The sequence below is a fragment of the Musa acuminata genome, chromosome BXJ2-10 (assembly GCF_036884655.1).
Source record: "Musa acuminata AAA Group cultivar baxijiao chromosome BXJ2-10, Cavendish_Baxijiao_AAA, whole genome shotgun sequence".
NCBI lineage: Eukaryota > Viridiplantae > Streptophyta > Magnoliopsida > Zingiberales > Musaceae > Musa > Musa acuminata.
This window is the reverse complement of record NC_088347.1, coordinates 24364647-24501907: the sequence shown is the minus strand read 5'-3', so window position 1 is coordinate 24501907 and position 137261 is coordinate 24364647. Positions and strand designations below refer to the sequence as shown.

At 40.3% G+C, this 137261-nt stretch overlaps 19 protein-coding genes and 2 pseudogenes across 38 annotated transcripts; 11 read left to right on the top strand and 10 right to left on the bottom strand.

The window, feature by feature from the left end:
- Positions 1 to 4665: 4665 nt before the first annotated feature.
- Positions 4666 to 5442, bottom strand: LOC135624596 (protein MKS1-like). Its single transcript, XM_065128381.1, has one exon. It carries the CDS (start codon positions 5440 to 5442, stop codon positions 4666 to 4668), a length of 777 nt encoding a protein of 258 aa, XP_064984453.1.
- Positions 5443 to 5875: 433 nt separating this feature from the next.
- LOC104000308 (digalactosyldiacylglycerol synthase 1, chloroplastic-like) lies at positions 5876 to 10267 on the top strand. 2 transcript variants are annotated; one of them, XM_065128382.1, is made up of 4 exons: positions 5876 to 6279; positions 7262 to 7294; positions 8270 to 8357; positions 9819 to 10267. In XM_065128382.1, the coding sequence occupies exons 1-4, from the start codon at positions 6136 to 6138 to the stop codon at positions 10100 to 10102; spliced, it is 549 nt and encodes a 182-aa protein (XP_064984454.1). In that variant the 5' UTR covers positions 5876 to 6135; the 3' UTR covers positions 10103 to 10267. The 2 variants fall into 2 exon arrangements, with proteins under 2 accessions (XP_064984454.1, XP_064984455.1); XM_065128383.1 differs by lacking the exon at positions 7262 to 7294.
- A 7284-nt stretch (positions 10268 to 17551) lies between these two features.
- LOC135624594 (BEL1-like homeodomain protein 1) lies at positions 17552 to 21808 on the top strand. The gene is made up of 5 exons (XM_065128378.1): positions 17552 to 18528; positions 18960 to 19979; positions 20074 to 20438; positions 20520 to 20580; positions 20664 to 21808. The coding sequence occupies exons 2-5, from the start codon at positions 19182 to 19184 to the stop codon at positions 21441 to 21443; spliced, it is 2004 nt and encodes a 667-aa protein (XP_064984450.1). The 5' UTR covers positions 17552 to 18528; positions 18960 to 19181; the 3' UTR covers positions 21444 to 21808.
- A 537-nt stretch (positions 21809 to 22345) lies between these two features.
- LOC135624592 (transcription factor LHW-like) lies at positions 22346 to 31962 on the bottom strand. 5 transcript variants are annotated; one of them, XM_065128373.1, is made up of 12 exons: positions 31718 to 31962; positions 31369 to 31621; positions 31137 to 31242; positions 28105 to 28302; positions 27895 to 27976; positions 26507 to 26548; positions 26325 to 26384; positions 24210 to 26012; positions 23992 to 24093; positions 23373 to 23513; positions 23170 to 23295; positions 22346 to 22881 (listed from the first exon to the last, which is right to left on the bottom strand). In XM_065128373.1, the coding sequence occupies exons 3-12, from the start codon at positions 31145 to 31147 to the stop codon at positions 22723 to 22725; spliced, it is 2724 nt and encodes a 907-aa protein (XP_064984445.1). In that variant the 5' UTR covers positions 31148 to 31242; positions 31369 to 31621; positions 31718 to 31962; the 3' UTR covers positions 22346 to 22722. The 5 variants fall into 5 exon arrangements, with proteins under 5 accessions (XP_064984445.1, XP_064984446.1, XP_064984444.1 ...); XM_065128374.1 differs by having other exon boundaries at positions 31137 to 31236; XM_065128372.1 differs by lacking the exons at positions 31137 to 31242; positions 31369 to 31621; positions 31718 to 31962 and adding an exon at positions 28805 to 29258.
- Positions 31963 to 32109: 147 nt separating this feature from the next.
- LOC104000310 (digalactosyldiacylglycerol synthase 1, chloroplastic) lies at positions 32110 to 38244 on the bottom strand. Its single transcript, XM_065128377.1, has 7 exons — positions 37520 to 38244; positions 36505 to 36537; positions 35822 to 35909; positions 33877 to 34358; positions 33534 to 33800; positions 32935 to 33284; positions 32110 to 32830 (listed from the first exon to the last, which is right to left on the bottom strand). Exons 1-7 carry the CDS (start codon positions 38102 to 38104, stop codon positions 32302 to 32304), a joined length of 2334 nt encoding a protein of 777 aa, XP_064984449.1. The 5' UTR covers positions 38105 to 38244; the 3' UTR covers positions 32110 to 32301.
- Positions 38245 to 40431: 2187 nt separating this feature from the next.
- Positions 40432 to 44001, top strand: LOC135625706 (basic leucine zipper 61-like; annotated as a pseudogene).
- Positions 44002 to 44596: 595 nt separating this feature from the next.
- On the top strand, positions 44597 to 46108 carry LOC135624591 (uncharacterized; annotated as a pseudogene).
- A 7175-nt stretch (positions 46109 to 53283) lies between these two features.
- Positions 53284 to 55620, top strand: LOC135624422 (uncharacterized). Its single transcript, XM_065128015.1, has 4 exons — positions 53284 to 53578; positions 53653 to 53826; positions 53915 to 54074; positions 54255 to 55620. Exons 1-4 carry the CDS (start codon positions 53324 to 53326, stop codon positions 54383 to 54385), a joined length of 720 nt encoding a protein of 239 aa, XP_064984087.1. The 5' UTR covers positions 53284 to 53323; the 3' UTR covers positions 54386 to 55620.
- A 2181-nt stretch (positions 55621 to 57801) lies between these two features.
- LOC135625705 (uncharacterized) lies at positions 57802 to 58317 on the bottom strand. Its single transcript, XM_065130792.1, has one exon. The coding sequence runs from the start codon at positions 58315 to 58317 to the stop codon at positions 57802 to 57804; it is 516 nt and encodes a 171-aa protein (XP_064986864.1).
- A 709-nt stretch (positions 58318 to 59026) lies between these two features.
- On the bottom strand, positions 59027 to 80678 carry LOC135586000 (membrane-bound O-acyltransferase gup1-like). Of its 3 annotated transcripts, XR_010491744.1 has the most exons (20): positions 80359 to 80677; positions 80207 to 80262; positions 79185 to 79366; positions 79047 to 79095; positions 77641 to 77744; positions 77468 to 77532; positions 76494 to 76564; positions 74956 to 75015; positions 72653 to 72766; positions 69961 to 70085; positions 69820 to 69871; positions 68257 to 68319; positions 61840 to 61949; positions 61675 to 61767; positions 61491 to 61572; positions 60227 to 60304; positions 59681 to 59756; positions 59566 to 59615; positions 59322 to 59488; positions 59027 to 59247 (listed from the first exon to the last, which is right to left on the bottom strand). XR_010491744.1 is itself a non-coding variant. In XM_065128369.1 (19 exons), the coding sequence occupies exons 1-19, from the start codon at positions 80459 to 80461 to the stop codon at positions 59435 to 59437; spliced, it is 1587 nt and encodes a 528-aa protein (XP_064984441.1). In that variant the 5' UTR covers positions 80462 to 80677; the 3' UTR covers positions 59027 to 59434. The 3 variants fall into 3 exon arrangements, 2 of the variants coding, with proteins under 2 accessions (XP_064984441.1, XP_064984442.1); XM_065128369.1 differs by having other exon boundaries at positions 59027 to 59488; XM_065128370.1 differs by lacking the exon at positions 74956 to 75015 and having other exon boundaries at positions 59027 to 59488; positions 80359 to 80678.
- A 432-nt stretch (positions 80679 to 81110) lies between these two features.
- Positions 81111 to 82412, top strand: LOC135625704 (aspartic proteinase nepenthesin-1-like). Its single transcript, XM_065130791.1, has one exon. It carries the CDS (start codon positions 81111 to 81113, stop codon positions 82410 to 82412), a length of 1302 nt encoding a protein of 433 aa, XP_064986863.1.
- A 1147-nt stretch (positions 82413 to 83559) lies between these two features.
- LOC135625703 (aspartic proteinase nepenthesin-1-like) lies at positions 83560 to 84792 on the top strand. Its single transcript, XM_065130790.1, has one exon. It carries the CDS (start codon positions 83560 to 83562, stop codon positions 84790 to 84792), a length of 1233 nt encoding a protein of 410 aa, XP_064986862.1.
- Positions 84793 to 85217: 425 nt separating this feature from the next.
- Positions 85218 to 87826, top strand: LOC135624587 (beta-amylase-like). 2 transcript variants are annotated; one of them, XM_065128352.1, is made up of 8 exons: positions 85218 to 85458; positions 85616 to 85684; positions 85755 to 86153; positions 86242 to 86406; positions 86513 to 86779; positions 86865 to 87074; positions 87148 to 87387; positions 87475 to 87826. In XM_065128352.1, exons 1-8 carry the CDS (start codon positions 85231 to 85233, stop codon positions 87679 to 87681), a joined length of 1785 nt encoding a protein of 594 aa, XP_064984424.1. In that variant the 5' UTR covers positions 85218 to 85230; the 3' UTR covers positions 87682 to 87826. The 2 variants fall into 2 exon arrangements, with proteins under 2 accessions (XP_064984424.1, XP_064984425.1); XM_065128353.1 differs by having other exon boundaries at positions 85565 to 85684.
- Positions 87550 to 91754, bottom strand: LOC135582564 (small ribosomal subunit protein mS78 (rPPR3a)-like). 12 transcript variants are annotated; one of them, XM_065128366.1, is made up of 5 exons: positions 90512 to 91754; positions 89013 to 89763; positions 87985 to 88873; positions 87836 to 87897; positions 87550 to 87685 (listed from the first exon to the last, which is right to left on the bottom strand). In XM_065128366.1, exon 1 carries the CDS (start codon positions 91716 to 91718, stop codon positions 90513 to 90515), a length of 1206 nt encoding a protein of 401 aa, XP_064984438.1. In that variant the 5' UTR covers positions 91719 to 91754; the 3' UTR covers positions 87550 to 87685; positions 87836 to 87897; positions 87985 to 88873; positions 89013 to 89763; position 90512. The 12 variants fall into 12 exon arrangements, with proteins under 12 accessions (XP_064984438.1, XP_064984428.1, XP_064984427.1 ...); XM_065128356.1 differs by having other exon boundaries at positions 87836 to 88873; XM_065128355.1 differs by lacking the exon at positions 87550 to 87685 and having other exon boundaries at positions 87793 to 88165; positions 88247 to 88873.
- Positions 91755 to 92028: 274 nt separating this feature from the next.
- On the bottom strand, positions 92029 to 98342 carry LOC135624585 (tRNA (guanine(37)-N1)-methyltransferase 1-like). The gene is made up of 9 exons (XM_065128350.1): positions 97451 to 98342; positions 96155 to 96253; positions 95901 to 96020; positions 95649 to 95815; positions 94952 to 95022; positions 93955 to 94097; positions 93071 to 93182; positions 92658 to 92767; positions 92029 to 92573 (listed from the first exon to the last, which is right to left on the bottom strand). Exons 1-9 carry the CDS (start codon positions 98306 to 98308, stop codon positions 92424 to 92426), a joined length of 1830 nt encoding a protein of 609 aa, XP_064984422.1. The 5' UTR covers positions 98309 to 98342; the 3' UTR covers positions 92029 to 92423.
- A 282-nt stretch (positions 98343 to 98624) lies between these two features.
- On the bottom strand, positions 98625 to 99830 carry LOC135624586 (uncharacterized). Its single transcript, XM_065128351.1, has 2 exons — positions 99496 to 99830; positions 98625 to 99402 (listed from the first exon to the last, which is right to left on the bottom strand). Exons 1-2 carry the CDS (start codon positions 99673 to 99675, stop codon positions 98854 to 98856), a joined length of 729 nt encoding a protein of 242 aa, XP_064984423.1. The 5' UTR covers positions 99676 to 99830; the 3' UTR covers positions 98625 to 98853.
- Positions 99831 to 101821: 1991 nt separating this feature from the next.
- LOC135624584 (tobamovirus multiplication protein 1-like) lies at positions 101822 to 107780 on the top strand. Its single transcript, XM_065128349.1, has 11 exons — positions 101822 to 102117; positions 102956 to 103046; positions 103127 to 103179; positions 104781 to 104873; positions 104972 to 105043; positions 105461 to 105533; positions 105616 to 105661; positions 105756 to 105819; positions 106319 to 106372; positions 107109 to 107186; positions 107267 to 107780. Exons 1-11 carry the CDS (start codon positions 101983 to 101985, stop codon positions 107357 to 107359), a joined length of 852 nt encoding a protein of 283 aa, XP_064984421.1. The 5' UTR covers positions 101822 to 101982; the 3' UTR covers positions 107360 to 107780.
- Positions 107781 to 108361: 581 nt separating this feature from the next.
- On the bottom strand, positions 108362 to 115998 carry LOC135624583 (uncharacterized). The gene is made up of 7 exons (XM_065128348.1): positions 115589 to 115998; positions 113606 to 113746; positions 113129 to 113494; positions 111878 to 112123; positions 110539 to 110631; positions 109086 to 109286; positions 108362 to 108882 (listed from the first exon to the last, which is right to left on the bottom strand). Exons 1-7 carry the CDS (start codon positions 115937 to 115939, stop codon positions 108667 to 108669), a joined length of 1614 nt encoding a protein of 537 aa, XP_064984420.1. The 5' UTR covers positions 115940 to 115998; the 3' UTR covers positions 108362 to 108666.
- Positions 115999 to 119177: 3179 nt separating this feature from the next.
- LOC104000321 (uncharacterized) lies at positions 119178 to 120827 on the top strand. The gene has a single exon (XM_009422332.3). It carries the CDS (start codon positions 119189 to 119191, stop codon positions 120434 to 120436), a length of 1248 nt encoding a protein of 415 aa, XP_009420607.2. The 5' UTR covers positions 119178 to 119188; the 3' UTR covers positions 120437 to 120827.
- Positions 120828 to 122991: 2164 nt separating this feature from the next.
- LOC135624582 (B2 protein-like) lies at positions 122992 to 131529 on the top strand. Its single transcript, XM_065128347.1, has 6 exons — positions 122992 to 123149; positions 124514 to 125124; positions 129431 to 129531; positions 130069 to 130152; positions 130239 to 130349; positions 131136 to 131529. The coding sequence occupies exons 2-6, from the start codon at positions 124530 to 124532 to the stop codon at positions 131175 to 131177; spliced, it is 933 nt and encodes a 310-aa protein (XP_064984419.1). The 5' UTR covers positions 122992 to 123149; positions 124514 to 124529; the 3' UTR covers positions 131178 to 131529.
- A 365-nt stretch (positions 131530 to 131894) lies between these two features.
- LOC135624581 (polyadenylate-binding protein RBP45-like) lies at positions 131895 to 136195 on the bottom strand. The gene is made up of 7 exons (XM_065128346.1): positions 135630 to 136195; positions 134814 to 135291; positions 133010 to 133065; positions 132804 to 132934; positions 132611 to 132707; positions 132343 to 132510; positions 131895 to 132215 (listed from the first exon to the last, which is right to left on the bottom strand). Exons 1-7 carry the CDS (start codon positions 135987 to 135989, stop codon positions 132213 to 132215), a joined length of 1293 nt encoding a protein of 430 aa, XP_064984418.1. The 5' UTR covers positions 135990 to 136195; the 3' UTR covers positions 131895 to 132212.
- Positions 136196 to 137261: the final 1066 nt, after the last annotated feature.

The window sequence follows — 137261 nt, the reverse complement described above, 5'->3', positions numbered from 1 at the left end:
TGTCTTTTACCCTCAAAAGTTGAACTATAGATTTTTTCCTTGTAAACATCAACGTGCAACTGTATGATTTCATATATAAGCTCTATCACATACCTAACTACAATTTCAGTGAGGTTTGATGTATGAGATCGTCTCAAATCAGTACCTAATGTCAGCAGAGTTTTCTCAACATCAACGCATGTCCCAATATAAATCATGAGTAGCAGTCCTTAATTGACTATGAATTAAAATGTTATTAAGTACAACTGTAACTTAGTCATTCTTTTCTACTTATTGGGGTCAAAATATTTAGGTGGTATTCCAAGTGTTTCCACTTTCTTGTTGGGAAGCTTTAAATGAAAATTTCAAGATCACATAGTGTAGTAGTCCCCACCTACGAGTTTGGTTCAAGGTTTCTAAGATGACAGCCTTGCTCAAGCTCACTCACTGTGAACTTCAACGTTTTCCCATCACTGATGGCACACTTCAAACGTTTTCCCATTTGACAAGTCAAAGGCCCAAGTCAATGAAATTTTTGGTGCTTGGTTGAAGGATAGCCCACGTCTCAGATCAAACTTCAGATGTCAGTTGGCTTTCATTTAAGACGAGCGGATGACATGGGAGTCAAAGTCCTTGACCATTTCAAAAGTGGGCCAGAAAACAACTGTAAAAGTCTAACAGTTTGACTTGGATTCCACCAAATGTTTTAAAAGTAAAGTAGTACTGATATGACTATTCAAAACTGTAGTCATCCTTTGACTTGGATTCCACCAACTGTAGACATCCTTTGTTATATTTGCAAAACGTACTTTAAGGTGTATTTCCCTGTAGGTATGACTATTCGCATTTTGTGTCATCTTCCTATGGCCGACACCTCAACCATTGGACTACCATCAACACCATCCAACCATCCACCTGTCCATCTCCACACCCTCACCAAACCATGCAGGCTAGAAAACCTACAGAGAATGACTGATTGCTAGTGTCGGATATTTGGGTATTTTTAGAGGCTTTAGAGGTCACACCATCCATCCATTCATTATTGTTACTTCTCTGTTGACCCAAAGGTTTTGCATATGGATCTCGGAAAATGGAACAAGCAACAACATTATTTATCTGAAGGTAGAGAAAAGCTAACATCATATTCCCCTTGAATTCTCTATTTTGTGTGGAGATCTATTATGCAACTTCCACCAAAGTTGATGTGATCATCCAAATAAACCCCATAAAGTTTGTGAGGAAGAGGCTAGTTATTGGAAGCTAAGGGCTAAGATTATGTGATTCAAAGTCGATGACCATGTCCATTGGAGGTTCATTTTCTATGAATAATTTAAAATGTGGTATGGGATTTTGCCACTGTAGCAACTATCGGCTCAAATGGTTTTTCTATTCAATCCTACCACACTGCATGATCCATGTATCCGCCTGTCTCGTGAATCTTTTCATGCTTTCTAACATGGCCATCTTAATCTTTACTAAACCAACTAATTCATAGTTATTGCACCAAAAATATTTTTCCTGCACAATTTTGTTTATCCATCAGAAAGGGAATTCATGCATGAATACCTACGTCCTTACAGCCATTAGTACAAGTACCACAAAGATGGTGTGGTGCTGAAGGTAGATTTTCAATAGGCTTTTGAATTTTGATATTATAAAAATACATTATTCAAACTGCCTCAAAAATGGGGCTTTTGACAAAGTTTGATCAAATTAATTTCATCAGTCCTTGAATCACAGAAACTGTTGTGTTCTTGACCCGTGTTCTTGGCAAATGGTTGTTATGTCTTTGGAAGGATCCGTCTTCCTGTTTGCCCTAACCATTGATCTAGAGTAGGATCCTAACTTGCATTAGAAGAAAATTTTGTTAGACGACTTCATGGAAACATTGTTGAGAAATGACTTTATCGTATCATCCAATATGTAAATTATGGGATTTATTTTTATTTTTTGCCAAAATGGTGTAGATTACTTGCTAAAACTTTACCCTTATTTTCCTTCTTTATAAGCTCTTAACTGGCATGCATATAATTTTTGAGATGTGATCAGCCACGTCTTTCTTGCTGCATACATAGTGTACTTCGTAAAAAACATGTGTGATTCTTGGTGGAGTGCTATGAGTCAACAGAGACTCTCTTCTACCCTCGTCAGTGCACTGGCTCTCTCCCTCCTAATCATCTGGCTTTTCATGGTTGCACATCTAAAAGTATTCAGCCATCACTGCAACCAGCCCTTTCTAGACGACTTCATCCATTCTTTCTCCACTGTTGCAAAGACAGTCTCAACTTTTGCAGCTGCCCTAAGAAGAAGATAGTATACACTGATTCATGATGCTCTGTGATGAGGCCTTCATGTTTGTCTGTTCCATGGGGTGTGTGGTAGTGTTCCACTGTGCGCTTGTAGTGTAGTCAGCTACCATGAGAAGTGGAAGAGTCATTTTATCTACCACGAGAAATGAAAGAGTTAGATTTTTCCTAGTCTTAGAATAAATGACCATCGAAGAATTGTCATTCCACTGATTTCTCGTTCTGCTGGTTGTGCTTTTAGATATATGTCAGACATTCAAGCCATGCTCTTAGATTCTTGTGAAATGACATCTGAATCACCATTAGTGTGGAAGTAGGGACTAGATTTGCTTGTTGAAGCTCTATGTGGGAGATGCTTGAATCGTGTTTTATTTGGAATTACGTTTTGTCCAATCACTTGATCACTCCCATTCATCATGCCCATTGCCTTTCGCTGAGAGTTTGTACTGGTGGTTCCTTGAGAGAATTTGAGTTTCTTCTTTGCTTGTGCGTGTGGAGGCAACTGACTAGTTTGGATTGTGTCTTATACTATGAAATTCGAACTGTATGATTTACACATGACTTTGTAGAAAAGTTGATTTCTTTTGAGCCTTTTCAGCTGTTTAATAAATCTCAACAGAATTTTTTAACACAATCATTCATTCAATATCATTAGACAAAAGTACAAGTTCATCTGGCACATCAAAAGAATTGTAAAGGCTCCAAAACTTCGATGCAGAAGTTAATCATTAACAAACACACGAAAATATTGTGATACTCAACTGTATATCCTTTTGTAGTCCATCATGAATAATCCAGAATTCTGACATTAACAGAAAGTCTGCAGCGTGAACTGTTTGTTCTCCTCTTATGCTATCATTCATAAAGATTATAAATACTGAGCTAAGTTTAGCATGAATTGATGCTTGTTATAAAAACTTGTTCTTTCAGTATATACTGAGATAAGATTTGCCGATTGAACTTTCAGCCTCTTGATCACCATCTCTTTCCTTTCTTTGTTAGTTTAACTGCATGTTATGGCTACATAGAGATAGATGTAAAATGTCAGCTTTCAAGTTTGCAAGTCCTACTGGTTGCTATATGGATTTTGGGTAAGAAGCTTACAGTTAGCACATTCTTGCTTGGCATGATTTCTTTGGATGTTACTACATGTACTATTTCCTTATATTTCTCAGTTTAATGTTCATGATGAGAATGAGTAGCATTCAGTGGCTGGTTATATCAGAAGATGTTTAAATTGGTTGCATAAGTTTTTTGTGCCGTAGAAATCTCATATCCCTGATTTTGACAGTTCAAGAAAAATCTAGACCTAGGCAGCTGTTGACTCTATGAATAAGTACACTTTTGATTATTTGAAACCAATTATTCTAATAGTGGATAATTTGGAATTGTTTAATCATTGCTGAAATCGGGAACCTTCAATTATCTTTCAGTTAGATGTTTCGAGTCTCAACAAGGTTTATAAGATGTTTTTTTAGTGTTCAGAGAGACCCCTTCAGTGATTTTAGTGCTTGAATTACTATTGTCAGCAAAATGTTAGGTTTCAGAAACTTTCTGGTTTATGGCTCACAAATTACCCAAAAAAAATAGTGGTAAACATGATCAATCTGTTTAGCCATTTTTCATACTAATATGGAGTGAGGTATCATTCTACTGGAATCTGGATTTGAAACAAGATGTTCATACTCATCGTGAAATGCTTTTGAACAGCACTTGATCCTTAAATTTCTCAATAGGATATACGATATGTTAGTGTTTCAGGTGACTGTAATGGATTTCTGCAAGGTATCACTATATTCTGACAAACTTGTGTGTGTTTCTGGGTGAGCCAACTTCTTGATGTGAAAGCATCACCTGCAATTCCATTTCTAATCATGGGTGTTTAGAAATTATCCAGATTTGGTTTTACATCTGAAATAATTGTTATAGGTATCTCTAGGCAGATTCTGTTTCATGAATGGTTTAAATATATGGTTTTTAATAAATCTCAATGATGATAAAAGATTTATGTAGTCGATCCCAAATAATTAGAATTTACATCTGATTAGGGTAGCATATAGCATGAAACACTGAAAGCATAATCCTTAAATTATGAAGTCACTCATGGCTTCTTGGAGAGATGAACTTGATCTCCTATGCTTTCCATCGCTTTCATTTTCTGCAGGGGCCAAGCTTTCCATCACTTTGACATAAACATCAAATTAATAGAATGTTTATCTTTCCTGCTATGGTCAGGAAATCTAATGCCTATATGGGAAGTCCACGTAGAAAAGTTGTTCGTATGATCACTAGTGAAAGACTGAGGTTGTAGTCCATATGTCATGACCTCTTCGGTGATTGAACCTTTCTCCACTCTTTCGTTATATTTTCTTCATCTTCTCTACGAATCTGGGAATTGACTTAGCAGATCCCAGCAAGCTCCCGGAGAAGGAACAATTGGAGTCGACAAGAAACTATTACTAGGACTTGTTAGGAAGGCTTTTCCTCCACTGCTGCTGCTGCTGCCGAAAACTGGGCTCAATTCCTGCAAGATCCTGAACACGCTGGGGTCGAACGATGGCGAGAACAGCTTCGGAGATATCGGCGGCAGCGCCCACGGCAACGGCGACAGGATCCCCGGGAACGAGGCGGGCCGGTCCAGCGTCGGCCACCGCTCGATCCCCAGCTGGTCCACGCCGTCGGTTCCCGCTCGGTCCCCCGCGTACGTCGGCGTCACCCGCTCGAACGCGGCGATGCGGGCGGCGGGGGAGAGCTCGCCGGTGGCCGATGGGTCGGCGGAGGAACTCGGGCCCGTGAGCCGCTGGACCAGAGTCATGAACTCGCCGGGCTGGGCGTGGATGATCTTGGGGGAGACGGCGTAGATGACGAGGGGAACGCGTGGCGGCGGTGCCACCGGGGGCTTCTTGATCTTGTAGGAGTCTTTGGAGACCTTGAGTGGGGTGGGCCTGGGGCCTTGGACCTGCCGGCGCGGCGATGGCCGGGATTCCGAGGGATCCATGGTCTTCTCGAGCAAGGCTGAAGAGTGAGGAGGCGAGGAAGAATCTGCACAAAACACGGAATGGCTCGCTGGATGGACAGCTTGCCGCATGCAGAGGCAAAACAGGAAGACCAAGATGGAGCTGGACGAACAACGTGCGTCGAGCTGCCCATTTAACATATGCGGAGTAACTCATTGATACCGTCGTTTGGTGTCGTCGGATCATCTGACATGACCCGTTCTCTATCAGATACCTTTGACTCTTACAAAACAACATTATAAACATGCTCGATAATAACCTTTGGATGCTTAAGCTAGAAACGAAGAGTTTAGAGGTAAATACACACCGAGAGAGGGAAATATTGGCTTTCAGATGTCATCCTTGTCATCATCACGTAGATCGGGCATGTTTTGATTAGATTTCGTGACTCTGGAAATTTGATGAGCTCACTTTTTCACTGGATATTCGAGTCAGATTTGAGATGAGAGAATAAAATGGATCTAAAACGAGTTCGAATACTTATGATCTAATCACGATAATAATCTAATAAAATAAAATTTACTAAGTCTTAAGTTGGACTTTCATCAGAGTCGTCTTAATCTAATAAATACTTATCCTCCGCCGCCGTCCTGTCCACGCCGCCCCGGCCTTCGCCGCCGGAGCTCAAGTTCGTCAAGCGCATCCAGTCCAAGCTGTCTGAGATCCGTGGGGCCTGCTCGTCCCCGGACTTCAGCAGGAGGGTGCTCGAGAAGTGGAGTCCCAAGGCCACCATCCGCATCGATCTGTCCGCCATCCGAAACGCAATCGTCTCAGAGGTGGACGTGGTCGGGGCGGTCCTCGATGTCGGCAAGGTCAAGGGCCAGAGCTGGAGGATGGTGCGGTGGAAGCGGGTGGAGGAGGAGGAGCAAGGGAGGGAGTGGGAGCCCATTCGGATCCTCAAGACAGGGCTGAAAGAGTTGGAACGGAAGAGCCAGTCCACGAGCAACGAGCTCGTCGAAAAACTGAAATCGAGCCTGGTGAGATCACTTGTCTCCCGTAATAGTGCATTAATCCCAGGAGAAAAAAAGATTAAAAACCCTAAGCATTCCATAAATCAAGAAGATTTGTCGAATGCTTAGGTTTTTTAATTTTCTTTTATTTTTCTGTAAATTATGCTCAAAGCATGAGAATTTAAGATTTGGGAGGTTATCAAGATGTGACAAACTTGGTAATTTTGGTTAACTGTCAAGATGCTAGATTGAGCTTAAGAAAACCATGGATTCTCTCCTGTATAACTGCAAAATCTGAGGGCACTATACTGGAACTACAATACGTGGAGAAGGCAACTGAGACATCTGATGGAATCATAATATTCCCTTGATTTCTCACTATCAATTGCGATGTGTTCAACTTCTTTATGAATATGAATTCTTCCGATTCCTTCTCTTTGTGGGGCTTCTTTTTTGCTATTTTTGCAGCATGTTATATCTTTTGCTAATAATTGATGCTTCACCATATCCAAATTCATTAGATACTTGATTTGCTGATAATAGTTGATAGAGGCAAAAAATTACTTTAATTTAAGCATTTTGAATGATGTGGGTGGCGGGGCCGCAGCAGTTGAGTGACAAAGAGAGGAGTGAAGAGGGAGATGAAGAGTGGAGTAGAGAGGACAACAGAGACCAGAAAGAGAGAGAGAGAGAGAGAGAGAGAGAGAGATGTTGCTTGTGATCCCTAAAAGTCCACGATTCCACCTTAAAAAACAATAAAATTGTCGCTTAAATAATGGAAAAAAGGAGATGCGGGTGGCCCAATTTACACATGGACTGGTGGAATACTGTTGGTATTATTCAGTCTGGATGAAATTGAGTTCCTTTTTATACTTTACGTATTGAGTTACTATGAATAATTCTTTTCCAAATCAAATTTTTTTTTTGTGATTTGCTGTATGTTGATTAATCTCGCATACATTCCATCTGAAAGTATCATTTTTTATTTGCTGTTATCTTTGTGTTGCAGGGATCATTTGTGAAGGAACGCCAAGAGTCGAAGGTTGGTTGTAGGTTGTCTTTTTATTTCTGTTATTTTATTGTTAAATGTCATATAGAATATTGTCCATTCAATATAGTACCTAATGCGAATGTGATACCTGAGCTTAATTCATTATATTATATGTTCGAAATTAGAGAATAGGAAAGGAAGAAGTAGACTAGCGATAGAAAATGGAAGATATCTAACTGCACAAGGGCTCTTCTCTCCTCGTTGATATCTAAATGAGACTTAAGCTGAAAAATTCAACTTAAAACGTGACTTAGATAAGCTCTAAAATAGGAGCTAAAAAATATGGACCCAAATTTATAAAAAAATTCATGTAAAAAAATCTTAAGCTATACCTAAAATCAAGGATTGAAATATCGTACCGTATCGGAGTTTCAACATTCACTTGGTACGGTACGATACTATATACCTAGCAGTATATCGTTCGGTATATATATATATATATATATATATATATATATATATATATATATATATATATATATATATATATATATATATATATATATATATATATATATAAATAATAATAATAATAATAATAATAATAATAATAAAATAAAAATAAAAATTCGGCGACAAGCAACGTCGCCTCTCTCTTCTCCCCAGGCGGGGCGACATCGCTTGGTAATGGGCGGTCCATGTACCGGTCTACTGACGGACCAGTACGTATCACCCGTACTGGCCGGTATTCTTCGAAATTGAAGACCTTGCCTAAAATGACAATTCAATCTAAGTATGAGCCAACCAGACATATCTAAAACTTGACTATAATGTAACATGATTATGACTCACCTATGGAGAAGACTAAACAGCTCCTGCATCATTATTTGCATCGAGTTTAAAAAGAAACTTATTCATGAGAATTATAGTGCACACAGCAATTGTCTATTATTGTTAAATACTAATGTTTTTCTGATATATGAGACATGTCATTGATGTGCTAAAGAATCTGGTTATCTATTGCAGGAAGTTCCACCATTGGATCTACCTGAACTTTTGGCATATTTTGTTAAGCAATCTGGGCCATTTTTCAATCAGCTTGGAATACGGCAAGGTACACAAATTGTTTATTGAACCCCCACAAATTTAGACATCTGTTTAATTTATTTACCATTCATGTACATGCTTTTAACATATCTTGTTCTGTAATTTGGGCCAGCCTTGGCATAACCATCTTGTGAAATCATTTCAAATGGGTAGCCGATAATGCTGCCTTTGGATTTCAGATCTTTAAGCAAGCACACATTGCTTGTTTCTGATTTCAGCATCTACTTAAGCTCCAATTGATTCTTAACTAGTCTGCCTCTCCCTGATAAAATTTGTTTGAGCACAACTTTATGTAAAAATTTCGTAAATTATCGTTTATATTACAATTTCTTTGTTCTCATTTGCATGGGATTTATTTCTTATCCAAGGGCACACTGCATAATTTCTTCTTCTATTTATTCTTGTAGACTTGCACATTAATTTTACTCAATGTGTTAACACAATCTTGATGGAAACAAACTCTAGTTTGTGTACAAATTGCCATTTGGAACTTTCTGCTTCTGTTGGAATAATATTAGACATGGTCTAAAGTTTCTTTAATCTGTGATGAAAAAAAGGCTTAGACAACATTTATTTACTTGTTTGTAGCTATTAGTCCCCATTATGGAACAATGCAAATTTTATCTCCTTTTTTTTTTTTAATGTTTGATGTGGCTGAAGTAGCAAATGCTGAAACTGAGCTAGAACTGCTGCCTTAATGGTCTACTTCAGACAAAAGACCAAAGCTGAAACCAATATTAATACTTCAAACCATGATTTCAGACGTATTTCCTAATATCTGTTTTTAATCTGTTCTTGGATATTACACAAGCTAACTTTGATCATGATCGATGTCTTCATAATTCTTATTTTCTCAGTTTTTAGATAACAGTTTCCACACCTCTGAGGATCAATATAATCTTTTATGATGGTCATAAGTTATTTGAAACACTGCATTGATTTGGACTGTCCCGTTTGTTTAGATTACCACCTTGACAAGGCAGTATGGATTTCCAACATGTATCACATGAGTATTTTAATTAGAATTAAGATGGCACTTTAAAAGTTTTGTTTTTGTTGAATCTGAATGTACTTAAGACATATCATGAGGCTATCCAAATAAGATAGTTGAGTTGTTTTTAAATAAGTTGTGTACTATATACATTCTGTATGTTTGAGCACAATGCCTTCTTTTAATTGCTACTTGAGCTCCAGATGACACTGAACAAGAAAAGTATATTCTATAATGAGAAGCTTATGATTGCTTGTCTATGTTCCAGACTTGAATACTTTCAGCTTTAGCGTGTTGATTCTGCTTGTGTTTATTCAACAATTAGAACTGTATACTTCTGGATATTCTGTGTTCCAAGTGGATTATTGATGAGATTTTCTAATCTTTTACTGAAATTATATTTATTAATGTATTCATTTCCATTACTTTTCAGTGGTTGGTTATATAGCATCTCATGTTATGGTTTACTGGATGCAGATATATGTGACAAAATTGTGGAAGCTTTATGCAGTAGGCGCAAAGATCAACTCATGCATCATTCTCTTCCTGCAAAGGACACATCCTTACCTGGAAATGAGAACAGTGATGAACTTGATTTGAGAATAGCCAGTGTGCTCGAAAGCATGACCTTGGTGAACAAAATGGTAAAGCTGCGAGTTATCGGTGCCTTTAAAATGTGCCCTATTGAGATCCCCACATTTAGCTCCTATGAGAGCTTAGTTATTAGAGTAGAGATATGGACATCTTGGACTAGTTATTAGCAAATGTTTTCTTTAACCTCCAATACCAGTTTAGCTATTTTTAGACTCATCACCGATCCATAAAACCTCTCTTAATATTATAGACTACAGGAACTCTCAACCGAGATGGTGAAGGATTTGCCTTTGTTGAACAATTTATGTTTTCTCTAGAGATTCACTTTTCAAGTATTGAACTCGGTCTATGGTTGGACCAATTCGTGTGCGGTTCATCATTCTAGTATGTCGCATGTTGGAATGTCAAATTATCTATAATAATACAATTTGGAGAGGGACGAGAAGGAGGAGAAGGACGAGGAAAAGAGGAGATGGAGAAGACGGTGGCAAGAAGGTGGAGAGCGATCTAGATCGCGAGAAGGTGGAGAAAGGTCTATATTTTATTTTTTTCCTCATAGAAAATTGTTTTGTTTCTTCTATACATGACCTAGCAATTGTATATTACCTAAACATTTGTGGTTCATTCACACACATATAATTCTATTATTAATGAAGAATTGATAAAATAAATAAATAAATAAAATAGTTGTTTTTTTTCAATTTTTTTTATTCATGAGCAGTTTATCCAATTATAATGTCGGACATTGTAATAATAGTATTTATAAGCAAATGTTTGAATAGACCTCGACTTGGGTTATCCCACCAACCCTATGTCGAAGTCTCCAAAGTGATGTTGTGTCTCTTGCGCACTTGATATGTACTTAGTTGACCAAATCCGCTCGATCAATCGAAACTAGTAAAAATATGTTTTTGTCTTTGTTATCACATAATTTGACATATTCGTGTTTCAAATATTATTACGATATCGAATTCCTAAGTCGACTCTTACAAAATGACATATATCGAATTCCTAAGTCGACTCTTATAAACATTTTCAAACGCCATTTCAACTGACCACGCGTTTGTCTTTGTCATCACATAATTTGACATATCCATATGATTATGATATCAAATTTTTAAGTCGACTCTTACAAAATGACATAACTCAATAACTTAAGTGAGTTAAATCCAAAGAGTTTAAAGGTAAGTTGGTACCTAAAGATCAAAGTAATCCTTTCAAACGCCATTCCATTCCAACTGAACATGCTTATCATCGTCATCATCATCTTGATCGGACAAACTTAGGTGTCCCACTAGAGATCAACTTAATAGTAGTAGCCCAATGATTCATGTAACTAAACAAAGATTAGCATCTTATTAGTGATCCAGTTCTTAAGAGGTGACAACCATTAGGTGACATTGGTCAACATTAACACTTGTATCAGTATTATAAATCTTGCATGACTTGGCTGCAATGGAATTAGGGTTTCTCCAACTGTGATGGTGGATGCTGTCATAATGGTAAGCTTGGGCTCCTCCAAAGGCTTAAATTGACCTCAACTTGGGTTAGCCTACCAACTCCACGATAAAGTCTCCAAAGCGATGCCGTCTCTCACGTAAAATATCCACTATCCTTCATGTGATCAAACAAAGATCAACCCAAACGAATATTACTCGGTGCAAAATATATTACAAGGATTAGCTTGATGTAGAGTCCAATAATTAAGATAGAGCTCATTTGAATTTGTACGGCCATGCATCAAAATAATTGTCATCGGACCACCTTCAACGATAGAATAATTCGCATGCACATCGTTCTCAATAAGTGGCATACGAAAGGAGGAGACCAACTCCACAAGAAATTGACCGCTGAATCCAATTCTACACCTTTCCCTCCCTCAACTCAGGGATTGTCCCAAACTTTGATTAGGTCACTAACACTTCAACATCATGAGATGATGGCACATGGACATGAGAGCTCAAAACCCTAGGAAATTGTACGTGCTCACAGGCATTGGACTATTGTGGGTGTGGGGAAGACTCCAAGGGCACAACCTTTTCCTTTTGACACTCATTAACGAGCTGTATCCAATAATTCAGCACTACGAGACGTGTCACCTTTTGCTTTGCACTTACATGCTTTTGAGCCACCAAGAAGAAAGCCATGTTAGCATCACAAATGATTGAGTTGTTGTTATATCCCCACATAGTAAGTAGCCATTTCATCTCGAGAGTACAAACGATTCATCGGATTTTTTTTTCTTAACAAAGTCACATATGTTTGAATTGTGAAATATTATCAATAATTATTTCGTTAAACACAAAATCGATTCGTCGATAATGATGTATAGAGTGATATATATCATGAAATTCTTTAAATTTTAGGGTAACAGAGTGATATATATGTTTAAATTCTATGTTAATAGTAAGTTTATGGGATTGAATCTCATTTTCACTTCTTATCCTTTGAAGAAAAAAAATCTAGAATTACTAATAAACATCCACTAAGCTTAGATTCGACAAACTTTGGAGCTTCTGCCACTACGATCACTACTATCATAATCCAACAAAATAGGAGAGATGATGATCGATGATGATGCATCGAGTGACGTATATTGCGATGTTGATCTTGGTCCAAAGAACGGTAAGGTGAGGTGTGTTAGCGTTTTTTTGGTGTCTTTTGGATGAGCATCTTTTGAATGATCTCAAGTACTATGATATATTACTCAAGAAATTTTAGGATAACATTTTGGAATATTGAGCTAATAATGTAATGTGGAGAATGGATACTGAAAGAAAGGCTGAGAAGCAAAAGAGAAGTAGTGATTTGGCCACCCACCCACCCGAGACAAAGCCCCACGAAACACGGTATAGGGTTTGTCTTTGTCCAAACCCTAAACATCACTTTCTGCAACAGAAGAGACTCTTAATTAGTGAAGACTTCATTTGAGCTTTACTTTTCTTTCGGATGAGAACAAAGGTTATTAATGAGAGTAGATGATTATAACTACTCAAACCCGTCCTTTAATTCTTTTCCTCCTCCCATGGATTACAACCTTGTCCTATAGGTTCTCTGAGTCACGAACAGCGAGTGCATTAGCTACTTTGTAATCTCTGTGTGTGTGTGTGTGTGAGTGCTCAAAATACAATTCAAACTCATGGGAACAAGATGGTTGAGAGAGACAATAGTTTAATCCTAGTGTCAATTCCTTTGAGAACACATGTCTACAAGGAAGGATTCAAATGTTGTTTAGATTAGATTCCCCCTTCCTAACCTTCAAGACAAGACCTCTCTTCTTCCTCTTGATGATGGACTTCGTGTGTCATCATCTGGAGCAGTACTATTTTCTCGAGAAGAATCACATGCTGATCTTATGAATACCTACAAAATCTTCATTCTTATATTCTTCTCCACCTAACGCTAGCATCATCGAGAGGGTCTGAACTTGCATCATTGCAATAGTAAATCAAGAACTTGACGACTTGCACGTAGCTCTGTGTGTGTAGTACATATAGCACATATCTATGGATCTATCTATCTATCTATCTATCATCCACTCTTTTCCATACAAGGTACTTTCAATTCTTACACAAGCATACATCTATTATTACATTTCTTTATCTCAAGATCCAAAATGTATCATTCAACCTAAGATAGACATGTCGTACATATTACACAATACAATACAATACAACACAAGCATGCATGAACGTAAGCTATCAAACACGAACTATGAATCATGTGTACACACGTGCTAAACTTGACTATGCAAGTCTTGTACCAAAATCCACACCATTTTTTTTGGTCCTATATTCAATGCCAATGACACCCACCCATAAAAAGTGATGTACTTTGTGATTCACATTGAATGCAATTGGATCTCTATACCCATATCGTACTTACTTCCCTTCATAACACATAAGAAACTATATACATAATATAATTTTTTTTACCCTTCTTAACATATCGCTTATAAGAATTATATATCTCTTATCCTTTCTGAGATTTATAAGCGATTTAGAGAGAAATGTTTTATTAACGCTCGATAACAATTTGGAAAGAGCATGTAGCATCAAATTCATCTTGGGATCGATTCATTGATCCAATCAGCAGCCTTGTCATGATCCCATCCATGTTGTGTGTTTGAGAGCAAAGGAAATTGTGGCAGAGACCAAAAGAGACGGCATCATGATTGATGCTTTAAGTCCCAAGCAAACACAACACGATGGAAGAGCATGTGTTGTCCTGATCCATTTGCGTGTTCATTGCCACTGGACTCCCACATAGCAAATCCCCTCCGACTTGTCTCTGTGGGTAGGTGTTTGGATTGCATGGAAGCTGAGGGAAACCTGTGCATTCCCTCGTGTCGAAAATCGTCATGGAAACAATCCAAAAGATACGAGATAAGGTGAGATCTGATTATTGAATTCTGGAAATAATAATGGGAAATAAAAAAGATGGGGAGGGGGGGGGGGGGGGGGGGGGGCGGCCACCGACAACGACGGCGGGTCGAAGTGGAGACGGCCACGCGCGGCCGCTGCTCTCCCATTGGTCGCGGGCTTGACTTCTGGCCGCGGCGGGACCCGCGCGTCACCGCCGAGGGCCCCGCACCCACCGAATGCTCCTCGGTCCTACCGTGCCGCGTCGCGTCGGCCGGATCCCCTGCAGCGCCCGCTACACCCGTCGCGGTCCGACGACTCGAGGAGGGCGCGGGAACCGTACGCGTCGTTGTGGGACCCGACAGCGTTACGTGTCCCCCAGCCCTCTCCCGTCGACGCGGTGGGCCCCGCGGACAATTAGTTGGGGCCCCGGGGCGACGTGTGACCACCACCACCCTTCGCGCGCTTGCGGATAGATTTCGTCGCGGTGCTCGCCGGCGCTCCCACCCACCCCTCCGTACGAGGCGGCAAGAGCGAAGTCATCTCTCTCTCTCTCTCTCTCTTCTCCTCGGCGCCAGACATGCTTCGTGTGAGTACGAAGAGAAAGTAGCATTGATGCATTCGCGCTGGTCCCCAGCGGTTGACCAATAGATCTCCCGGAACAGTGTGGGGAGAGAGATGATTCGAGGTGCGCAGGCTGCAATGTCTGCCGATGGGCTGCCATCTCAGACGAAGAGCATTCAAGGTTTGGTTTGATCGACGACCTTTCTGACACACAGAATTTAATAGCAGCGGGGCTGTCACTAAATGAATCAATACACGCACAGAAAGCTTCTTCAAGGAAAATAAAAGAAAAGCTTCAGCCTTTTTACTACATGCATGAGATCAGCGAAAAGCTCGGAAGGGTTGTCCTGTGAGATCGATAAGGGAACCAACCACGGGGAGCCACCGAGTCCCGTTCACGTGAGTGCAGATCGGTCGATCCTGAGGAGCAAGTTTAAGTATCATGTCTCTCCTCTCCATGATTGGGTACACACGAATCGGATCGACTGAAGCTAATCGAGATAGCGCTGTGCGTGGCTCCTTAATTTAGAGACAGCACCGGCATACTCTCATCCGAACACAGTATCACACTGCAGTGCTACAGTTCCCCTCTTATCTTCTCTCCCTCCCTACTGCACATTTGGCTTTCTTTCAAGTCTACATTTACAGGGACGACAGAGAACTGCAGCCATGACGCCTTGTGTAAGAGCATGTTGCCCCCACCACAGCTGAAGGTGGGGGGAAGGATTCAGATAGCAGCCCACGACATGGTCTCCGTCATTTACATGAGAATGGTCTGAAATAAAAAGGGTGTAAAAGTCTGTACATGCATCCCACGGCAGATCGAGTCTCGTTTCATTTGCCATGATCATCCGGAACTTGGAGATGGGTCCGAGTTGATACCCCGTCCTCATCATCTACTTCATCCTTTTGTGGAGCCTTTTGACTTGGCATGCAACTCTACAGCGGCCTCATACTTCGATGAAAACATGTGCTATTTGCATCCATTAAAGAAGATTGTGGCTAGCGAGGGAGAAAAAGTGTAGCAGCTGGGAACATTGTACACACAAAAAGCTCAGTCAGATCATAAATTTCCCTCGGCGTAATTGGCACCAAAGAAAGATAAACAAGGAGTAGTGCAACGCTGCAAGATATGCTTTGTGGCTGTGGAAGCTCTATAGAGGAAAAATATCACGAGACTCGGAGTTGCGTCTTCAGGATGACTACTCAAAAGAAAAAAGGGATCACAAAAGGACACAACACGGAAACCCACAGCTTGTTGCTAATGAAGAGAGGCCCCACATTTGTTCCCACGATTTCGAAGACAGAGAATCCAGCCTCTTTCTTTCTTGGAATTACTTCTCCTCTTTGAAGAGCTCAATCTTCCAGTTCCTACCAGAATAAGTAGCTGGTGAGTTATCAATGGTTGTTGGAGGAAACCCACCACCTAAAAATGAGATCTAAATCACTGCACATAAAACCATGAAGGCACTTAATCACTAGATCATTAGCTGGTAGCCGATCAATTTAATATTGCCAAGGTCTTATCTATGGTCCCTCATCTTCCTTTGCATCTCCATTGTCGTATTGAAAGTCTTGTCCGTAGGACGATAATATTATCTCTTTATGATCTGGTTGAGAGCATATATCGATCGTCTTTGGTGTGTTTATGTATCGATGATTTGATCTTTATGAGAAATAATCCTCAAATAAAAAGAGTTTAATACGACTAACATTTGCCGCATATCTAATTTCCATAGTTTGAACAAGAAGAAGAAGAAGAAGAAGAAGAAGAAGAAGAAGAAGAAGAAGAAGAAGAAGAAGAAGAAGAAGCATTTCTTTTACTCACTAACATTGCCTATTATAAGTAATAGGTAAGCAAACCAGAAGACTAATAGTTTCTGTACAATATAAATGATGGGACGTATATCCACATAATAAATGGATCATTATATTTCCAAAAGAAACACTATTCAGGAGATAATTTACTACAAGCTGCCAAATTGCCAGTATAAACCATTTAGATTGGAAGGAATATAAGGCTCTATGTTTTTATTCTTTTTCTCTCTCTGTCTCTCTATGGATTTTTTGCATGTGGATTAGTTAAATTTACTGCAAGAAAATGTTATGATATTTATTATATATGGCTGTCAAGTTCTGATGATCTCGAGATAGGGAAATGAGCTCACATGATGTCTTGTTCCTGAAATATTATATAGGGTTACAGAACTCATAGATTGGGCATGCCATCTTAGTCTCTGGTCTCTTTCCTAAAAGAAAAGTGGCATTCCAATACGAGGAACTGCAGTAAAGAATGGGATGATACAAGTGCCAATGTTATTACTATTGAAGCTGTCCAAGCTTAGACAAAAGTGCTTGACTCAAAGGTAGAGAGAGATATGAGATGAACACCATCCATCACATAGAGCGAGAGATCCTTTGTGTTGCATGTTGGTGTCTATTTCCATGGCATGGCATCCTTACAAGAGCATAAGGTCGAAATGTAGAAGCCTCGGCCACACCACCCTCCCTATCAGAAACTACACATTGTTGGGTAGACATCCACTGTACCAAGTCCGGTCTCTCCCAGAAGAAAAGAAATAATATTCTTGCTTTGCTGGCGTAATGGCGGTCGTTGGTTGGGTTGCTTGGCTTTCAATTGCTTTATCTTCCAACCCCGGCATCCAACCACAAGTAAAGAATATAAGGATTAGGTAGCGATGAGGGAAAAAGAATTCCAGTGACAGAGAAGAAGAAGAAGAAGAAGAAGAAGAAGAAGAAGAATAAGAAGAAGACGAAGAAGACGAAGAAGAAGAAGAGGAGGAGGGAATCCCCCCTTGTCATCCTTCCCACAACCTTCATACAGTGTCACCTTTGGAAGTCGACGTTTCCTCGTTTTGCAGCTGTTTGTTCCCTCTGACAATGGTGTCAGTTCTTTAACAGCTTCGCCATCTCTCTCTCTCTCTCTCTCCTCTCCCCTTCCAGAATTACACTACTCATGTCTCTGTAGAATAACGTATCTATGGCTATCTGTCATGCATATGGATCTTTCTTCCCACCATCAAATGCTCCTGCATCTAATGATGAGGAGAAGAGTGCGTCAAATCAACCGGACTGGACCTTGCCTTCTTTTGTTCCACTCGCAGGTACCACACCCCCCAAGCTACTCTCCTCTCCTCTCCTCTCCTCTGCGCCCATCCCAGCCTTCTTGTTAGGTGCATGATAGCTTAAACTCTGCCCATATCCCCATTCCAAAAGCTTTTACCATTTTTCAGTAAAGAGGAAAGAAGGTACAATGGGAAAGGAAAAGCAATTCGAGGGTTAGTGATGGATAATGCTAGCTAGTGAAAGATGTCATCACTTTTCCCTGAGGGCTTATAAATGGTCTCTTTATTTCTTTTCCTTTTCCAGAGAGAGAGAGAGAGAGAGAGAGAGAGAGAGAGAGGGGATGGAGCAGGTGGAATAAGAGTCTGAAGTTGGAGCTTGAAATAACCTCCCTTTCCTTTGATTATTATACTCAAATCTGTTGTACCTCTCAGCTTACTTCTTCTGAGAAGGAGATCCATGATGGAGAACATGTAGCAGCTCCTAAGAAAGGGAGGGGAGAGGCAAAGAAAGAAGAGAGACCTTTCGAAAGTTCCATTCTTATATCATCATCCCACGTGCTCATGGCAATTCATCTCTCTCAGGTATTGCCCATAAGAAATATTCAGTTATCTCAGCTGATAAAGATGGCTGCCTGCCTTTCTCTTTACTACCTGATCTCCATCTCCTCTTCTGCTCTTCTTCCCCTCCTCCTCTTGTCCTAGCGAGTTCTTTGTAGAATGGGTTCTTCCCCCACCGATGGCCTGAGTCCGACTCTACCATCGCGGCTGCTGTTTCTTTCTCATCGATTTTGTCGGTTCATCCGACCAAGACGCTCTTCTCTTACCTGCTTTGAGGGGTTTCCCCATCAAAGCTTTGCTAGTAGAAAGATTAGCAAGTCAACGGTATTGCCTTGGTGTGGTTGGATTCCTTTACTGTTGAGGCATTTTTGTGACATGAATTTTGATTGTTTTCGTTCATCCAATCATCCATGTTCATGATCTCTACCCTCGTTGATTGATTGCTTTTTCTTCAGGCGAATAGTACAGGGAGGAGGAAGCAGCACTGTGGAGCTGCTGTTGCTTGTTTTGGTGCATCGCCGTTGACCGAGCAAAGATTAAGCTAAGCGTGATAGATTTCTGGCTTCAAGTAGAGGCTTCTTCTGCGTCCACTGTGTGTGTGATTAGAACGCCTTGATCTTGATCGCTACTTCAAGAGAAATTGTTGGAATAATTCCCCCAAAAAGATTCAGTAGTCGATGGCGACCTACTTCCATGGTGCCCCGGAGATCCAGCCTGATGGGCTGCAGACGCTCTACCTCATGAACCCCAGCTACGTCGGCTACACGGACGCCGCCGCTCCGGCCAACATGGTCTTTCTGAACTCGACCATGAACTCGGTGAACTCGATCAACCTCGCACAAACTGGCCAGCAGCAGCATTTCGTCGGGATCCCGCTCCAATCGGCGGCTCAGCCGCATGACTCCCACCGCTCGCAGCCGATCCATGCTTCCCATGATGTGCCGGCCGTACAAGGCCTGCTCCCCCGCTCCCATTACAACCTTTGGACGACGGCGACATCGAGCAACCCGGTGGACATGGCGTCGCAATTCGGTCCCTGGCGCACCTCCACCGCGCCGTCGGCGCAGCAAGGGCTGTCCCTCAGCCTCTCTCCGCACGAGATGGTGGCTCCAGCGCAGGAGATAACTCCGGCCAGCGCCGCCAACGAGGTGAAGATCGCGGCGTCGGCGTCCATGGCGTCCGGTGCTGCTAATGGCGGCTCGGGCCTGCAGAGCTTTCTGATGGGAACCAAGTACCTGAAGGCAGCACAGCAACTGCTCGATGAGGTGGTGAACGTGGGGAAGGGGGTTAAAGATGAGGCTGCCAAGGGAGCTCCTTTGAAGAATCCTGCCGACAGCAGCAACGTAGAGTTGAAAGATCCCGGCGCCGGAACATCCGAGGGCAACACGAGCGCAAAGCGAGGCGCAGATCTAACGACGGCAGAGAGGCAGGAACTTCAGATGAAGAAGGCCAAGCTCATCAACATGCTTGAGGAGGTAATGGAATCAAACATTAGGACGTTCTTCCTCGTTGTTTGTGCCTTTGATCTGCCAATTTACGTGTTCGGCTTTCCTTTGGGGCAATCTGAAGGTGGAACAGAGGTACAGACAGTACCACCACCAAATGCAAATCGTGGTCTCTTCATTCGAAGCTGTTGCGGGCTACGGATCAGCAAGAACATACACCGCGCTGGCCCTTCGGACGATATCAAAGCAATTCCGGTGTCTCCGGGACGCTATCACCGCCCAAATTCGAGAAACCAGCAAAAGTCTGGGAGAGGAAGACTCCAAGTCGGGAGGCTCCAGGCTTCGGTTCATCGATCATCATCTGAGACAGCAGCGGGCACTCCAACAGCTCGGAATGATCCAGCAGAATGCTTGGAGGCCTCAGAGAGGACTGCCGGAGCGCTCTGTTTCTATTCTCCGAGCTTGGCTCTTCGAACACTTCCTCCACCCGTAAGTGCTCAGATCAAACTCCTCCGATGTTATCACTGACATTAACATGTTCGTGAATCTGACTTTCTGGATGATTTGCAGATATCCGAAGGATTCAGACAAGCTCATGCTTGCTAAGCAAACAGGGCTCACGAGGAGCCAGGTAACTTTGTGGAAGTCATCTTTATCCTGTAATGATGTTGAAGGTTATGGTAAGGAATTTGGTGTTCTTCTTCTTCGCTGTAGGTCTCCAATTGGTTCATAAACGCGAGAGTGAGGCTCTGGAAGCCGATGGTGGAGGAGATGTACTTGGAAGAGCTCAAAGATCAAGAACAGAACAATTCCGAAGAGAACGCAAGCAAGAGCGACGCCAATGGCAGCTCCACATCCAAGTCCAACGCTCAACAAGAAGGCAGCCCGACAGGGACGGCGCCCTCCGAGAGCCTCAAGATTGATTCGAATCAAACCTTGGCAGCGGTGCAGCCGTCATCCTTCGCGCACGGCCAAAGCCCAGCGTTCCACGACAAGGACGCGATCGAACAATCGTCGTTCAAGAAGGCCAAGAGGCACGTGAATTCCGTGGCACACTCCATCGGGATCGAAGTGAAGCCGGACGAGACGAACAACCAAGACATCTTGATGAAACTCATCGACGGAAGACACAGGGGAGGGGAACAAGGGTACCCGCTGATACCAGGCAACACCAGCCATGGCGGCAGCTACGGGGCGTATCCGATCGGAGGGGAGCTCGGAAGGTTCGACGCAGAGCAATTCGCTCCGAGGTTCTCCGGCAACGGCGTCTCCCTCACTCTTGGGCTTCAACACAGCGAGAGTCTTCCCCTATCAGGAGCACAACCATCGTTTCTATCCAGCGAGAGCATGCAGATGGGGAGGAGGGTGGAGATGAACACCGAAGCCGGTGACTACTGCAGCCTCAACAACAATGCAGCGGTGGCGCATTCTTCCAATGCAGCAGCGTTCAGGGCAGAGAGAGGTTTTCTGCTCAACTACTACCAGAACTCATAGGCTGATTAGTGCATCTCTCTCTCTCTCTCTCTCTCTCTCTCTCTCTCTCTATAGTGGATTTGGATGTTGTAATATGTTGCCTGTAAAGTAGTGGTTAGCGAGTTATGGGGGAAGAGAGATGTAGCTCTCTTCATGCCATCTCTACAACTCAAATGGGAGTGCTTATAGGAGTGAAGTGGTAGAGTATAGAAGAGAAGTATCAGATTACAGGGTCTTATATACTTCATAGAATCATAAGATTGGGGTATGCTGAAGCTTAATTAGTGCATGAAGTTTAGGAATGATAATGTATTACTCATTTGAGACTTTAGATAACAATCATCCATATGGAAGATTTTAATACAAATACATGTTGTATCTGTGAATCTACATGTTGCAGTTGCACCCCTCCCACGTACTTGGTTTGTCTGCATGCAAACAGTATGTTACATCTGCGCCATGCAACGCTGGAAGCTTTTTCTTGCCATGTTTCTGTGTGTTGATGATGATCGAAGTTGGTGGATTTGGAGATTCCGGCAGTGGTGCTGTCAGTCCATTCATGATCAGATTTTGTAGGGTTCTCTCATCTCACATGCACTCGATTTATTTATATTGTTGCATAGGTGATAGATCTTAAATTTACGACTATGGATAATCGATGCGAGCAAAGAAGCCTGGAGACGAAGATCGAAATCATACACGCAGAAGAAGACTTCAGACACTTGTCGACTAGAAGAATGGATTCATCACAGGAATAAAGCATGGTAGAATATAGGGGTTGGGAAGATCATTGTTTGGGCTACATGCCTACACCACACTGAGAAGGGTGCAATACTCACTGACTGCTGTCAAGAATATGGAGGTGAGGAGGAATTCCACTCTCTACTTTTGCAACATAAAAGAAAAAGGGGAATATGGACAGATTGACAGCATAAAAATAGCTTATCCCAATTCTCATTCATGGATGCCGATGTTCTCTTAACTTCTTTTCCTTCCCAAACAAGTTCACCAAGTTACCACAAGAAGCAAAAGAGTATTCACTTCTCTGGCTTTCCAAACAAGAGATGCCAAGAAGGTTACTTTCTTTGAGGAAGTGAACATGAAGATAGGAGAAATGAGCATCCACAAAAGCTGACCAAAGGGCTTCGGCTTGCCAACAATGGAGCTGGAATAGCCCTGAACAAGAATGTCTTTCCTGACCAGTGGATTTTGGAAAGCTAGTCATGGCAGGAGAAGCTGACCCCGCTCTTAGCCTTTTTCCGAATGGAATGACGGTGCTGATTACTCTCGCTGAAGATGATCAGACGACCCTTGCAGGCACTGAAGTTTGGTGGAACACGGTAGGTGCTGTGTTGATGTTAGCAGCAGCTGATGATGGTGCCGCGACACTTTCAGATGCAGGTTCTAACAGTTGAACTAGTGAAAGGAATATCTCCATCCGCGTCATATCCCTGTTTGCCTGCGCACAAAGTATGCAGCTTGTAAGACACTAATTACATGCAAAATAGCTGGATGTAACCACAAATTAGGAATCATCAGTATATCTGTGGAGAAAATGCTACACCAACACCACATTTTATGCATTTGGCATCGCAGGTGAGGTAGCCATGCATGGGATGCTGGTTGTGGAACCACAGGAAAGAGTAAGAAAACAAATTCACATGTGTGGGAGTAGCATTAGTGCATTTGTTTTCTTGGTGGCACATATTAATGGCAAAATGCTTGTAAGCCAGACTCTGGGTGGTACCTCCACGGCGAAACGTGCCCATACTTTATTTTTCCGTGCTTCCATCACCCCTTTTAAGATGGTCAGTCCCAATCCCCTGATGAAGTCAGCAATCTCCAGAAAGAAACCCCGATCCTCACAGAGCATCTGTGAAGAACATTTTAAATCATTCTCTTCACTTGCTAAAAGTTGATGAAAAGCAAGCAAAAGGAGAAATCATTTACCTCTACAAGCATTTGACGAGGTGGGTTCAGATCCTCCACCACAATGGGACAGATTGTAGGTTGAGTTCCAACCTCAAATGCCCATGTTGCACCTCCCTCAAAGTTGTCTTTCAAGAGCAAACCACCTTCCTTATTGCTGATCTGTATGTGGAACAAGTAAACAATGACACTAAGAACAGTTGCCTCAAGTACGATAAATAAATGGTCTTATGACATCTGATCCCAGAATATGACAGAAGGGAAATCACAAAAGATATGGCAGCTTTAATAAGACCATGTGACCAAAGACACAACTGTTACCATGCCACATGCTTACCACAGGAGATAAATAACCCACACAGATAACATTTGCTGACTTAGCCCACTTAAATATAGAACAGAATCACAAAGAACTCCATAATTAATTTTTCTGATTCATACACTATCCAGTTTTCAACAGAATTGAAGTCAGAAGAAACATCCAACAGCAATCAAAAGGTTTCTCTCATAGAAATCTCAATTGTCTAACACATTGTTTATGCGCTAGTTGGTTGTCAAAAGATTAGCTAGTAATATTTAAGAAGCTTTAAATGAATCAAACAATATAGACAAATAACGAATTGACTGCAGTGTCAGATACCTTGGGTTCGCCAGTGACCTTCAGTTTGTCACCATGCTTTGTTACACTCTGCAAGAAGAGCATATGCTTGATGGTCTTTTCCAGTAAAGCATCAATGCTACACTGCTCCATCATCAATAAGGGAAGAAAATAAAATGTCAGTATTGGACTAAAGCACCACCAAAAAGCACAATTCAGAAATTTATGCATGCTTCAAGTTTAAACAGACACAAGTTCACCTTTGAGCCGTTTGGCACTATTTCTCGAAGCTCCTTGATACGGTCTTGTATCATCTGTCGATCTTTGGGTCTTGGTCTAGGACTCTCTCCAGGTCTAGGCCTCTTACGATTCAACTTGCCTAAGTCAGCAACTTTTTTGCTATCTGAATCTGACACAAACTCATATTTAACATTCTGAATATTTTCAACCCTTGCGCTGATCTGAGATCTATGAAGCCCAGAATTTTGAGGGTATTCTCCAACTTCCTCAAAGCTACATGAAGATTTGCCATAACTTGAGCTTGCAGGCTCAGTTTTCACTGGTACGGGAAGAAAACCAACAAGTCCATCTTTGCTTTGCTTTGACAAGTGTACTTGGCCATGATCAGGAGATCCAGCATAATGAGAACTATGATTTTTGGATAAGGAAGCCTTAAAAGAAAGGTCATCATCTGTCTCCTGCTTGGCTTTTGGGTTGACCTTTGAGACTATGGCATCCAGTAGTTGATCACTGTCAGCTGCGGAAAATAGCCCAGAACAAGATATCTGATCACTCGAACCAACGACAGGACAAGCATCTGAATCTGTTGGGAGCTTAGGCATATGTGTACCCAGTTTGCAAGAACTTGCGCTGTCCTTATGCTCTAAAACATCATCCAAACTGCCATTTGAGCAATGTGTCCTCTGGCCAAAACCCAACATAGAAAATAGATCACAGCTTGAAGCAAATTCCAGAGGCAACAGTAAAGTATCATTCTTTGGTGTATGTAGAGGCTTGTATTCAGTCAAATATTGCACATTACTACAGTTATCAACTGGACAAGTAACATTTGGCTCATGACAAACATTTTTGCATCTTTGATCTCGCCAAACAAGATCTAGATTGCTTTGAAAAATTTCAGGAAGCAAGTCTGAGCAAGAAGCCCGCGTATCAGATCCAGATGATAGGATACAAGAAGCTTCAACTAAATCATTGTTTTCTTTTAGTGTTCCTGCATTTGACACACCATGAGAAACTTTGTTGATGGGGAAAGGCTGGTCAGTCTCAGAAACTTCTGAAATACCCGGATTTCTGAGTGAATAGCTTGTTTGGAGTAGAACCGGAGGTATCCCATGTGCAGATACATTAGCACATGAATTTGAGCATCCATTAACTCCAAAGGAAAGAAAACCAACACTACCAAGTTTATCCGAATTGTTGGATGATACACTTTTAAGATTTAATGGAGAATTCTTGGCCTCTTCCAGTGAAGTAGGTAAATTGTTGGTAGTTTCTATTGCTCCCAGAGCTGATGTTAACATGAGTTCTTCTTCCAGGGCTTTCAAGCTATCAGATAAGAGAACTGAGTTCAAAGTAGAAGACTCATTTTGACATTCAGAGCCCATATCAGCTGGTGGTACCTGCCGGACACGGTCCATATCTAGTTTGCAAAATCTGTCCTGAGTACTTTGCACAGGGGATTTACCTAAAGTATCTGTGGTTTTCAGTGTCTGTTTGCTTGACATCACTTCACGAACAGTGGACTGATGTTTTTTATTTAATTGTGATGATACTGAAGATAAGGATTCAGTAAAAGATTTTGGAGCAGGAGGACTGGTGAGCCCAGAGCAGCATCCACCAGCAGTGATAGGCCATATGTTGTCTACCCTAGTGCAAACATCTGTAGATTGGCAACCAGAAATCAGCTTGCCAGGTGAAGAATATATTTGACTTTTTTCCTGCAAAGCTTTCTGAGTGATATCAGATGAAAGAGCCCTTGGTCCACACTTTAGCTTTATTAACAAACTTTTCACATGATCAACAAACTCGATGTTTTCCAGAACCTGCAGTCAAGGGTAAAATTGAGTTCCAGATTTACACACGCAGATCAGAAGACACCGACTATGACAAGAAAAAGCTTCTGACTTTTGACTATAAGAATATTCATCTGAATTCAGTAGTGTAATTCTCATGTGAAAATTTGTCTGAACAGAGGAGCAGGCATGCCAGCAACACACAATCATAACCAAAAATATAAAACTGCTGAACATTGCATGTTATGTTTTTTCCTCCATTGTAGTTGTTTATGAAAGATCTTAGTCAGGATCTACTTGCAACTTGTTATTATAACTGAAATGGATTGGAAGTCGATGTACCATTTGGGTAGAACCAAGTTGTATGACTCCAAAGGGAAGCACAGGAACAACTACGACTGTCTGCAAACATGCAACTCATCAGCACATCAGTTAAGAATAACAGCAAATAGCACAGTATAACCATGATCACAGAAGAAGAAATAAAGTGAGAATAACAAGAAATGTCTAGAGAAAACTCTGACCTGAATGCCTGCTAAAACTTGGCAGTTCATATCAGCAAAACCCTGAAAAATAATATGATTACATCAGCTAAGAATGTCATCAAGCACTATAATTAAAGTTTTTACAGAAAATCAGGAGGTATTAGATTCTTTTGAACAAGGGCTTGATCAAGATAGCAATACCAGATGTTCAATAAAGGAATCCAGATGTGGAATAAATGTGAGAGACCCAACACAAAAGCTGACTGGAATACTAGTTACTAGATGATAGGCATACATATATAACCAGATTTTCAAGTATCACTGAGCAACATAATGGAACTATTCCTAATTGTGGATTCAATGAATGACTGTTTCAATCTATATAATTACAAGATATAAACAAGGGAAATCAAAATTGACCAAGGGTCATCGCAAGAGCCATGGTTTCTAATTTCGATGTCTACTGCTCGGTACAGGCGGTATGTACTAGTCCAAGAGCCTCTTGGCATGTAAACCGCCCTTTATCGGGCGATAATGGTCGAGATTTCGATCGTTACCGACTTGTATTGGGTAGGACCAGTTGATTTTTATTATTACCGACCTGTACCAAGCGGTAACAATCGATTTCGACTGTTACTGACTTTTTAGCTATTTTAGCTAAAATAGCTGAAACCACTAATATAATATTAGTGTTTTCAGCTATTTTAAGTGTACAGCTCAATACGCTATGGCATACCATCGGTATGCCTCGGTATATACCGTACCGAGCAAGGCTCGGTACGTTGGTATGGACTGAAATTGCAAACCTTGGCAAGAGGTATAGGCCCAACCACAAAAAACATATCAAAAATTAAGGGGAAAAAGTAGCTTTGTGCCTTAGACCAAGGGTTAAGATTTGTTAATATTAATAGTTCTCTTAGTTATGGTACAGACGTTGCGTAACCTAATTCAAGAATAATGTGCACTATACTCGGTTACAAAATGCATTCTAGAATTTGTAGATTTCTGCTAAGATCCAACCTCAATTCTTTAGCACTCAGTGAAATCATTTTTATTTCTTTTTTGAGTTTGCAGTAACAATTGATTCCACCAAACCAGAATCTGGTTCGGACCAAACATAGTAAAAAAAAAGCCATTTAGTCAAGTGGTAATATGTACGTATTATCTTAATAGATCTACACCTTTTAAGAACCACAAGAGAGTGCAACAAGATAATACTATAGCATATATATCATTATCAAGAACCATGAACAGAAACACAACACCTCTGAACTATCCAATGTGTTGCAGAACTGACTAGATGATTAATGCACACAAGTGGTAACTACAATGTGTTGCAGATTTCACTGCCCGCCTAAACAAACATTAAAAACTTATGATCCTTTGTTGAACCTCTAACTAGATAATGAAAACATCAAGAGGGATACCTTGGATACGAAGCCAAATTTATCAAGGTTATTCTGATTGATCCACTGATGTTTTCCCATTGAAGCTGCATGTCCTACTAACCTGAAATAAAGAAGTCCATTAAGTAACCCTCAAAAAAGACAGAGAAGCCCATTGCAACTTAGAAGAAGACAAAGTTTAAGGAAAAAAAGAAGCCAAAACCAAGAATGACCAGATGCAAATCCACACACCCATCTCCAACAACATGGACCTGGGATGCCATAATCTTGTGAACCAGAACACCTAGTCCATCATCTGCTTGACAGCCTAACTCCAAGAACGAGTCGGTGCTTTTAATCACTCCCTGTTCCTTAAGTAGCAACTCTGAAACTTTAGATCTAGGCATGCCCGGGTTCTGGTCACAATACCCATCTTCCCAGATCAAATGCCTGCCAAGTTTCACAAAAGGTTCCATAAAACAAGAATCAGAACATCTAATTCAAAAGCTTAGGGAAGAAAAATAAATCAGGATTGCATGCTTTCACTCATACTAAGATCACAGCCAAACGGCAACATTACAGAAATCTCACAATAGACCAAAGCTGTCATAATATCATCGAAGCAAGACCTAACTCCAAGATCAAAACTTTTTACCAGCTTCTGTCATGGAAATATTGAAATCACTTTATATCTCCATACGTCAATCGAAGAGAAAGGTAAGTGAAAAAACAGAATAAAAACATAAAAATCGTCCTTTTATTTCAAAGATAGCCAAATAAGCACAGAATAATCTTATCTGAGTCATGAATATTTAAGCAATAACTATCCATCAATTACTCAAAAGACTATCATAAAGTAGAAACCTTTCCTAATTCATCAAGATCCGCAAAGGCGACTTTTAACACTACCACGCAATAAAAGACATGATCGCGATCGATCTTTCGAACTTACATTGGACTCCCGAAGCCGGTGACCCTCCAGAAAACCGCGTACGACCACCCGAACTCAAGGCACAGTCGCCTCAGAGCCTCTCTCAGCGGCACTCCCATCGATCCGCAAGGAGAGACCCAACGACCGCACTCGCTCGGCCCAACCAAAAATAAAGAACCCAACTTTTGCCGCCAAACCCAAAGCAAGAAGGCGACTTGAAGCCAAAACCAAGAGAAAGAAGAGGAGGAGGAGGAGGAGCTTAGAGAGAGAAAAGGTGGATGCCGCCGGCTTCGGCAATCCGAGCGAGCCTAGCTGCCGCGGCAAGAGCCCCGTCCCGCCTGCATGGTCCGCAGCCCGCCGCCCCTCTTCCTCCCCCTCGCCGCCCTCCCCTCCTCCTCAGCCGCCGGTCTCCGGCCACCCATCGACGAGCTCGAGCACTCAAGGGAGTTCTTGGAACGCCTCCTCCAAACGACAGGAGAGAAGAGTGAACAGAAGCAGCAGTCTCGCTAAGAAACAGTTTTCTTTAAAGAGCTCCATCGTCATCATTCGGGGGCAAAACCGGAACTTAAGGTCCCAAAAATTGCACCCCTTTCGTGGGTCCCACAGAGACAAACATTCTTGTCCAATAAAAACACGGGTATGCGTATCGGGTAAACAAGGCAACGACTTCTACATCGATCTCTTCGTAGATAACCAGCGATCTTGCCACGCAATCCTTGAGATTGGTTTCGCAGTACACGGACGGCGGGATTGCTCCCGCACAGAAATCTTACACGCGCGACAGTAATATTGATCCACATTTAGATCACCAATAGCTTTCAGGGGATTTGTTTTGAACCTCGAAGTTGAACTAATTTACGAGGGGAGCCACTGAGGGGGCTTTCGAAAAGCAAGCCTTTTTTATGTATGTATAATAAGTAATCATGTAGTCTTTTAATGGTGGGGGGAGGAAGGATGGGATCAATTTTTCTAAGTAAATGGTGGTGAGTGGGGCGTTGGAAGGAGGGCAAAGAGGTCTGACACCCGAGTGGCTGCTGTCGACCTTTTGTTTAATCTACCGAATACTTTAGCCTTTCTCCTTTTGACGACGAAGGTTGGTTGTGATGCATTTGTTCTTTTGCTTCTTCCCACTGGTCTTTGTTGTGGCTGAGTTTTGAGGTTGTAAAAAGGGGGGGCTTTTTTTTCCATTATTTAATGACTTAAAATATGGATGCCATTTATTTATATCATGAAAAGTTGCCCCCCCCCCCCCCCACCTAAGATATGAAAGCATGAAAGTGAATGATATATGAATCCCATCTCTGTGAGATGGGAGGATCAACCCCTGGGGAGTCACATCAGGATCAGTGGAGTGCAGGAATGCCACAGTTAGAGCATGATCCTGTTTCACTGGAAAATGGGAGGAGTCCAAAGAGACTGTAAATCTTGACTAGATTCATGGTTGTTGGATGCTACTTGTCATCCATAGCAAGTGGTGTTGCTGTCAACAGTGGGTGTAGATAGACCAAGTGAGAGAGAGCTAATTCCAGACACAACAGTGACCTGTGTTGTGGATGATCCATGTAGGTTCTCTTTTTCTCTGATGTCTCATTCCCTGTCCTGTTTATTTTTCCTGAGCTTTAAATGCAAGGTGTAGAGCATACAAATCCTATTGGAAAAGCTGAAAGGGAACTTCTGCAGTAGCTGAACAACCAGAAGATCAAAGAGTGGGATGGGATGATAACACAATCACATGCCACAAACATGAGAAAAATCAGCACGTCTCCAAATCTTGGCATGTTTTAAAAGGTGAAGACTTGAGATTCCATCTGATACATAGATCAAACCATATCAAACAATCATTTGAGGAGGGTAGATAGATGGCACTCAGCTGGGTTTTCTCACTCATGAATGATCCAGCATTTGTGGGGAGATGTGAAGGGTGAAATGAATAGAAAAGAGGGCACTAAAAGACATATCTGTGTGAGAATCTTGACCTTGGAATGTACAATTATAAACCTCTCCCCCACAAGGGCAAAAGTTTTGATTTGAAGCTAGTCTTCCTGTTGTTTGCTGCTAAATCTGAGGCCCACTGGTGACCGGGGGAGATGATGTTTGATGGATTTGCAGGTCCCACTCTTTTCATCAGATGAATCAACCAGGCCTCACCCAAAAGTACATGTGCCATCATGATGGCCATTATGGTGTGCTCTTGTTTTATCTCAGCACACCATTGCACAAAAAAGACTGATAAATATAACATGAGAGAAAGAAGCTGCGCAGTATTTATGGATCAAACAAATATTGATATCTAAACATGTCATTTTAATATTTTTATTATTTTTTGTTTTAATTTTATATCAAAACAAAGTACCTGTTATTCATAGCCTTCTCCCCATCTTTGTTTTTCTTTTGTACTCTCTTGTCCTTGTTCCTCGAAAGAAGTCAAGGTGTTGTTTATAGTCGCAGGGCAACTGTACCTACGAGGCAATACACGCAGTTCTCAAAGCTCATTAACCACACAGACATGGGTCTTAGGACAGTGCACAGCCATAAGAATAATGTCAGGTTCCACAGTAGACACTGCCAAAAGGGATAGAGAATACCTGAATTCAAGGACTCAATCAACCTCAGAGACTTGGGATGCAGAGGAAACATCGGTATAGTGGCGGATGAGTCATTCTTCCACACACACACACTCAATAGTGTTTGCCACAGGTTGGAGATCGATTCACGCATCACGTTGTTGGGAAATCTGGTATGGATCTGAATGGATTACACTCGGATGCTGATGGGCATCAGCAGCCAGGGAATGGTCCCCCTTGTACCATCATCGCTCCAGCCATGGTCCCTTGGATCCTGCAGCATGGAGGTAAAACCATTCGATAAATCCTAACTTGACAAAAGGCTAACAAGCAGAGCTGGAAAAGATAACTCTTGGGTAAGGGAGCTCACACGCTTTGCACAGGGCGGCTCTGAGCACCTGCCTGGGCCAATATAGAAGACAACCAGGGAAGTGGAAGGGATGGCCCAGCTCCTTGGAAATGGCACAACAGTACAATTCTCCTGTCATTTTAAGCTAAAGTTCCTTTACCTGCTCGAAAATTAACCAGGTGCCGGTCGTCTTGTGGGAGCTTGGAATCTGGATATGCTATTATCCTCGAAGTAGATTCCTGACAAGTAGTCTTATGTACCCAGTGGAATGCACTATGTTGATGCAAACATAATTATAGGGATTAGAATGTCAAAACCTGCACGAGCTGGAGTTTTAGTATAAGAAATCATCAGCTAAATCAACAACAGACCAGGTTTCAAAGGACCAGCCACAAACATCACACATCGGCATCTGAGGTTGATGGCAGAACAGGTATCTTAAATTGTACAGTAGATGGACAAAATAAAAGGAAGAACCAATTTGTTCTACCTATATATCCTTATACTGGTAGTGACAGCTAGTTAACATAGGGCCTGTGAAAAATATCAATCTACTTGCGAAATATCATACAATGGGATATTGGTACATGATAAGGTTTTATATCTTACCAGCCATATACAGGGTTTTGCACCTGAGGTGGCAGGAGGTGCAAATCCATGCAATGCTGCTTACTATAATTTCTTGTTCCTGGTATTGCACCGGTAGACAACCTCAGGATTTCGTTACCAGTAAGACAATAGTGAGCAAAGGCTAACCCCCCATCCACAGCAGATGATAGAGTAGGCATGGAAATTGACTTGCTAATCTTCAAGTTATCTGCATTGACACTTGTAGATTCTTGTTTGTTTAGAACTTTGTCAAGCTCTGAATACTCCATAAATCTCTGTGTTGCAGCCTCCCATGACAAATTATATCTTTGCTCGGGAGTGAGTGGTTGGGGTTCATTTGCCATCGCCTCTTTTACCTTCGCCACAAAATCCTCGGAGGTTTTATAAGTCAAGCAGTTAGGAAATGCCCTGAAGAAATCATTTGATGGGTGATCCGCACAAATCACAAACTTCCCCATGGCAAGGGCCTCTGCTGTTGCTGTGCACAGGACATCACTGACGCTAGGATTTATGAAAACTTTGTACCTACAAATGCATCAGAAAGAAAAAAGTATATTAGTATATACATACTGCACAAAGAACGCGCACCAAACAACATGAATCCAGTTTAATATTTAAAAGGTTCTTACCCATGAAGTGAATCATCTGCATGATCCCTTCCTTTAAAGAAGGTCAGATTCAGGTCCAGCTTCCTTGCAGCAGATTGGACTTCACGTGAATCCTCACCATTTCCATATACATCTAAGTTAAACCCTTCCAAGTCATTCTTGTGCTTTGCTAGCAAATCTATCAATTCTCTGTAACCTTTTGCCCAAACCATCTTCCCCAGGAAATATGCTCCTTTGGAAAATGCTTGATGGCCTTGCTCCCTCTCAGCAGCTATTTTTTCTCCAACCTTAAGAAACTTGGGATTAACGCCATGAACATTGCAAATGACAGACTTGGGCAACTCCTGAGTTGCTCCAGAAAGCCGCAAAACCTACAGAACAACCACCAATGATTAGAGAAGATACTAAACCTTTGTTGCACCATATAGTATAGTTAATAATGTTGGTATGTGACTAATACATGCCAAACAGACCAAATCAAGCACCATACAGTATAGTTAACAATGTTGGCAATGTGACTAATACATGCCAAACAGACCTAAGTCAAGAACATTGGACTCTTATTACTAATTACATAGAATAAACACATGATCACAGTATCAAAAATCCAAATTTCATGCCTTATGGCAGTATGCTCTGGTGACCCAATTGTTGATATGTTTGACGAAGAATGCTTGGATAGCTCCGTTTTTCTCCCTCTTGATGTACTCCAAGTAATTTGTGTGAACTACACCAACAACATAATTGAACTTATCTGTCCAACGCTTCCCATGATGATACCAGTTTAGGTGCTCTGGCTCTTCCAGGATAGCAATATCAGCCTCTTTGGAAGGAATGAATTGCGTGGTGTCCCCAGCAGGTACTATGCTGCGCCTTTCTTTTGAGAACTAAAACCAAAATAAACAAGTAAAATCTATGTCATTATAGAATCCAAACGTGGCACAGGATGCATCACTTGGTTACCTTTCCCGGATAAAATGAGATTTTAAAGTCTGCCTTGAAGCCAATCCGTTCCTCCAGCCAGTTCCTTATGTAGGCTTCCTGCTCTTCAGGAGAACAAAAACTTAAATTATTAGGATAAACCAGCTCCTGATCTGATTTGCAAAGCCAGGGGACCACCAATGTTACATCTTGTTTTGCAGACTTAGCCAAATATGCAGCTCGGAATAATGGGTTTACAGCAGTTCCAGTCATCCATGGGAGACTGGCAGTTGTTACAATTGCAACATGGCGCTTCTGGTCTGTTGTCTCATGCTTTACAAGGTCAGTCCAAAAGCCTCCTTCATAGTGATGCCCTGTACTTTCGAGCACACTGGCTATTCTCAAATCAAGTTCATCACTGTTCTCATTTCCAGGTAAGGATGTGTCCTTTGCAGGAAGAGAATGATACATGAGTTGATCTTTGTGCCTACTGCATAAAGCTTCCACAATTTTGTCGCATATATCTGCATCCAGTAAACCATAACAAGAGATGATATTTAACCAACCACCGAAAAGTAATAGAAATGAATACATTAATAAATATAATTTCAGTAAAAGATTAGAAAATCTCATCAATAATCTACTTGGAACATAGAATATCCAGAAGTATACAGTTCTAATTGTTGAATAAACACAAGCAGAATCAACATGCTAAAGCTGAAAGTATTCAAGTCTGGAACATAGACAAGCAATCATAAGCTTCTCATTATAGAATATACTTTTCTTGTTCAGTGTCATCTGGAGCTCAAGTAGCAATTAAAGAAGGCATTGTGCTCAAACATACAGAATGTATATAGTACACAACTTATTTAAAAACAACTCAACTATCTTATTTGGATAGCCTCATGAGATATGTCTAAGTACATTCAGATTCAACAAAAACAAAACTTTTAAAGTGCCATCTTAATTCTAATTAAAATACTCATGTGATACATGTTCGAAATCCATGCTGCCTTGTCAAGGTAGTAATCTAAACAAACGGGACAGCCCAAATCTATGCAGTGTTTCAAATAACTTATTACCATCATAAAAGATTATATTGATCCTCAGAGGTGTGGAAACTGTTATCTAAAAACCGAGAGAATAAGAATTATGAAGACATCGATCATGATCAAAGTTAGCTTGTGTAATATCCAACAGATTAAAAACAGATATTAGGAAATATGTCTGAAATAATGGTTTGAAGTTTTAATATTGGTTTCAGTTTTGGTCTTTTGTCTGAAGTAGACCATTAAGGTAGCAGTTCTAGCTCAGTTTCAGCATTTGCTACTTCAGCCACATTAAACATTAAAAGAAAAGAAAAAAAGGAGATAAAATTTGCATTGTTCCATAATGGGGACTAATAGCTACAAACAAGTAAATATATGTTGTCTAAGCCTTTTTTTCATCACAGATTAAAGAAACTTCAGACCATGTCCAATATTATTCCAACAGAAGCAGAAAGTTCCAAATGGCAATTTGTACACAAACTAGAGTTTGTTTCCATCAATATTGTGTTAACACATTGAGTAAGATTAATGTGCAAGTCTACAAGAATAAATAGAAGAAGAAATTATGCAGTGTGCCCTTTGGATAAGAAATAAATCCCATGCAAACGAGAACAAAGAAATTGGAATATAAATGATAATTTACGAATTTTTTACATAAATTTGTGCTCAAACAAATTTTATCAGGGAGAGGTAGACTAGTAAGAATCAATTGGAGCTTAAGTAGATGCTGAAATCAGAAACAAGCAATATGTGCTTGCTTAAAGATCTGAAATCCAAAGGCAGCATTATCGGCTACTCATTTGAAATGATTTCACAAGATGGTTATGCCAAGGCTGGCCCAAATTACAGAACAAGATATGTTAAAAGCATGTACATGAATGGTAAATAAATTAAACAGATATCTAAATTTGTGGGGGTTCAATAAACAATTTGTGTACCTTGCCGTATTCCAAGCTGATTGAAAAATGGCCCAGATTGCTTAACAAAATATGCCAAAAGTTCAGGTAGATCCAATGGTGGAACTTCCTGCAATAGATAACCAGATTCTTTAGCACATCAATGACATGTCTCGTATATCAGAAAAACATTAGTATTTAACAATAATAGACAATTTCTGTGTGCACTATAATTCTCATGAATAAGTTTCTTTTTAAACTCAATGCAAATAATGATGCAGGAGCTGTTTAGTCATCTCCATAGGTGAGTCATAATCATGTTACATTAGTCAAGTTTTAGATATGTCTGGTTGGCTCCTATTTAGATTGAATTGTCATTTTAGGTATAGCTTAAGATCTTTTAACATGAATTTTTTTTATGAATTTTGGTCCATATTTTTTAGCTCCTATTTTAGAGCTTATCTAAGTCATGTTTTAAGTTGAATTCTTCAGCTTAAGTCTCATTTAGATATCAACAAGGAGAGAAGAGCCGTTGTGCAGTTAGATATCTTCCATTTTCTACCGCTAGTCTACTTCTTCCTTCCCTCTTCTCTAATTTTGAAAATATAATATAATGAATTAAGCTCAGGTATCACATTTGCATTAGGTACTATATTGAATGGACAATATTCTATATGACATTTAACAATAAAATAACAGAAATAAAAAGACAACCTACAACCAACCTTCGACTCTTGGGGCTCCTTCACAAATGATCCCTGCAACACAAAGATAACAGCAAATAAAAAATGATAATTTCAGATAGAATGTATGTGAGATTAATCAACATACAGCAAATCACAAAAAAAACATTGATTTGGAAAAAGTTTATTCATAGTAACTCAATACGTAAAGTCTAAAAAGGAACTCAATTTCGTCCGGACTGAATAATACCAACAGTATTCCACCAGTCCATGTGTAAATTGGGCCACCAGCATCTCCTTTTTTCCATTATTTAAGTGACAATTTTATTGTTTTTTAAGGTAGAATAGTGGACTTTTAGGGATCACAAGCAACATCTCTCTCTCTCTCTCTCTCTCTCTCTCTCTCTCTCTGCTCTCTGTTGTCCTCTCTACTCCACTCTCCATCTCCCTCTTCACTCCTCTCTTTGTCACTCAACTGCTGCATCCCGCCACCCACATCATTCAAATGCTTAAATTAAAGTAATTTTTTGCCTCTATCAACTATTATCAGCAAATCAAGTATCTAATGAATTTGGATATGGTGAAGCATCAATTATTAGCAAAAGATATAACATGCTGCAAAAATAGCAAAAAAGAAGGCCCACAAAGAGAAGGAATCGGAAGAATTCATATTCATAAAGAAGTTGAACACATCGCAATTGATAGTGAGAAATCAAGGGAATATTATGATTCCATCAGATGTCTCAGTTGCCTTCTCCACATATTGAAGTTCCAGTATAGTGCCCTCAGATTTTGCAGTTATACAGGAGAGAATCCATGGTTTTCTTAAGCTCAAGCTAGCATCTTGGCAGTTAACCAAAATTACCAAGTTTGTCACATCTTGATAACCCCCCAAATCTTAAATTCTCATGCTTTGAGCATAATTTGCAGAAAAATAAAAGAAAATTAAAAAGCCTAAGCATTCGACAAATCTTCTTGATTTATGGAATGCTTAGGGTTTTTAATATTTTTTTTCTCCTGGGATTCATGCACTATTACGGAAGACAAGTGAACTCACCAGGCTCGATTTCAGTTTTTCGACGAGCTCGTTGCTCGTGGACTGGCTCTTCCGTTCCAACTCCTTCAGCCCTGTCTTGAGGATCCGAATGGGCTCCCACTCCCTCCCTTGCTCCTCCTCCTCCACCCCCTTCCACCGCACCATCCTCCAGCTCTGGCCCTTGACCTTGCCGACATCGAGGACCGCCCCGACCTCGTCCACCTCTGAGACGATAGCGTTTCGGATGGCGGACAGATCGATGCGGATGGTGGCCTTGGGACTCCACTTCTCGAGCACCCTCCGGCTGAAGTCCGGCGACGAGTAGTCCCGACGGATCTCAGACAGCTTGGGCTGGATGCGCTTGACGAATTCGACCTCCGGCGGGGAAGGACGGGGCGGCGTGGACAGGACGGCGGCGGAGGAGCTGAGCAGGTTCTCGAACTCCCGGTCGGCGAGGGACTTGAAGGAGCTGGCGCGGGCGCGCATGAGGCGGAGGTCTGCGCCGGCGGAGTCACGCACCTCGCGCCATCCCCGGGAGATGAAGGACAGGGCCTTCTCCGCCGTCCCGGCGCCCGGCGCCGCGCTCTCCGCTCCGACGTCGATCATGTATGACGAAGAATTCTAGGGTTTCCTTCTTCCACCGTCTTTGACTCCTCTCTCTCTCTCTCTCTCTCTCTCTCTCTCTCTCTCTCTCTCTCTCTCTTCGATTGGGTGGATGGCGGTGCGTGGCGAGAGGCGAGGCGACGAGAGACATGAGGTTAAAGCTGGAGGAGCGAGGGAGGAGAGGTGAGACAAGGGTGAAGGGGCCCACCGAAGGTGGACATCTCACGGGAATTATGTGGAAGAAGAGCGGTGAGGTGGCCGGATGTGGTTGGCTGTTGAGGTTTCTTCGGTGTCTTCTTGACGGCCAGGAATTATATACCGTAAAAGAGTATATTCTAGGCCACCCGGGGACACTATTTTCGTCACACCTTCCGCCACGAAAATAACCAAACCCAAAACCCACCTCACAATGCTTTCTAATTATATTCCACATATTTACATTCTGACCAGTCTCTCGCCATCTTCCGCAGTGAAGGCCAACGTCCACCCAGTTGTTTCTCCGCAGGGAGCTTCCAACCTCCACGTTGAGCCGACTCTGGAAGCGTCTCATACCTGCTTTGTGATTCCAGCGGACTCCATCAAGGAAGAGTCGTCGTCGTCGTCGTCGTCGGCTTCCAAGCGCTTCGTCTTCTTGTGGTCTGCCCCTCATGTGGATGTTGTTTCCACATCATCGGAGTCCATGGGAATCTCTGACTCCGGCCTCAAATCAGATCTCTGGGGACCCAAGTGATCGTGTGCCGTCCAAAGCCTATCACCTGAGCAGCTGCAGTGCAGCCTCAAACAATTAGAAGCAAAACGAAAGCATCGGTTGTCTTCACACGCTGACTTTTACCTCAGCGCAGTTTGGACAGAGGTGTGACACTTGTAATGGGAAGAAAGCACCGATCTTGCTATCATAACATTCAAGTCTTGCTTCGCTGCTTCAGTTTGTCATCCTCACTCGGTACTGATCACTCCTTCCTTCGTACAGTTTAAGGTGGTGCATTTGATGCAGAGGGACGAAGAAGATCCGACTGGGAACGGATGAATGAAGCAGTCTGCAGGACCGTAACTCGAAGAATAAATCCCTCCTTAATATTAAGTCGCTCGCTCATTATAATGACTCTCTCTATCTATCTCCAATAAATTTCTTATTCATACAATGATATTGGCATGACATATCTAATTTGATGTTACCTCAACTTCAAGATCGATGGTATCACTTTTGTAGACTCTTTGGCATATTAAATTGACTGAACAGAGTTTCAACGAGTCGAAAATAATAGTCTAAAATTTAATCTCAAGAATTGGATATGCATTTGATGCTTAGCTCATTCAAAATATTATTGACTATCACTAATCATAATTAAACATACTAAGCTTGAGCAAAAATATGCAAACTTTAAAATACCTAAAATAATTTTACTATTTTTAATATTATATATAATTTTATTTTTTTAATAAATATTTATATTAATTAAAAGTTTTAACTTTGATATACATGTCAAACTCAAATTTAGATCATTTACTTCGAAGGGATAAATATACGTAGATAAATCGTATTTAGCAATTTAATCGAATTTCAAAACATTAAATTAAATATATTAAAAAATTACATTTTATATCATAAATGTTTAATTTTTTAAAAATATATACACAATATATACATTTTTTTGGGCGTAAAAATCTATCATTGTGTTGCTTTTGCTTTTGAGTTTGGTCCCAAGTGGTTTGGTGTCGCTCCCCTGCTTCGTGGCGTACGCCGGTCGTCTCTCCCTTGCCGTGCTCTCCTCCCTCTCCTCTCTCGCCTCGCATTAACTCCATTGCCTCTCTCTCTCTCTCTCTTTCTCTCGGAAGTAGTCGAACAACCAGGTATTGCTACCAAAGCCAACCAAGAATCCCCCCAGAAAATAAAACTAAAAGTGGTATCTTGCGTCGTTTCTCCCCTCTTTGTTCTTCGATGCTTTATCGTCAGCAATCCAGTGCGAATCTGTCGGTTCTAAGCTTGAATCTGTTTCTTTGCATGGCCCTCAGTTTATCTCGTTTTCTTTCACCCCAGGTTCATTGCCTCTTGGTCCGTGCTTTTCCTTTTTGCCGTCTTTTCGCTGATGCTTTTTCCGTTTTAGTCTTTACATTGTTTTGCTCGAGTATGTTGGAGGGTTTAGGGCTACTGTTTCATTGCTCCCCTCTCTTTTGCCCTCGTCGTCGTCGACGTCTTGTTTGCTAGGGCTTTTGTCCTTGGTGTTTTGCTTGTTTCATCTTCGGGTTCTACAGCGCGTTTTCTCGGAGATCGATAGGGTTTTGATCTAACAGAATAGCTGTAATGCAGCTCCAACGTATGCAGGGGGGTTATGGACGTGTGTAATGCTGCCCCTCTTTGTGCACGAAATAAAGATCGCGGCTATTGGGTAAATGAAAACGTTGAAAGCAATAATAAAATTGGGTTTGGCCCCAAAATATGATCTTTCTGATGAAAGGACTTTTTGTTTGTTTTGGCTTTCTCTTTGCTTCCTTTAATTGATATTTTTTAGGTTTTACAGTACCAAGTACATTGCTCTGTTTAACTTCCCATTCTTGAAGTTTTGTTCGTTGTGTTCATTTTGGACCCTTTTTTGTTTTGATTTGGTTTGCCTTCACTGTAGATATGAATATTCATGGCTTTGGATTTTCTTTACAGAACCGAAAGGAAGCGATTTGCATGGATGATACGTAGGTATCAGATGTTAAGATTCCTATAATACCAATAATATTGTTTCGGTCAGCTCCCTTCCCGCCGCTTTGCCCCTCTCAGAACAGGGGTTTGATTTGCCAAGCATCAGATTCTACACCTCAAACCACACAGAATGATGATAATTTGTGTGTACAATACCCTGGGTTTTCTTCTGATGTTGCCCTCTTAGATGAATAGCCGCTGTTGCTGGATGACCTGTTGACTGAACCAGAAATTAGTCCGGGGGGGTCTCTCTGAGGAGATCCGCAAGTGATCCACTAGCATTCCTGGAGGTGGCTTCAAGTCTCCATGGTTTGTCTCCGGTCAAAGAAGAAGATGCTCTATCAGATGGTGTCCTCCATGAATCCCTGGAGTCTGAGGGAACCAGTGAAGTTGGTTCTGGGTTTGAGGCTGGGAACTGTGTCTATGGGCCTAACTCGCCAAGGCAAAGGAGTAAATTGACGGACTCAGATAGTTGGACGGTGTCGTCTTTGCTGGAAAATGTTCCAAGTAACCCGCAGCAGTATTTAACCATGGATTATCCAAGCACATATGTCGTGAATGAGCCAAATGGAAAAGAAGTTGATTGTGTTCCTTCAGGCTATCTGGATTCTGAAAAGATATCAAAAAGGTAACCTAGTTTCTGCTTTGTTCACTCAAACTTTGCAGATTGTCTTTCTTCAGACATCTCTGATACAGAAATCACCGACAAATATTTGCTCATATATCAGTCATATCAGATAAAAAAATTTTGTTTTGTGAAAATATTTTATTCCTTGATTTTAAGATCAATTGAGTTGTTGGTCACTGGCAAAAAGCTTAATTCATGACCAATTACCTTAGCTGTTAGTTACTGGAAGGATAGTAATTGTAAGATGCATAAGCTTTTAGAGCATGACAAACCTAACAAGTTGCAGAAATGTTCTAGATTTTAGTTTGGGCAAAATTCTTGTGCTGATCTTCATCTTTTATCTTGCAATTTAACAACTAGGAGATAATCTACCAAGTTCACCATAGGCATCTGTACGTTAGGATATCAGCTTTTGGACCTCCTTTATGCATTTTGCGTATACATATCTTTAGTTCCTTAAGGGCAAAGTTGAGACAGTATTGACTTGAGGAACTTCCACCCAAAATTTCTTATCACACGAAGTATCTATCAAACGTATGTCTTTATAAATTTTCTCCTTTCAAGAATATGTTGATGTAGGGACAATTGTATTAATTTTGCCATATGACAGCAATCATTAAGTTGAGGAGTTCTGAATTCCACTGTCTATTTTGCCACAAGACAATTGCATTAACTTTAACATTTGACCCAGCAGTCATATCCAGTATTTACTTTTACAAGGGGAAAACTGCTTGCGCATGAAACTCTTACGTTTATGGACTCTTTAAACCGTAATTCCATTTATCAATCAAGAGAATTGACTCTTAAACCAGTCATTTAATCAAGTGAATTACTGACCAACATTTTGGGTCCATATATGTTTGGTGAAAATGTACAATTCCACTAGGAGCTCGCAATTAATCTTATTTCAATCAACATTTAAGGTTGACTTGCTTAGAAAAAACATCCTGTTCCTATCTGATACAGCAAATCTAAATCAGGATCATCTGTCTCCAATTAAGCCAATTAACAGTTATCTTAAAAGATCTGATGGTTGTACTTTTATTGTAGCTTTGACTTTTATAATCCTTTTTGTTGTAGCTTTGACTTTTATTTCTTTTTACATTCATAATTTATGCTGCATGTGGCAAATATTAACAATTTATGTGACTTCTATGATCGTCATTGCATAAGCTTATGAGATGTTGCCTTTATTTATATTATTGCATCATCTTGTGAATTACCTTTCCTGAATTTTCCCCCTGCATATAACAGCGTTTGTGAACTGATAAATGTTTTGTTTGCAGATGCTCAGGCCAACGTTCCAGGGTTCGAAAACTTCAGTATATTGTTCAACTTGAGATAACTATTGACATACTTCAGGTAACATGTGGTTCTTTTTCTTGCTTTGGATCTCTCTCTGTGGATTTTTCTAATGGAGATAGCACTTGTTTGGCTTTCGTGTAGACACTTGGAACAGATTTGGCTGCTAGAGTTGCTTCTTTGTTTCAATACCATCTTGCTTTATCTGTAGGAAACAAGAATCTAAGACAGCAGATAGCCAGTCTTCGGCAAGAGAAAATTATCAAGGATGATATGTGAATCTCTTCTTTGTCATTGTGTGGATATCTTTGAAAAAGATGGAGTAACTTATCGTGTAACAAGAGTGAAAATCATTTTCTATATGTTGAAATCGAACTTGTTCCTGCTCAAATCAGTTTTCTGGTTATGCATCTAAATCCATGGATTCATGGAAGGTAAACTGCTGTTGCCATTCGTACAAGTTGCAATCTTAGGGAAACCTACAGTGGGTCTATCATCTATATATAAGTGGATGGACAGTTTTGTCCATTTCAGTCTCCTATAGAGGACATGAATGAGTCGTCAAGCTGTGCTATCTATTATTATCCATGTCGTGATAAGCTAATTAGATGCTTCTCATTCTCTGCTTTTGTGGTACATACAAGGGCTGGTCAATATAGCAATCTTGACATCATACTCAACTACGGCATCCACCTACCTATCTTCTGTATATGTTTGTTAGGTTTTGTCAGCATAATATTACTAGACATCTCGCAGATCCACCTAGTTACCTGTCCAAAAGTATACTGGACAGTTTCATCTACATTAGAAGTAAAGACAGGGATATTTGTGGTAGTATACCTGCTAATCCGCTTGTAGTTTCCGTTCTTTTATTTGACCTAGTTCTTGCTTGCTGAATTCAACAGGTGAGCGCCAGTCTCTGAAGAACGAAGCAGAGAGGTTAAAAATGATGCTTAGGCACCACCAGAGAAGCAAAAGCATGGCTTCATGTTTTGAGAAGGGCACTTACGTTGCAGATCCTTCAACATTAAATTGGCAGATGTTGGATTTGGAAAAGCTCACTCTTGGTGGTAGCCAAGTTCCTTTGAAGCATAGTCTGAGACACGGATAAAGCCAGACTCCTCTTTCTGCTTGGGTTGGAAATTCCTAGACACAGTTACTTGCTAGAATTGGCTTTCAAAATCCAGATTAAAATCTCTGGCTGTTAATCCTCTCCCTGTTGAATTTGGTAGGCACAATCGAAGACTAAAGTTGGTGCTACTGGTGTGCTGTTTGGCACAGCTTATAACAGTGTCAATTACCCGAAATGTCGAGCAAGGATTGTTAGATTTCACTCTGGTTGGTGTAGCAGCCATTGTCCAAGTACCATCTGATATCTGAGATGCATGCTTGTGTACTGAAGGGCAGTGGCATATTGGGCTGTCAATGGATTGGATCTAACCTGATCCAGATCAAATCACCATTGCATACCAGCAACAGTGATCCGATTGAATGACTCAGTAGGATCGATCCTGGATTTGATATGTTGACAGCCTCAGAACGATGGTTGGCAGGTGAACTGACTGCCAATAGTCAAAGCAATGGTCTGATGATAAAGCTAAGCCAAGCCCATGAAACCTATAACACGTCTTCTATAAGAAGGCGCCCGCCCTGTAGCGCTCCCTTCCATTCCTTCGTGAAGGAACAGACTACTACTTGAGATCCCATCCCCGGACAATTACTCTTTGGCAACCATGAGCGGCTCGGTCAATAACACAAACACCTCGACCCCGTCGTCGCCTCCCACCCTCCCCCAGCGCCGATTCGGTTTCGGATGGAAGTCATCGCTATTCTATGCCGCTGCTCTGTTAGCCGTCTTCGTTGCCGTTTCTCTCAAGATCAGCACCCCCCTACATCGCTTCGTTCTCCCGAACCTCGGTCTCCACCCAACTCTCCGACCCGGTCTCCTGCATAAACTCCAAGGTCTCATCTCGATCACCCGACAGCAGCCTGGTGCCCAACATATCTCCGAACGCCCACCATGTGTTCTATGGATGGCCCCCTTTCTTTCCAGCGGTGGCTACAGCTCCGAGGCTTGGTCTTACATCACGGCTCTCCGCGCTTACGCCGGAGATTCTCAGCTCAGGTTCCAGATAGATCACCATGGTGACTTGCAGTCCATCGAGTTCTGGCTCGGCTTGCCTGAGGAGTCGAGGCGCTTGGCGCACGAACTCCATGCCACCGAGTGTCGCATCGACGAGACCATCGTGGTCTGCCACAGCGAACCCGGCGCGTGGTACCCGCCCCTGTACGAGACCTCGCTGTGCCCCCCCACCGGGTACAAGGATCCCTTGTTTGTCGTCGGCCGCACCATGTTCGAGACGGATCGGCTCAACCCCGAGCACGTCGCGCGGTGCAATCGGATGGACGCCGTATGGGTGCCCACGGAATTCCATGTATCCTCGTTTCGCCGAAGCGGCGTGGATCCTGCTAAGGTCGTCAAACTGGTCCAACCGGTCGATGTGGAGTTCTTCGATCCGGCGAAGCATGAAGCCCTTGTTCTTCCTTCGAAAGCTCCAGTTTTGGGCTCCAACAGCCGGGCTTCGACAGGAAGGGAATTCGTTTTCCTCAGTGTGTTCAAGTGGGAGCAGAGGAAGGGATGGGATGTGCTGCTCAAGGCTTACTTAGAGGAATTCTCAAAGGCTGATGGGGTTGCATTGTACCTCCTTACGAGCGCTTACCACTCTGACAAGGATTTCTCGTCTAAGATCAAGGTGTTCGTCGAAAGGTCAGGGATGAAGGAACCAACTGATGGCTGGTCGCCGATCTATCTACTCGACGCCCACATACCGCAGTCCGATCTGCCAAGAATCTACAAGGCGGCCGACACGTTTGTGCTGCCCTCGAGGGGCGAAGGATGGGGGAGGCCCATCGTCGAGGCCATGGCCATGTCGGTACCGGTGATAGCCACCAACTGGTCGGGACCGACCGAGTACTTGACGGAGGATAACGCCTACCCGTTGTCTGTGGCTCGGATGAGCGAGCTAGCGGAGGGGCCATTCAAGGGTCATTTCTGGGCGGAGCCGGCGAGCGATCAGCTGAAGGTTTTGATGAGGCATGTGGTGGACAACCCTGAGGAAGCTCGAAGGAGAGGGAGGAAAGCGAGGAGCGACATGGTCGAGAGATTCTCGCCTCAGGTCGTTGCAAGGCTTGTCGTCGATCAAATCGTGAACATAGTGCGGAATCGGAGTGAGAAGACGAGCAAGCGAGATTAGATAGCAGGGAATTGGAGGAGGCATGTGCTGTGTGCAGTGCGTTGGAAGAACCATTGGTTCTCTGCCATGAGAACAGACATTGATTTCTGTTGTGTTGAGAGTATCCACTATTTGCTATTTGTTCTGTAGAAGTAGCTGCTTGTGTTATGGTGTTTATTAGACGAAATCTTAAGGATGTTTAACCACTTGTATCAACTACCTGTTAGTGTAAATAACCTTAAGCCGTGGCATCGGGACCAACGCGGCTTGGTTCGGGTCTAGATGACGGGGATCTCCCTGGGACGTGCCTCGAGACTGCTGAGGTGGCTGGTCCCGGTGTTCCGATTGGGATGGGGTCGCTATCCTCTCCGGGCAAGAACTCCTCGCCTGCGCATCCAGTGGGACCTTCGGCGGCGCACCTGCACAAAGGTCGGGTCGGGAGAGCTCGGACCGACCCCTCCGACGATCAAGTTAGTGAATAGTCGCAGGGGGTTTGTTATCTATGTTGGTGTCCTCCCCCTTCCCTTTTCCCGTTTAGAATACGAGGGTATTTATAGGGAAGCTTACTGTTTCCTGATGTGCCCGCTTGCAGGGGGCAGGCTCGTACTCCTGGTAGCGTCTGACATTGGTGTTGGTGTGGCGTGAAGGACCGAGCCTGAGCAGGATGTTTAATGTGCCTCGGTCGGCGTTTCGATCCGTTTGATCAAGTGGTGTCAGGTCAACCGAGGCGTCATCTAGGGCAGCTGACGTCAACCCGAGTCTTATCGCCATTATTACCCTCATCATATTCCCCCCCTCCCCTCCCCCCCCGAAGGAAGCTATGCGTCGGTTGCTGTAAAGAGGGATCCGAGGCATGACTTCGGCTTTGAGAAATTATCACAGCCGAGCGTTTGCCGGTCCGTTGCCAGGGGTGTGGGAATCGTGGAGTTTAGCAACTAAGAAGGGTTGGATGTGCAGCGGTGACCCCGGGTAGTGTGCGGCCGAGGAGCACAGCTCAGTCGAGCTGGCCGAGTAGAGGCTATGGTCTTGGGGAGCATGGAGCCGAGGAGCACGACTCAGGCGGGAAGGCCGCGCAGAGGTCGTGGTCTCGGGGAGCATGGAGCCGAGGAGCACGACTCAAGCGGGTAGGCCGCGCAGAGGTCGTGGTCTCGAGCGGCATGGAGCCGAGGAGCACGACTCAAGCGAGCAGGCGGCGTAGGGGTAGTGGTCTCGGGCAGCATGGAGCCGAGGAGCACGAATCAAGCTGGCTGGCCGCGCAGAGGTAGTGGTCTCGGGCAGCATGGAGCCGAGGAGCACGACTTAGGCGGGCAGGCCGCGTAGAGATTGTGGTCTCGGGCAACACGCAACCGAGGAGCACGGCGCAGGCGGACATGTCGCGCAGGCGTGGTCTCGGGCGACACGTAGCCAAGGAGCACGGCGTAGGCGGGCTGTGGCCGAGGGGTATGGCTCAGGCGGGCAGGCCGCGCAGGCGTGGTCTCGGGCAACATGCAGCCGAGGAGCACGGCGCAGGGGGGCTGCGGCTGAGGGATATAGCTCAGGCGGGCAGGCCGCGCAGAGGCGGACTCGGGCAGACTGTGGCCGAGGGACACAGCTCAGGCGGGCAGGCCGCGCTGAGGTGGACTCGGGTAGTCTACGGCCGAGCCATGTAGATACAAAAGGGGGTTCGGCCGGAGCTAACCGAGAGCCGGGAGGCAGTTAGGTAGATACAGAGCCTTCGCTCGGAAGAGACTAAGGCAGGGCCTATATTCCTTTTACGATGACTACATCGGATAACCACCGCGGGTGCTTGACTTCTTCTATGGAGCCCGTTGCCAAAAGTCGCTCCTCCTCCTCATGGCCACCCAGGCCTCCGCCGCGATGTACTAGTTAGCCCGTTGGAGCATATCTGGTACTGTGGTGGGGGGTCGCTCCACGAGGGACCAAAAGAATCTGGAAGGTCGCAGGCCTATCATAAACGCCTGCACTAACAGAGAGGGATGAGCGTCCGGCAACCCCCGGATTTGTGTTGTAAAGCGATTCACAAAATGGGAGAGGGGCTCGTCCTCCCCTTGGTTGAGTCCGAGGAGCAGTGCAACGGACGGCTTCGACCGGGCGTAGGCCAAGAAGTTAAGCTCGAAGTCTTCGATGAGCTGATTAAAGGAGGCGATCGTCCCGGTCTTCAGACCGCTGTACCATGTGCGGGCTGGCCCCCTCAGAGTCGTGGGAAACGCCTTGCACATCAAAGCGTCGGAGGTTCCGTATAGCGCCATTTGGGCACGGAAAGCAACTATGTGGTCCGTTGGGTCGGTGGAGCCGTCATATGCGTCCAAAGAGGGGAGCCGGAAGTTCAGGAGAACCGTTTGATCTTGTATCTCGGGTGCGAACGGAGACCCCTGGTGTGTGTCCACCCCGAGTTCTCCCTTTGACCTGCGAACCTCCTTCTGTACTTCGTTGAGCCGCTGATTAACAGAGCGTAGTTGGGCTCTTAGGGAGTCCGTTGAATCCGAAGATAATGCCTCGGGTCCCGGGTGGCCTCTCGAATTTGCCGTCACTCGATCCCCTAGTGGGGCCGATGGGACCCGAGGCGAAGTAGGGAACTCCGGAAGTGGCGTGTGGGCCCGAACGAGCGGCTCCTGTTGTCGCAGTGGTTGGATCGCAGGCGGGTGCGCCGGATGAGAAACGAGCAGGATAATGGTTTGCACCATACCCGTCAGAGCTCAGACTTGATGGGTGAGGCCCAGAAAGGCTTCAGACGACACGGGCGACGGGTCGGCAAGGGTGCCGTCGGGTGGTGACAAGCCCGGGTCGTTGAATATCCGCCAATAGCGCTCCGAGGTCGTGGCGGGGTGTTCGTCACGAAGATCTCCATGTGGGGGATGTTCCCATGAAGCTCCAATCGGATGTGACCTCTCAGCTGCAGGTTCGTTCGGGCCAATCGGGTGATCCCTCGACATTCCGGCCCTCATTCTAGCGCAAAAAATGTTAGTATAAACAACCTTAAGCCGTGGCCTCGGGACCGACGTGGCTTGGTTTGGGTCCGGATGACGGGGATCTCCCTGGGACGTGCCTCGAGACTGCTGAGGTGGCCGCTCCCGGTGTTCCGATTGGGATGGGGTCGCTATCCTCTCCGGGCAAGAACTCCTCGCATGCACGTCTAGTGGGGACCTTCGGCTTCGCACCTGCACAAAGGTTGGGTCGGGGGAGCTCGGCCCGACCCCTTCGACGATCAAGTTAGTGAATAGTCGTAGGGGGTTTGTTATCTATGTTGGTGTCCTCCCCCTTCTCTTTTCCCGTTTAGAATGCGAGGGTATTTATAGGGAAGCTTATTATTTCCTGATGTGCCCGCTTGCAGGAGGCAGGCTCGTACTCCTGGTAGCGTCTGACACTGGTGTTGGCGTGGCGTGAAGGACCGAGCCTGAGTAGGATGTTTAATGTGCCTCGGTCGACGTTACGATCCGTTTGACCAGGTGGTGTCAGATCAACCGAGGCGTCATCTGGGGCAACTGACGTCAACCCGAGTCTCATCACCATTATTACCCTCGTCACTACCCTTTCTTGTTCTCTAGTGTGCCAAATTTGAAGTGCAGGGCCGGCGCGACGAGAGAGTTCTTTGCTGAGCGATAATGGCGTTTGCATTCTGTTGGTGTCGATGGTATTCCTCGAGTCACAAGTTCCAAGGTTTTGTTATGTTTAATCATCTAGTCTTTTTAGTGCTCACAAACTGTTTGAGAATGAAAGTGTTGGATTAATGCATTTCTCAATGTTTGAGCATACAAACTTATTTGGCCTGCAAATTCTAGTTTTTATAAAGGTTTTTAGAAAATTTTAATTTAGCGTAAAGATATCGACAAAAAGTTATCAATTAATTGGCCTAAGAATTTTAAAAGTTTTATTACAAATTAATTTATTTTTTTTATCTTCCTAATGGATTTTTTATTAAATATATTTTTTGTATTAAACATGCTCGTTTATCTTAGATCCCTCCAACACATCTCTATTATCACTCTATTATCACTCTAGTTCAGTAGCACCTTATCCCTCTCTGTAATTGATGTAGCAATACCCTTGGCTCTATAATTGATGTCTTTGTTCTCTCCTTAGCCAAGTGACATCGAAGTGTATCAATCTGATCAGATACGTGTTAATGACTCTTCACCAATTCTCATACCTCCAACACAATTCAATAATACTATCACACCTAAACATCATATGATAACACACTCTAAAATTGGCATCTTCAAGCTATGTCAAATCCTTGACCTTTATGCTTCCACAAGCTCTCCACCTAGACTTATTGAACCTACAACCATTACCCAAACCCAAAAATCTTCACACTAGCATAAAATGTGTGAAGAATATGATCTCATACTCCATAATGCCACATGAACCATTATACCATTTCACTACATACAAAATATCATTAGGTGTAAGTGGATCTTTCGAATTAAGTAGAACCTAGATGGATTTGTTGTTAGATACAAGGCACGTCTAGTAATAAAAGGATTTCATCAACGATCAAGTGTTGGCTTCATAGAAATATTTAGTTCAATTGTTAAATTGATAACAATCTGACTTATCTTGAGTTTAATTGTTACTCAAGACTAGCACATATGCCAACTGGATGTTAACAATGCTTTCTTATAAAGGACCCTAACTAAATATATCTTTATACAACAACCTTCTAATTTTATCCACCCTCAATATCCAAACAATATTTTTAAACTACGAAAAGCTATTTATGAACTTTGCTAAGCTCTAAGAACCTAGTATATGAAACTTGGCTCATTTTTTTACGTCAATTGGTTTCATCAACTCCAAGTCTAACACATTATTATTTCTACGACAACAAAAGAAAAGTACTATATATGTATTGATGTATATAGATGACATTATCATTATAGGTAATAATCCTATTAAGATTAAGAAATTTCTAAAGTAGTTGGTAGATCAATTCTCTATCAAAGATCTGGAAACTTTAAGTTATTTTTTGGAGTGAAAGTAACGTTCATATCTAAAAAGATATTTCCTATCTAAAAAAAAATATATTCAAGATCTACAATCAAAGACGAATATGCAGAATGCCAAAGAAGTTATTATACCCCTCTCTACTACTGAATCACTCAAATTATATGATGGTAATCCTACTACGGATCCCACACAATATCGATAAGTTATTAGCTTCTTACAGTACTTATCTCTCACACATCTAGACATCTCATTTGCAGTCAATAAATTATTATAATTTATGCATCGACCCTCCACTACGCATTGGTCTGTAGTAAAACGAGTTCTATGATATCCAAAAGGAACTTTCAATTATATACTTTTTCTTAGTAAACACTCTTAATCTCTATGTCTTCGTCGATAATATCTTGGGCAAGCAACATCACTGATCGGGCAAGCAACATCAATAATAGAATGTCTACATCAGCCTATATTATCTTCCTTAGAGCAAATCCAATAAGTAAGAGTTCCATGAAATAGAAAATAATAACAAAATCCACCATTGAAGTTGAATATCGAGTTATCGCCACCATTATTACAAAACTCAACTAGGTCACTAATTTACTACAGGAACTTGACGTCACCTTCAAATCCACTCATATAATATACTGTAATAATATATATGCCACATACTTATGCACCAATCTAATATTTCGCTCACGCACGCATGAAGCACATTATCATCAACTTCTATTTCGTTAGAGATCAAGTAAAATTTATCTCTTTTATAGCTTGATGTTATAACAATAACACATAACATAGAATAATGATAGCAAGTTCTTTGCCGGACAAAGGTTCGATGGTAATTGTGTCACGTTCGGACAACCAAGTGCAGGAATTAGAAAGCAAATGTCCAAACTTACAGTTTGGAGGGTTTAATTTTAAGAGTCATATTGTCCAAACTTGAACTTAATTGCTTTAATATCTAGTCGAAGACAACAGCAAACTATTGCAAATACTGTTGCGCAAAACCTCTTTTCAATACTAACTCGTCTTCCAGCGATATCTACTGAAGTTTTGATTCCATACAGCCTTTTAAGTTTGCAGCATTTCTATGTATCTTTGTTGATAGTTTTTTAGCTCACTAAACCTATCCTATCTTGAAATAATGTTGAGGTGGGCTATTTGTCTTTCTTGTCTTCTGCAGGAAGAGTTTCTGCCCTAGTGCATTTCCTCAGCCATTGGCGTCCAGTTTTTGCAGCAGCCATGCATACCTGATCGATTGACAAGATGGTGTTAGTCACAAGATCAGGTTAAGAAACTCCCAAGCGCAATATTTAACTGTTATGACGCATCATGATTCGTTTTGCTTCTCATTCATTGATCAGATTAGTGATTTATATCATCATTAGTTTTCAGCTATATCCGATGTTGTATTTAAGGAATGTGCGTCGGCGGCTATACGATGCTGCTGTGCCTTTTTTACACTACGAATGTGCTCTCAGAAAATGATGTCAACTACGAGCTTCTTACGAAAAGTCAACGAACGACAGGGATTATTTCTGCGCTTAGATAAGCGAGGATCTATCGATCGATCTCATGCTCGGCGCACGCCGTCCCGTCAAACATGGAGTCAACACTAAATGTCCTTAAGTTGCTACATGTGCTAATGTCCATGGAGAGAGAGAGAGAGACGCCATGGGTAAATTCATGCTTCGGTTACCGCTTAACTCACGACATGAGACGTCGTTTCGGCGTGACGAGGGCATTTGGGTCATTTCAAGACGAGCCACGAGGCGCCCGCACAACCGCCATTAATAGGGGTGGGGGGGAGGGGCCCGGAGAACGTGGCGGGGGCCGCGGGCCCACTCTCGTCACGTGACTTTGGTTGTCCCGCATGCCTCACGCTTACCGTTCCCCCTTCGACCCGAAGGCGACGGTTCCCTGTTGGCGCCAAAAAGTGCCGTTACATGCGCTCTGGATCCGCGATTCCTCCACGTGTCCTAAATCTAACGGTCCAAATTCGTATTCCTCCACGTGCGCCGCTTCGCGGGATCCTTCCGAAGCTGGCGCCGTTGCCATATCTGTCTCCCCAATTAAATTACCCACGCCCCTCGCACCCGCTCACGAAAACACCCACCCGTCGCTCCACACATCACTGCATTCCACGAAATGTAGATTCGCGGGTTCGCGTCGAAACGTGAGTCCGTGTAGCAGAAGTCCTACGCCCCACTCACCTCTTCGGCCTCGTTTTGGGCGCCGCTATCACGAACAGCCACAAATATCCGCTCTCCGCTACTCTCGTCTCCTGCCCACACGAAATTACCATGATGCCCCTTGACCAGTTTCCTCGCCGCTATATCTATCTTCACCCAGTGTCTCCCTCTCTCTCTCCCCCTCGCCCGCCTGCTCGCTGTGCGCTTGGGGTTCTACAGTGGGGTCCAATGGCGGATTTCCCACCCGATTTGGAGGACGGCGAGCTCTGGCTGCCCTCCGACATCATCCGCGACGTCGGCGCTCGCAGCACCTTCTCCTCGTCGTCCTCCTCCTCCTCCGCCGTCGTCGCCTCCCCCGGTTGCTCCGCCCACCTAGCCTACCTCGAAGGCATCGCTCGCCAGCTCGACGCACTCTGCATGCTCGACCGGGCCGGCCTCCTCCCCGCGTTCGGACCGCCGCGTCATGCCCCGCCCCGCCCTCGGGTCTCGTTTCCCTTCCCTTCCCGTCTCCTCTCTTCGGGTCATCTTCGCTCACGGTTTACGTCTTCTGGCGACAGGTCTTCGGCTTCAAGCAGGGTAGGCCGGCGCCCCGGCTGGCAGGGGCGGAAAATGTCATCGGACTCGGTGTGGTTCACGCCGGGTTCATGACCGGCGATGGCGGGCGGGTTGTTCCCGGCTCGAGCCCCGGCATGCTCCGGTTTTGCTCCATGTCGAGACCGGTTCAGACACAGGTGAGTTTGGACCGGAGTCGATCCGGTTTCTTCTTCTTCCTTCTCCGTCATAATGACAAGGGCTGGTTGGGTGAATCATGAATGATAGGCAACCTTTGGAGCGGCCAGAGGCGGGGTGGTGCAGGCTCCGGTTCAACCGGTTCCGGACCGGTTCATTCCATTACCATCTCCTGGTTCGGCGAGGGAGGGCGGGGGCACGGGCGTGTTCCTCCCACGGGTCTTCAAAGACGAAGACAAGAAGAAACCCTGTAAGCTTCAAACGCTAACATATCTTGTAGTATTTTGGACACACATCATGTATACTTGCATGCATGTGTTTCGTCTTTCTCGAGAAATGTTTTCATGATGTTTCTTTCTTCTCAGTGGTAGATAATGCCGTAGTACTGCGGATTCTTTCTTGATGACAGTAGCATTGTTTTGCTCTGCAGATGTGAAAGGCAGAGGAGAGCAGCAGCAGGCGACAAGAAATGGAGGAGTGTGGGAGCAAGGCATGCCATTTCAGCATCCTCCTCCTCCTCCTCCTGCAGAGACGGGTCTGCCTCAGGACTGGACTTATTGAGAGGAGCTGAACCCTAAAGGCCACTTGTTTTGTTCTCTTCCTGTCTCGTGGAATAAATACAAGAAGAGAAGGATGGTGAACCAGCATGGCGGAGGGCTTTTGTCATTTCTGAGAACAAAATGGTGGTGGTGGTGGTGGTGGGGGTGGAGGAGGAGATCAGATTTAATTTCCTCCCGTCTTCTTTCTATCCTTGGTTGCTTTTGTGCTGATGTGTGTACATATAAATAAAGAATAATGTGGCTGCGTATCCTGCGCCAAGGATAATTATCATGGAATTGACATGGTGAGGTCCATGTTCTTCTTTGTGCTTCATTGTCCATAGTGGTGGCAGACTCTGTACCTTCTCTGCCTCCTGCTGCTTTATCTGCACAAGTGAACCTTTATAGTGATGGTGACATGGGAAGAGAGGTGGGGAGCATTGAATGCTGCCACTCCTGGAGCAGAGCAAGTTGGCCATGCTCAGAGGACATTGGTCAAGAGGAGTTCCTTGGACTTTTTTCATGGACCTACCCCATGTCTTCAGTCTACTTTTTGATGTCTGAGACAATACACTGGTGTGTGTGTGTGTGTGGGGTTCTTCTCATAAATTTCATCTCAATGCAACTTAGGAAAATAATGAAGCCCATGTCAGAATTGGACAGGCATGCATTGAATTGGCTTGCTTTGTGTGGAAGATTGCAATTTCTGCAGTGGTGACTTTTATCTTTGCAGCTTCTATCTTCACTGGAGTTGCTGACATGAAATTGGTAACAGGAGACATTGTGTTAATAACATGTGATCTTCTTCTCTACTTTGGCATCTTACAGAGGTCACAGCTGATTGGATTACTCTGTAGAAGAGAAAAAGAGCAAGAACATGAAAAGTAGGTGACTGCTTTGTGGCAATAAAAGCATGCTGAACAAAGAGGGACAAAGATCTGTAAGGTGACAGACAAGCTTTCATCAGCTTCTACAAGTTATTTCAGCTTCTCATTCTTCTGATCACACCAATTAGCATCCTATAAGTCTCAAACATAAAGATAAAGCAGTTTGTGTGTCTTGGTGCATAAAAGCACACCTAATCAATCAGTGACCCCAAACACCAATCAGTTGCTCCTTATCTCATTTGCTTCATCAACATCTAGATTCTCTTTTTATGTTCCCTAGATGAGCCAAAAACATAGATCAGTACAAAATCACTGACAAGCTCTTGTCTTGATGTTGCCTAAGACTGAACAAAGGGATGCACAAATAAGTGTCCTACCTGAACGCAAAAAGGCAAGCACAATTGTAAGTGAAATCTATACAAGCCTCCTCCCTCAAAAGAAAAAGGAAAAAGAAATAATGAATCACTTTACAGTGAGGAACTGACTCTCATGGAGAGGGAAATATTGGTGCACACACACAACATTTTGGCCACTACTTGTATAACAATTTACTTGGTCAGGTCATGTTATAACTTGAACATGGTAAAGCTTTGTACTCTGCTTTCATGCCATTCATTTTTGTGATGTTCTTATTATCCTTTAGTATTTTTATTTCTTCTTTACATGATGTTCAGAAACATCAGTTTGTCAATAAGAAACATGAAATCTTAGTACTCGTGCTAGTCCCAAGATTACCAGCAAGGAATAAATGATGAAGGGGAGAATTTATTTCACACAACAACAACATTGATCACAGGAAATTAGCTGCATCCCTGTGACTTGTGACTACAGCAAGCATGGTGGTACTCATCATTTGTTCATAGTGATCCTGCGCACACTTGAGTCATTCAGGAGTATGTTATAGCTACAATGGAAATTATATGTTAAATTGGGATTGGTACAGTACAAAACCCTGGCAGAAGAATCTTACTTTCTGAGAAGGGTATTTTCACCTTCATCTCCTCATCGATGCAGGCTGGGAAACCGGTGGGTGCACATTCATTAAATGGGTGACTGGAAGTGGCCATGGCCACTGCAATTTTGCACACAGACCAATTCATAAGCATGAACAGGCTGGTTTGTACAGCAAAATAATTATGTATCTGCTACCTAAATAATTACTTTCCAGTGGAGTATTAAGAACATCATACTCCATGTATGTATCTGCTACCTACTTATTCTTGGTGGGGGAAGCATGTGTTGCACACAACACAATATTATTGTTGCATGCAGGACACAAACATATATAGATCTCAGTAGTAAGGGTTATGGAGGAATTCACCAAGAATAATTCCTATTGTGTACACAACACAATATTGTGTACACAGCATCCTTGGTTGGCACCTACAAGCTTTGTCTTCGAGAATGAACCCCCACCCCACCCTATTCGATTCGTACTAGATAACAACATCCAACATTAATGATAGTAGTTGGTGTAGCATGTGGGAAGTGTCTGGTGGGACAAGCTGTGACTACATCAGTGTTACTGATAAAAATAATTTGATCGAGTGATTCAACTCAGATTAGAGTCGACACCCAAAGTTGAATCCAAAGTTCAATAGATGAAAGAAGAATAGAATGAAGAGAGACAAGTACAGATTTCAAACACATGATATGATCTGACTAATATAATGCTGTGGATCAGTGAGTCAAGATTCGACCTCAAAGTTCAAGCATACTTCAAGATCATAATTCAAACATCTCTCATACGGTGGGTGGGAACAAATAGGAGAGTGGAAATTTTAGAGGGAACCGATACAAAACTAAAGCAAAAAGGTGAAGAAGAAAGCAGACGGGCAAACTAGTAAAACAAACCTGCAAAGCTAAAGGCACAGAACAGTTTGATAATGATGGGTGTCACCCCAAAGGAGGATGCAGATGACCGATGCCTACTTTTCAGGAGGTTCAAAGATTTTGAGTGTTGGCTTCCGTCAAAGCTAATAAATGTTTCGGTGCTGTTTGCATGTTGAATGCTCATCCGCATCTAAAGTCTACCATCATCCATCATCCATCATCCATCCCGGCCATGATGTGAGAGCCTGGTTGCCACTTGGATCCCAAAAACTACGTCCATCATAACAATCCTAGCAGTTGAAAGCAGTGCAATTACTCAGCGTACGACCAACCACACCTCTCTCTCATCACACTCATTACTGCTACTTCCATTATTTTGTCCTGTCTCAAAAGTCCCAAAAGCTTCACTCATATACAACAATATATATATATATATATATATATATATATATATATATATATATATATATATATATATAAATAGGAAACTACGCCTATCAGCATTTAGTGGCCTATAAATGTATTCTTTCTATCGTGGCTGAAAGCGAAATAATTTACTGGGAAAACAGAAAAAACAAATTAAAATACCAAGCGAGACTCCAATGGTACCTCATAGTTTCGTACGGACGACCGTACAGTCCCGGCCCCGTGCGAAGCGCGCCCTAAATCCTCACCTCCGATGGACGGCCAGGGAGAGTTTCCCGGCGTCGTCTCTGGCCTACTCCCTCGTGCGGGGCGGAGATGGCGACGGAGTGTAGAACCCGGGCGACGAGCACGGCGTCGCGAATGGCGTTTCCTCCTCCTCTGCCTCCTCCCAATGTTCGTCGTCGTCTTCCCCCTCCTCGTTGATGGTGTACAGGGCTCGGGAGGGCCCCAAGTACGTGGCCCGCCACCGGTCGAAGTCGCACTCCTCCTCTGGGTCGGAATCCGACTCCGCCTCCGCGGGATCTACCGGGGGCTTCGGCGAAGCAGGATTGGCGGCGGCGGAGGGATGAGCGAAGGACGGGGCAGCGCAGGCGGGCTCGACCCGGGAGCGGGGCTCGAAGCAGAGGACGTGGAGGAGGAGATCCCCGGAGGACGGCCCGCCGCCGAGCTCGGGATCGGCAGTGGATTGCTGAAGGAGCCACCTCCGCCGCCGGCGATGGAGGAGGTAGATGAGCTCGGCGGCTAACCCTAGAAGGGAGAGGGACAAGATTATGATGAGAGCGAAGCCGAGCTCTGTGAACCCACTCATGCCGCTGCAGCGGGTGAGACACGACGAGATCAAGATGGAGAAGACCGGTCGGGGGCTTTTAAAGTGGGACGCGGGACCGCCCGGGCTCGGCGTGGGTAGAAGCGGAGAGTGGTGACGTGGATGTCAGGTGAGTGATTACTACTGTTACGTTGAATCGAGGGTAGGAATACTGCAACTATTTTAAAGCTGGTTTAAGCAATTCTGTGTTTGCCCGTTTAGGCAGGGAGTTGTGGGCTTGTCAGCGTGCCGCAGTTGCCCGGGTCGGAATGAGACGGAATCGAGATACCTTATCCAAACCCGATCCAATTCGCGGTTCAAATTTATCATCTGTATCAGATCCGTTAACTGATGGGCCGGGTTTTAATTAATTATGTTGGCGAGACGAGACATGTTTTACCGGATTCAATTAAAATTAGATCCGACTTAGTCATAGCTGCTGATTGGGCCATGGGCCAGACATGAACCAACCCGGAAGACTACAATTTCCCTCGTTTTCTATTCTCCATTTCTGCACGAGCTCGCCTCCTCGACCACAATCGATCTGCCACTACCCTTGGATCGGCACAAGGAATTGGCCTCAGAATGTCTCGGGTGGGTGGATTGATACCGAGGGAAAGTAGATTGTACACTGACTTTTTAATAATATAAACTTATCAAAAAAAAATTATTAATGATGAATTTGAATTAAATACATAGATAGATACAACAATTCAACAAGAAAAAGCTTAACTTTTAGGTTATAAGACCAAATCCAGTTTATATAATTCGACTCTTTCAATCCCTGATGACATGAGATTATCTTCTCTTTTTATCACTCTTGATGAATATTTTTAACAAAAATTACATAAAGGAATCTGAACGCAGTTGGAGTAAAAAAATTTACAGAGTAGACCAGTTGTCGCGTCTTGTTTAGTCCCCAGCAGTAGAACTCTGCAAAGTTTGTAAGCTTAGTGTCAGGCTTATGAGATCTTGTTCCTGAAATTACTTGCCTTGAGAATGCCTACTTAACATCTCCATTTGCTTCTAGTCTTTGCCAATGAGATGTTAGGAAAATTAAAAAAAGGATGAACCAGAGTGAGGTTTCGTAGTTTCCTCAACCGGTGGAAAAGCTCAAGTCTCAGTGATCCTTCAGCTGGTTGCATTTTTTGGCATCACGGATATGAAACATTAGCTGCGAATTTGAAAATAGCCAGTTATAGGTGGAATACAAGTGTGATCAATACAAACTCCGCAACGATCAACAATTACCTTAGTTCCGACATAAAAAGTTGTGAATGTGCCCGCTAGAATAGGTAAACCTGTGCAACGCAGAAAGGAATATTATGAGTCGATTAAGAAACATAGAAATTGGTCTTGAAGTTACCATCTTTGTGAAGCAACCGAGAAATCAGCCATTTTATTCCTGATGGTCCCATAACAAAGCCAGCAAGATTTGCTACCTGTAAACCAGAATAAACCAGAAACAGAAGTTCATGACAGTGCAGTCAGCTACTTAGAAAATATAGTTACACATTATGGAGAAAAGAAATAAACTCATAGTGAACTTGGAAAGAAACCTAGGTTTTAGCAGCTCCATGAGTATCGAGTACAGATTAGTTTTTTAATAGAGGATGAAGATTAGTACATGGACACAAGAATGATAGGACTACAACTATTTCTTCAGGTTATTATGCAACTTCAGCAGAAATTCATGTATAGACAAAGAAATAAATTTAAGTAACTTTTCAGTATTCACACATCAAGCGTATAATTTGTAAAATTCTGCCAATTGTGCACAATGGCTTCTTCAGGTGCTCAGTGTGGGATCTAAAGAGAAGCTACAATGAATCTTAATTCAAACTGTTATTGTAGTATGCTCATTTATGAGCTTTCATACCAATGAAAACGTTAAGATAAATACGAAACATACCATAAGGCATGATATTGTCACAGCACCTGCAATAGCACTTAGTTCACGTTGCATGCACATCCCAAAAGCACTTCTTACCTGATAGCACGCATAAATTATGAACATGTAATAATAATTAGCCAACAAAAATCATACAAAACAGAACAGTATCTTTGTTCTAAAATAAATATGTTGTGACCAATAGAAGGACAGGTTGAGTGCCACTCAGACTTCACTTTAAATTTAATCAAACATCTATGAGACATATGCTAAAAACTGACAAATTCATTACCATTATACAAGGTCAATTCTTATTGTGATCATACAGGCCTGGTAACACTCAGTTGAGATTTAACATGCACACTATGCAGGATCTGCTGATAACAGAGCCAGATCAGGATCAGCTCAAACTGAGCGGGAATTAAAAAATTACAGAACCACGCAAATGAATTGGGTGCAACCAAGTTGCACAAGTTCATAGCTGACTCCAGTCAGTTATTCAGATATTCAGCCACTGTAACCAGTTCTTGCCAATTCAGGTTGATGCCTAAAAATCTAATAAAGCAGATCTGATTCAATCCCGATCCAAAATCCAAAGATTGTCCTCATCCGGCAAACCTTGTTTAACTAGGAACATCCTGATGAATTGTTCAAAAAGACAGGTCTATTCTCCACAAAGATGAGATATAATTACAAGAAAGAAAATATGCCATTTGTATACTAATTATTGGCGTTCTGTATGCCAAAATTGGCACAGAATGCTACAACATCAACTCTATTCACTATCATGATGGGCCATGTAAAAAATAAACAACCTCATCTCAGCCCATGCCAGTTAACCTTGGCACATAAGGTTCAAAGCTGGTGATGTCAGACCAACCAAAGGCACACACACTACGATCTTGAATATCTTCCTAGCATAATAGCCCCCATGCTCAAGAACAGCCAATGACGGAAACTTTTAAGGTTAATATTCTTCTCAATACTTATCACTATTGAGATTTTCAATTTTTGATCGATGATAATCTTGTCAGATACTTGATTTAGAATTGTGTTAAAGATGGGTGCACTTTGTTAACTTGTATATGGAACAGGCTAATAAAATCATATGAATTCACATCTTGTGAGCAAATGAATAACAACACATATGACCATGTGGATGTCATTATTATCAAAACAACAGATCATGTATGCCATTATTATTTAATATGGCCATCATGGTTCTGATAGCTTATAATATGACGGTTCCCAAGACAGACAATTTGTAACTGGAAAATAGCAATACCTGAACAGCGTTGCTGCATGATTTGATCAATATCTCAGGAGCAAAAAATATACATGTTAACCATGCCCAAGAAAGAAGTTTCCTATCGGACAAAAACATTAGATGGACCATTGTTTAGCTTAAAAGCTGAAAATTGCTTGTTTGAAGAAATTGCAATTTTCAGGCAGGTACAGAATAGAATTACCACTCCAGGTCATGCCAGACTGCTACAAATGTAAAAATAACCCACACATTGAGTAGCTTTCTCTGAGAACCACCGAGCGGAATATACATGTACCTGTAACTTAGCAACAGAATTTATTATTCAGTGAGTAATTGAGCAAAGTAGTAAAGGAAGATTGAAACAAACCTGACAAGCCATTTGTTGAATGATGCATGCCAGCTTTTCCAGAAGGTCTCCAAATCATAACAATTGTTGATACACCTAGGCATATTTTCCGGAGTCTCAATGCCTGTCATCTGCAGTTGAAGTGTCATGGTGATAATGTTGGAATTTTGAAATTCTCAATACAATTTGCTAAATAACAATAAAGCTAACAATTATATCTCAAAAACCATCAGTTTCAACTTCATATAACAGTGCAACACAGAAAAGACTTTGTAGATTATAATTATATATTCAGATCACAAAAACACAAATCTACAGGATAGTCTATTTATGTTTAAGACAGAGACCATAAGAATTGTCAGTTCCATTATTCCATAGGTAGGTTATTCCCAATAGTCCATAAATTGTACAAGAAGAAAATACATTCCTAACCAATTGGAACATGTGCTAATTTCCTGATATTTATCTGTGTTATAATTAGTTAGACAGTAAAGATTATAGCATTACTTCTTCCTGTTTGCTTTGAATCTTCCTTTAGCTTTCTTGAAACTTTTAATTATCATAATCTCACATTTCCCTCTGAAGATTGCATGTTCTTAGTATAAATAACTTCTAAGGCAAAAGAGGCTTGCCTTGAAGCAAAAACCTAAATACTCCTTTACAAAGTGTAGGAGAATGTTAGGACTCTAGCCAGGAGAGTCCTAATTGAGAGGGACATTCTGTTATGACTCTAGCTAGGAGAGTCCTAATTGAGAGGGGCATTCATGTAGGAGGTTTTTTCTTAGAGAAGAATTAGGAGTTGTAAGGGAATAGGAGTCTTGAGTAGGAGTCCTATTAGGAGTTGGTTAGAAGTAAGAGTCTTAAGTAGGAGTCCTATTAGGAGTTAGGGTTTAGAAGCCCTATAAATAGCCATGTATTCCTTCTCTTTTCATAAGCAATAGATAAATCTTTTCTGCAGCCTTTGAGCTGCAACTTGGAGGGAGGAACCCCTATAGAGTTCCAAGGAGGCCGATCCCCTAAAGAGATCAATCCCAAGTTTAGAATCTACAAGGGTTCTATCACCTGGTATCAGAGCAGCGTTCTTGGCATCTCGCTGCCCTTCCACTGCCATCCATCAACCCTCCACAACCGCCCAAAGCAATTCCCACAATTGCTTAAAAGATCGTCGCCGAATTCCGCCATCATCTCCACCACCGCGGATCATCCTTTGATCTCCCCGTGAATTGCAACAGGTTCTGGTTTCCTACCTTACTGCTGCTGCAATTTAGTTATCCTTATTCGAAAATCCAAAAAAAAAACTGTTCCTATATTGCTACATAAACCTTTCGTCACAAAGTTTTCATCTCTACGACGAAAGATACATTGCAGAATTCCAGCCGCATAGTACCATCTGTTCGATCTTGCTACTATGCTTTTTCTATCCAAATTTCTATGAAATTTTTATGACATCTTTGACACTTCCTAACATCAGATTTCCCTTTGGTTTTTTCAAAAAATTCTCAATATAAATCATTGATCTTTTACGTCAAATCTGCTATACCTGAAAATCTGCACTGTAAAATTTCAGCCGCATAGCACTGTTTATTTGATCTTGATACTACATTGTTTCTATCCAAATCTCTATGAAATTTTTATGATAGCTTTGACACTTCCTAACAGTGGATTTCCCTTTGGTTTCATCAAAAAATTCACAATATAAACCCCTGATCTTTTACGTCCAATCTGCTATACCTAAAAATCTGTGCTGCAGAAAATTTCAGCCGCATATTGTTGCCTTAACCCATCTATTTGCAATCTTTTTTGAATGAAATTTCTTATACACTTCATAGATCATCTTAGCTTCCATCTAAGATTGATCTATTAAGAAATTCATCTCTAAAAATGATTTTATGTTGCTACAAATTTTCGTCGTAACCCGCTGAAATTTTTCGACGAGAATTCTGCAATCGCAACTTGTACCAATTTCCTTGCTGTTATACTGCCGAAATTTTCTTGATTAAATTAGATATCTTTGCTGTCATATAAACTGTGATTTTGCTATCAATTCCCTCTTCAATTCTCTCAAGTTTTTGGTAGAAATTACGTCGAGAAAGCGTTGTTTCTTCGACGACAATTCTACTCTTACAAGACAGCACATACTTGCTGCAACTTCCACTGATTTCTATCAAACCTTTGCTACCATCTACCACAGATCCAAAACATTCATCCATAGCCCTAAAACTCCACTAAACCACACCCTCAAACTGCACCCAAAACAGCCACAAAACAAACCTAAATCGTAGCCTACATCCATCGATCCACCAATCCTTTCGACCATCACTTCTCTCAACTATACATGCCTTTAACCTGACAACAAATGAGAGATCTTAACATCATAGATTTGGAGACATATACTATGACATCTAAGGAGGCAATCAATGCTAAATTTGAAGCCTTGGAGGCGCGAATGAAGGATAAGATTCGGACGCTCTTTACCGAACTCAGATTGGGCCGACCACTAAGCCCGAAAAAATCATATCACGGAGAGAGCTTTGCCCAATCGCACCAGGCTCAAAGAGATGAGTTCCAAGGGAGGGGAGGCTCTATGGCTGAACCCAACTATCCATGCATGAGAGTGGACTTCCCTAGATGGGAAGAAGGAGACCCGATTGGTTGGATCTCGCGCGCGGAGCGATATTTTCAGTACCACAAAACCGCGGATGCATCTATGGTGAAAATTGCAGCTATACATCTTGAAGGGGATGCTATACAGTGGTTTGACTGGTTTGAACATACTTATGGAGTCCTTTCATGGCAACAATTCAAAGAAGGACTGCTGATCCGCTTCAGACCAACTGATTACGAGAATATTGATGGACAACTAGCAAAGATCCGACAAACTTCCACCATTCAGGAGTACCAAACCAGGTTTGAAAGGTTATCTAATCAAACTCATGATTGGTCTCAAAAACAGCTATTGAGGACCTTCATTGAGGGCTTGAAGCCGGAGATCCGAGGAGAAGTTAAAGCGCGACAACCGTATATGCTTATGGCAGCCATCTCTTTCGCACGACATCAAGAGGAGCATTTGAACCATGAAGCTCGGAGGACTAGGGTCGCTCCTCAACCAGTAATATTGAAGCCCTCAGCCCTCCCTACTATTGACCAAGTCCCTACAAAAAAGAGGTTAACAAGAGAAGAGCTTCGGGAGCGATATGCGAAGGGGTTATGTTGGTATTGTGACGAGCCGTGGAGCCGTGAGCATCGTTGTAGTAAAGGAGGACTTCTTATGATTGAACCAATAGAAGAAGAGGTCATTGAACATTCAGAAGAGAGCCTTGAATATGAAGAAAAAGATGCAGAAGAAGAGCCACAACTGACCGAAGTTACGGTACATACACTAGCTGGCTACTCAAACCCGCAAACGATGAAAGTTGGAGGCCTTCTCAAACAACAACCGATCACTGTTCTCATCGACACGGGCAACACTAATAACTTCCTAAACAGTAAGGTTGCTGTCCATATGAGCTTACCTATTGAGAATTGCAGCAGGTTTGTCGTTAAGGTCGCCACCGGACGGATTTTGAAGTGTGATCATAGGTGCCCGCAGGTGAAACTATTGCTGCAGGACCAAGAGATAATTGCAGATTTCTTCCTCCTCCCTCTTGAAGATCATGAGGTCACACTCAGAATTAAATGGTTGATGACATTAGGTGATATTTCTTGGAATTTTATGCAACTATTTATAAAATTTTATAGTAAGGAGAAACAGGTGATACTGCATGGGAAACGTGAGGGCGACGTAACGATGATTTGCACACAACAAATGGAGAAGGTTTTGCATAAAGCATGCAGGGGCTTTTTGGTACAACTTGAACAGCAAATTAAAGGAGAGCCAATAGAATTTGAAGATCCAAACCTATTTCCTTTGTTTGCTGAATTTTCAGATATATTTGACGAGCCGCACAACCTACCTCTTACTCGTCGGCATGATCATTGTATAATGATTTTTCTAGTCAAATCTCTAGTAAATACTCAGCCATATCGGTATCCACATCTCCAGAATGATGAAATAGAAAGGATTTTAAAAGAGATGCTTGAAACAGGAGTTATTCGGCCAAGTTGCAACCTCTACTTTTTGCCGGTGCTACTTGTACACAAGAAGGACGGAACATGGCGAATATGCGTTGATTACCGAGCTCTCAATGGCATAACCATCAAGAACAAATACCTTATTCCAATAGTAGATGAATTGGTAGATAAAAGGGAGCATAAATCTTCACAAAGCTGGACCTTTGATCCGGGTATTATCAAATACGAGTGTATGAAGAAGTCATACCGAAAACCGCCTTTCGAAAACACAACGGCCACTACGAATTTTTACTTTCTTCAACAAAAGGTGAAATATCTTGGGCATATCATATCAGAGGAAGGTGTGATGGTGGACCCCTTCAAAATTGAAGCAATGCAAAACTGGCCTACCCCGAGGAACATAAAATTGCTACATGGCTTTTTGGGTTTAACAGGCTACTACCGTAAGTTCGTGAAAAACTATGGAAAGATCAGTGCACCACTTACTTCTTTACTGGAAAAAGATGTCTTTCAATGGTCGGACAGAGCCTCCACTGCCTTCGACATACTTAAGGCAGTCATAACGACGACGCCGGTGCTAGCGCTACCAGATTTCAACCGACCCTTCATCATTAAGGCCGATGCATCTGGAGACAGAATGGGAGACGTTCTCATGCAAGATGGTCGACCACTCACATACATTAGCAAGACATTGTCTCCCCCCTATCAAAACATGTTAACATATGATAAGGAGATGCTCGTCATTGTGCACGCAGCAACGAGGTGGAGATCGTACTTGATCAGGCAATACTTTCAAATCAAGACCGACCATAAAAGCCTAAAATATCTCTTGGAGCAGAAGATATCTTCCCCCGAGCAGCAAAAATGGGTAACAAAACTTCTTGGATTTGATTATGAAATAACTTACAAAAGGTGGAAAGAGAATGTTGTTGCAGATGCGCTTTCGCAGCTACTTGAGCAAGCTGAATTTTCGGTCGTTTTATTTCCAACCAGCAACTTCCTTGAGGATATTAAGATGGAACGACAGGAAGATTCGGAGACCAGTAAGATAAAAAAAAAAAAAAAATTAGAGGAAGCACCAAGCTCCGTGGCTCATTACAATCGGGACTCAAAAGAATTATGCTATAAGGGACGCATTGTGCTTGTGACAAATTCTACTTTCATCTTCAAGAGTAGATTTTGGACAAAGTTATTCCATATGCAGGGTACTAAATTGAAAAGGAGTACGACATATCACCCACAAACCAGCAGCCAGACGAAAGCTTTAAATAGGTGCTTGGAGACAACCCAAAGCCACCCACCAAATATGACTACCCAAAGAGAACTCCAGACCCAGCCAAGTGCCATTATTGATCGACGGATCGTGACTCGACGACGACGACCCACTAATGAAGTGCTAATACAGTGGGCGAACCTACCAATAGAAGATGCTACTTGGGAAAACTATGACGACTTAAGATCAAATTCCCAGAATTCACGAATCATCAGCCTCGAGGACAAGGCTGATTTGAAGAGGGCGAGTCTGTTAGGACTCTAGCTTGGAGAGTCCTAATTGAGAGGGACATTCATGTAAAACTGTTAGGACTCTAGCCAGGAGAGTCCTAATTGAGAGGGACATTCTGTTAGGACTCTAGCTAGGAGAGTCCTAATTGAGAGGGGCATTCATGTAAGAGGTTTTTTCTTAGAGAAGAATTAGGAGTTGTAAGGGAATAGGAGTCTTGAGTAGGAGTCCTATTAGGAGTTGGTTAGAAGTAAGAGTCTTAAGTAGGAGTCCTATTAGGAGTTAGGGTTTAGAAGCCCTATAAATAGCCATGTATTCCTTCTCTTTTCATAAACAATAGATAAATCTTTTCTGCAGCCTTTGAGCAGCAACTTGGAGGGAGGAACCCCTATAAAGTTCCAAGGAGGCCGATCCCCTAAAGAGATCAATCCCAAGTTTAGAATCTACAAGGGTTCTATCAGAGAACATCATATATAGCCTATGAATAAGAACAATTTTCTTGTATAGGTGAGTCTTGAAAAGGAAAAGGCTTACTTGAATGTTGAAACCTAGAAAGGCCATCAAGGATTTCTAAAAATCATCATAATGTTGCGCAATCAATCACACTATTTTTCCTAATACACTTAATGAAGCATAAAAAAATGTAAATGACAAACTGCAGATACATACATACATACATACACGACTCTTTCGAGTTTCAATTACACCAAACTTGGAGTATTGGCTAGCATGAATATTGGAAGCATCAGGTAGTCATAATTTAAGATTCAATATACAAATAGGAGATGCAGGAGATCATACAGAAATTATTTGAGGAAGGGATGAGATTATAGATCAGAAAAGTATTCTGGAGTTCAGAAGATTACCAGTGACCAGAATGTAAAATAACGCCAAATCAGAAAGAATTTCAACCACATAAAGTTTAACACCTGTCACCCAGAAGAAAAAACAAATAAAACAAAAGATACGTTCATTTATATATTTTTCAACAAAGTCCACGTAGAATGTTAATTATAAAAACAATACTGAAAATTATGCAGAACCAATGCCGACCAATGAGAACCCAACTGTAATACCATGATGGAAATGGTTGTTTGCTGTAAACTTATGAGAATGTTTGAGACAGAAAAGTAAGCCATCCAGTAATCTGATCACTAAAGAACCAAATCCAAGTACTTGCAACAGAAACTTACTAGGCAAGAAAACCAGCCAAGACAATCAACTATAGGCTTGAAGGACATTAACCAAGCAAGTCTGCAAGTATTGGATAAAGAGAGTGATAAAAGTAAGCTTGTGGAATATGTTAGTCCTGTATTAATTTCAAAATAAGTCCTTGACACAGTTGAAACATTGATCTTCATCTATATAAACCTAATTTCAATTATTTCAAGTACTCATAAATCATGAGAAAAATTTGACATTGTACCAAGAGAACAATATCTTCCCTGTTTTAAATGATAAATACCTCAGATAGTCTCAAGATTCAGCATGATCTTAGCTGAAAATCATGTAAAATAGCAAAATTGGCTTGCTGACCAAAATTGATATTGGATACTCTCATTTAAGCCAGACTTTTGGCTTTGATACCTACAAACAAAACCTACGGCTCAGTTTAATGCAGTGATATTTGCAGCTCAACCCACCTGTTTCATTTAAGGATTTTGTTTTTTGGGTACAATGAAAGGATGGAGTATATGGCACACCTACCCCACGTGATCAAGCAGCATTGTTATACATTAGCAGCCATGTCATGACAATGATGTGGTAGCGGATACCAATATGATTCTCAAAATTCCTAGTAATTATTAAGTTTGAGGTACTTGCCACTTGCAAGTTGTCATTCTTTACCACTGAGTTTACATTTCTTAGGTTTTGCTAGCTTCATATTTTCAGGTTTTTTATTCCTTTATAATTTCATATCATAAATAATTTTCATATATCTAGTGCTATTTTTTAAAACACCTGTAAGGTATGGATTTTTGTCCTTTTCTCTTTTTCCCCTTATATTTTTTTTAAGTCTTCAAAGTTCTTATGACTGAAACCATCATTATGGGAACTTAAGCATTCAGTTTGATCCTCCCTTTTTTGTAGCAAAGGTGGGTAAGGCCTGTCAACTTATATCATTAAGCATATGAAATATGGATCAGAGAGAAGATTAAGAAAAGATGAGAGAGAGGGAGTCAGTTCAGATTGAGCTTTGGATTGAAACAGATGCTTCAAATATATACTTACATTTTCCAGCAGCAGAACCACTTTAAACAATATCAATTGCCTATTTAGACCCTCCTCTAATGTTTTACCTTTAAGATCTAGCTCTGGATCATAATAATTGCTGTTTAAGTACAAAGTACAAAAAACATTTTTTATGGTATGCATGTACAGGATGTAATAGATCTAGCAAAAAAGTGAGTACAGTGAAGATATCATACCCCATAACCGATGATGAGAATCTCCAATGGGGATAAGTGCCTCCATGATCCACTGCATAAACAATTATCAGAAAACATAAATAAATAAAGTTGTCTGCAAATAAGAGATTCATCATTATTACAGTTGAATAATTTGCTTACCTAACTGCAAAAGCATTGTAGTAGAAGAAATGTGTCATTGCTTCCATAAGAAGAAGATTAAGAATCCATTTCAGTCCATATCGAATTATTTGTCCGAGTGAATAGTTTTTCTGAGGCATGTCCATCTACAAGAGCAATATAGTAAGAGAAACTGGATAAATGAAAATAACCATGCAGACTTTTAGTGGAATGCAACATAGAACACCAAATGATACAAATTGGTTCAGGATCTTCTGTTACAGATGCACATCACACGCAGGTTAGGTTGAACTAGGCACCAGTTAATAAACAACAAGGCCAGGATTGTGTAGTCTCTCATTTGTTCCGAGAGGGTACCTTTAGTGCTAATTGGTTGGCCCATTTTGTTCAGTACTTTGGATCCTCTTCTACTTGGAGGAGCTCTTGGCCAGACGAGTTGGGCTTTTTTTTTTTTCTCTTTTGTGCTCAGCCAAGAGGAGTTGGGTAATTTTTTGTGCTCCGAGGAGCATGAGTAGCTTGTACTAGGTCTTTAGAGTAATATATCCTTTCATTTTGGAAAAATGAATACAAGGCCAGTATAATTTTATCATTTTAAATGTAATAAATTATAAGAACTCGAATTTTATATTTGTGAGCAAGCAGTACATAAGACCCATGCACATACAAATCAGATGACTCTTCAACAGATTAAAAATAATGGAGATAAAATGGAAAGAACCCTGTTGTGAACAAATTATTGCTTCTCGCAACTTCAATTTCTCAATTAAACAAGCCTACTTGAAAATGTCAGATGACATGCCATAATCTTGCTTTAAGATCTGAAAGATACCAGCTTTCGGGCAGTGATCAACTATCAAGGATGAATTATTTTAAATGCCAAAAAACTTTTCTTTGATTTGTGCACAAGTATTAACAGTTGAGGCATAATAATGAAACCTATCAAAATAAACCTGTATGATGAGAGTTGATATGTTTATGGCAAAACATTACAAATCAGTACATAATGGACCTTCAGAAGTAGCAGCTACAACCTGAAGAAGTTAAATGACATTGACATCCAGACACCAAGTACCATCCAGAGAATAACCTTCACTTTAAATAAATCTCTCTTGTATCCATATATGTAGTATATTTAAATCCGATACATCAACATCGAATAACTACAGTGAGGGTGCTGTTTAGAAGATTCTCATTTCTCATCAGTAAGACACGAGAACTTCCATTGAAAAGAAATTGTACAACTGATGCAATCTTCTGCACATATTGCAAAATGCCAAGTTGGAAAAGGAATAATCAGACCACACATACTCAATCTAACCTTGAAAAAAGACTTGTTGCACCTATTTATGGGTGTCAAACAGACATAAATCAAGAAAGTCTAGTTTGGTGTCAGCTTCTACATGCTCAAAGGTAACAACTGAATTGAGTTCAGACTTAACAACTAGTTGAATTGAATGGTGAAAAGTGCAAACAAGTGATACCAAACAAAAAGCATAGATAGGTGCATCCTTGAGCCTGATTTTTATAAAGAAGCTCCACGCATTCAGCTTCAAGCAGGAAAGGGATGAGCATAAGGAGTTTGTCATATCGTAACCTTAGGCCTATAAAGTATTATGTATAGGTGGCCCATAATCTTTCATAAGATAGGATTTCTATTCAATTCAATAGCCCATTAAACTTTGTTTCAGATTTGATTCTGTTCTCCAACTTCCTTTCAAGCTCTCATAATTAATGAAAAATATTAGGGTATTATCTAACATGGACAGGACTAAGGAAACATACAAGATTATGAAAATTCCCTTCCTGTTAAAAATTTGAAACCAACAAATTTAAAGATTTTAATTATTTTCTTATCTTATTGCTTTAAATTTTTAACTATGCTTTATATGTTTTCTATTAAAAAATATGTTATTTATCATGTATGTTTATATTATTGCTATATATTATACACTAATCATACAACTTTATTTATACAAATTTGTCGCCTACTATTTATGCAAATAGTTACTGTATATTATTGTATATATGGTATACCATTGTATATTAATTTATATTTTCTAAATTGATGGTCAAATGCATGAGACTTCCACCAATGTGAGGTATTCAGTGCGTCAAGTATGCAACTATTTACCTACAAGTAAACAAATTGTTTACTTGACCAAATCTTAATCTCCCAGTTCATATCGGATCAACCTTACTATAGAACCAAAGCTCACCCTTGCAAAGAAGCCTTTCTTTATGCATTGCCCACTTCATAAAAGTGGTAGGTAGAACCCAATTCTTTCTGGTACAATGAAGACACGACTGTGAAACCTAAGGTTGTCAATGGTGAAGAAGATGGGTTGCCTGGCAACAGGAATCATCAGCAAGATTCTTCATTCGCATGCCCTCCACTCTTCTGTTGCTGGTCCTCTCTTCCTGCTCTTCTTCTTTGTGTCAGCCTGGATCGGATGTCCTTTACTAGGTAGCTATCCAATAGCAAAAATCATGTCCTTAATTTTTGCGCATTTCACTTGGTTATGGCTGATGCCAATCCTGATAGTTGCTTGGCCAGTATTCAAACTATGGTTTGGATCTTTAAGTACAATTGTCTTGTAACTTTGGTATATAGCTCCAACTTCTAGCTGACTTGTAGCATGAAGAATTAAAACAATAATTCCAATTTCAGTCCCTCAAAAGAAAGATATCTTGTTAAAAAAAAGGAAGGACTGACCTGTGTAGCAAATGCATTGAAGCTTACAATTGGTCCAGCAATATAAAGTGGTGCATATATCAAATAACACAAGTACATACTAAATGAGTACTTGTCTCCATGAATGCTTCTCTCCTGCCAAAACAAAGACTGTTAGCGCCAACCATAAGCCAAGAAGACAAGAGAGAGACTATTAAACTGAGTCATCAGATTTATATAACTATAAAATAAAGTGAAAATTACCTGAAAAACATTTAGGCAAATGCATTATCATAAGCAAAATCCACATGGTCAATCAATTGGAAACAGTGTTATTCACTGATAGCATACAATCATTTGATACATGGAAGGTGTATACAAAGAATTTTGTGAAAAATAGAAACCTCTTGAAAAGTATAAGAGACATATAATTAAAAATGAAAGGAAAACATTGTATTGCTTGAAAGAACTGATTTAAAATGGCATTCAAACCCAATTAAAAGAACCAAGTAAAATTGGTAGATATTGCAATTTCATGAAACTGAAACCAACAGAATGTGACTTAGTTAACCCTAAGGACTTTTGATATGATCAAAGCAGGACATAGTAGCACTACAAGTATCCGAAGTCCTTAGATTCTTGCTGCCAACTCTCTCTTAATCCCTCTTTTCAAAGACCTCTTGGGCCCACAGAGATCGGCATACCCTTCCCAAAGCTGGCTAGCACTACTTTGTCCACGATAGGGGCTGGTTGGCCCCTTGAAGCAACCCCATTTCCCTTCCTAGATCTGCTCCCTTGATCATCAATGCCTCAATCAACTAGTTGATCATCTGAGGCTAATGCAGATGTCTTATTCCTTTCCTGGGGGCTTTAGGATTGACATAATAAGCCTGCTCACAGCTGCAAACATGCTACTCCAGATTAGCAAATCTCCTTTCCTCTTTCTTTCCACCTTGACTGGAAATTCTATTTTATCACACATCGGTTCCAATGCCTATCCAAAATCAGACATAAAATGTTCTGGCCAATTCTGGGTGGAAACATACATCACATATGCCAATCCAGCCATAGGGGTGGTTGGCCATTGTGTGCAGCCCTCTTTGAGGGTCGTAAGCCCCACTATTGTGGTTGGTCAAGATACAGAGATGGACAGACCTAAGTAATTTAAATATGGGGTTTAATTTTTCCATGGTGAATTTGAGTTAAAGGTGCACATTGTGGCACCCCAATGTCGTTAGAACATGAATCCTAGGACTACCGGCACATAACAAGACTTCATACTTTGTCAATATGGTTATCATGATTGCTGATGCAAGACACACACCTCATACTAGTAATTAACATATTCGCACACAACAATTTTGGCAGATAAGAGCCTTAGAACTATACCTAACAATTATTCGCAAATACTCAACATTAGGCAGTTTCAAATTTCAACATGAGCTGAATACATAAGCAGCACTTCTAAACAATATTAAGCATTTATTAATACAATAACAGAGATTTACATTTAACATGTCAAAGCTTTATGGTCATAATTATTATTCTATCATTTCATCCGAGATGTGCTAATTGCAACCAAAATATACTATGTTAGGCTATTAACAACTATACTAACTCTTAATTTCTTTTAGTTCATCTAGATTACCTATTCATAGTTATTGAAGCAATTGCATACTATACTCATTATGTGGAACATTTATATTACGCATATTAATATGATATATCAAACTTGTATATTCTTCTTTTTTATATACAAATCCTAATTTGATAAAAGATAACATACCTTCCTTTATACATCAGTGATCCTTTGCAACGTGGGTGATCAAAATTCGAGTTATTGAAACAATCTCTCATCTTGCAAGGGTAAAGCTGAGTATATTGATCTTCCCATACACTACATTAGCAGGAGCTTGGTGCATCGGGCCGACCTTTTCTTTACATCCTAACTTAACAAAACATTTCTAGATTATACAATTCTTTGAGAGAGAGAGTTTTATTATTGCTAGGACAATGTCAATATTTTTCTTCAGTTGTGTCCAGCAAAAATCAGAACAAAATTTAATTAGAAGTGTCCAGTGAAATTTAGTACAAACTTTAATCACCAGGATGATCGTTGTTTGATACTTCTATTTGATTTCTATGCCTTTGTTTCCTCTCTAGCCATCAATCATAATTATGTAGATTAGATGGTCTTTGGTTCTATTTTTCGAAGGCATTTATAGCTTTTCATAATGGAACTTCCAAAGAAAATTTTCTTCTGCTTATAAAACTAAAGCTCTATGCATCATAACTTGAAATGTCATATGCTATTAATAGGCTTGATGCACTGGTAACATGTATACCTGTAGAGAAAAGTAACATGTCTTGCCAGAAGAGCATATATTACAACGTTGCATATGTTTCTGTAACCAGAAGACACTGAGAAGATTTCAGATTAGTCATTTAACAACATAAATTTAAAGCTATATATACATCAACAAATAGTTTGACTACAGAGATATATCAACATCTGTCACACCGGAAAGCATGAATTATTGACATATAATAAATCTTAGGAAATTACAACTAAATAGAGGGCTAGCTTCTCTATAATGACTTTCCCCGGTATTCAAGATATGAAAAAAGGAGACAGAGCTGCTGCAGCAACACTTTATGTAACTACACACTGGTTACATAAGAAGGCCAAGCAAAAAAACTTGAAAACTAGGTAATAGGAGATACACTGTGGGTGTACTACACTAGTAAGGTATCATACACATGCTAGATTCATGTATAAAAAAAAAATGACTATGACTACTTTTTCAAAACCAAACTCCAAACCTTGCTATATCAATTGAGATCCATACTTGGCCAGAAAAGAAAGAGCAAAAGAAGGTAAGAAGTACATATGCTAATTTCTTACCTCACTATTAATTCCCTCTAGTCTAGTTGCACGAAGTCTTTTCCTCCAATCATCCCCCAAAACAAAAAATACAAAATAAAAAAATAAAAAATTAAATAAGTTCAAAAAGAAATGAAACACCGGCAAAGAGAGAAAAAAGGCATTTTTTTCTGTCACTCCAACCCCCATTTCTTTCCCATACATGATAACTAAATATAAATGGATAAAGAAATTAGCATGTTATAATTTCCAATGTATAAACACATCCAAACATTTGCAGTTAATAAGTAAACTTCCTTTGATCGAATATTCTGAATGAGGCAAAAACAAGCCAGATACCACAGGTAACACAGTATCAATTGTTAGAAACAACAGAAGAAATGACACTAATGGCCAAAAAGAATAATTTGCAAAAAATACTTTTTTCGTGAACTGAGAACCTTGTGACCACTTCTTTATGCACTTTATGGACTCTGGCATCAGAAAAATGCCTCATTATTAAACCATTAACATTCAAATTCACACATCTACCTGAAATTAATGAAGTTTCTTGTATTGTTAAATGTGGAATGAGTTCATGTATCACAGAGACAGAAGTTGATCAGCCAAATGTGATTTCTACACATTTTATATGTAGCTATTTACTTTTCACCTCATTCTTTGGGTGCAAATTGTTTGCTAAGACCAATAAAACTTATATGCAAAAGATCACCCAAAAGATCAGAAGTTGATCATGTGTTCCATTCTTTTTATTCAGAGCTAAACCCAAAATTCATATCTGAAAGTATTGTCATTTTCCTACCAACAATGAGCTCCATTAATAATCCTCATGGTTCAAGCTAAAAAGAGAGAAAAGGCATGAGACATGACCATGTAGATTGACACAATAAAACAGAAGCCTGCTTAAATCAACAAGTAGTTTGCGGACAATAAAAATGGCAGATTTTAGAAAAGAGAGAAAGCTTTCTACAATGGAGTCTAAATAGTAAATACATCTACCTTTTGATCAAAAAGGGGCTTTTTGTATGACCAATGATAGTCACATCCATAGCTGATCATGCGTAGGATAACTGTTTGATAAAAAAAAACCCAACAAAAAGATCATTTGCCTTGAAGTAAGATTGTAGTTCTATTCAGGGACCTAAAAGAGCAATTTATTCCATTGCCACTAGCATCAGAAATGACTGAGAACAGCATGAAACATGATTTGACAAAGATATTATCCATTAGAGTGGCACACTGCTGATAACTAAGCATATAATTGGTTGAGAAATCAGGTGATACATGCTATGTCAAGCGGCTGTTGCAGTTGTGCTGGCAAGCAAAATCAATTGGCTGGTTCAATTTCAATGATAACAAGTACAACAACTCTCTGGAAGTGCAGTAAGTGTAAAAGTCCCAACTATTGGGGTTGACCGTTGACAGATGGAACTATGGATCTTTTCCCTTGGGGTTGGCTACATGGATCGTCCTCAATTAAGCTTTGTACAAGGCAATATCTTTAGCAAAATCAAAAGCATTCAAATCTTTTTTTATTGTTTCTAGTAAAGAATCCTTAGGTGTTTCTCTACCTCTACTTGTATCACTAATATTAAGTGACTCACTTAGTCTATCACAAGATTAATAATATGTTTCATAATCTATCATTTCTAACAGCTCCACACATTCATCTCAACATTCTTATCTCAACCACACAAACTTATGGAATATATTTTAGATAGCCCAACATGTGAATGATTGAATCTATAAAGCATGGCTAGCCCAACAACTCGATTCTATAAAACATGATATTTCAATAGTTGTTTCTTTCTAAGCATCTTTATAACACTGTTAGCTCTCATTTAAAGCTCTATCAAAATTCTTAATCACAATAATAATGGACACTGTAAACAACCAAAAAGCATATTTAAGGTCATCACTGCAAGAGGATTGTAAAAAAAAAATCTAATAAGAAAGTCTTTTTTCCAACTTACCTAGATTGAAACATATATGCCACCTAAATGTACCTCTGTAGTTGTCCAGAAATGCTAACTGTTGCCTGATCATGTCAACCAGATCCAAAATGTTAAAACTTCAAAGTAACATGATAAAGAGAGATTTCAATATTAAAAAATCCTTTTGGTAAGTAGGCAACTCTGCGACTAACCCAAACAAGGAAAATGAGTAGCCTTCAAAGATACGATTGACTATGAGGATAGCTAAATTAAATACCCAAAGCATGCCTAAATAATACTTGGAACAAGCAAAGACCTGCAAAAAGAAATGAAAGTTCTGCTTAGAAGTGAAATGTCTGAAATCTGACTTGGAAGATTATAAAAGCACTTTGTTCAAGCAAACTATTTGTTAGTATCAGTAGTGTACCATTTGTTCATTAAACACAATTACAAACATATAGAGAAGGAAAACACACAGAGTGGATAAATGTGTGCATTTTAGAGACGAATTCACATATATATGCAACAGAATAGAACTATAACTGCATAAATTGTTTCTTTAGCAGCTTGTAAATCACTTTTATAAACAATTAAACAACTTACTAAATACAACTATCGAAGACAAACACTACTGGAACAGGACAGAATACCTATGTGAAATTGACTCCATAATCTACCCCAAGCCCCACCTTAACAATAAAAAACAATTCATATGTATACAGATCATCCTTCAACCAGGGACTAGACAAACTCCAGCGTCAACTGGTATACTGACATACCGTGAAGTTTTGTGCCAGTATCGGTCTCAAACCAAAAATTGAAACCTTGATATTAAGTGAAAAAACAAACTCCAGCACAGGATGCCAAAAATAACAAAGTAGTATAGGCCCCAAGTACTTTATATTAAAAAAGATGATTGATAAGGAATAAAATATTTATGTAACTGCATAGTTTATGCCAGTTATTGTGCCTTTGATGTTGGTATCTGCTCATGTTTCTCTCTCTGCTCTCCCCCTACTTCTTTCCCTCCCTTTATTGTTCATAGTAAGTTATTGAATTATTCAGCTAGTCAAAAATTTCAAGCGATAAGAAACAGAAACACCCTCCGACATCTCAACAAATAATTAGAGAATAAATAGTCAGGAAGAAGTTAAGATGCCTGAAGCATATAAATAAGGGGAACAACTAAATGTTAGATATCAGCATCAGAAACAAGAAAAGAAACAACCATCTAGCAAAAGCAATGTCAACCACTTCACAACCAAATTATAGGACATTCTTTAGTAGTTGCACATTGCATTTAGCTGCACAATGTCAACATGTTGAATGGTCAAACATAGTGGATACTTTCATAAGATTTCTCATGATGTACTATATAAATATTGTATTGTTTTGAGGATATAAATATAATATAAAATGAACAATCTAAAGTTCACCAATAATTTGATAAATAAAAGAACATAAAGAATCATTCAGCATGTGATTTCGATATATCGTGATTGACTCATTCTTGAACTATGGAAACACAAAGGCTTGTATATCAAAAACTATATAGTTTCAGTACTAAAAAAATATTAAACAGAGCAAGAAATATGTAGCATTGAGAAAATGCACAAACCTTCGCCATGAAAAAGTTCAGTGAAGCAATTGAAATAATATACCCAACACTGCATAAATAGGTAATTAGTCATCTAAGAAGCCACACAAACTGGCGCATAATGGATAAATAGAAAGTTCTTGTGATCAGGAGGCATACCATGCTCCATGTAAATATGATAAATAACTCAATGATGTCAAGATCCATATAAAAGACATCCCTCTCCCTTTTAAGTTGTACCAATACCTTAAGATGTTTGCCACAATTGTAAAGAACCCCAAAACAACAGTAAGAATAGGCAAGTTTTCACGAAAATTTCTCCATTGTGCGTCAGAGATATCCTGAAGGAAGATCCAAGAACACAAACAATTCTAAAGGTTTTGATCTAAAGGTCAGCAAAAGCATAATCAAGTTACCAAATTATAATTAAGCATCAAAAAGAGAAAAAAATTTATAACTATTGTGACAATGGGAAAGGAACCAAGCATAATACCAATAGCTAATGTTTTCCACTGTTTGAATTGTAATTCAAGAATGCCATTATATTCACATCTGTAAATACTTGAGATGCAAGCATGAGCATAAACAACCTGAATGGCTCACCCAGCACCTAAAACACTATGAACCTTGTCTGAACTATAAAGCATTTAGTCCAATTAAATTAGCAATAAAGATCGAATAGAACATAGAGTAATTACCCCTTGCTCCAATCATCTCTCTAATGAATCCCTCAAAAACTAAAACTAAAAATGATCCATTACCACTCTTATTCAGCAGTTCACTTTAGGACAGGAGTAAGAAACCTAATCAAAATTGTTCCGAAGAGATTCTCAATTTTCTTGACCATTCCAGAGAAGTTAAGCCTTGAATGGTACGACAAATTAAACAATGAATGCCTGATATAAGTGACTTCCAGAAGAAAAAAAAATGAGCACAAAACCAGAAATTGCAATCCAATTCTGGTGCGACAGTTAACAGGGTTTCGGAAAACCTAAGGTAGGTCATCTTGTCTCACACTAGGTTTACCATGAATTCCAAGTGACACTTATTGTCACATTCTGTTTGATCAATTACCTCTAGAAATTAGAAAAGGCCCTTTATAGAAAAGAATAATATGAAGAAGCGAGTTACAACTAAAGAAAAAAATAATAATAAATCAAAAAAGTACGTAAAGGACTTACATTTAAACGACCAGATATCCAACCAGGGCGTAAACCTCTAAGTTTCTCGTAGTGATCTATTAAAGATTGCAGTGATAAGCAGACAATTCTTAGCTCAAAACAAAACGAAGCATATTATGTGAACTAACAGAACAGAAAGGAGACGTAATTACCGTTGGAAAGATGCAAAGATCGGTCAATGACTATGGCATAAAAGGCAGCGGCATAGAGAAGAAGGAACCCGAGCTCCCATTGCCTAAATGATCTGCATCTCATCTTTCCGTACACAAATTCCCCACCGAACAAGTAACAAAAGAAGGATAAAGTTCGGGATCAGCTCCGAGAGTCCAAGCGGAGGTGGGATCGAAACGGCGACAGACGCGAGGAGGATTCCCGGAGCGACGGACAGCCACGGCGTGATAAGATCGGGCGGCGTAGGGCGGAAGCCGTATCGCGAAGTGAGTAGGGCACGGGCGTAGGGATCGAAGCCAAAATCGAACGGTTCAACGGCCGAAGAAGAAGGGTGTTTCTGCAAATTTCCACATTTTTAATCGCAAGTCCTCGGATTCTTGGAAACCCCATAAAATGTCAAAAAAGCCCCTAAATTACAATTTATCCTATCGCCGTCCTCATATAGGCAAAAGAGACGGCAACCTCAGTGCACGTGCAAGGATCGTGACCGACCAAAGTAGACAAATCTTTATAAATTGTATATTAATGAGTTTAAACATTTTAATCAAACTCAATAAATTAACAAAATCAATTATTATATATAATGACGTGTAAAATCAATTAACGTCTCTGATATTAGTTGACAGGTGAGTCGTAGGTCTTTTGGCATGCTTCAATGGTGAGGCGAAGAAGGTGCGATTTCCAGCTCTCGTTGCTTGGCATATTCCAAGACACGACAAGAAGAACTCACGATATGGAGCAGTATACATATGTGCATTCATACCTCGTTCGATACACCATCATCATCTTCAACACGATGGAATTACTGCCGTGTCTTCTAGTTTTCTTCCTCTTGCATGTCCCGCTGGCCTGTCCTGCGCCGAGCGGCATCCGCGCCACCCTCACCCACGTCGACTCCAATGGCGAGTTCACCGCGTCGGAACGCTACCGGCGCGCCATGCGACGTAGCCAGCACAGAATGGATGCCATCGGAGAAATGCTTACGGTCTCCGGCATCGACGCCCGAGCCACGGTGCACGACGGTTTGGGCGAGTACATGATGGACCTCGCCATCGGCACGCCGGCTCTGCCCTTCTCGGCCATCATGGACACCGGCAGCGACCTCGTCTGGGCTCAGTGCCAACCATGCGTCGAATGCCTCCCCCATTCGCCTCTTCAGTACGATCCCTCCAATTCTTCTACGTACTCAGCGTCGCCGTGCACCGATTCCTACTGCACGGCCCTTCCTTCCACATGCACGACGGCGTGTATATACCACTACGACTATATGGACTCCTCCTGGACCGAGGGAGTGCTCTCCACCGAGACCTTCACCTTCGGCTCCGGCGATCCCATCCCCGATATCACGTTTGGTTGTGGGTACAACAACTCTTTCAATACCCCCTTCTACAGCTCCGGCCTCGTCGGACTCGGCCCGGGGTCGCTGTCTCTGGTGTCGCAGCTCGGCTTCGGGAAGTTCTCCTATTGCCTCACCTCGATCGATGACCTGTCTTCTACCGGCACTCTACTGCTCGGATCTTTCGCAGACTTGAAAGAACCGGCATCGGCGATTCGATCGACGCCACTGGTTGCTGATTCCTACTACTTCCTGGATCTGCGAGGGATATCAATCGGTGCAACCCTGCTGCCGATTCCATCCGATACTTTCGCTAATAATATCTTCATCGACTCCGGCACTACTTTCACAACTCTGCCACGAGCTGCTCTCGAGCTCGTCCAACAAGAACTCCGGTCTGTGGTGGATCTGCCACCCGCGAACGATATCCCATGGTTTGACACCTGCTTCCAGTTGAAATCTGGTGAGGTTCCCCAGCTGCCGGACATGACATTCCACTTCAGTGGCGCCGACATGGTTTTGCCGATGCCCAACTACATGGTCGTGGACATGGAGGCGGGAGTGATGTGCTTGGCAATGAATCCCAGCAGTGATCCCGTGTCGATCTTTGGCAACTTCCAGCAGCAGAACATGCACATACTCTACGACGTCGCCGGGAAGACGCTGTCCTTCGCGCCGGCACAATGCGATAAGCTGTGAATCGTGTCCTGCTTCTTCCCATCTGTTACGCCCATTTTGCTGTCTCTCTGTGCTCATGGCGTTCGGCTACTTGTCATGCAACTGATGAGTTGTTGTGTTGTACTCCGTGATGGAAATCGACTCCATAATCGAGTTCTTCCGAATGCTAAACATATTGAATTACGAATCATCCGATTCAATTATGTACATCCAATGTGAGGACATAATATTTTTGGTCAATTAATTTGGCTGGATGCGTTTGATTTATGACGTGAACCTTTGAATGGGCTCGTTTGGAATTGACCAACGTGTTGGTCGATTAAAGGTTTGACCTTCCCCCCTCACCTCGTCCTCTTCCATGGAAAGGATGCCGCCATCTCCGCAGCTCTTGCTGCCGCTGCTTCTGCTCTTCGTGGCCGGCCAACGTCCGGTTCAGCTCCGCTACATCGACTCCGAAAGGGGAACTTCTCCAAGCTGGAGCTCCTCCAGCGAGCGGCGCAACGTACCTCGCCATCGGCACTTTGCCACCGGCAGCGTGCGAGCCTTACACCCAGTGCTTCTCTCAGCCCATGCCCATCTACGACCCCTCCAAGTCTCACACCTACACCACACTCCCCTGCAAGCAGTGCCAGGCTCTCCCATGCTCCCCAGCTAATTGCCATTACAACTACTACTCCTACGCCGACACTACGTACACCGATGGTGTTCTCGGCACCGAGGCCTTCACACTCGGAGCAGGCAGCGATCCGGTGGCCGTCACCGGCGTCGCCTTCGAGTGTGGCACCAGGAACAAGGTTGGAGCAGACAACTCAAACGGCTTGTGAATCGTCCTGTTTTCTCACTGCTATATCTCATTTCGACGAGTCTGTGTCTGTAACATTGCATGTTTCCTAAATAAACGGCGATTACCTGTGAATCTTTAGTGTCTGCAAGAATGCAATTAGATTTAGCATTGTCATTGATGAGTCGGGTTAGGAAAACATGATTACTCCGTAGAGATGTAATACTAATTAGGTTAGTAGGAAACCATAAGATTGACTCCTAAATAAACTAGGAAATCGAATTGGGAACTATTGAAACGTCTTAGGAGTTTGACGCTATAAATAGAGGTAGAATCTCTCCTTATATTGAGAGAATAGCAGAAGAAAGGCTACAGTCGTCGACGAGGATGCCACCGCCGCCGCTGCTCCTGCTGCTGCTTTTCGTGGCCGTGCTCCCGTCTTTCGCGCCGGGCACGGCGCAGTTCCCCTGCATCGACTCCCACGAAGGGAACTTCTCCAGGTTGGAGTTACTCCGTCAAGCGGCAATGCTTCGCAAGGCGAGCCTGCAGGCCACGCAGACCGGTGTCCAGCTCCCTGTCCGTTGGAGCAGCGCCGGCTACCTCGTGGACCTCGCCATCGGCACCCCGCCCCTCGTCTTCTCGGCCATGCTCGACACCGGTAGCGACCTGGTTTGGACCCAGTGCTTCTCTCAGCCCTCCGAGTCTCTCACCTACGCCGCTCTCCCCTGCACCAGTCCCCAGTGCCAGACTCTCCCTCGCTTCTCCTGCTCTCCTGATTGCCACTACAGCTACTCCTACGGCGATACTTCGTACACCAAAGGTGTTCTCGGCACCGAGACCTTCACCTTCGGCGCAGCCGATCCGGCGGCGGTCACCGGCATCGCCTTCGGGTGCAGCACCGTGAGCGAGGTTGGAGCGGAGAACTCACCCTTCTTCTCTAACTCTGCCGGGATCCTGGGAATGGCGAGGGGGCCATTGTCACTGGTGTCCCAGCTCGGTGAAGAAAGATTCTCCTATTGCTTCGCTTCTGACGACACAACCACCGCTCTGCTCTTTGGCTCTTCGGCAAATCCGAGCCCACAGGCTTCTTCCACGCCGTTCGTCAACGTCCCTTCTCCCCTATACTACCTCTCCTTGCAAGGGATCTCGGTCGGTGCAACCCTCTTACCGATACCGAACACAACCCTTGCGCTCCAATCGAACGGGACCGGCGGCTTGGTCATTGATTCCGGCACCACCTTTACCCTGTTGACGGATCCAGCTCACGCGATGTTGAAGCAAGCGCTTGTGTCTCAGATCGATCTACCGGTGGCGACCGTGGCCGGGTATGATCTCTGCTTCTCCTTGCCACCGGATGCAAGTGGGGTGGCAGTGCCGATCTTGGTTTTCCATTTGGATGGCGCTGATATGGACTTCCCGGCGGCGAACTACTTCGTTGTGAATTCCAGTGCTGGATTGTTGTGCTTGGCAATCTTCGGGTCTCCGTTCAACCTCTCCATCTTGGGCAACTTCCAGCAGCAGAACATGCATCTCGTCTATGACCTCGCCGGTGGAAAGCTGTCGTTCGAGCCTGCGAACTGTAGTGATCGGTCTCTTGTCGATGTAGTAACAAAAAGGTGATGTAATTGCAATTATTATGGGTTTCATGACGTAAAACTGTCTCATATTTGTCGTAATGCAGTATTTTTAAGTTTGTTTAATTACTAATAAAGGTTTTTTGTTGTATTAAGTCCAATTATTCGGACTTAATATGTTGAATGCATTAGTTGTTTCATCAAATCAAATCATTGGTTGTTCATATCGTTCGTGCATTATTTAGTGATAGTTTGAGCCCTTCTCGAATTTGGAGGAAAGGAATATATGAGCTCGGAAAAATTTCTTGTTCGAACAATAATATGTGAACGATAAATTTTCATTTCTTTTAGAGAAAGAAAGAGAGACAAATCCAAGCTGAGATCATCCACACCACCCATTCTCTGTTGGGTGTTGGTAAGAGTCCATGTTGAGAACAGAGCAATTGCATTGAGTTCTCCGTGCTGCAAGAGCTTGCTATTCCTGATGACAAGCATCTCCTATGCAAGCCTACCTCATCTAGAGAGGTCATCGCCGGCGAGGACAGAGCTCCGCCGGCGGCACGGAGGGCATGAACTGGCTCCTGTGGGCGGATCGAGAAAGATGGAGAAGATAGAATTTGGTGGGAGATTCTCCTCAGATGGACCTTTTAAGAGAGTTACTGCACCTCAAACCGTGACCTCTGCTGCTCCAACCATGGTTTCTGATCTTGAGGTACGGTTTAGTCATGACAGTAAGAACTCGTCCATTCATGTCATTGCAGTAGATCGAAGTAGATGTTCTGCTCGATATATACTCTGTTCATGTCTTTGTACTCAAGCCAAGCTAAGGATGGATCTGAGGCGCTTCCGCCACACTGAACTCCATGCAGAGAGCAGACTGTCGCACAGACAAGGAGAAGATGCTGGCAAACTACGTGCCGGTGTTCGTGATGATCCCGGTAAGTTGTTCTTCGTTAATTGGCCCAGCAGCAGTGACATTACGGTCTTTGATCTGAGACTGCCCAACAGTTGGATGTCATCTCCGTCAGCAACGTGTTGGAGAAGCAGGAAGAACTGCGGCGGCAGCTACGGCAGTTGCGTGCCGCCGATGTCGACGGCGTCATGGTGGACGTTTGGTGGGGAATCGTCGAAGCCGAGGGCGCGAAATGCTACGACTGGAGCGCATACAGGGAGCTGTTCCACATGGTGGAGGAAGAAGGGCTAAAGTTGCAGGCCATCATGTCGTTCCATCGGTGCGGTGGAAACATCGGCGACGCCGTCGACATCCCGTTGCCGCGTTGGGTTCGCGATGTCGGCGAGTCGGACCCAGATATCTACTACACCAACAGAAGTGGCACGAGGAATCGAGAGTACCTCACCGTTGGGGTAGACAGCCAGCCCATATTTGATGGCCGCACTGCTGTGGAGGTTAGAGCTGCAAACCATCATTCTTCGTGACCTTTAGTCCGCTTGAAGAAGTTGTGGATGCAGGGACTATCTTGTTTCTTGTTTGCAGCTTTACAGTGACTTCATGAAGAGCTTCAGAGCAAACATGGCAGATTTCTTGGATGCTGGTATTATCACAGACATAGAGGTGGGTCTTGGCCCTGCCGGAGAATTGAGGTACCCCTCCTACCCTGAAGCACAGGGATGGGTTTTTCCAGGCATTGGAGAGTTTCAGGTAAGAGCTCACTGTGATCGCTACTTGTACAGTGTCTTCAGTTTTGGTTAGCTAATAAACCTCTTCCAGAAACTGGAGAAGAGGATGACTGAAGCATGTTTTGTAGTGTTATGACAAGTACATGAAGGAAGAGTTCAAAGAGGACGCAACAATGGCAGGACACCCTGAATGGGATTTGCCAGATGATGCAGGAGAATACAACGACAAGCCGACGAAGACCAAGTTCTTCGCGGCGAAGAATGGGACATATCTCACGGAAAAAGGAAGCTTCTTCCTGACTTGGTACTCGAACAAGCTACTAATGCATGGAGACCAGATTCTTGATGCAGCTAATGAGGCCTTCCTAGGCTGCAAACTCAAGCTTGCAGCCAAAGCAAGTGTCCCATTGCACTGTCTCAACGCAATTAGGAAGCCCTCTCCGTGTTGCCTTCACTGTAATCCCACCACTTGCATCGCAGGTCTCCGGCATCCACTGGTGGTACAAAGACGACAACCATGCAGCAGAGCTAACTGCAGGCTACTACAACCTGAACGATCGCGACGGCTACAGAACCATCGCAAGAATGCTGGCAAGACATGATGCTATCCTCAACTTCACCTGTGTGGAGATGAGAAACTGGGAACAAATCAGAAGAGCCAAGAGTGGGCCTGAAGAACTCGTTCGACAGGTAAAAGCCACCACCACCATCAGATTACAGAGCACAAGACATGAGTTACTAGGTGCTTGGGAATTGATGTCAGGTGTTCAGTGCAGCATGGAGAGAGGGGATCGAAGTGGCATGCGAAAATGCTCTTAGCAGATATGACAGAAGGGGGTATAACCAGATCTTGAAGAATGCTAGGCCAAATGGAGTCAGCAGAAATGGCAGGCCAAAGCTAAGAGTTCTAGCAATGACATATCTCAGACTATCAGATGAGTTACTGAAGAGAATTAACTTCAACGTATTTAGATTGTTTGTGAGAAAGATGCACGCAGACCAGGTGAGGTTTCTTCTTCGTACTACCTCTGAACCTTCAAGCTTGGGAATAATGGAGTTGATGCAGTTCGATGGTGTTGTTTTACTGCAGGAGTACTGTGCAGATCCATGGAAGTATTTCAAACCCATTACACCTGTAGAGAGATCGAAGCCAGAGATACCGATGGATGAAATCTTGGAAGCTACAGAGACTATGAAGCCATACCCATTTGATCCAGAAACTGATATGAGTGTTGGTGGTGCCTTTGCCGATGTTGTGGATGCAGCACTGCGCATCCTGACTTCATCCTTCAATTGAGATCCTGCAGATGGTGAGGACGGAGGACCAGAGTTTGATGAGAACAGTACAACGAAGAAGCTATAGATCGACGGATGTTTATGTGAACACTGAAGCATAGATATCAGTTCATATCAGTGTAATTAATCTAATTTATTCTCGACAAGCATCATGCCTTGTGGGTGGGAGAGAGAAAGCATTCTTCGGCTATCATATACACCATCTCCTACTCTCTTCCTGCAGGAACAAATGGACATACAGAGATTACTGCCAGAAGCAGTCTTTGGGATTTTGATCTCCAGAAAGATGTCATCGTTGATGTACGCTTCAGTCTTCTTCCAGTTTGCATCCGGTGGCAGCTCAAGTCGCCTGACGAAGCCATGTTCCCACCAGCGGCCGGTCTTCCACTCCCTTGCTTCAGCTTCTCACCCACGCCACAAGCCACTGATCTCCACCACCTTCTCCTTCACGCCACATATTTCTACGTCACATTTCCTTTCACCAACTGAGAAGCATGGTGTTGAGATTCTATCGATGATATATGGACATAGATAGATCTGTTTCCTGTAGAAGGAGACACCAGTACCTGGTAACTCAGCTCTCAGAGCATACTCTGAGTCTGTTTCAGACCAATCAAAGGCGGTCTTGGAGGTGTTCCCAGGGCCAGAGAGCAATGTCTCCGCCTCGAACTCCCACAACGGGAACGTATCGGCAGGGTCGAAGAACTTCCCGAACAGTAGCGGGTTGAAGAGCGACCCTTCACCAAACACCTTTCCAACAGCATCCCCGCCGCAAGCAACGGAACGCGTCTTCCGTGAAGGCAACTCGCCATTTCTGCGAGTGCGAGCTCTGATCGCCTGATCGGACCTCGATCACCCTCGGTGGTGGCATTCGCAAAGCAAGCGTCGAAGGGGGATGCTCCCATAGAACTCACCTTTTATAAAGCTCAAGCTGCTGCCTTTCGCAAAGGCAGAGATGAGGATTCCCCATGTTGCTTCGGGGAATCTTTCCTGCTCTGGACCACACCTTATCCCCCTCCATTTCTGAGATGAAGAAGTCTGCAACCTTGGGATCTCTGGCCTCACCAACTTGGCCAGCAGGATGCAGCGAAGCAGACCACTTCACATGCATTGTACTGCTTCAAATGCAGCGGCTTCCTTCAACTTCTTGATGATGCATGTAGTGCTGTAAGAGCTGATTGAGATATCTGTTTCTGACGATGACACCCACAAGAGAATATGAGGATTAGAAAGTGTAGCAGTCACTCTTGAGGATTGAATTATTATAGCATGCTGAAAAGAAGAGAATATGAGTTGTACTGCTTCAGCTAGTGGAGAGGACAGTTCAGTCACCTGTGAACTGAAGCTGGTTTTGCTTTTCCTGGATCTGTGTTTTCCCATTGAGCCTTTACTAGATTCTGTTTACTTTTCTTGGCCCATGGTTTGTCTTGGATTTCTGCCTTGCTGCTTTCTCTCACCTTATGCTCACATTCTACAGAAGTATCCTCAAGTTGCTGAGATGACATGTCTTCTTCAAATGTTCATCAACAGAAAGCGCATTTGAGTATGAAATGAAGAAAATACCACTTTTTGAAGCAAATTTGACTGAGAGAGATGTTTGACCATCAGGTTTCAAGAATGGTTGACTAAAACTCTGAAACTTCAGAGAATACTCATTAATTTCGCTTACTGGACTTGACCTCAACAAGTCGAGAGAAATGCTTAACCATCATTTTGGATCTATCTTGTTTTCAATTCTCATGTGATACAAGCAATTTGTGAGCACAAAAATTTGCCAAAGAGCTTGTAATTTTGAACACACACATTATTGCAAAGTTGTCAAGAATGTAAACAATTCAGAATGTTGATCATGTTAAAGGATTTCTTTCAACCTCAAGAATAGTGTTTCTTCCAATGCCTCATATGATAAGAATAAGAATAAGAAGAATACATTTGTAGGTGCCATTAACCTGCTCCATTATCTGAATAAAGCTTGTCTGGCATCCTTTAAGTTTCTTCTTCTGAGTCTAAGAAGGTTCTGAGGAAGTAGATTAAATAGTATGATAGGCAGCCAGATTAAAGAAGCATCTTTAAATGGTAAAACCTGCAGGGATGAACAGAATCTACTCTTGACGTTCTAAAAATCATTCACCAGAAGCAATGATCATGCCAATTTTTACTTGACTCAAGTTGCCTCAGATTCATTTTAGAAAGCATTCAAGATTAGTGTATTGACAACCACAGTTCTATTTAATCATGCAAGAATTTCTCATTATGTAACATGTGGAGCCATTGCATGTATGCTCATGTATGGATTTCTACAACAGTAATCACATATATGCATTACACATCATGTTTAAAGACTATATAATGGAAATAGTTGAGTTCATCATAGCAAATAACTGGTCATACTTCAAGTAACTTTCAAGGTTTGCCAATAACAGAGTATTCTAAGAAACTTTTACTGTTTTAGTGGTTGATCTGATTTATGTTTCAGTCAGACGCAACCTCGATTATCATAGGAAGAGAAGATGAAAGTGTTTTGTACCATAAACTATTGCTTAGCAAGTAAATCAAGATCAAGGACGCTGGCTCATGCCCTCATCTCTCAACAATTAAAGCTCAAGAGCCTACTCAGCAACAGCAACAAAGAAACCCTAAAAATTACCAGCACCAATAGCAACAGGGAACAAAGCATTCCTTCTAAGTATCAGAGGTATCAATTTATCACTATTATCCGAAGAAGAATTACAATCAGACTTATCAATTCATGATTAAGAATATGACTATCTAAAGCATTGTTGCAGAACATGCAAATGAATTATGACGAAACAGGCACAAAAGCGGCTTACCCTATACGGCCAAGCTCAAATTGGATGAAGGAATCCGAAGGCTCTTCCTAGAATAATTATTCTTCCTTCCAACATCCACAAGCTTTGTAGCCTCGTCCATCCTCGAACTCTTTGCCAATCCGTTCACCACCCTCTGGAATACTGCCGCTTCCACAAAACACCGCGTATTCATGCTATCATAGCAGCATTTTAGAGCCAAGTCGAGCTCACCGGCCTCACAAAGGTAAGGGATAATAATCTCAAAGGTCCCCTTGTTTGGTGCGCATTGGTTCTTCGCAAAATCTGAAAACAGCCTCTTGGCCTCCTCCAAGTTCCCTTCTTGGAAATACCCTTTGATAAGCGCATTGAAGGAGAAGGCGTCCGGCTGCAGCCCGACGTGGTTCAACTGGTCGACGAGCTTAGCTGCTTCCGCAGTCCTCCCTTCTGAAACCAGCCACCTCAATTTCGTGTTGAAGCTTTTTCTGTTGGGCTCGATGTTCTTCTTCCACATCAAAGCCCAAATCTTTTCGGCTTCCGAAGATTCCTTCTTCTCGTAGGACCAATGCAGGAGGGTGTTGCAGGTGATCACATCAGGAGATATCCCATTCCTCTCCATGAGGTCTACCGTACCCAGGGCCGCATCAAGATCGCCTTTTTCGCAGAGGGCGCAGATGAGGACGTTGTAGGAGATGAGATTCGGGACGATGGTGGTGTCGGCGGCAGGAATATCGCGGAAAGCGGCGACCAGGCCCTCGACATCGCCGGAGTCAGCGAATGCGGTGAGGAGGGCATTGAAGGACATGACGGAGCGCGGGGTTCCGAGGGCGGGAAGCTGGCGAAAGGTAGTGGCGGCGTGGGTGGCCATGGAGGCCTTGCCGTAGAGGGAAATGAGACGGACGGCGAAGCCCTCGCGGGCGAGGTCGGAGGGGAACCGCTTCTGGGCCTCGAGGATGGCCTCGACAGCGTCAAGGCGGCCGGCCTTTTCGAGGCGGCGGACGGCGATCTCATAGATGCGGTGGCGGCAGCGGAAGCGGTAGGAGGCGGAGGCGGCGATGAAGCCGGCGGCGAGCTTGTCGGGGTCGCGCTCCTTGGAGAGTTTGTTGATGGTAACGGCGAGCGTCTCCGTGTACGAACGGGGGTTAGGGTCCGGGCTAGGTCCCACCACCGTGGTAGCGGTGGAGGAGGAGAAGCGGCGTACGAAAAGGCGAACTCGAAAGCTTAAACTCATCCTTCAAGCTTAGTTTGCCGACGGGCGGCGGATAGGGTTTTGGAGGGGGGCTTAGAAGGGAATCCGACCCTCTCCACGCATCTTAAAGCATGCGGTGGCAGTTGCATCGCGACGTCGCTGGTCGTGTCGGATCTGATATTTTTATATAAAGTATTTAGCCAAAATTACAAATAGTAGTAATATGTTCAGTTAAAAATATAGGAAAATCGTATATTATATTGTTATACTTTATGTTATGATGTTGAGAAGATGATATTATCATTAGATGATATCAATATATTAGTTAGATTGAATCAAACGAGAAGACATAAGACAAATATACATCAATTAGTGATGTAAATACCATATCAGCTGACAGACTGCAAAACTCTTTGCTGACAGGAACTAAAATTTTGCATTTAATTGACCATGGAATTAAGGATGATTACAATCATGAAAATAAAAATAAAAAGACTGTTATGTGATGATTTACCCTCCACTATTCTGCGATCAAATTATTTTCTTGGGACTTCTGTCTTAGGAAGTCTTGTGCCTTCTCAATTAGGTGTGAACCATAAGTCTACATACATTAGGTGAGAGCCATAGGCCTAACGACTTGGCCGCAACTCAAAGATCGACTCGATCTATAGACATCTGCCAATAGATCCGGCATCTTTAGGCACTGAGATCCTGCGAATGCAACATGCAAGCTACAAAATGGATGGACTATCTATCAGTGCTATCAGTTTGTGCCTCCGAAGCAGCAACCTGCGGTAAGACAAATGATGCACAGAGCATCCATTTTCCAGGTGCAACGAGGCGGACCTTGTGCATTTCTAGGTCAACGACTTCCTCACACAGTGCCATGTTAATCCTCTGCGTACAAAAACCAGTTAACTTGAATTAGCACAAGAATGATGTCGAGAAAGGAGTTACTGGTCAGGAGAAGCGTAACCTGACCTCGTGAAAATCATACTCGGGGTTCTGCGCCTTCGAAAATCCATATACATGAATCTTCGGCGGAGAGCAACCCGGCCTTGGTTTCTTCCTGACTATTCCTCTAAATGCATCTGTTAACATAAGAAATTCAAGAATTGAGCAGAAGCAAGTCATGATGATATCTTGAAAGATGTATATCGTTCAGCTCTGGCTTCTGGTAAAAATCGATCCACCAAACAATATACAAGAAATCTAATTGAAGAGGCAATTATATACCACCATGATGTTAGTCAAGTGTGAGTACAATGTTTTGAGCAACAGTATCATATGAGAGTCCTATTTAGCTAACCTTTTTTAATATAGGGATGTATAAGAAAAATTGCATTGCCAGGTATGTTTAAAATCTCAACACAATAAGCTAATTACAAACATACCTAAGAATTCCACGGCATCATTTGGCAAATTCATAACCACTTGCGTAATAGAATAAGGATGTTGATTGGCAAACATTGCAATGATGAACCTCCTGCCATCCATGTTGAAAACCTGAGCAGTACATAAATTAGAGATGTTTATGTATCCTGTAAATGCCAGTTTGCAGCATTAAGAAAATTGATTAATTATCTCCAAATTATGGTAACATGCAGAAAGCAAAGAACAAAAAGGCAATAAATAAGAACTAGAGAAGTCATTAAACATGCTTTACAAATGTGAATATATACAACTGCTGCTAGTGGCAGTCCCATACATACAGGCATGACATAGATGTCAAAGCCATCTCGTTTCTTTCAACAGGCAGTAGAACATTGTTCTCAAAAGACAATAAGTTGCTCCAAATTAGCCACAAATAAACCATTTTAAATTGATAAGAGCATAAAATTGGATTAACAGTGCAACCAGCAAAAGCTGAAATATCACATATACCATTTAGTCAAACATTGAAATTTGAAATACCATTTTAAACTCTAAGGTTAACAAATTAAATGATTTCACATGACTCGTTATCAGTTCTAATTTATGAATGTTCAATAAATGCATTACTCCGACCACCCCAAAAAAGCTGGGATATTATGGGAACTTGTTGTGTTGGTCTATAAATACATCATTCACAGAGGCCAATAGTGCAAAAAATAACTGCTGTTACTTGATAGCAGTACACATCAGTATTGTAGCAACATAGTAGCTACAAATGGCAAAATATTATATATATATATATATATATATATATATAAAGGCTACAAATATTTGAATCATGATCATAATATTTTGAGGATTAAAACAATCACTGCAAATCTTTGAAAATGATAGCTCATCATACCTCCACTTTTCTCTCAAGCCTGTTGAGGACAATGTTTCTTTCAAGATACTCCACAGCATTGGGGTTTAGATCATTGGCAAATACATACTTTACTGTCTTTGCTGCAGAAATAGCTATTGGGCCAACACCAGAGAATACATCACCTGTCCATTGATGTATAAACATGTCATACGTGCATTTATAATTTCTATTATAATGAAATAATGAACTGTTGACAATTAAGATCTTTCATCAACCAAATATAATATTGTGTTATCATGTCTAGCTCCTACAAGTTCATCGAAATAGAACCTACTTAACAACAAGAAATTTCACAAACACAAAAGCAGATATTGGCAAACTAGCATGCTGGTTTAAAATGATATGGAACTATGAAGAAATATCATCTAATGACTGCATATCCAATATATCAGCCAAATATAACTAAAAATTCTCATGTATCAACCATATACCCTTACCTATCAGATGAGTTAAGAGATGTGAATCATACCAAATATGTACCAATGGAGATCAAAATCCACAAAATGCAACAACTACATGCATGTAATTGATCTTGAATAGCTCAATAATCACTGAATAAGGGGCTATTAGGACATAACAAAAAAATAGATGATATTATGGCTAAACTTTGATGCAAGAATTTAATTGCATAACTTAATTCACCAAATTAATTAAATAACATGTTCAACCAGCTTTTTTTAGTCTTCATATGTGTTTTAATGTTTCCACACAACAGTGACACACACACACACACATCTATATATAAACACATGAAAGAAGAACAGCAATCTTTATGATGGTACATTCACATGCACAGTTTTAATTTAAAATATTTAAGCAACGAGCAAGAAGCTGCATATCTTACTTATTACCAGTTGGAAAAAACTAAATAGCATATCATAGTATTAGCATATTATTAAATCTAAAGAGTATCCTAAACAACTTGCACTTAGTCAATTACAGCACCAGTAACTCAAAACAACCAAGAGATACTTACAGACTATATCAGAGCTTGCAAAACTATCGATAAGTCGTTGCCTCTCAGTTGCCAACTTCGAGTTCCAATAACTGCAGCGGGAAGAAGAAACATAGTTAAATTGATGATCCTAATCTTTGTAATTAATCACAAGGCATAATGAAGTGACTATGACTTCTTAAATACTAAAGAAAATTAAGAAACTCAGTATTAAAGAAAAGAATAAGGTGATTTATGAAGATTGATGAAAAAAATTTACTCAGAAACATTAAATTTTGATAGTTAATTGTAAACTGGATTACACTACATTATTCAACTATATAACTTCAATTCTTCAGTCTTTGTATCTTATTTAGTCATCTTATTTCTATAAGCTGTTGCATGAAACCCCTGAAAGGGAACAATTAGTCAAAAGAACATGCTGCACTAAAATGATCTTCACAAGACAGTCTTATGTACTTCATTCACGCTTTACATTACTGAATTTGGTGTGGTCTTTTGACAACGAAAAGAGGACCTGAAATATAAGCATGTAAACTTGCAAATAGCTTTTTCTAATGCTTCAATTAACTGACTGATTGAAATTGAATCCTGCATAAGATTTACACGAGTCTAGTGTTCAGCCCATGTATATCAGTGAGGCAATTTTCAAATAATTACAAAAAAAATTGCATACTTCTAATACAAATCAAGACGAATATGAAAATGAGAATCATACACTGTTCCTAGATCAACTTGGAAACGAATACCACTCTCCACAACTGTCGTTACAAGAGAATGATTGCCAGCCAATACTTCAAGCTGCATGGTTCTGTAATCATTTTGTATAGCATCAGTTTTGTTCACTACTGTCTGTATCTTTGGCTTGTTCTTATCCAAGACGACCTGGACAAGAGAAACTCATCAAAATTCTGGACAATCCTTATTATTTGATTGCTAAATATGAAATCTGTGGAAAATTTCTTGAGACCTGTGCAATAAGCTTCTTGTAAGATTGGTGCTCATCTCGTAAATTCAAGTGTGCAATATGCCCAACCGTTTCAAATCCAGTGGGAATAGTCATACCGTCAGGTAGCAAGGCTTCAAGAAGCTGCAAAAGGCAGCTTAGACCTTCAATATGTTGAAGAGCAAAAGATACCACAAAAAGAAAAATGAGGGGACTATAAAGGATAAGCAATCTATCAAAAACAGAGTCTTGAATATGTACAAAAGACTTAAATATACCTCACTCATCTGCCAATAGTCATAAGATAAGGTCAGCTGGCATTGCACAAGCTCAAATGCTAAAGGCTTGCTCTGGTGTGGATCATAATTTAAGGCAGCCTGGAAAGATAAAATAATTCACTACATGCTTAGGACAACAACTATTCAGCTTAGAATGAAAACGATTTTCAGGTTCAAAGTCAATAAAATATCTATTTAAAAATTTGATTGGAAACGGTGTTCTAAAATATACAAAGCCACAAGCAAAATGGAGCTAAATGAATTACTCAAGCAAATTTCTGGAGTTTCGACACATATGGCGAGCACCACAGGGATGTCTCCCGGAGACAGCTCCATAGTGCAATGGCAGCAGCACACATACACAAACTTGCACTCTGTATATTTGCTAAGCATGATTTTCTTTTCTTTTCTTTTAATTTATTTTGCCTGCGGTGTCACTCTATGTTCTGAGTATCACTCATCATGCATCAAACACTTTCTCCAATGGCATACCATGTTACCATGTGGACTTAAAATCCTGCCACTCCAAACCAACTTCTCAATTGTGACATGGAAAGATAAGTGAAGTACTTATAACTCTTCTGCAAATAATCATTGAATTTTTCTAGTGATGCCAAATGGTCCTATGAAGCAACAGCACAACAGTTGCAACAGAGTCCGTACTTGTAGCATCTTGAAAGTTCTACAGTCTCATAGTAATCTCAGAACATGACTCTATTCTTCTCAGAAATCCTCAATGAATCTATATCAATGAGGGCAGCAAGCAATCCTCTTTTCTAGGAACCAGATATTTCACAAAAAGATGACCAAGTGGAACTTTAATACTCAACTCAGTGATATATACCTTTTTTCCCTAAAAATGACACAGAAACTAGTAAATTATACTGAGATGTACTAAAAGCAACTAAGTTGACCATTGCTACTTGCGCACTGATACTGCCCAGACCACAATCCTGGAACCCACTAGACTATCCTAGCCTAGAATGCTAATGTGACTCCATGGTGCACTGAAAACATCTCCTAAATGGCAACTGCAGGAAGGAATGTAACTGTCACATTTCATTTTTTTTGAGCTAATGGAGTATCAAACAACTTTTTTTACTTTAGGGTGCTTGCAATGCACTGTCAAGTTCTGTTCAAGCTAATCAAACAAGTTTTTCCTTGGTGATACAACTAGTATAAATCAGAATGAAACTAAAATATGTAATGTACCATTAAAATAAAACAGAAGGACTAACAAAGGAATCAGTCACTATCATCAAACTAAAACAGGACTCACAAACCAATCGTAGGCACCTTGACGGCTTCTGGGAGCTCAGCCACAGGTTTCTTGGCATGTCGCTGATCCAAGAGCAGCAGCCTAGTAGGACCTCTCCACCTCAATCCTTTGAAGTCATCTCCAAGTAAACCACTCAAATCCTCTCCTTCCTCTTCATCTCCTTCTCCAATCACTTCAATAACAGCAAAATCATTCTTTCCAATACTCTTCCTCACTCCATCAACCCCATCCTTACTCTTCAATTTCTTCTTCTTTGGCCGCGACATCTTCGCCAGATTCCTGAACTTCAAGAACCCACGGAAATTGAACTCCTTCACGAGCTTCTCCCTGTACAGCACCGGACTCAGTGCCATCTTCTCGTCGTCCGGTCTCCCGTCCGCCCTCGCTGCCAGCGAATTAAGCCGAGACCCGCCGTCCCCTTCGGCATCTCGAAGCATCCTCCTGATCTCGGGGTCCACGTCATCGCCAGGAACCCTACCGACGTTGCGGACACGGGGCCAGTTGAGGAGGTGGCCGCGGAGGCGGCGCTCGAGGGCGGAGCACTCCTCTGCGGGGACCCTAAGGGCGGCGACATCATAGACGCGGGAGAAGCTCGCCCTGTCGAAAGAGCTGCCTCCGCCGCCGTCATCGTCCGCCTCGGAATCCGGCGGCGATGACTGTGGTTCCGGGACGCGGCCGCCGCGAAGGGACGGACCGTACAGGAAAGATAAGGGTCGGTGGGGATCGACGGCTAGGGTTAGGATTGCATTCGAGGAGTAAGAGGCGGCAGCGGCGGCGGGGGATTTGGAGAGGAGGCGTCGAGTGGAGGAGATGGAAAGGGAAAACGTGAAGAGATGGTGAGTGCGAACCGCAGCTACCGAACAACAACACCTCATACTCTTCGATTGGGGAAAACGTATCTCCACTAAATCCGATATATAAATAAATGGTGAGGGTGCATATATAAAAGCAAACTTACATATACATCCTTTTAAATTGATATATGACAATATATATATATATATATATATATATATATATATATATATATATATATTATTACACCCAACTATTATCGATAGGTTGATATGGTGGGTCCCAAATGGCAGAGACTTATACGATTTTATTTTATTTTTAGATCGTAGTACGATATCTATAATTTTTTGTTCTAATACTCCTCGAAATTAAATGATCTTATTATAACAAAGATAATATCATCTAATTTATCATTATTTAATATTTTTTATTGATCATCAAATCTTTCAGTGTAATGCTATTATTCAATAAAATACAATATTGACACTATATTACGATAAAAAATATAAAAGAAAAATAAAATATAAAGACACCATCGTCTCGATGTGCAATCAGTGCATTTGCACACAAAAAAAAAAAGACTATTTTTGTGAGTCTTTAATAACCAGTTTGAATATTTCTAAATTTAATATTTATTTGTTATTTTTTGGTTTCTTTGCAAGAGGCCCTCCAAGACGACCCGCTTCTTCTCCATCGCCTGCTCCACCAGAATCCTCCTCCGGTGGAGCTCCGCCGACGGCGTCCAATCCTTCACCTCCTTTGCGGTCGTTGCTGGTCTGCCGCTGGAGAACTGGCACGCGACGAAGAAGAGCCACGACGACGTGCACAGGATCGAGCAAAGCCGGCCCCAAAAGACCATCACCGAGAGGCTCGCTGCGAGCAGAAAGATCCCCGTGGCCCCACCTCTATTTCTCGCTGGCCCCAGCGGGGCCTTTCTGGGAGGTGGTGTCATCTTCTGCCGTGCCCTCGGCACCGCGGACTCCCGGAGCGCCACCAAGCTCGCCAGCGACAAGCGAGAGGAAGTGGAGGAGGAGGAGGAGGAAGAAGAAGACAACGACGAGGCGGAATATGAGGAAGAGGAAAAGATCGATGCTGCCCTCTCGTCGTCGTCATACGCCAATTTCCGATCTGATGAATCCAATTTCGGCTCCTTTTCCTCTTTCTCTCCACGATTCTGAAATCAATTCATCCACAAGAAATCAACAAAGGAACAAAAAAGACCAATTTGCGCCGGTTGTCGCATCAAATTCAAGAAAGGATCCCGCACCAGAGAGGCAACCGAAGCCGATGACCGAAAAATCCTGGCAAGAATCCGACTCCTCCAGCGCCGCCGGGGGTAGCTTCCCTTATTCGGTTCAACATCACCGCAGCGCGGCTCCACCTCGTCTTCAGGAACCACGGCAGCGAAACAGAGGAAGCTGCCGTTGTGCCTCTTCCTTTCCCCCATGACGACTCAGAGCCGAGCCCGAGGGTTAGGGATCGACGAAGAAGAAGAAGGGGGGGCTTGTCGTGGCTGATGTGATGTGTTAGAATAGAGTTGTTGAGGCGTTTTCGCTCGTCTTCCCCCTCGAAAGATTACGACAATGGTGGGGGATGAGAACAGAACGACTCGACTATATATACGGAGAGGGAGTGGAGGGGTGGCCTTTCCTTTCCGTTCCGTTATCCATCTCAACAACCGTTTCGGATTCGACTGGCACGTTTGCCTCTACACCCTCTCAACCTGCTAAACCGGGTCCAGTCTGACTTCCAATCACAGAGTAGGTAGACGAGAAGCGTAATCCGTGAACGACAGGGAAAGCATCGGTGGGCCCTCACCGACTTCATTTGACTCCATTGACCCCGGCAGAACGGGCGTCGATGTGCCAGGCGAGATTCCTGGGAGGGCCTTTTCGTCCTTTCAGGTATGAAGGGAGCGACTTCCACTCATCTACCATCACGTTGACCGGCGTGTGCTCACGGGTTAGTGGTTGACCGAGTCAACCGAACGTGCTTTCTTCGTTCTTCACTCGTTTTTCTCCAGGGGCCCACATGGAACATTAGCCCGAATTATAATATTATTTCGCCATTATATTTTAATCTAATTGGCGGGAATGATACGCGTCTCTAGATCGTGACTTAAATCGTTTCTAGAGCGTATATAGATAATATTTATCATCGTAATCAACCGTGACATGATATAAAGGTGATGTGAATGATAAAAGGTACCATCTTAAATGGACCCATCGAGTCATGATTGGGCTATTGCAAGATCGCATCGATTATCATAAAACTCATGTGTTATTCATGGGATTAATTGAAGGACTCATTTTAAAGCCGCGAGGTGGTTCTTATCATGAAACGATTTAAGTCTCACACTCTAATTTCAAAAATGAAACAAATAACCTCCTTTGTCCTAAAATAGTCAGATGCATTAATGGTTGGATTGATACGAAAATAATAAATAAATTTTAACATTTTTATTTTTTTTAGAATATTAAAATTATTTTTTGGATAAAATTATTAGAAATAAAAGAAATATTAAAATTATTTTTTGTATCATTTTTACATCAATCTATGATGTCATATGTTATGTTCTTTTGTCATTACGGCTAATAATGTTAGGACAATTGAGGTTACTTGTTTAATTTTCAAAATTATAAGGATCATAAAGTAATTTTTTAAGTATAAAAATCATGATGTTAATAGGATCCAAGTATAGAGGATAATCTATAATTAATTATTTTTTTATCATTACATGAAGATTTCAAAAGATACTAATGTTAATTAGAGTTCCAATTTTATATGTGCTAAACTTAAATATAGATGAACAAACACAAAATTCATTGAAATGGGAGGTGATGAATACAAATTTATTATAATAATTTCATATATTTATTTATAATATATAGTTTTATTTTACATAGAAATAGAACATTCAATTGATAATTCATATATATATATATATATATATATATATATATATATATCAATTTGATGTTCTATTTATATGTAAATAATGAAACTTCACTCGTTGATATATAATTTGTTTCTTCTATTCAAGTACTATATTAAATAAATATTCATATATTCAAAAATTAGATTAGATATATTAGGTTTGATGGATAACCTATAAATTTTAGAATTGAATTTGGTATCTAATTAATATACTTTTACCTTGACAAATATGAATCCGATTGATTATTATTTGAATTTTGATATTGACATTATTTAACTTCACATTAATCCTGTCTGCTGTGTGACCAAATAGATTTCTTTTGTGCATACTGAATTTTAATTAGAAAAAGAAAAATAGATCAATTTCTTAATATTCCTGCTGACAAGCTGAACGCTGTCGTCGCACGGACAGCAGAACAGTACACGTAAAGCCTGAGGGCTTTTTGGTAAATCACGTCATCGGATCCCACTATTCCCGCGCGGAACTGTAAAAGATGCTGTCCGACACTGATAGCAGTCGTCTCATATACAATCAAATGACTAAAATACCCTTATCTTTCACAAAATGTCACTTGAACGTATGGTAATAACGTGAGTAGCATAGTCCATAAGGGTCAATACACCGTTTGTGGCGTCAGGTCTCATCTTACTGCCGACCAACCCCCTTTCGCCATCCTTCGGCATCTAAGGCGATTCAATTACTGCCGCGTAATTGAATCGGGGAGTCGAGGGTTTCTCTCCTGGCCTCGCAAATTTTTGATTTTGGTTCATTTGATCTGTTGGATTTTGAGGGAGGAGAGAGATTGTATCGATCTCGATGATGGAGGAATTGAGCTTGGCGGCTGGGAGGCTCTCGAGTTGGTGGGATGAGATCAACGAGTCGGACCGGTGGCAGGACGGCGTGTTCTACTTCCTCTGCTCTGCCTACGCACTTGTCTCCTGCGTCGCTCTGGTCACAACCTCCTTTCCCCTATCTTTTTATCATCTGTTTATGTGATTTGCTTGTTTCAATTTGGGATTTTATTGTTGCTACGGGGGATGTGAGCTGATTTCGTTTTCGAAATTATGTTTAGCTCATAAAATTTGTGACTTCTTTTTGCTAAAGTTTAGTCTCCAGAAGTTTATTTTCTGATGCAATTTGAAATTTGCTTGACCTTAAAATACCTGATTAGTTATCTGTATAAATTTCCTCTATCCGGTTCCATGGATTCTAGAATATCATCTCTTTTTTTTTTATTCAAAGGATATATGACTGGTAGTTTTCTATTCTGCTGGTTGGTTAGATTTTAGAAGGTACAGGAACCAGACGAATAATACAATTTTCAAGTTTTTTTTAAATCTGGACAAGCAGATGGTGAGACTTTAGACGCAGCAATGATTGCTATAAGATTGTTTGTTTTCTGAAAAATTGGATAAATCCTCCCAAGAAAGTCGAGGCTTGTGATAATGAATCAAGTGCTATCAAACAACTTGTGAGAGGATAATTGCAGGTTGTTTGAGGATTGGGTGGTGTATTCACTGTTTCCTGCTTGTTGTTTTGTGCTTTTGTAGGGTGAGTTGTCTGCAGTCCTATTACTGTTGGTAACAGGTGATGGGGCCATTCTTTGGTCGTGTTCTTTTGACAAATTATTAGTCGGACAATATAATCCATTTTTGCCTCAAAATAAAAAAATGATCTGAAATATTTATTTTCTTTCAATTTTTGTTGCTAATCTCAAGAAGTTCCATCAGCATTTCAGCAGAATATTTTGGTTGGATTTCAGAGCTCATGACCTCTATAATTTTTTCAGGTTCAATTGATACGGATCCAGCTACGAGTGCCCGAATATGGTTGGACAACGCAGAAGGTTTTCCATTTCATGAATTTTATTGTAAATGGAGGTGAATGGAACTACTTGATCACTGTAACTTCTAATTTCATTTCCATTTAACAATTACTGATGCTTATGTCATTGTTGCAGTACGTGCTGTGGAGTTTGGATTTCATGCTCAAGTATTTCTTTTCCGGCCTAGGGTAAATGCATTCCAAGATTGATTTGTTGCTATGAGCAGTCAACTGCATGTTTTATGGGGCATTTGGATTTCTAAGTTGATAAAGGATCATGTAAATGAACTGATATTAGGTCTAAAGGATAATATATTGCTATGAGAAATCAAGAGAAAACAAAATGTTAGCAGAGCACATACATTACCTGATTCATGATACTATAAAGCTTTTCAAATTTTCCTTTTATGATAAGAACATCTCTATAGTAAGAACCAAGTATGTTACTCAAGAGATTTTTGTCACAATCATATCGTTAAGGGGAGTTGTAACTCAAATCTTCAATATTATATATGGCTCAGTAGGATTCTCTGGTTCACGCAAAGGCCTCCTCCAAGAGGTACCAGATCGTATGTCTGATACTTGTCCTTGCACAAACTGGTAAATAGCAATCGGTATTTACCTTACCAACCAAAATTTAAAACCATGATTTTATGCTTAGTAATGCATATTGGTAATTAATATGCATGTCTACGCAACATGAATTCATGGAATATCTTGTCATGCACTTGTGTGAACGGAGGAATTTATATTTTCCAACGACTTCATCAAGAACTCTTGTTTTCACAAATTTGTTGTAGCAAGTTATAGAACAAAAACTACCGGTCGAGTTTTAGCATTTTTGGTTACATGATCTATATATTATTTCTGTAGTAGATCTATGACTCAGGTTGTTATTTATGCAGCGATATTTTCACCAAAATTTTCTAATGCTCTTTAGACTCAAAATATATCCTTGGCTTCGACGGCCTTTCGTCATACCTATAGTGATTCAACTCAAAGTTGGACTTTTAATCAGCACAAAATTATATTGTTTTATATATTATCATAAGGAAATTTTAAACTTTTGCATATATTATCATACTTCTTGTTCCTAGCTGCTTGTGTGTTTAGCATTCTGTTAAACTTTGTCAGGTGATGAGTAGTTGTTTATTGTTTTCTTTGCCAACAAGATTATTGATGTGGAACAAGAAGAGACAGAGAGAATTTGGGATACTAGATATCTTTTTTCTTTGGATAACTAAGATCTCAATAGAAATTCATAAATTCATGTGAGACAATCCTAGATTGGCTCACAATCCCTGTCCTCTCTCCTTCTATAAATGTTTACATTAATGACCTTAGCCATCACAAACATAATTAATTGACTCAATTTGCAAAGACAAATTACATGACATCATTAGTTCATTCTGCCATGAAACTTATTAGCTTGAAAATTGATAGCTTGGATTTTGGTAGCTTCGAACTTGATGTCTTGAAACTTGGTGACTTGAACTTGAGACCTCTCTTTTCTATGCATTTATCTAAAATGTATTTTAGTGTTCATTAGAGAAACCCCAAGCCAAGTTTCCAACACATTAACCGTATGCAGTTTGCAGCCTTCTAGGCAAAGTTATGACAAATTTTTCTAAATTTTATTAATCCAGTCTGGGTCAATTTGAGATCAAACTCTGATCTATTCCTGTACTGCATCAATCATGCTTCCTATGTCTCGATTGAAAGAAAAAACTTTGATTGGAATTTGTTACTAACATTCAACAACTGATCTGGACCTTTTGTTATTCTACCAGGTATTTACTCTCACACTGTTAGATCTTCCTGGTTTGTTATTCTTCTCTACGTATACGCTGCTTGTCCTGTTCTGGGCAGAGATCTACCATCAGGCAAGTTTGATAAGTATTTCTTTTTCATATGCCTGAATAGGTGTTGTGTTCATAGGATTCACTCAGCATCTTAACAAGATATTTTCTTTAATTCTCAGGCGAGAAGTCTTCCAACAAACAAGCTGAGGATTGCATACATCTGCGTTAATATTGTGATATATGTTATTCAGGTTTGTGCATACTCTGATGCTGATACTTGATACTTCTTTTTCTTTCATATAATTTGTTTCTGTGGTTAATCTGATAAATGTTCTTGTACCTGTGTGGAACCCCTCTGTTCTTATATAAATTAATCACATGTGAAAGAATCTTATTTTGACGATGGATATATTGACTCACAATCAATTTATTTAGCTTTCAATATAGTATTCTTCACTATGGTTTCCCGCATTTTGGCAAATGCTAACAATGTTTTATAAGTTATATCTTTAAAGTTTAGACATTATCACCTTAAGAAATATTCTTTTGTTACCATCTTAAGAAAAGAAAGTGATTAAAGATACTCAGATCACATAAGAGTTCAAAGTTACCACAATTTATTGCATCTTCTTTCACTTTATATCAGTACTTACGAAAATCTATATCAGGTTTGTTTATGGATATACCTCTGGATAAATGACAACAGCATAATCGAGTTAGTCGGAAAGATCTTTATAGCAGGTAACCTAATCTTCACATTTCACTGCTTGATTTTTTTTGTCTTCTCATTACTATGATAATGCTTACACATCTATAATTTCAGCGGTATCATTTATAGCTGCACTTGGATTCTTGGTATACGGAGGCAGGTAACAATGTGAAGCAAACATCTGTTTGCAAAGATGTCTTTATCATTTACTTAGCATTCTTCATGGTCTTGTTTTCTTTCTTTTTTCTGCTTAGGCTGTTTCTCATGCTAAGGAGGTTCCCGATTGAATCAAAAGGAAGGAGAAAGAAACTTCATGAGGTACTTCTTTTGAACAATTACTTAATAGATGTAAGAAATAGCAACCATATAAGTGGCTTTGTAGTGTGGGTCGTTCCTCCGGATCCCATAACATGTACCTCTGACTTTGACCATCCCAATCGGCCCAGATGGAGGGGCATTGGGTAGCGAGGGGCCAATTTGACCATCTGAATCACTCCAGATGGAGGGGCATTGGGTTGCAATGGGCCAATTTGAGCCGTCACACTGAAATCATCATGACCTTCTCGGACGAATTTAGTATCACTATTATGACCCACTCCAAAAAGCTCTCTTGAAGCCCTATGTGGCTGACAACAAAGTCGTTACCCAGATTTCCAGTCAAAAATTCATTGTTTGGCCAGTCTACAGCGTTGATTTCTGCCACTTGACCGAATAAAAGCAGCTTGTTGTTGCTTCCACTGAGACTATGGAACCTACTTTCTTGTTGTTATTTTCTCTTTATATCATACACTAATTAGGAATGTGGAATGTGACGCAGGTTGGATCTGTCACAGCTATATGTTTCACCTGCTTTCTTATACGATGCTTTATGGTAAGTAAATATCTCGAACAATACCTGCAAATTGCTGCTCATAAAGTTTTTGAAATGTTGTTGTATTTCTGACACCTCAGATATACAATGGCAAGATAATTTGCATATATCTGTTTATTTGTGCTTCTGAATGAAATGTCTCTAAATAATGGCAATTTTCTTGTTTATTGTGAATGACTGCTATTAGAAATTGTGATTTCTGATCTAAAATTGCACTCCAGTCTAATTATTTTCATTCAAATGGTATTCAAGTAATGCTATAGTTCTGTTTTTGGAACTTGTCAATTTGTAGTTAATATGTTTCAGCAATAGCAGTATCAAGTAAATCGTTTTGAGTTTGAATCAAACCAAGGTGAAATGCATGTACAAAGCAAGTTCAAATAAATATCCATAGAGAAGTGATGCCACTGGATTACCGGTGGACTAGACATTCGTAGAGCCATAAAGGAAATGAACATATGCAAGTCTCCTACATCTGAAAACGAAGGTTATCTGTTATTGCCACAATAGGAAGCCTTATTATTGTTTTCATTTATTATTCATCTGTGGCTTTCTAGATAATTTTGCAGTAAGGTTACTTCGTCCTGTTCATAGTTTGGTCATGTTTAGTATATTGTGTCCATATCTTCGGAAGCTGATTCTTAGAGCTGCTATCAAATAGTCTCCACACTGTTGCTTTGAGAACTACAATTCATATACTCATGCTTGTCTACATGATTTTGCTCCTTGATTGTAGGTCGGGTTATCTGCATTTGATGCAGAGGCGTCTCTCGTGGTTCTGGATCATCCCATATTAGACCTCATATATTACATGGTATGTTAAATCTAAAGTTTCATAAAGATGGTTATATTATTTGTTATAACCATATAAGAACATGATTGTTGTTTCGACAGCTGACCGAAATACTCCCCTCGGCACTTGTTCTTTACATACTTCGGAAGCTTCCTCCCAAGCGAGTATCAGCTCAATACCACCCCATCCGGTAGCAGGAACAAAATGCCGCCACGAGCTCGTCGCTGGGGCTACTAAACTTGGTTTTTATTGGAAGGTTGCGGTATTTGGAAGCAGTAACAAGACTTAAAATGAGAGGCTGGATCAAAGCTATTTGGTTGATAGTCTCTTTGTGCAAGCTTCCCAATGAGATATTTTCACAGCAGGAGAGGTGTGGAGTTGTTAGGAGTGAGCATTGCAGCAAAAATTATTTGATTTAATTTCTTAGAATGTTTTTACTTGAGGAGCTCAATGGTGGAAAACAAAATTCATATAGCCGATCTCAAGTAGTTGGGATATTTTGGTTTGTTGGATATTTCGGTTTGTTCAGATGTGGATCTCATTGTGCTGTTATGACAGTGATTTGTTTGTGATGATATATTTATGATTGTAATCCAGTTTGTGATGTTGATGATATTTTGCAAGTTTGTAGGAAGAAGCATATCTGAGTCTAAATTCTGCAATTGCAATACTAAGCAATGAAGTAGATGGGTACTTATAAAAGCTTTTCTACTGGTTTTAAATACTGATTGGATTGATACATATGGATCAGGATTTATCTATCAACTCAATCAAGTATCGACAGGCAATCATTTAGCTTAATACTGATATATTACCATTTTGTTTTTATTTTTTTATTATTATACTAAGTTTCTTAAATTATTTTAAACAAAAAGGGATTTGGTGTAAAAAAAACAAATATGTTTTTACTCATCAAATACAAACCATCTAAATAATATATGAAAAAATAATTCTCCTCAAAGCTTTGCTGAGTGTATCTTACTCAATGTCTTTTGATCTTTTTCACTCGTGAAAAGTATTCAAATCATTATTTACCTCAGTTCCTCGACATACATTATAAACTACTCATGGCATTCTTTTGGCTTTCAATCTTATTATCTGGCAGATGTATGAAAATGTTAGCTCAAGATGGACACATATCCAACACTTAGAACAGAAACAAGATAATCCATTATACACTGCACAACAACAACATATGTTCTTAGATTCGATCTGCATTTAACCATAGCTTTTATCAATTTATACACAGCCATAATTACTCACCGTCTTTACCACTAAACAACAATTTCCAACAGGAGCAATCAGGCTTTACTATACAGTCTTTTCCGGTACTTCATCAATTGACCTGCATGCCACTCCTATATATACAAGTAGGAAGAACATGAAATAACAGCAGAGAAGGTAGCATAGGCCCGTCGACGGGTGGTGAGATGAGAAGCAGTTTCAGCGGTCCTTGGTCCTGGAATAATATGGTGGCAGGGTGGTGAGATGAGAAGCAGTTTCAGCAGTCCTTGGTCCTGGAATAATATGGTGGCAGGGAGGGGCAGTTTTCGTTCATGTGTGGGTATGGCTGCATGGTATTGTAACCTGGTAACTCCATTCGATATCTACCCTTGATTTGACAGTAAGGAAGCTTCACGTTGTCATCTTTGTTACACCACTTTGGCAGACGGCTCGAGTTGCTCTCGAAAAAGTTGAGGGTATAGGCATCTTTGATCTGCATGGCATGGAGAATTAGCTGGAACTAGAAAGCACAGAGTGACATTTTGAAATATCACTGCAGATTAGCTATAGATTATAAGTACAAACTACATGCAGTTTAATTTACACCAAGAAAAAAAAGTTATATAACGGGGGAGCTTTTGGGAGATGACAAAAAACACATAATGACAGTTGCTCCAACAAGTCAAGTGGACTTACGGTAAACTCGGTAACTTGAATGGAGCTGGCATTTGAACCAAACAATCCTGCTGCCTTGTACATTTCAAGAATGAAAGCCACACATGAGGTTGATTTCCCATCGGTGTAGACCCAATCGTCTTGTTCAGGAATTGTCAACAAGTTATCAAAGGATGTTCCATTCTTTTCTGCTTCAACAATAATTTCAGGCAGATCGAGATCCTGCATATCAATTTTACCAAAGTTGATGAATACACAAAGAAAAACTCAACGTTCACTAATTTATAAGTGTGTCTAGGCAAGATATACAGGGCAGATTTTGAAATATGAAATTGTAAGGAGAAAGGGCAGATTTTGAACCTAGAAGAGCTCAGATCTGAACGTAATTAACATAACGAAATAGAAGAGATGTCCTGTTGCATGCTATTCCTAGTACCTTAAAGTTGTGCAATGATTCAACCAATCCCTCTAAGGTTAAGTGCAAAGATTGATAATTATATCACAAACTGTAGAATTCTAGCAAAATGTCAGGAGGGAGGGAAGGAATGACAAGCATAGATGGAACCAACATCAGAACTTAGTGCTCTCGTTGAAGCTTAATCCTTGATGCTGGAATCAGCATATTTGGGTTAAATCCACGTAATTAGATATTTCTTTTAGTTCTACAAAACATGGCTTTAAAGCCTCGAACACTGTACCTGTATTGATCGCTGGTCGAACAAAAAAAAAAGAACTGGATTGGACGGCCCAAAAAGGGTTGTCAATTTGTCATCGGACGGATAAATGCCATCCGGTATGGACTGGTTCGGACAGTATTTAGAACCGTGCCACAAAAAGTATATTGCAATATAAGTTCTACAGAAGACAATGTCAATCTAAAAGAAATAGTTCACTTATACTTTCCCAAGACTATAAATGTTAGACGATATGCCTAGAGAAAAGGAGGGTGGGGAAGCTATCCTACGTAGTTACTTCTTCAGATACTCAACTTTTTGCGGTAAAACTGCACCTTATAACCTTATCTGTTACATTGTTAAACATTCTTGCTATTTTTCTTTTGTTGTTTAAAATGTTCCGGAAAAAGGTATGTGGCGTCAAATGAGTATGTAGAAATATTAACCAACTGGTTTTCTCACCAAAACTTCAACAAAATTTAATGTTGACATTCTCCTTTAAGCATGTCAAAATATTAAGAACAACTATGAAGATTTTTGACCACATGGCTTTTTATTCTCATTAAGCATAGGTGAACAATGTGTTTTTCATCAACATTTAGTAGACATTCTTGGAAGTGAAAAATCTAGGTCATATTCTGAAGGACTGGGCTATTTAACACACTTTTGGCCTAAAGAAGAGAAATTGTGAATATAAAAAAAAATTCCTCTCAGTTCAATACATAGTTCTGTTGAACAGGAAAATGACACTAATAGTGCAGAAAGAAAAACTATGTTCCAACATGATGCAAACAACAAACCTGGGTTCCAAGTCGCTTGTTCAGGGCTTCATTCCACATATTTGCAGCATAGGCTGGCTGGATCTTATTCCACATTGTCATCACAGAAGCCACCTATAGCATCAACATTAGCATTAGAATGTACTTCTAAAGTGAAGAACCATTAGCATAAAGTCTACTACTCTTCAATAGAAAAAAATTACATAAAGAATAATATAGATCAATCATGACTGTCAAGGAATCCTTATGAAGAATATAACTGATAGCATAATAGTTTGTGACCAACAATAAATATTCAATACAGATGCATATGACATGAGTAGATATACAAGTCTTATGATGGGAACAAATTTCAGTTCATACGCAAAGAAAAAGCAGGTAAACCATGAATAGAATAATCATAATAAGATTGAGAATACAATGCACATACTATTGAAAGATAAATCAGTCTGTATAATTACATGGTGTGCTATGGCTTTTCAGCTGTAGTTTGTTACTTCCCTTCTTGCTTCAGCTGTAGTTTGTTTCTTTCCTTCTTGCTTCAGCTGTAGTTTGTTTCTTTCCTCCATGCTTCGGCTGTAGTTTGTATCCACTAGCTAAAAGTAGACAGATATTGTCCTCTCAATATTGTAACTCAATCTGATATATTTTCACCCCTACTTTTAAACCATTTTTGGCTCTATTCCCAATCTGCCAATTCAAAGAGCTCAATTTCACCAGATGACAATCCCAATTCTTTAAATAACCAATATTGATCCCTTCTATCGTCAACAAACGGTGGCCAACAATGCTGATTATTTGTTTAATTAAACTATAATCTACAAAATATTTGGATCAAGGATGCCAAATCCAATTCAAATATTATAAATACTGAGATGGACTTGCCTAGACAGCTACAAGGTCAGTGTGCTAGCAATCCTTTCAAGGACAATATATGCAATCATTGCAAACATCCAAAATCCAATAGAAGCCAAGAAAGTCTAGAAGAAACGAGTACACCAGATCTTTCAAGAAAGAACAAAACTTCCCATATTCCGCTTTATAAATTAAGAAATTGCTTAAAGAAAACACATGATTGAATCCACTATAATCAATGATATATCATTTTCAGTGAATTAATGCATTAAAGAATGAGTCCATACCAACCTTCTTACACTGATTAAAAAAATTAGCTAAGGCCAGCTGCACAAACTTCATAAGAATGACAAAATTATCAATTATCAATGACAACCAGATGCAGCAACCACAACTCATGACAATATTTGAATAACCTAATAAAGTTGTATTTCACAAAAGTAAGCACAAAAGGGCTCAAATTAAGGACATAGGCTTCAAAGTATGGAATTAGCAAATAACATACCACATGTGAATCTAGGGGCGGTGGATAGTTATCGCTTATAGTATCTATCCAACTGAAGATCATATTATGATAACCATAAGGCTTATCTAACATGCTTTTTCCATACTCCCAAGCTGCAGTATTATTAAATTTTGCTCTCACATCTGGATGAAGAGGAAGCAATGAAATATGTGGATTCGAATCATCTTTGGTAAGCTCAAATTCCCACCATTCCTCCCATGGTAGAATAGCTATTACATCTTCTCCCTATAAAGAAGTAATTGGGTCCATGATAATTAGATAAAGAAGAAAAACTGCTTTTCTACAACTGATGTCATAGTACAGAAACTATATATATCAAATTTGAGTGCTTGTATGTCCCTAATAACAGCAATATCATACCAGTCAGCAGAAAATCTTTGACCTTAAGAACTTTGCATTTAGATAGCTCAAACAAATTAAATAGGCCAAGTACTACTACTATGTAAACTGAAGAACATTAATATATATGTTACTGTTAGAAAGTTCTATTGCAAATTCTTGCTTCTCAATTTTTTTTATAGTTTATCCAGCACATAATTAAAAAAGAAACTCAAGACACATGTGCATATGATTTGAGATTTAAGATTGTCCAGAATCCAAGTAATGACAGATGTGTGAGTTTTTCATTAATCTTATTTAAAAAATGTAATTCTCAACTAAAACAATGTACACGAGAACAAGTAGGCTTAAATAGTAAAATTTTATCATCTATCAAGAAGGCCCTGAAGACCCTCAGCCTGTAGCTCTGTACACAACCATGCGAAGTACACTTTTTATTTCCATTAACAAACAACTTTTCTCAACTTAGAACAGAAAACATAGGTTTAACTGTTTAAGTTGTGTAACAAGATTCAAGCATCTGTAAAGAAGTTCATAAACTCCTCTACGTCAGCACATCTTATCATCTGATTGACATAGCAAATGATCACAGTCAAACTTATAAGAGAGGCTCAATTATTCTGAGGTAAACTTAACTTTAAGTTCAAAAATCAATAGTAGATTTGTTCGGTAAACATCTTGAACAAAGAGACAACAAACCTATCTGAAATGCTTGTTATAGAACGTGCAACCACAGAATGGCGTTGTTTAAATCTTTTTGTAACATTACAACACTACATGTATAACATGAAGGATCGATGATAAGCAACACACATAAATATAAAAAAATATGACATGAAACATTCATACAGATAAAATGTAGAACTGTTGTAGAAATAAATTAAATCTAACCTTGTCATTCTCATTGCCTGACTCGCCAACCCAAAGTTTTCCTTCAGAATCCCTTAGGCAAACTGCAGTATGACCAGCATAGGCCCCAGTGACCCACTTTTCTAAAGTCTCAAAGCCACCCCAACGGCCACGGATCTTTGATATAGCCAAGAAGTCCCCTGAGTGAATATCATCGGTATTGATACTTGAAATCCATGGTTGGGGTCGTTCCTCAAATGTAGCCCCCATATGCTTTTTCAGGAAAGCAAGATTTGAGCTTTCACCCCATCCAGTATTTGTAAATAAAGGAAAAACATCCCACATGGCCCGAAGAGTTCCAATCATCCCAGATTCCATAAGAAAAATTGACACACCATTATGTTTTACCTGATATCACAAAAGTATTACCAAAGACAATTTACTAGAAGTCAGGAGTTATAGCCTTTTACAACATATAAATCTTTCCATCCAATGTTAAAAGATATGGAAACAACTTACATATTCATATTCAGCTTCTCCCTCCCACTCATGAAAATCAAGAGTATGTTCCCGTGACAAAAAGTAGTAATCCCATGTCACGCGGTAGGGAGTGGCAAAGACATAAAGATCCATGCATGTCCAACTATGTGGATTGTTAGTCTGGACAAAAAGAAAACAATACGTTAGATTTTATACTTTCATATAAAAGGTAAACTAGATCCTCAAATGACAGAAATAAAGCATCCGTGTCACTTTTAAGAGATCCAAGAGGAGGATCAACAAAGAGTTGCACAGAATGCCTTTGATTTATGGTAGTTGGGTAAGCAGACTCGCAGAATTGCATTAAAACTTTATCATGGTAATGGTTCAAGATCAAATATCAGATAGGTGCAGTCTGCACAAAACTACCAATCAAAGCATGGATAGAATTACAGACCAATCAGCACTGATCAGAATGCCTTAACTTGTCCTAAACTACATCATATGGCCTTAGAACAGTCAAGATTTCATATATTTCAATGATCAAAATATCTTTTGATAAAAATGGTGCAAATTTCAAAAAGCTAGCCTCAGCACCTCTTCATGATTGCAAATTCACAATCCTCTCTTGAAATTCCCCCTTCCTGTATGATCCCAACCAAGATGGCAGCAAGAGAAGAAGAAAAAGGGAGAAATGAGGAGTCAGTTAGAATATCGACCTTTGCTGGCATGACAAGAGGCGGAGAGAAGAAAAAAGGTCTATCTTCCCTCCATTCTTTGCCCTTTTTTGTTTTGTTTCGGCACTGGCCAATTTACCTGTCAGTATGATGGGGTTCTTCCCAGGCCAGACTCCAGATAAAGGACCAGTGCGAAGTCCAGGATTAATATTTGAAACCTTAGTTCTCGTAGCCTATTTTATCAGATGAACAGTGTGGTTCTTTGGTGATGTATCATTAAATATGCAATGATAACTTTTACCCTCTTTAGTTTGAGAAAAATCTAGGATAAAATCCTTTACTCAAGAAAAAAAAACCTTAAATACTTCATTAAAAAAAACTGAAGTATCTCATAGAAGTAAGTACTTAGAGAACCCAGTACAACCAAGTGGTTGAGATGTATATTAAATTACTTAAAAGATATCCCACCTGACTGCAATGAACCAACTTTCTATTGAGCACAACTTTTCAATACTGAGGAACAAATTTACTTAAAAACACAACAAAAACTGCAACCCAAGTTCAAAAACATTGTCTTCCTTGTCCACCTTGACATGGACAATGCTGCAAGAAGCATTATCATCCATTATCCAGCATAACCATAGAATTGTCTTCCACTAGATCATCAGAAAGGAAAAAATAGAAAGGATTTGTTTTTTCTTCAGGCAAGAGACCATCAACCCATAACCACATTAATGGAGACTTGGAGAGTACTAACTACGACTTAAAGGCCATTCTTATCAAATTTCACTGCAAATCACAACCTGCTTAATGTGAGCAAGAAATATTTCCCCGAAAGTAGGAACAAAGATAAGTTTCACCACAAATAAAAAACCCAAATGTAGATAAATGAGTTTCCACATGTATTTTCTTTTACCTAGAAATCGATTTGGACAGTTCCAACATTAAAAACGGAGGTCCTATTGCCTGTGGACTTTCACCTAACCATCAAAATGAAGGATAGAAACTGCGTCGTTCCAATAAACCCAAGTTCATCGAAACAGCCCTAACCTCCCAGCAAAAGAGAAAGGATCTTCGTTCAATTAAAAGGGCGGCGCTTCTTCGCTCCTAAATTAGGACATGAGAAGCTGCAATCCGAACTTGTTATAGCAGTTATTGAGGAACTCCATCTCGATTTTCTAACCAATTTCACCCCAGTTGTAGATGAAACGTACAGCAACCTCTACCGATACCCCAATCCTCAACCAAAACAACACTCTGCGTTGCACCCAATTCTCGAGAAAAGAAAAAGAAACCCAAACAAGAAGTGATTTTTCAAGGCCCAAAAGAAAAGTCCTCCACAAACCTTGATATGGAGCGTGCCGCCACCGAATTGGGACTGGCTCTTGTTGTGGAACTCCATCCACGCGGTGGTCTTGTAAAAGCACGCGCCTTTCCACTCGAGGTCGTCCTCGGCGGAGGAGGCCGCACCCACGAAGGTGGGGAGGAGGTCAACGGCGCTGCGGAGGGAGCGGAGGACGGGCCACGCCGCCCTGTGGGGGAGGAGGGGGAGCAGATCCACGGGACGGAAGGGGGCCTTCCAAGAGCCCGCATCGTCCCAGTCCCCGAGAAGAGAGGGCGAGCAGAAGAGAAGAAGGGAGGCGATCAGGAGTAGGAGGGGGAAAGCGAGGAGCTTGAGAGCTGCCATCCGCTTCATGGTTTCTCAGGAGAGAAAGGAAGCCAAAGACGGAGGATGAACAGATTGTCACGAAAGACATGGAAAGGGAGAGGGCGTTTTATCGACGTGTGTATCTATGTCTGCACGCGTATATACATGTCATCTACCTGTACATATGTACGATACGTATACGTTGTGGGCAAACATATCATATAGTCCTATACATCTACGAATTTACAGATATGCCTTTCCGGTCAATTTCCCAAAGTCCCCTAATTTGGCTGTTCGCTGAAACCCTAATTAACATAAATTACTTCTTAAAACTTGTTAAATATTTATATCCTTTAACTTAAACTAATTAATATCAATTATAATTTGAACTGATTAATATAAATATGTTATTATTATGTATTCTCCATATAAATAATTAATCATTTTAAAAGGAAAGGAAAAGGGAAAAATCAGTGTTCATCAAATCAAAGAAAATATTTGTGAAAAAAAAGAATTTCATGTGATATTTTTCATGTAAAATTTGTCTTTTCATGTTATAATATTTATTTATATGGTCCCAATCAATTTAAACTTTTTCTTGTTGTTTTGCATTATTAGAATCTTTTGCATGTCATTTTCTAGTCACTAGTCCAATGCATTTTTTACATCAAATCCCCATCATAAGAGATTTTTGTCTATGTAAATTTAATATATTTTTCAAAGGATAAAATTAGATCATGTGTATTTATAATATTTATATAATTTTTTTTATCAAAATATATCGGATTAGATTTTGAATCCTCGGAGTTATATGTGTAGGATCAGAAAAGTTTAATCAATCCTATAGCATAAAAGCAAGGATACCAATTTGATATTGGAGCTAAGATTATAAGCAACAACAATAATAAATTATCTCTAAATTAATTATCTATTTTGGAGATATATTAGATTACTTTCCAAAGACTAAAGACACATACAATTTATGTACTAAGCTACATATCCATGCAATCACCATGTAACTACTACTATATAGTAAAAATGTTAGCTTAAAATTACCATGTTACTCTCCCTTCTAAGTTTTCTTTTCCTTCTTTAATCAAGATAAAATAAAATAAAGAAACCTTCAACAATTATAGGTTAAAAACAAAAACAAAAAATATTAATAAAAGTGATTGCAACTGTTCAGTATTTTTTTTTGCATAAAAATAGTACCAAAATAAAATTTGAAATAATTTTAGGCATTTGGATAGCTATTCAGTTTAGTAGGGTATAAACAAATTTGAAAATTTAGTACCTCATCCATGATCAAGCCAAATTGTGATATCAATTAATTGGATTTCAGTTTGGTAGTAAAATTTTAAATATTCTTAAATATATTATTACAATTTGATCTTTTAATTTTATTAAACTTAAATATATATTTATCATATTCTTATAAGTAAATTTTATCTTAACTTACCTTAGACATGAGATTAAATTGGGATAAGATGTAAAATTATTCTAATATCAAGCAAGAAAATATGATACTGTTGACTTATTTTTATTATTGGAAACAAAAAAAAAAAATCATGGTGACTCAATGAGCAAGTAAAAACCTCAAACAGAGCATGATGAATGATGCCATATGTGTTTGCTTTCACCACAAAGCTTTCCCAATCCTACTGTTGTGGAGGTCCTCTCCCTTCCATCATTGTTCTATCTATCAAGAAGACAATTGCATTCAAGATGATGGGACAGGCAACCTGGACTTGTTCATAAAGTTGTTGTGTCTTGTGTGGAGGACATCACATGGCTCCTATTTATTCTGTGGGACACCAAATTTTGATGATATCTACTTGAATCTTTTCCATGTAAGTTATTGAAATCAATGATGCATGAAAAGTAGCAAGACATGGATTTAGTATCTCACTGTCCTTCTCACCTATAGAGGACAAACATTAAATTTGGAGGAGTTGGATGATTTAATTCATGAGGTGGATCAATGGCTTCTGGCAATTCTAGGGTGGTCTCGATTGACATAAAAACATGTTAGCTTCTTCATTAGGAAACAATTGAAGATAATCCATGATAATTAAATTATTGATATTTATTTTTATCAATATAAGATTATAAAATTTTATTTATGTTGGTCGATAGATTATTTTATTATTTTATCTCTGAATATCATAAAAAATAATTTTATTATTAAATCTAGATTCGTCGTAACACATACTTAAATCCCAAGTCACGTAATCTAGATTTTTCCATTGGCTTCAAAATGATTAGTATTTATTTATCAATAAAAAAATTATTTTTTATTAAATTATTGATATTTATTTTATCAATATAAGATTATAAAATTTTATTTATGTTGATCGATAGATTATTTTTATTATTTTATCTCTAAATATCTAATAAAAATAATTTTATTATTGAATCTAGATTCGTCGTAACATATCGGACTTAAATCCCAAGTCACGTAATCTAGATTTTTCGTTTGGCTTCAAAATGATTAGTATTTTTTATTAGTAAATTTTTTTAATAAATTATTAATATTTATTTTATCATTATAAGATTATTTTATTATTTTATCTCTGAATATCATAAAAAATAATTTTATTATTGAATCTAGATTCGTCGTAACACATCATAATCTAGATTTTTCGATTGGCTTCAAAATGATTAGTATTTTTTTATTAGTAAAATATATTCAAATTTACAAAACAATTGGGTGGTAAAAAGGTTATAGTTCTGAGTTGATAAAGAGGTTATTAGTCTTGAATAACTCAATTAATAAGCCAATTAGTGGTAAAGAGGTTATTAGACCATTAGGGTTGAATCAAATTTTCCTCACACAAATGTTGACATAATTACTTGTGGAACAATTACATGTTCTTTTTTGCTTGCATAATGTCACTTTTAACTAAAGTATGTAACAAGAAAATATTAATTATAATTTAGTATCCTCCTTTTGTCGAATTAAATGGATTTCATGAAACGAAAATTACAAAACCAATTTAACATTGTTATATTTAGAATGTTTTTCCAACTACATAGTAATTCATCTCATATATATATTTTTTGAAGGCATTGGATATCTTAGTTAGTAAAGAATTTAACAGATAATAAACTTAATCCCATATAATAATAATAATAATAATAATAATAATAATAAAAATAAAATAAATAAATAAATAAATAATAATAGGTTATGCTCAGCCTCTAAGCCCAAATGGCCCGGCCCAACTAAACCAAACCCAGCTTAAACCATGCATTGGCCGAAGAGCTCTGCCTCCAAATTAGGGTTTCGCTCTCGCCATGAAGCCCCCGATTGCTGAACTCTTCCGCCGCAACCCTCTTGTATTGCTTTTCCATCAATCACTCCGCGCGACCAACTACTACTTCTTGGTACCCCAAAGATCCGATCCTTCCCAGACCCTAACCCTAGCGATGGGGAGCGAGGGGCCTTCGAGGCGGCCGTTTTGCCTACATTGCGACAAGCCCGCCCGCACCTGCCTCTGTTCTCGGTTTCAGTCGCCGCCGCTCGACAACTCGATCGGCGTGACGATCCTTCAGCACAGCTTGGAGAAGAAGCACCCGCTCAATTCGACGCGAGTCGCTAAACTGGGGCTCAGGAACCTGGATGTTGTCCCCGTTACCGATGTTAATTTTCATGCTCAGCTCTTTGTTCGCCCTCTTGAACGCGGTCTGGACTGCCGGGAGGAGCCGGAAGCAGAGGAAAGTTCGGATTTTTCAGTTGCCCCTATGAGTGATTTAGGTCAAGGAGTTGCATATCATGACACCAATGTTAACTGCGGTTGCGGTGCTGCTCATTCAAGTAACCTTCATAATCCATCAAAAATACCCGATGCGTATCCTCCTCTTACGTTCCATAAGCAGAATTCATATTCCTCGTTGTCCGGGTCTGAAAGACTCGATTTTGATCGTCATGGAGACTATCCAATAGATGCAGATGATGTGGTCACAATAACATCGGCTAAATATACAGTAACATGCTCTGGTAGTGATATAAAAATGATAGTTGAGCGTTCTGCCAAACCCAAGATCGATTGGATTTTACAGACTCCGATTGGGAGAGCAGCGATTTCAAATGGGTTTGTGGTTAAGAAGATGCAGAGGAAGGAACTGCAACCCACCAAAGAATTTCAAGATTTTATAGAATTTGAGATCCTGGTGCCCCCAGGAACGGCACTTCTTTTTCCTAGTGATAAAGCTATCTGTACGAAAGCTGTGGAATTTGAGGTGAAGCATTTGGTGGTTTTAGATGGTACATGGCCAAAGGCAAAGAGGATTTACCATGAGAATCCCTGGTTACAGCTTTTACCTCATCTGAAGCTGGATCTAGGAGAGGATAGCTTATATGGTGAGGTGAGGCATCAACCTAAGGCAGGTTGCTTATCTACCATCGAGAGCATTGTTTGTGCCCTGAAGGAATTGGGGGGTGACATGGAGGGGTTGGACAATCTTTTGGATGTTTTTGGGTCCATGATTGGGGACCAAAGGTTCTATAAGGATGAAAAGTTCCGAAAGATGTGTCTTAAATAAATGTATATGATGGTTGCACTTGGTTCTTTTATTTTTTATTGGAACTGAGGAAAAAGTGGAAGAAATGGAAGGTTGAATGATCTTTTGGATTTTTTGGTGATGTATCAAGAGGTGCTTGTACTCTAGGATCAAGTACTTGTCAAAAAAGGACCACTGACTAAGAGAGATCACTTGGTTTGGATTATGTTATTCTTTGATTGTTCAATTGATTTTTGATTATTTGAAGGTGTACCATTAGAGAGATCTTTTAATAGATACAAATATTGATGTATGCTGATCCTTCTTGCTTTGCTGTTTCAAGTAATTGGCTGGTTCAGTTCCGGCTCCAAGCCACACCTATTGTAGCTTAATAAACTAAATGCAATCACTTCTTTTTCCTCTTAGCATCTAACTAACCATGCCACAAGTTCAATGTTAACTTGGCACCATCTAAACTCATGCTATGTGTACTGTTGACCTCTAAATATTTAATTGGTGTCTTTTTTTGTCCTGCACAGTATTGCTTCTGAAGAGCAGCTACATCCGGTACTCTTATTTTAGGTAATTGAGATAATTGACTATCGGGAGCTTGAAATTCACTAAGATTGGTGTGTATGTATGTGTTCTGGTTGGCAACCGTTTTAGGTTATGCTGTAGGATAACATTTTGTTTATGCTTTAACTGGTAATCAGGCAAGTTTAAACCACTATTTCAAATGCCAACTTTTTGTTTCCCCTCTAGAGCTATGATGTCCTAAATTCATTCATTCATGGTGCTGATGTTACTAATTAAATGATGGCTTCTTTTGATATATATTTTCTCTATCATTTGGAACACAATACAAGGATTTCTCGGGCAGGTCTCAGTCTTAAACACTGTGATGTGAGGATTAGTGCTGTATGAGATTTAAGGCCAGCAAAATATAGGAATAGAAAATTTTGCACATTCTCATGGCTTGGATGATGGTAATGTACCTAATGAATTTGGACATGTGTTACTTGTCTTTCATTCTTTCTTTTTCCAGTTTAGGCAGGGGAAATTCTTCTGTTTATGGGGATATTGTGATGTTTATGCAGTCATCCATTCATCAGATGAAGGCCTGAACAAAGCCTAGGTATGACTTGGTGGTTCCTCTGAACACAAACCCTGACTTGTTAAGCCTAAGTTTGAATTCCATTCAGGCATACATTTCATTCAGTTGTAGCCAACAATCAAGTTGCAATTTCAGATTCTCTGTGGACAGAGCTGATATAGTCTGATGAAATTGTCATATCACTATTGTTTGACCTCCATGTTGACAACTCCTATGCCATTCGACTAATAATTCTTGTGATCATGTCTCTCCTATATTAAAGGCTACTAGTTTATTTTATTGAATTTCTACTTTTAAGCTTTAATTTCCTTATGTTTGATATTGTTCTAGATGTTCTGAAAGTTGATGTGCCCAAGCAGAGTATTACTAGATGTAAAAGTGAATAAGCAATATGTAGGCAGTTTTGCTCATCTTGGTTGATCATGCTGCTACCTACTGAATTTCCATTGCTAGATGCTCACATATGGACAAGAAACATTTTTTCTTGAAAATTCTCCAGAGAATTTCTTCAACTTAGGAAAAGAGTGTTGTGTGCTCAGGTTCTGTTATCAATCACACTGGTGAAGGTGACATCCTCTGGTTCTCTGTCATTTGGATCCATTGACATGTGATTTGGGATCCATGTTTTTCTTCAACTTTGGATTCATCAATATCAGACCTCCAACAATATGTTGCAAGTTTTTTTTGTTGATTATGTGGTTCTCACTGTTATTACATGTGAATGTGTTTTGCACATCTCTGGACCTATCATTGGCCACCAGTGCTTTGTGATCTATGTGGCTCCTACTTAGATATACATTTGTACCCTTTATGTACACTACTAGTTTTCATTGGGGTAATCTGGTTTAGATTGGAATACAAAGTCAACTATTATTTTCCATTGACCAAGGTTTTGCAGTTGGTCTGAGGCCAAGAGAAGTGATTGCAGACTTGACTAAATCATGTTCTACACATGATGTATGTACTGCATTTGGACTTGTGTGAAAAGTTCCATTTGAATACATTGGGATGTATCTATCTATACACCATGTAAGGTTTGTCTTTACAAGGATTTACTTAGTGTAAATGAGTCAATGTATTTGTGATTCCTTTAATTAATTACCATCATTTCTGTTTGCTTGCTTTCCAGAGAGAGAAGCTAAAATATGAATTGAAGCATACAAATAAAAATAATACATAGCTATGAGATTAAAAAGCTACTTGTGTCACATATTGAACAATGCATCAATACTTGGTCAATATGTTGAGAAATATGGATCATAATATTTTTGATCCATATTTCTCAACATATTTGAAATATGGATTAATATATGAAGGTTACTTCCCAAACTATTTATATATAAATATAAATATAAATATAAAAAAATAAAAAAATTATATATATATATATATATATATATATATATATATATCGAGGGTAATAGAGTAATATTGAACATGTTGAAGGACATCCAGGTCAAGACATTCTTTCTGCGAGACGAGCATCATCATTTGCCTTTAAAGAAGCGGGTGTTGGTTGGCAGCCTCGCCCTTTCCCCTTCCGCAGTCGATCCCACAAGAAAGGTTAGGGTTCCCAAATTATTACGGATCGATTCCGGTAGAGCGCCCAAACCCAGATCTCGCTGGTCGCGTCGGGTTTAGGTGAGTTTGAGCACGAATTTTGTTGCCCTAGCTGCCATTTCCTTCTGTAAACGAAGGTGATGTTGGTTTCTCGAGCTCGAATCTAGTCGAGATTTGGTCTTTCTTGGTTGGAATGCGTCGGGTTGAGGCGACTTTGAGCGCGGATTTTGTTTCTTTAGCTGTCAGTTCCTTCCGTATCTCGGTATGATGTTGGGTTTCTGGGGCTTGGATGGAGTCGAGATTTGGTCTTTCTTGGATGGAATGCGTCGGGTTGAGGCGACTTTGAGCACGGATTTTGTTTCTTTAGCTGTCATTTCCTTCCGTAACTCGTTATGATGTTGGGTTTTTGGGGCTTGGATTGAGTTGAGATTTGGTCTTTCTTGGTTGGAATGCGTCGGGTTGAGGCGACTTTGAGCACGGATTTTGTTTCTTTAGCTGTCATTTCCTTCCGTAACTCGTTATGATGTTGGGTTTTTGGGGCTTGGATTGAGTTGAGATTTGGTCTTTCTTGGTTGGAATGCGTCGGGTTGAGGCGACTTTGAGGACGGATTTTGTTGTTTTATATGTCATTTCTTCCGGTAACTCGTTATGATGTTGGATTTTCGAGCTTCGATTTGGTCGGTCGTTCTTGGTTGGGATGCGTGAGGTTGAGGTGAGTTCGAGAACGAATTTTGTTTCTCTACCTGCCATTTCCTTATGTGACTCGTATGATGTTGGATTTCTTGATCTCGAATTCGGTCGAAGATTTAGTCTTTCTTGGTTGGAATTTTCTCCCGTCTCTTGCCAAATCCTTTCTTTGCAGTCGAGATAAATCATTGTGGATGGGGGCCTTCTGTTTCTTCTTCTTTGTTTCTTGTTTTCGAGTTTTGCTGTTGAGGAAGTTAGTATGTCGGTGATTACACATGCACTTCTTGGTGAAGTCTTTCTGATCTAAATATCATTGTCCTCTTGCCTAATCAAAAAGTCGGCCATTTTGTCTATGTTTCTGCATTGAAAAAATATCCCTTTATCTGTGAATTATTCATTAATCTTTTGGGTGCTCAAGCTAAAGCAGTGTGTAGAAGGCTCTGGGTGGTTAAAAGTCAGATCTTGTTAATAATAGGTTATGTTTAAGCTCAAAAGTTCCTCTAATCTTTTGTGAGTAGTTTTTTCAGTGCTTAGATCTATGGGCTGAAAATAACTTTGAGCTTTCCGTAAAATTTCCTTTTTTGTGGAGAATCTTGTTAAAAAATGATGGTCAATTAAGGACTAATGCTAGCATGCATAGGGGTAACAAGCTGGTTTACATAATTTAATAAAATTCCATTTCTTTATAGTTTTGAATGTATAGGAGATTAAATTACTCATCCTTTTTTAGTTTTAATTATTCTTTTTGCTGTAAACAGTTACGTTTTTGGAAAGATGGATGGCCTTTGGAAATTGGGGGACGAATTCCGAGGTCAAACAAAGATCTCAGAGGACCATCAGTGGTCTGTTATGACATCCAAACTGGCTGAACTGACAAGGTCGAAAGTTGACCGTAGGAATAACCTGGATTATCCAAGGAACATCATTGAAGCTAAACCATATGACAAGGTTGGGTTTCAGGAAGATAACAAATTTGAGAATCTCAATCTTGGTCTTATGAACCTGGATGTCAAGATGAATGATGCTTCGGTCAAGAGTCTCTTCCATGGTGCTTTTAGCATGAGCAATGCTTATCAGAAAATCAACTCTAATGATGTCAACAGTTTCAAGTTGGGCACTGCAATCAACAAGTATGCTAAGAACTCTAGCAACAAAGATGTCAACAATTACAATAAGAGTGATGGAAACAGCAATAACAATAACAACAGCAGCAACGGTAATAACAATAATAACAACAACAATGTTGTTGACAAGAGGTTTAAGACATTGCCGTCAACTGAGATGCTCCCAAGAAATGAGATTCTTGGTGGTTATATATTTGTTTGTAACAATGACACCATGCAGGAAGATCTCAAGCGGCAACTATTTGGTATGATCTTTGTACATAACTATATATAAATTTTGTTTTTTATTGTTATTTGATATGAGGAACAGTTTTCATGATAATGTATCCACCTGACAATCTGGCATACGGCTCAACTGATTTTTTTTTGCATGAATGATTTATGGAAAATTGGCTATTTTGTGTAACCAATTCTCAGTGTAACGTCCAACTGGGATGGAGTTTTTGGTTGAAGTTATAATTTTGATGGAGGGCCAGAGTAATCATGTGATTCTATATTAGCCATTGAGAACCACTAAATCCAAATATGTTGTCCAACTTCCTATTTTTGAGAGTCAGGATGTTGCATGATCAAGGATGCTGATGTTCTACTCTGATTTTACGTCCAACTGGGATGGAGTTTTTGGTTGAAGTTATAATTTTGATGGAGGGCTAGAGTAATCATGTGATTCTATATTAGCCATTGAGAACCACTAAATCCAAATATGTTGCTCAAGTAAGGATCACCTGATGGGATAGCTAAAATTCTGTACAAAGAGCACTTCCAGCTGATATTAAATGATTGCGTAGGTGAAAATTAAGCATGTGCTTAACTTAGATAATCATTTATTCTTACTAAGAGAGGGAATCAACAACCTGCTTGTTTTCCCTTTCTTTGTTTGTTGATATGCTTTAATTAAAAACATGTTGTACTTTGTATTACTTCTCTCGTGCTCCTCATTGTCTTTCTCACATGCGTCTTTGTTTCGTTTTCGATTTGGTCTCTAAAATTTTATTGTATGTTGCTCTATTAATTATTGATATCTTCGATAAATTTAGTTTTAGTTTAATACCATCAGTTATAAGTGGATAAATTTTTTTTATGGAAGATTAGTATATACCATTATGCTAAATGATTACTCTGGCCTGCTTTGGTTAGTATATATATTTGGTGTTAGAGTAACCATTATTCCAAAACATAAATTTTATATATATATATATATATATATCCTGCTTTTTGGTTAGTATTTTGCTGATTAGTATGCTGATATTCTGGTCTGGTCTGGTCTAGACTCTAGTCTTTACTTTTTGTGCATTTCCTTATGAACAAAGTTTCGTGGTTCGGTTAGTAGGCTTTTGGCTCACTTTTATTATGACAACGGTTAGACTGGTGACATAATAGGCGATCTTGCTCTTCTTGTTTTAATTATCAGATATATATATATATATATATATATATATATATATATATATATATATATATAGTATTAGGATATAGTATTAGGATATTTTTTAGCTCGAGGTTAAAGGATTATAAATCTAATGGTGTAGTTGGATAGTTGGACAAGGAGTGTGTTCACCTAACATAAAGGATCGCTTGATAATTTGAGGACATGCTTAGCAATAGAAGGTTGGTTATTTTCACTGGAAGAGAGCCTTATACCTCATTTAATCTTTTCTCCCTTTTATATTTTTTATTTATCATTCATCTTTCTTCTTTAACTCAGTGATTTAAAAAGCGTTAGGCGCTAAAAGGCACCAAGGTCCAAAAACGCCTGAGGCGTTAGGTGCTCGCCCGAGCGAAACGAGACACTAAAATATAAAAATATATAATATAATTAATAAATATAATTATTTAAATAAAAAAATGTTATTAAATTAAGAAAATCTAAAGTATAAAATCACAATGTCACATTAATAAACAGTCTCAAAATTTAAAACAATAAAATTTTACATCAAAGTCATTCATTATAATCAATATTATCGTCATTTTCATACGAATCATCTTCATTGAATTCGTCATCTTCCTTTTGTCTTTTCTCTTCATCAAAATATGTTTCATTCTCTATGTCTTCAATAATAGCAGGAGCCTTGATGTTTTTACACTCATTTTTTTTTTTGTCATCTATCTTGTATATGTTTGTAATTTTTCAATACCTGAAGCTCTTGTCACATCTCCCTATGTCAATCTATCATCTTCAAATACAAGCTCGTCTATAGCATCTTGCAAGTTAGCACCTATTTTTCTCACCAACCACTCATTTGAATCATCAATATCTTGTAATAAGATAGAATCAATTCTATTTTGCAAATAATTACGAGCCTTCAAAGCTTGATTATACTTTATGTAAATAAGATCGTGTAATCGTTGATGTCCCAATCGATTTCTTTTTTTTGAGTAAATTTGTTATGTCATATAATTTAAAAATATATTAATATATTTATCTAAATGAATAAATTAATTGAAACGAAAATATTTTGTGATCCTTACATGCTCAAAGATACTCCGATTTTGCTCACAACTCGAAGCACTACATGTCAAACTAAATACTTTGATAGTAAATTGCTGTAAGTTCGAGGTGGAATTTCCAAAAAGACTCCACCATTCAGTTGCAAAATTTATGTTATTATTAACAATAACATAGTAACATATTATATATGAAATTAATTATATCAAATTATTAATACCTGAAGACGTAATTGTCCTGAATTGAACTGCCATCGGAATTCCAAAAAGACCTTCGGTATTTTTATATAGAGATAATTCATGAATAATCTTATTTTGCACCTTAAGGCTTAGAACTAATCTTGCAACGCATTGATATAACCCATTCAAAACTTCTGTATCAAACCCAATAGATTTAATCTTATAAAAGAATTCAATGTTCAAATAATATCCTATTGCATGTAAGGGACGATGAAGTTGATAATTCCATCTTTCGTCAATGATTGTAAAAATTTTCTCATATTTTTTTTATTTTCATTGAAAGACCTTTTAATTGCCTCATTTATTTTATCCATAACCTCATAAATATATCCCATTGTAAGTTTATTTTTATTATCCATCAATCGAAAGACTCGAACAAGAGGGCTCATGACCTTTAATATATAAACTATATGATTCCAAAAGGATGACATTAAGATGATATCAGTAGCCTTCTTGCCTTTTGTTTCTTTTGCCCATTTGTTTGTCACCCATTTCTCAGAGATAAACATGTTTCTCATATTATGTTTTTGACGATACACTCTGTAATGTCAAGAATGACGTAGCAAATCGGGTGGCACCATATCTCACTAATTCTTTGTTGCTTGTGAATTCTCTCATCATATCCAAAGTTCCAATATGATTATAAAAAAATTCAATAACAAAAATTATCTTTTCTAAGGTTTTCTTGATGTCTGAGATCTTTCAAATATCTTTCAACATTAAATCAAAACAATGTGCCGCACATGGAGTCCAATATAAGTGTTGTCTTTTTGTTTCAAGTAATTTACCTGAGATAAAGGATAACAAAAATGATAAGACTTAAGAGTTTAACACATTTAATTGAAGATAAAATAATTTAAAAAAAATCAAAAAAAGAATAGTACCAGTTAATACATAGTTGCTTCCATTGTTGGTTATGATTTGAACGACATTTTGTTCTCCAATTTCTTCCACGAACTTATCAAGTAAATCATATATCTTGTCTCCAGATTTTACAAAAGATGAAGCATCTATTGATTTCACAAACATAGTCTCTAAAGAACAATTAACCATAAAATTAATTATACTCATGCGTCTCCTGTCAGTCCAAGCATCTAACATGATAGAGCAACCATATGTTGCCCATGATTCTTTATGACTTTTTAGTAAGTTATTTGTATAATTCAATTCTTTTGCAACAATGAAACTCACATCTCATAGTAACTTGGAGGTTTCGGTCGCTTGGTTTTAACCCGGGCGCTCGCCCGAGCGCTCAGGCGACGCCTCTTTGAAGTGCGTTGCCTGGAAATGAAACGAGGTGCTCGGGCCTCACCTCGTCTCGCCCGAGCGCCTATTGAAATCGCTGTTTTAACTCATCATTTTATTGTCCCAACCATTCATGTACAACATTTCTATCTTTCATAAGTTACATACTAAATTGATGGAGTCTATGCATTCTCCTAAGCTTTCATAGTCAGTCTTGATAGAACACTTCTTGATAAGTAGTAGTCAATAGAAGTTACATGACTATATTTTCAATAATTTGCTTTCAAAGGGTTTAATTCCAGTAAAAAAATCTCATATCTGTTGAAGGCTTTTAAGCGTTATGGTTATTTCTACATGTACTTAGAGAACCTTCATATGTTGGTGAGTTGGTAGTTTTGGAAGTGCTTACCATCTGTTATGTTGCTTCCACTGTCATGAATATTCCTTTTTTATGCTTGTTATTCGTGTATGCTGGATGCTGAGAGAATGTTCCTTTTTTATGCTTGTTATTCGTGTTTAGCTCTTTTCATGTCAGCATTTTGTATGATTAGTATATTATCTATCAATTAATTGTCATGGAAGTTGCTAAACTTATGTAGCTGCTTACAATCTCATCTGCAGGTTTGCCTCCCAGGTATCGTGATTCTGTCCGTGCCATTACTCCAGGTTTACCCCTCTTCCTGTACAACTACACAACTCATCAGCTGCATGGGATATTTGAGGTTTGCATATTTCTCAAATTACTTGATTCCATACTGTAAATTGAGAATGTATGTTTGCTTTTCTTTTTCTTTAAGACCTATCCATTTCCAAAATCAGCATGTTAAATTCCAATGGTTGATATTGATGTATGAACTTACAACATGTAGGTTTTAGTAGAGAATTATTAGTTAACATTTGTGTGAGATTCATGTTGTAGGATTTATAAATCCTGATTCCTTGATACAACATCGGCAACCTCCTGTGAGATGCTTGGACTTGATAAATGCTATGTAAATCTTCCACTACATTTCTGTTTAAATGAGTTGATATGGATATTTTTCCAGTTCAAAACTAGTTCATGTTTTTGAGTTATTGAGACCTGCCCACATACTATGCCATTTATTTAAAGAGCATTTTGAGGTTGAGTTGAATGTATTTTACTAGATATAAGTGTGATCATATCATGTATGCTTGCACCTTATGCTCTGCCTACAATGTTGAAATTCATGTGATCTTGTTGTTTCTTTTGTTCCTCTTATCTAACTACTTTTTCTTAGGCTGCTAGCTTTGGTGGTTCTAACATTGACCCAACAGCCTGGGAAGATAAGAAGTGCAAAGGCGAGTCCAGGTTTCCTGCACAGGTAATAAAATTGGGGTTTGAACTTACATCATTAGAGCTCCATCACTCCTTCCTAATTTTTTCTTTATATTTGGTGAAAAATGTTAGGTGAGGATCCGTGTTAGAAAGCTTTGTAAGCCTCTTGAAGAAGATGCATTTAGGCCAGTTTTGCATCATTATGATGGTCCAAAATTTCGTCTTGAACTCTCCATATCAGAGGTATATTTGCTTCATCTTTTCTTTGTGGCTCTTTATACATTATGCTTCCGACCTTAAATTTTGTCGACGTAGAAAAGAAGATTTTTACTTGTTCACATAAGATGCCCCCTCTGTTTGTCTTTCAAGTATATTCTTGCTAGGAGGGCTAGCGAGTGTTGTGGGAAAACAGATTTCAAACAAGGGTTTAGTTGGGACCCTGGCTCACAGAAACTCTCATATTAACAATTTGTTGAAGTTCACAACTCATTATATGCGAATAGGGATACGTTGGGACCCTGGGCTCACAGAAACTCTCATATTAACAATTTGTTGAAGTTCACAACTCATTATATGCGAATAGGGATACGTTGGGATCCTGGCTCATAGAAACTCGCATGTAAACAGTTTGTTGAAGTTTACAACTCATTAAACAAAGTCAAAACAGAGATTTCCACAATTGATTTATTCACAGACATAATGTGCATAGGAACGTATAGAGTACAAAACTCTCTATTAGTTCAACGAACACAATTTGCACAGGAATGTATAGAGAAGAGTACATAGTGACCCACCCATTCTATTTTCTTTGCTTCTGTGCTCTTGGGGTACCATTTGCACTTGCATAGTTGAAATTGTTCTATATATGTTTGAGCTGAATCTAACAGTCAAAAGGATAAATTACTCATAGAAAGATGATGTTGAAGAAGGTTCATTTCCTGTTCTTGTGATGTTCTTTCTTGTGCAGCATTGCAAATTATGTTATGTGATCACTGATGATGTTGTTTTTCTGCTTCATGTGCTCATCAGACCTTGCAGCTGCTAGACTTGTGCGAGAAAGAGGGCATGTGAGGGCTCTAATAAAATAAATGTGGCACGTAAAACATTTGCGTGCGTTTTGAAGGCTCTATAGCTTTTGGACAAATCTACTACCCACCCTAAGGTTGCTCGCCCGCGCCCACAAGAAGGATGTTGGTGTTTTGTGGGTGGCCCTCGTTTTGGCTTATATCCCAGAGTTGAGGATCAAGAAATGTAATCCACCCCTATCATAATGCCCCCTTTTGTGGGACAAAACAATGGTTTCGAGTCTCTCGTGTGGTCAAACGTGATTAGCTGTCGTGTGAATTGTCCTGTGTTCCAGATGTATGCTCTTTGTAACACTAAAATAATAGCGGCGCATATGCCGTCAGTTTTCGTTCCTGAATGATGGGGGTGCCAATTTACCGTTTGAAAGTTTTGGGGTTGCCAACCAATTTAATTGACCCAAATCTTGTTCTTTCAGAAAGAGAACTTAGAGCTAACGTTTTTTTTAAATCGACGTCATCAAAATCTGTCGATCGCACTACAACAATATCGATATATCATATCTCTGAAAGCAGCATTTTTTATTGAATGCCACCGTTTAGTTAGTTCTAAATCACAATTTATTTCAGATACAAAAATGACATTCACGAGCTCATGACATCCAAACGAGAGCAAAGTACCAATCGGACGGGCCAAGCAACACTAAAGCGTGCAAAATTATATTATGCTCATAAAACACTGAAGCATCCAAACGAAAGCAAAAAATTCAGCATAAAACAATTAGATTAGGCAAAACTAAGAGAGTGAAAACAGTTGAACACAATCGTGCATAATAATAGCAAAACACAATCTCAACCCAAACACATCATCATAGCGTGCAAAAGTGCAGTTCCTAAGGGGTTCACATACATGTAACCAAAGAGAAACCAAGAGCGAGTCTATTGGTCTTATGACATCCAGGTGAAGGCTGCCCCCTTTCCAACAGACGTACAACAACCAAAGCATTATTATATGCTCCCAGCAACTATTGGTATTTGTATGTGGATATAGTAGCATTCACCACACCTCGTCAGGAGTGCAAAATTACTGCAATGACATACAACATTTTAAGTACAACTTCCAACCTCAAAACTATTTTACGAGAAATATTAACCGTGCTGATGCCTCCGACACTATTGTCCAAATTAAAATACGCATCACCAACAAGCCTTACCTGAGGTGGTGGTTGTGCCTGCTGCTGCGGCTGCTGATAGTTCCCATATCCTGGATATGTTGCATATGCATACATATTAGGATCCTGAGGCGGAGCATATCCATAGGTATCATAACTTTGGGTGTAACCATAGAAGCTACCATTCCACTGGTTGGGATCTTGTTGTGGCTGATTAAGAACACAAAAAAAAGGATATGTTGATGATTCCCTGGCCATAAAAGAACAGAAGAAACAAGCTCTGGCTAGGAAGGTGAACGACATATTCAACCTGTTTGTTTGCAGGACTGCGACCCCATGAAAGCCGGATGCTTTGACCACCCAACAAGGTCCCATTTAACATCCTTAAAGCCTCCTCAGCACTGGCCCTGAGAAAAATCATTAAAAAGATATGTAAAAGAAAATTCATCAAATCTCACTGTACTTTACCCATTTGATTGAGTAATTTTCAAACATGAGCTAACCTGTTAGCGAACTGAACAAATCCACAACGCTTGCCTACAGGTATCTTTACATAGACTATTTCCCCATATGCGCTAAACACTTGGCGCAAATGATCATCCGTAATATTTGGATCCAGTCCACCCACAAATATCTGGAAGCCAGATTCTATATTTCAGAAACATATTTTTACACTGCTCACAAGTAGGAAGCTAAACGAAGTACCCACCGTTGTATTATTTGGATCAGACTCAGACTCGTCACCCTGTCCAGTCTGAAAGGAAGCTGCAAACAAACAACCCAGGCAACATCATCAAATTGATATCAGTCGTAGAGCCCTCTATTGATAAAGAATGAATATTCATATAAAAATATTAAAGAAAAATAAAATATATTCCAAAAGCTTTATTTTTGCAATTTACAAATTTACATATTTGCAAAAGTAGCCTAAGCAATGGTCAGACTAATAAGCATACCTTTTGCAACTTATTATAATATGTAGAAAGGTCTTAATAGAAGAGAATAAATGTGCTGAGACTGTTGTAAACTACCCACAAGTAAAATGTTTACAATGCCATGCTGAAAACATAATAATCACTTTAGACATTGATTGCTGTGACAGTTCACTAGATGTGGTCAAATGAGCAAAACCAAGAAATTTATGCTGCATAAAAAAGAGAATAAAAGGGATTGTTTGTGATACAAAATCACAACTCCTTACGTCAAGAATGACCATGAATTGGATTGATGCCTCAATCAAAACGGACCAGTTATGTTCATATTGAATAATATAGTATAAGAAAAATATGAATCACATATTTAAGCAAAGAATAGAAGTAAAATAGCAAATATATAGAACAGTTAATGGTAGTAAATATTTCTCACTAGAAGTGGCAATTTCAGTTCCCAATAACTACTATCAACTGAAAGGCAGATGCTCAGTAACTCTTCAATCTTTGATGGTAAGTCAAGAATCCAACTCAAATGCAGCTACTCAATAACTCTTCAAACTTCAATATATAAATTAAAACTCAACATAGCTTGAGAAAATATCAGCAATATTGAACCAAGGCCATCCATAAAGCTTAACATCAGGATCATATGACAATTCCCAAAAAAAGAAATAATGTAACAATAAAGAAACTTGTTACCCAACCCAGATAGAACAAAGGATACCACATCCAGCAATAAGATACTGACCAGAATCATATATTTCAGCACCTTGAAGAATGCAATTAATCAAAGAGAACTGCTAATAACTTCCACAACAATTTAGAATGGAAGGTGAATACCAACTAAAAAGCTGAAGACAGTGAATACATTGGTGTATGATTTTGCAGAAAGAATAAAGAATGAAACAAAAAATATTGATCTAACAGATGCTTATAGCAGCAATTCTTTAAAGTTTCCAATGAAAGTACCGAAAGAAAATTGAAAACGATGGTACTATAAATCAACCTACGGGTGCGAAATGCAAGAAGCTCAAGGAATTATACTGAAAAAAGCAAGCAAGCAAGGAATTATAAGGTAAAATGTAGCAAAGAATGCCACAAACAAGGACTAAGAACCAAATTATTATGCAATCAAAACACTGACCTAACCGGGGCCACCACTACAGGAGATATGCATCTCAGCTGAAGTCAAGTCCAAGCCCTAAATGAAGATAGCATGGCATCCTGCTTCGAGACAACATGAGTTTCTATAAGTGTTTTTCGCTAGAAACTATGTTTAAATGAGCCCAATTTCACAAAGGAAAGTGCTGGAAGGAAATGAGGTTGCACATCAATCGAAGCAATGCCGCTTATCTTCAAGAGTAAGATGGGGAAATGAAATTACTAAGGATAACATTTAGCTGATTCCTCATCTGCCACACTAAGCATTCAGCTGATCTAAATAAAAAAAATCTACATATGCAACTAATTAATGAAGAGGCAACTTAAGCTACATGATCCTCTACAGAATTCTCCTGTATGAGCAGTGCACAGAAAAAACATATAATATAAAAATCACAGGAACATAACACAGTTATATACCATTTGCGGAATACTGTTGTTGGGTACCCAAGCTCTTCTTATTAGCAGCTGCACCAATCCGCATGGGTCTTGTTGAACAGTAAACTCCATTCATCTCGGTCATTGCTCTTGTTTGTTCATTTAAATCTCCAAATTTGACAAATCCATAGCCTTTGGAGCGCCCAGTCAGTCTATCAGTGACAACTTTGGCACCCTTAACTGAGGTGTAATGGCTCTTGAATGTCTCTTGCAACAAATAATCAGTAACATCTGCTGCCAAGTCTCCAACAAAAATCGTATAATCAGCACCATCACCATGTTTCTCACCTGCCCCACATGTTGCCCAGTTCATTCTGAAAGCTTGTTCAGAGTTAGGCATAATTTGACCATTATATGTTTGAAGAATTCGATCAGCAGCCACACGTGATACAAACTCAATAAAACCATAACCCTCTGATTGCCCGGTCTGCTTGTTGCGGATAACCTTAACTGAAACTACCTGCACCATTAAAAACACCACATTATATCGCTACAGACACATAAGAACTAGATTAGGACGCATGTCCAGTTCATAAACTAAACAGAAAGAATGTTAAGGACTTACAGGAGGAAAAAGCATGATAACTAGACATAAACTTAAACTCTAATGTTGTCAAAACACGAAATATCAGAGGATAGGTATTTGGCATGCTTCTAAACATATGGTTCGCTAAATTTGATATTAAAGATTCTATAAACATCAAAGAAATCAACAAGAAAGCAGAACACAACGAAAAAATACTATAAAGCCAGAGAAATCAAGATATATATAAACTTATGCAAAGGGGGAGGGAGGACCTCCCCAGTATGCACAAAGCAGCTGTACAGATAGTTCTCGTCCATCCAGTACTGCAGATCGCCAACCCAAAGCGTACGGATCTCATCAGACGACGCCGGCTGTGGCGCCATGGGCGGAGCCGGGGCGGGCGGCGGAACCTGGTACTGCATCTGGGGCGGCGGCACCGGAGCCGGGGCCTGATACTGCGGCTGGGGCTGCGGCACGAGCTGGGGGACAGGCGGCGGAACCTGGGAGGGTTGCTGGTTCCACATAGGCGGCGCAGGGGGGGCCTGGTAGTACTGCGGCTGCGGCGGCATCATGTTCCACTGCTGCGGCTGCTGCTCCATCGGCGGCGGCGCCATCGGAGGAGGCTGCATCATTCTGAAATCAAAGAAGATGACAGATCTCGAAACCTAAGCACTGAAATCGGACGAAAGAAGGGTAGAAAGCGATGGGCTACGATCGAAGCACTAGAGATTTGGGATTCGGATAAATCTTGGCCCTAAAAGATTCGGAGGCGCAAGACGAGGGATGGGTCGGAGAAACCCTAACCCTAAAAATAGAGAGGACCAGAAGAGAAAGGACGCGACGGAAGAGCAATCATATAAAACCAACAGGCGCTAGTTTTCCTCCTCGAAATTGGTTACCCACTTTCGTACCTGGTTCATGCCAGTAGAGATGGTTCTTCGCGGGACCCAGATTAACAACAAAGGTATCTTTTATGGGTTAACGAACCCCGTAAAGGGAAGTAGTTTCGCGGACGAAAGGGTGAGAGCCGCGACGATATTATTGGCGGGGTGTGGGCGCACGGCGGACTGATCGTGTGAGCGTCCGCACATTAGAAGCGTGCGCCACCGGCCCCTGAGATGGGCCGGGCCTCCAGTAGCACGAAAATTGATGCTAATGGGCCCTCCAAATACTTTTCCTCTGCAATTTGATTTGATTTCACCTGTGTTATTTCCTCGATCATATATTTCTGTCTACGTGAAAGAAAAACTAAGTTAAATTGCTTATCTATTGTAGAACAATATTGGTGGAGAAACACATTCGTGATGTGCTGATGAACTGATTACATACAGTTCTCAGACCAAATGGAGATCATAGTTGCTTTTGCTTCAAATGAGTAGAGTACCAAAAATATAAGACTGTTTTCTGAAAGTTGATATAGGCAACTGTTTATGATATACTGGATAGATATTATCTTTGAGGAGAAAACATGTCAATAAGCATGTCAGATTTGCTGAAGGTATGATAGATACAGAGCCCAAACAAAGAAAGGAGAAAGAAAGAACCAAAGAAGAACAGAGAAGAGAGAGAGTAAGGGAGGAGGAAACAGAAACTATAGTCACAAAGCTTTCCACTGGAACAAAGATCTATTAAGCATCTAATGACAATGTCACTGATGACTTCAATTTTCATGACAAAATGGATTTAAGGAGCTTACAATCTTCTTTGAAGTTGCGGTTATCTCTCATTCTAAGAGAATTCTCTTTGTTATTTCATCTCTTGGATCTCTACACAACAAGTTCAAAAGAAGTAGCAGCTATCTAAAATGCCCACTGAGTAACAAGAAAAAGATTCAGATGCCTAAATCGCTTTACGACCTGCCGGTAGACGCATCTTCTAGCTCTGGAGAAAGGAACTCTCAGTCT

What these genes read in the sequence shown, in the direction of transcription:
- LOC135624594 (XM_065128378.1), top strand. Translation starts at nt 19,182, where the DNA reads ATGGCGACCTACTTCCATGGTGCCCCGGAGATCCAGCCTGATGGGCTG. An exon ending in TCATCAACATGCTTGAGGAG is followed by an intron (nt 19,980 to 20,073) that starts GTAATGGAATCA and finishes GGCAATCTGAAG; the next exon opens with GTGGAACAGAGGTACAGACA. An exon ending in TTCGAACACTTCCTCCACCC is followed by an intron (nt 20,439 to 20,519) that starts GTAAGTGCTCAG and finishes GATGATTTGCAG; the next exon opens with ATATCCGAAGGATTCAGACA.
- LOC104000310 (XM_065128377.1), bottom strand. Translation starts at nt 38,104, where the DNA reads ATGATCGACGTCGGAGCGGAGAGCGCGGCGCCGGGCGCCGGGACGGCG. An exon ending in TCAGCTTGGAATACGGCAAG is followed by an intron (nt 34,359 to 35,821) that starts GTACACAAATTG and finishes TACTGGATGCAG; the next exon opens with ATATATGCGACAAAATTGTG. An exon ending in TCTCATTTTATCCGGGAAAG is followed by an intron (nt 33,801 to 33,876) that starts GTAACCAAGTGA and finishes TTTTGGTTTTAG; the next exon opens with TTCTCAAAAGAAAGGCGCAG.
- LOC135625703 (XM_065130790.1), top strand. Translation starts at nt 83,560, where the DNA reads ATGCCACCGCCGCCGCTGCTCCTGCTGCTGCTTTTCGTGGCCGTGCTC.
- LOC135624596 (XM_065128381.1), bottom strand. Translation starts at nt 5,442, where the DNA reads ATGTTAAATGGGCAGCTCGACGCACGTTGTTCGTCCAGCTCCATCTTG.
- LOC135624583 (XM_065128348.1), bottom strand. Translation starts at nt 115,939, where the DNA reads ATGAAGCGGATGGCAGCTCTCAAGCTCCTCGCTTTCCCCCTCCTACTC. An exon ending in GCGGCACGCTCCATATCAAG is followed by an intron (nt 113,747 to 115,588) that starts GTTTGTGGAGGA and finishes CTTTTTGTCCAG; the next exon opens with ACTAACAATCCACATAGTTG. An exon ending in GAGAAGCTGAATATGAATAT is followed by an intron (nt 113,495 to 113,605) that starts GTAAGTTGTTTC and finishes TTGTGATATCAG; the next exon opens with GTAAAACATAATGGTGTGTC.
- LOC135624422 (XM_065128015.1), top strand. Translation starts at nt 53,324, where the DNA reads ATGGCGGATTTCCCACCCGATTTGGAGGACGGCGAGCTCTGGCTGCCC. An exon ending in ATGCCCCGCCCCGCCCTCGG is followed by an intron (nt 53,579 to 53,652) that starts GTCTCGTTTCCC and finishes TTCTGGCGACAG; the next exon opens with GTCTTCGGCTTCAAGCAGGG. An exon ending in CGAAGACAAGAAGAAACCCT is followed by an intron (nt 54,075 to 54,254) that starts GTAAGCTTCAAA and finishes TTTGCTCTGCAG; the next exon opens with ATGTGAAAGGCAGAGGAGAG.
- LOC135624584 (XM_065128349.1), top strand. Translation starts at nt 101,983, where the DNA reads ATGATGGAGGAATTGAGCTTGGCGGCTGGGAGGCTCTCGAGTTGGTGG. An exon ending in TTGTCTCCTGCGTCGCTCTG is followed by an intron (nt 102,118 to 102,955) that starts GTCACAACCTCC and finishes TAATTTTTTCAG; the next exon opens with GTTCAATTGATACGGATCCA. An exon ending in TAGACCTCATATATTACATG is followed by an intron (nt 107,187 to 107,266) that starts GTATGTTAAATC and finishes TTGTTTCGACAG; the next exon opens with CTGACCGAAATACTCCCCTC.
- LOC135624581 (XM_065128346.1), bottom strand. Translation starts at nt 135,989, where the DNA reads ATGATGCAGCCTCCTCCGATGGCGCCGCCGCCGATGGAGCAGCAGCCG. An exon ending in GCTTTGTGCATACTGGGGAG is followed by an intron (nt 135,292 to 135,629) that starts GTCCTCCCTCCC and finishes TTAATGGTGCAG; the next exon opens with GTAGTTTCAGTTAAGGTTAT. An exon ending in TTTGTTCAGTTCGCTAACAG is followed by an intron (nt 132,708 to 132,803) that starts GTTAGCTCATGT and finishes GATTTTTCTCAG; the next exon opens with GGCCAGTGCTGAGGAGGCTT.
- LOC104000308 (XM_065128382.1), top strand. Translation starts at nt 6,136, where the DNA reads ATGGTGCGGTGGAAGCGGGTGGAGGAGGAGGAGCAAGGGAGGGAGTGG. An exon ending in AAAAACTGAAATCGAGCCTG is followed by an intron (nt 6,280 to 7,261) that starts GTGAGATCACTT and finishes TTTGTGTTGCAG; the next exon opens with GGATCATTTGTGAAGGAACG. An exon ending in TCAGCTTGGAATACGGCAAG is followed by an intron (nt 8,358 to 9,818) that starts GTACACAAATTG and finishes TACTGGATGCAG; the next exon opens with ATATATGTGACAAAATTGTG.
- LOC135625704 (XM_065130791.1), top strand. Translation starts at nt 81,111, where the DNA reads ATGGAGCAGTATACATATGTGCATTCATACCTCGTTCGATACACCATC.
- LOC135624586 (XM_065128351.1), bottom strand. Translation starts at nt 99,675, where the DNA reads ATGGGGGAAAGGAAGAGGCACAACGGCAGCTTCCTCTGTTTCGCTGCC. An exon ending in CGGCTTCGGTTGCCTCTCTG is followed by an intron (nt 99,403 to 99,495) that starts GTGCGGGATCCT and finishes AATTGATTTCAG; the next exon opens with AATCGTGGAGAGAAAGAGGA.
- LOC104000321 (XM_009422332.3), top strand. Translation starts at nt 119,189, where the DNA reads ATGAAGCCCCCGATTGCTGAACTCTTCCGCCGCAACCCTCTTGTATTG.
- LOC135582564 (XM_065128356.1), bottom strand. Translation starts at nt 91,718, where the DNA reads ATGAGTTTAAGCTTTCGAGTTCGCCTTTTCGTACGCCGCTTCTCCTCC.
- LOC135624587 (XM_065128352.1), top strand. Translation starts at nt 85,231, where the DNA reads ATGACAAGCATCTCCTATGCAAGCCTACCTCATCTAGAGAGGTCATCG. An exon ending in CGGTGTTCGTGATGATCCCG is followed by an intron (nt 85,685 to 85,754) that starts GTAAGTTGTTCT and finishes ACTGCCCAACAG; the next exon opens with TTGGATGTCATCTCCGTCAG. An exon ending in CAGGCATTGGAGAGTTTCAG is followed by an intron (nt 86,407 to 86,512) that starts GTAAGAGCTCAC and finishes CATGTTTTGTAG; the next exon opens with TGTTATGACAAGTACATGAA.
- LOC135624582 (XM_065128347.1), top strand. Translation starts at nt 124,530, where the DNA reads ATGGATGGCCTTTGGAAATTGGGGGACGAATTCCGAGGTCAAACAAAG. An exon ending in AGCTGCATGGGATATTTGAG is followed by an intron (nt 129,532 to 130,068) that starts GTTTGCATATTT and finishes ACTTTTTCTTAG; the next exon opens with GCTGCTAGCTTTGGTGGTTC. An exon ending in AGTCCAGGTTTCCTGCACAG is followed by an intron (nt 130,153 to 130,238) that starts GTAATAAAATTG and finishes GAAAAATGTTAG; the next exon opens with GTGAGGATCCGTGTTAGAAA.
- LOC135624585 (XM_065128350.1), bottom strand. Translation starts at nt 98,308, where the DNA reads ATGAGGTGTTGTTGTTCGGTAGCTGCGGTTCGCACTCACCATCTCTTC. An exon ending in ACTATTGGCAGATGAGTGAG is followed by an intron (nt 96,021 to 96,154) that starts GTATATTTAAGT and finishes TGCCTTTTGCAG; the next exon opens with CTTCTTGAAGCCTTGCTACC. An exon ending in CCGAGTATGATTTTCACGAG is followed by an intron (nt 92,574 to 92,657) that starts GTCAGGTTACGC and finishes TTTTGTACGCAG; the next exon opens with AGGATTAACATGGCACTGTG.
- LOC135624592 (XM_065128372.1), bottom strand. Translation starts at nt 28,902, where the DNA reads ATGGGAGTGCCGCTGAGAGAGGCTCTGAGGCGACTGTGCCTTGAGTTC. An exon ending in GTCCATGTTGTTGGAGATGG is followed by an intron (nt 27,977 to 28,104) that starts GTGTGTGGATTT and finishes TCTTTATTTCAG; the next exon opens with GTTAGTAGGACATGCAGCTT. An exon ending in AACTTGGTTCTACCCAAATG is followed by an intron (nt 26,013 to 26,324) that starts GTACATCGACTT and finishes CCTTGACTGCAG; the next exon opens with GTTCTGGAAAACATCGAGTT.
- LOC135586000 (XM_065128369.1), bottom strand. Translation starts at nt 80,461, where the DNA reads ATGAGATGCAGATCATTTAGGCAATGGGAGCTCGGGTTCCTTCTTCTC. An exon ending in TGACAATATCATGCCTTATG is followed by an intron (nt 59,757 to 60,226) that starts GTATGTTTCGTA and finishes TCTGGTTTACAG; the next exon opens with GTAGCAAATCTTGCTGGCTT. An exon ending in TCGGTTGCTTCACAAAGATG is followed by an intron (nt 59,616 to 59,680) that starts GTAACTTCAAGA and finishes TGCGTTGCACAG; the next exon opens with GTTTACCTATTCTAGCGGGC.
- LOC135625705 (XM_065130792.1), bottom strand. Translation starts at nt 58,317, where the DNA reads ATGAGTGGGTTCACAGAGCTCGGCTTCGCTCTCATCATAATCTTGTCC.